Consider the following 144,179-nt stretch of genomic DNA (forward strand, 5'->3'; position numbering starts at 1 on the left):
GGCTTCAGAGCTCCATAGCACCATAGCTCCATACCTCCAGAGCTCCAGGGCTCCATAGCTCCATACCTCCAGAGCTCCATACCTCCAGAGCTCCATACCTCCAGAGCTCCATAGCACCAGAGTTCCATGGCTTCAGAGCTCCATAGCACCATAGCTCCATACCTCCAGAGCTCCAGGGCTCCATAGCTCCATACCTCCAGAGCTCCATACCTCCAGAGCTCCATACCTCCAGAGCTCCAGAGCTCCATAGCACCAGAGCTCCATGGCTTCAGAGCTCCATAGCACCATAGCACCATAGCTCCATACCTCCAGAGCTCCAGGGCTCCATAGCTCCATACCTCCAGAGCTCCATACCTCCAGAGCTCCAGAGCTCCATAGCACCAGAGCTCCATGGCTTCAGAGCTCCATAGCACCATAGCTCCATACCTCCAGAGCTCCAGGGCTCCATAGCTCCATACCTCCAGAGCTCCATACCTCCAGAGCTCCATACCTCCAGAGCTCCATAGCACCAGAGCTCCATGGCTTCAGAGCTCCATAGCACCATAGCTCCATACCTCCAGAGCTCCAGGGCTCCATAGCTCCATACCTCCAGAGCTCCATACCTCCAGAGCTCCAGAGCTCCATAGCACCAGAGCTCCATGGCTTCAGAGCTCCATAGCACCATAGCTCCATACCTCCAGAGCTCCAGGGCTCCATAGCTCCATACCTCCAGAGCTCCATACCTCCAGAGCTCCAGAGCTCCATAGCACCAGAGCTCCATGGCTTCAGAGCTCCATAGCACCATAGCTCCATACCTCCAGAGCTCCAGGGCTCCATAGCTCCATACCTCCAGAGCTCCATACCTCCAGAGCTCCAGAGCTCCATAGCACCAGAGCTCCATGGCTTCAGAGCTCCATAGCACCATAGCTCCATACCTCCAGAGCTCCAGGGCTCCAAAGCTCCATACCTCCAGAGCTCCATACCTCCAGAGCTCCATACCTCCAGAGCTCCATAGCTCCATAGCACCAGAGCTCCATAGCTCCATAGCACCAGAGCTCCATAGCACCAGAGCTCCATAGCTCCATAGCACCAGAGCTCCATAGCTCCATAGCACCAGAGCTCCATAGCTCCATAGCACCAGAGCTCCATACTTCCATAGCTCCATAGCTCCATAGCTCCATAGCACCAGAGCTCCATAGCTCCATAGCACCAGAGCTCCATAGCTCCATAGCACCAGAGCTCCATACTTCCATAGCTCCATAGCTCCATACCTCCAGAGCTCCATAGCTCCATAGCTCCATACCTCCAGAGCTCCATAGCTCCAGAGCTCCATAGCTCCATAGCACCAGAGCTCCATAGCTCCATAGCACCAGAGCTCCATACTTCCATAGCTCCAGGGCTCCATAGCTCCAGGGCTCCATAGCTCCATACCTCCAGAGCTCCATAGCTCCATACTTCCAGAGCTCCATAGCTCCATAGCACCAGAGCTCCATAGCTCCATAGCACCAGAGCTCCATAGCTCCATAGCACCAGAGCTCCATAGCTCCATAGCACCAGAGCTCCATAGCTCCATAGCTCCAGGGCTCCATAGCTCCATAGCTCCAGGGCTCCATAGCTCCATAGCTCCAGGGCTCCATAGCTCCATAGCTCCATACCTCCAGAGCTCCATACCTCCAGAGCTCCATACCTCCATAGCACCAGAGCTCCATAGCTCCAGGGCTCCAGGGCTCCATAGCTCCATACCTCCAGAGCTCCATAGCTCCATACTTCCAGAGCTCCATAGCTCCATAGCTCCATACTTCCATAGCTCCATAGCTCCATACTTCCATAGCACCTGAGCTCCATACCTCCAGAGCTCCATAGCTCCAGCCTGGGTGGCTGGTGGCTCCATAGCTCCATACTTCCATAGCTCTAAGTCAGAGAGTTGGCGAAAATTGCACTAAGTGCGAAAGCCCATTCATTTACAACGGCGTGTCCGCCAGGCGGCGACATTTCCCCGTTACCGGTGGCTGCGCGGCGGGTGAGTGACAGAGCTTATCCGAGCGGCTGGAACTCTGCGCCGGCGTGGTCGAGCGTGAGGCCTCGGCCCTTTGGCTGCCTGGTACCTAAAACACTTCCATTGATCCAGCCACGGAGGGTGCTGGCTGGTGGCTCCATACCTCCATAGCTCCATAGCACCAGAGCTCCATAGCTCCATAGCACCAGAGCTCCATGGCTTCAGAGCTCCATAGCACCATAGCTCCATACCTCCAGAGCTCCAGGGCTCCATAGCTGCATACCTCCAGAGCTCCATACCTCCAGAGCTCCATACCTCCAGAGCTCCATAGCACCAGAGCTCCATAGCACCAGAGCTCCATGGCTTCAGAGCTCCATAGCACCATAGCTCCATACCTCCAGAGCTCCAGGGCTCCATAGCTCCATACCTCCAGAGCTCCATACCTCCAGAGCTCCATACCTCCAGAGCTCCATAGCACCAGAGTTCCATGGCTTCAGAGCTCCATAGCACCATAGCTCCATACCTCCAGAGCTCCAGGGCTCCATAGCTCCATACCTCCAGAGCTCCATACCTCCAGAGCTCCATACCTCCAGAGCTCCAGAGCTCCATAGCACCAGAGCTCCATGGCTTCAGAGCTCCATAGCACCATAGCACCATAGCTCCATACCTCCAGAGCTCCAGGGCTCCATAGCTCCATACCTCCAGAGCTCCATACCTCCAGAGCTCCAGAGCTCCATAGCACCAGAGCTCCATGGCTTCAGAGCTCCATAGCACCATAGCTCCATACCTCCAGAGCTCCAGGGCTCCATAGCTCCATACCTCCAGAGCTCCATACCTCCAGAGCTCCATACCTCCAGAGCTCCATACCTCCAGAGCTCCATAGCTCCATAGCACCAGAGCTCCATAGCACCAGAGCTCCATAGCACCAGAGCTCCATAGCTCCATAGCACCAGAGCTCCATAGCTCCATAGCACCAGAGCTCCATAGCTCCATAGCACCAGAGCTCCATACTTCCAGAGCTCCATAGCTCCATAGCTCCATAGCACCAGAGCTCCATAGCTCCATAGCACCAGAGCTCCATAGCACCAGAGCTCCATAGCACCAGAGCTCCATAGCTCCATAGCACCAGAGCTCCATAGCTCCATAGCACCAGAGCTCCATAGCTCCATAGCACCAGAGCTCCATACTTCCAGAGCTCCATAGCTCCATAGCTCCATAGCACCAGAGCTCCATAGCTCCATAGCACCAGAGCTCCATGGCTTCAGAGCTCCATAGCACCATAGCTCCATACCTCCAGAGCTCCAGGGCTCCATAGCTCCATACCTCCAGAGCTCCATACCTCCAGAGCTCCATAGCACCAGAGCTCCATAGCTCCATAGCACCAGAGCTCCATAGCACCAGAGCTCCATAGCACCAGAGCTCCATAGCTCCATAGCACCAGAGCTCCATAGCTCCATAGCACCAGAGCTCCATACTTCCAGAGCTCCATAGCTCCATAGCTCCAGAGCTCCATACCTCCAGAGCTCCATAGCTCCATAGCACCAGAGCTCCATAGCACCAGAGCTCCATAGCACCAGAGCTCCATAGCTCCATAGCACCAGAGCTCCATAGCTCCATAGCACCAGAGCTCCATAGCTCCATAGCACCAGAGCTCCATACTTCCAGAGCTCCATAGCTCCATAGCTCCATAGCACCAGAGCTCCATAGCTCCATAGCACCAGAGCTCCATAGCACCAGAGCTCCATAGCACCAGAGCTCCATAGCTCCATAGCACCAGAGCTCCATAGCTCCATAGCACCAGAGCTCCATAGCTCCATAGCACCAGAGCTCCATACTTCCAGAGCTCCATAGCTCCATAGCTCCATAGCACCAGAGCTCCATAGCTCCATAGCACCAGAGCTCCATGGCTTCAGAGCTCCATAGCACCATAGCTCCATACCTCCAGAGCTCCAGGGCTCCATAGCTCCATACCTCCAGAGCTCCATACCTCCAGAGCTCCATAGCACCAGAGCTCCATAGCTCCATAGCACCAGAGCTCCATAGCACCAGAGCTCCATAGCACCAGAGCTCCATAGCTCCATAGCACCAGAGCTCCATAGCTCCATAGCACCAGAGCTCCATACTTCCAGAGCTCCATAGCTCCATAGCTCCATAGCTCCATAGCACCAGAGCTCCATAGCTCCATAGCACCAGAGCTCCATAGCTCCATAGCACCAGAGCTCCATACTTCCATAGCTCCATAGCTCCATACCTCCAGAGCTCCATAGCTCCATAGCTCCATACCTCCAGAGCTCCATAGCTCCAGAGCTCCATAGTTCCATAGCTCCATAGCACCAGAGCTCCATAGCTCCATAGCACCAGAGCTCCATACTTCCATAGCTCCAGGGCTCCATAGCTCCATACTTCCAGAGCTCCATAGCTCCATACTTCCATAACTCCATACTTCCATACCTCCATAGCTCCATACTTCCATAGCACCAGAGCTCCATACTTCCATAGCACCAGAGCTCCATACCTCCAGAGCTCCAGAGCTCCAGCCTGGGTGGCTGGTGGCTCCATAGCTCCATACTTCCATAGCTCTAAGTCAGAGAGTTGGCGAAAATTGCACTAAGTGCGAAAGCCCATTCATTTACAACGGCGTGTCCACAAGGCGGCGACATTTCCCCGTTACCGGTGGCTGCGCGGCGGGTGAGTGACAGAGCTTATCCGAGCGGCTGGAACTCTGCGCCGGCGTGGTCGAGCGTGAGGCCTCGGCCCTTTGGCTGCCTGGTACCTAAAACACTTCCATTGATCCAGCCACGGAGGGTGCTGGCTGGTGGCTCCATACCTCCATAGCTCCATAGCACCAGAGCTCCATAGCTCCATAGCACCAGAGCTCCATGGCTTCAGAGCTCCATAGCACCATAGCTCCATACCTCCAGAGCTCCAGGGCTCCATAGCTCCATACCTCCAGAGCTCCATACCTCCAGAGCTCCATACCTCCAGAGCTCCATAGCACCAGAGCTCCATGGCTTCAGAGCTCCATAGCACCATAGCTCCATACCTCCAGAGCTCCAGGGCTCCATAGCTCCATACCTCCAGAGCTCCATACCTCCAGAGCTCCATACCTCCAGAGCTCCATAGCACCAGAGCTCCATGGCTTCAGAGCTCCATAGCACCATAGCTCCATACCTCCAGAGCTCCAGGGCTCCATAGCTCCATACCTCCAGAGCTCCATACCTCCAGAGCTCCATACCTCCAGAGCTCCATAGCACCAGAGCTCCATGGCTTCAGAGCTCCATAGCACCATAGCTCCATACCTCCAGAGCTCCAGGGCTCCATAGCTCCATACCTCCAGAGCTCCATACCTCCAGAGCTCCATACCTCCAGAGCTCCAGAGCTCCATAGCACCAGAGCTCCATGGCTTCAGAGCTCCATAGCTCCATACCTCCAGAGCTCCAGGGCTCCATAGCTCCATACCTCCAGAGCTCCATACCTCCAGAGCTCCAGAGCTCCATAGCACCAGAGCTCCATGGCTTCAGAGCTCCATAGCACCATAGCTCCATACCTCCAGAGCTCCAGGGCTCCATAGCTCCATACCTCCAGAGCTCCATACCTCCAGAGCTCCATACCTCCAGAGCTCCATAGCTCCATAGCACCAGAGCTCCATAGCTCCATAGCACCAGAGCTCCATAGCACCAGAGCTCCATAGCACCAGAGCTCCATAGCTCCATAGCACCAGAGCTCCATAGCTCCATAGCACCAGAGCTCCATAGCTCCATAGCACCAGAGCTCCATACTTCCAGAGCTCCAGAGCTCCATAGCTCCATAGCACCAGAGCTCCATAGCTCCATAGCACCAGAGCTCCATAGCTCCATAGCACCAGAGCTCCATACTTCCATAGCTCCATAGCTCCATACCTCCAGAGCTCCATAGCTCCATAGCTGCATACCTCCAGAGCTCCATAGCTCCAGAGCTCCATAGCTCCATAGCTCCATAGCACCAGAGCTCCATAGCTCCATAGCACCAGAGCTCCATACTTCCATAGCTCCAGGGCTCCATAGCTCCAGGGCTCCATACCTCCAGAGCTCCATAGCTCCATACTTCCAGAGCTCCATAGCTCCATACTTCCATAGCTCCATACTTCCATACCTCCATAGCTCCATACTTCCATAGCACCAGAGCTCCATACTTCCATAGCACCAGAGCTCCATACCTCCAGAGCTCCAGAGCTCCAGCCTGGGTGGCTGGTGGCTCCATAGCTCCATACTTCCATAGCTCTAAGTCAGAGAGTTGGCGAAAATTGCACTAAGTGCGAAAGCCCATTCATTTACAACGGCGTGTCCACAAGGCGGCGACATTTCCCCGTTACCGGTGGCTGCGCGGCGGGTGAGTGACATAGCTTATCCGAGCGGCTGGAACTCTGCGCCGGCGTGGTCGAGCGTGAGGCCTCGGCCCTTTGGCTGCCTGGTACCTAAAACACTTCCATTGATCCAGCCACGGAGGGTGCTGGCTGGTGGCTCCATACCTCCATAGCTCCATAGCACCAGAGCTCCATAGCTCCATAGCACCGGAGCTCCATGGCTTCAGAGCTCCATAGCACCATAGCTCCATACCTCCAGAGCTCCAGGGCTCCATAGCTCCATACCTCCAGAGCTCCATACCTCCAGAGCTCCATACCTCCAGAGCTCCATAGCACCAGAGCTCCATGGCTTCAGAGCTCCATAGCACCATAGCTCCATACCTCCAGAGCTCCAGGGCTCCATAGCTCCATACCTCCAGAGCTCCATACCTCCAGAGCTCCATACCTCCAGAGCTCCATAGCACCAGAGCTCCATGGCTTCAGAGCTCCATAGCACCATAGCTCCATACCTCCAGAGCTCCAGGGCTCCATAGCTCCATACCTCCAGAGCTCCATACCTCCAGAGCTCCATACCTCCAGAGCTCCATAGCACCAGAGCTCCATGGCTTCAGAGCTCCATAGCACCATAGCTCCATACCTCCAGAGCTCCAGGGCTCCATAGCTCCATACCTCCAGAGCTCCATACCTCCAGAGCTCCAGAGCTCCATAGCACCAGAGCTCCATGGCTTCAGAGCTCCATAGCACCATAGCTCCATACCTCCAGAGCTCCAGGGCTCCATAGCTCCATACCTCCAGAGCTCCATACCTCCAGAGCTCCAGAGCTCCATAGCACCAGAGCTCCATGGCTTCAGAGCTCCATAGCACCATAGCTCCATACCTCCAGAGCTCCAGGGCTCCATAGCTCCATACCTCCAGAGCTCCATACCTCCAGAGCTCCAGAGCTCCATAGCACCAGAGCTCCATGGCTTCAGAGCTCCATAGCACCATAGCTCCATACCTCCAGAGCTCCAGGGCTCCAAAGCTCCATACCTCCAGAGCTCCATACCTCCAGAGCTCCATACCTCCAGAGCTCCATAGCTCCATAGCACCAGAGCTCCATAGCTCCATAGCACCAGAGCTCCATAGCACCAGAGCTCCATAGCTCCATAGCACCAGAGCTCCATAGCTCCATAGCACCAGAGCTCCATAGCTCCATAGCACCAGAGCTCCATACTTCCATAGCTCCATAGCTCCATAGCTCCATAGCACCAGAGCTCCATAGCTCCATAGCACCAGAGCTCCATAGCTCCATAGCACCAGAGCTCCATACTTCCATAGCTCCATAGCTCCATACCTCCAGAGCTCCATAGCTCCATAGCTCCATACCTCCAGAGCTCCATAGCTCCAGAGCTCCATAGCTCCATAGCACCAGAGCTCCATAGCTCCATAGCACCAGAGCTCCATACTTCCATAGCTCCAGGGCTCCATAGCTCCAGGGCTCCATAGCTCCATACCTCCAGAGCTCCATAGCTCCATACTTCCAGAGCTCCATAGCTCCATAGCACCAGAGCTCCATAGCTCCATAGCACCAGAGCTCCATAGCTCCATAGCACCAGAGCTCCATAGCTCCATAGCACCAGAGCTCCATAGCTCCATAGCTCCAGGGCTCCATAGCTCCATAGCTCCAGGGCTCCATAGCTCCATAGCTCCAGGGCTCCATAGCTCCATAGCTCCATACCTCCAGAGCTCCATACCTCCAGAGCTCCATACCTCCATAGCACCAGAGCTCCATAGCTCCAGGGCTCCAGGGCTCCATAGCTCCATACCTCCAGAGCTCCATAGCTCCATACTTCCAGAGCTCCATAGCTCCATAGCTCCATACTTCCATAGCTCCATAGCTCCATACTTCCATAGCACCTGAGCTCCATACCTCCAGAGCTCCATAGCTCCAGCCTGGGTGGCTGGTGGCTCCATAGCTCCATACTTCCATAGCTCTAAGTCAGAGAGTTGGCGAAAATTGCACTAAGTGCGAAAGCCCATTCATTTACAACGGCGTGTCCGCCAGGCGGCGACATTTCCCCGTTACCGGTGGCTGCGCGGCGGGTGAGTGACAGAGCTTATCCGAGCGGCTGGAACTCTGCGCCGGCGTGGTCGAGCGTGAGGCCTCGGCCCTTTGGCTGCCTGGTACCTAAAACACTTCCATTGATCCAGCCACGGAGGGTGCTGGCTGGTGGCTCCATACCTCCATAGCTCCATAGCACCAGAGCTCCATAGCTCCATAGCACCAGAGCTCCATGGCTTCAGAGCTCCATAGCACCATAGCTCCATACCTCCAGAGCTCCAGGGCTCCATAGCTGCATACCTCCAGAGCTCCATACCTCCAGAGCTCCATACCTCCAGAGCTCCATAGCACCAGAGCTCCATAGCACCAGAGCTCCATGGCTTCAGAGCTCCATAGCACCATAGCTCCATACCTCCAGAGCTCCAGGGCTCCATAGCTCCATACCTCCAGAGCTCCATACCTCCAGAGCTCCATACCTCCAGAGCTCCATAGCACCAGAGTTCCATGGCTTCAGAGCTCCATAGCACCATAGCTCCATACCTCCAGAGCTCCAGGGCTCCATAGCTCCATACCTCCAGAGCTCCATACCTCCAGAGCTCCATACCTCCAGAGCTCCAGAGCTCCATAGCACCAGAGCTCCATGGCTTCAGAGCTCCATAGCACCATAGCACCATAGCTCCATACCTCCAGAGCTCCAGGGCTCCATAGCTCCATACCTCCAGAGCTCCATACCTCCAGAGCTCCAGAGCTCCATAGCACCAGAGCTCCATGGCTTCAGAGCTCCATAGCACCATAGCTCCATACCTCCAGAGCTCCAGGGCTCCATAGCTCCATACCTCCAGAGCTCCATACCTCCAGAGCTCCATACCTCCAGAGCTCCATAGCACCAGAGCTCCATGGCTTCAGAGCTCCATAGCACCATAGCTCCATACCTCCAGAGCTCCAGGGCTCCATAGCTCCATACCTCCAGAGCTCCATACCTCCAGAGCTCCAGAGCTCCATAGCACCAGAGCTCCATGGCTTCAGAGCTCCATAGCACCATAGCTCCATACCTCCAGAGCTCCAGGGCTCCATAGCTCCATACCTCCAGAGCTCCATACCTCCAGAGCTCCAGAGCTCCATAGCACCAGAGCTCCATGGCTTCAGAGCTCCATAGCACCATAGCTCCATACCTCCAGAGCTCCAGGGCTCCATAGCTCCATACCTCCAGAGCTCCATACCTCCAGAGCTCCAGAGCTCCATAGCACCAGAGCTCCATGGCTTCAGAGCTCCATAGCACCATAGCTCCATACCTCCAGAGCTCCAGGGCTCCAAAGCTCCATACCTCCAGAGCTCCATACCTCCAGAGCTCCATACCTCCAGAGCTCCATAGCTCCATAGCACCAGAGCTCCATAGCTCCATAGCACCAGAGCTCCATAGCACCAGAGCTCCATAGCTCCATAGCACCAGAGCTCCATAGCTCCATAGCACCAGAGCTCCATAGCTCCATAGCACCAGAGCTCCATACTTCCATAGCTCCATAGCTCCATAGCTCAATAGCACCAGAGCTCCATAGCTCCATAGCACCAGAGCTCCATAGCTCCATAGCACCAGAGCTCCATACTTCCATAGCTCCATAGCTCCATACCTCCAGAGCTCCATAGCTCCATAGCTCCATACCTCCAGAGCTCCATAGCTCCAGAGCTCCATAGCTCCATAGCACCAGAGCTCCATAGCTCCATAGCACCAGAGCTCCATACTTCCATAGCTCCAGGGCTCCATAGCTCCAGGGCTCCATAGCTCCATACCTCCAGAGCTCCATAGCTCCATACTTCCAGAGCTCCATAGCTCCATAGCACCAGAGCTCCATAGCTCCATAGCACCAGAGCTCCATAGCTCCATAGCACCAGAGCTCCATAGCTCCATAGCACCAGAGCTCCATAGCTCCATAGCTCCAGGGCTCCATAGCTCCATAGCTCCAGGGCTCCATAGCTCCATAGCTCCAGGGCTCCATAGCTCCATAGCTCCATACCTCCAGAGCTCCATACCTCCAGAGCTCCATACCTCCATAGCACCAGAGCTCCATAGCTCCAGGGCTCCAGGGCTCCATAGCTCCATACCTCCAGAGCTCCATAGCTCCATACTTCCAGAGCTCCATAGCTCCATAGCTCCATACTTCCATAGCTCCATAGCTCCATACTTCCATAGCACCTGAGCTCCATACCTCCAGAGCTCCATAGCTCCAGCCTGGGTGGCTGGTGGCTCCATAGCTCCATACTTCCATAGCTCTAAGTCAGAGAGTTGGCGAAAATTGCACTAAGTGCGAAAGCCCATTCATTTACAACGGCGTGTCCGCCAGGCGGCGACATTTCCCCGTTACCGGTGGCTGCGCGGCGGGTGAGTGACAGAGCTTATCCGAGCGGCTGGAACTCTGCGCCGGCGTGGTCGAGCGTGAGGCCTCGGCCCTTTGGCTGCCTGGTACCTAAAACACTTCCATTGATCCAGCCACGGAGGGTGCTGGCTGGTGGCTCCATACCTCCATAGCTCCATAGCACCAGAGCTCCATAGCTCCATAGCACCAGAGCTCCATGGCTTCAGAGCTCCATAGCACCATAGCTCCATACCTCCAGAGCTCCAGGGCTCCATAGCTGCATACCTCCAGAGCTCCATACCTCCAGAGCTCCATACCTCCAGAGCTCCATAGCACCAGAGCTCCATAGCACCAGAGCTCCATGGCTTCAGAGCTCCATAGCACCATAGCTCCATACCTCCAGAGCTCCAGGGCTCCATAGCTCCATACCTCCAGAGCTCCATACCTCCAGAGCTCCATACCTCCAGAGCTCCATAGCACCAGAGTTCCATGGCTTCAGAGCTCCATAGCACCATAGCTCCATACCTCCAGAGCTCCAGGGCTCCATAGCTCCATACCTCCAGAGCTCCATACCTCCAGAGCTCCATACCTCCAGAGCTCCAGAGCTCCATAGCACCAGAGCTCCATGGCTTCAGAGCTCCATAGCACCATAGCACCATAGCTCCATACCTCCAGAGCTCCAGGGCTCCATAGCTCCATACCTCCAGAGCTCCATACCTCCAGAGCTCCAGAGCTCCATAGCACCAGAGCTCCATGGCTTCAGAGCTCCATAGCACCATAGCTCCATACCTCCAGAGCTCCAGGGCTCCATAGCTCCATACCTCCAGAGCTCCATACCTCCAGAGCTCCATACCTCCAGAGCTCCATACCTCCAGAGCTCCATAGCTCCATAGCACCAGAGCTCCATAGCACCAGAGCTCCATAGCACCAGAGCTCCATAGCTCCATAGCACCAGAGCTCCATAGCTCCATAGCACCAGAGCTCCATAGCTCCATAGCACCAGAGCTCCATACTTCCAGAGCTCCATAGCTCCATAGCTCCATAGCACCAGAGCTCCATAGCTCCATAGCACCAGAGCTCCATAGCACCAGAGCTCCATAGCACCAGAGCTCCATAGCTCCATAGCACCAGAGCTCCATAGCTCCATAGCACCAGAGCTCCATAGCTCCATAGCACCAGAGCTCCATACTTCCAGAGCTCCATAGCTCCATAGCTCCATAGCACCAGAGCTCCATAGCTCCATAGCACCAGAGCTCCATGGCTTCAGAGCTCCATAGCACCATAGCTCCATACCTCCAGAGCTCCAGGGCTCCATAGCTCCATACCTCCAGAGCTCCATACCTCCAGAGCTCCATAGCACCAGAGCTCCATAGCTCCATAGCACCAGAGCTCCATAGCACCAGAGCTCCATAGCACCAGAGCTCCATAGCTCCATAGCACCAGAGCTCCATAGCTCCATAGCACCAGAGCTCCATACTTCCAGAGCTCCATAGCTCCATAGCTCCAGAGCTCCATACCTCCAGAGCTCCATAGCTCCATAGCACCAGAGCTCCATAGCACCAGAGCTCCATAGCACCAGAGCTCCATAGCTCCATAGCACCAGAGCTCCATAGCTCCATAGCACCAGAGCTCCATAGCTCCATAGCACCAGAGCTCCATACTTCCAGAGCTCCATAGCTCCATAGCTCCATAGCACCAGAGCTCCATAGCTCCATAGCACCAGAGCTCCATAGCACCAGAGCTCCATAGCACCAGAGCTCCATAGCTCCATAGCACCAGAGCTCCATAGCTCCATAGCACCAGAGCTCCATAGCTCCATAGCACCAGAGCTCCATACTTCCAGAGCTCCATAGCTCCATAGCTCCATAGCACCAGAGCTCCATAGCTCCATAGCACCAGAGCTCCATGGCTTCAGAGCTCCATAGCACCATAGCTCCATACCTCCAGAGCTCCAGGGCTCCATAGCTCCATACCTCCAGAGCTCCATACCTCCAGAGCTCCATAGCACCAGAGCTCCATAGCTCCATAGCACCAGAGCTCCATAGCACCAGAGCTCCATAGCACCAGAGCTCCATACTTCCATAGCTCCAGGGCTCCATAGCTCCATACTTCCAGAGCTCCATAGCTCCATACTTCCATAACTCCATACTTCCATACCTCCATAGCTCCATACTTCCATAGCACCAGAGCTCCATACTTCCATAGCACCAGAGCTCCATACCTCCAGAGCTCCAGAGCTCCAGCCTGGGTGGCTGGTGGCTCCATAGCTCCATACTTCCATAGCTCTAAGTCAGAGAGTTGGCGAAAATTGCACTAAGTGCGAAAGCCCATTCATTTACAACGGCGTGTCCACAAGGCGGCGACATTTCCCCGTTACCGGTGGCTGCGCGGCGGGTGAGTGACAGAGCTTATCCGAGCGGCTGGAACTCTGCGCCGGCGTGGTCGAGCGTGAGGCCTCGGCCCTTTGGCTGCCTGGTACCTAAAACACTTCCATTGATCCAGCCACGGAGGGTGCTGGCTGGTGGCTCCATACCTCCATAGCTCCATAGCACCAGAGCTCCATAGCTCCATAGCACCAGAGCTCCATGGCTTCAGAGCTCCATAGCACCATAGCTCCATACCTCCAGAGCTCCAGGGCTCCATAGCTCCATACCTCCAGAGCTCCATACCTCCAGAGCTCCATACCTCCAGAGCTCCATAGCACCAGAGCTCCATGGCTTCAGAGCTCCATAGCACCATAGCTCCATACCTCCAGAGCTCCAGGGCTCCATAGCTCCATACCTCCAGAGCTCCATACCTCCAGAGCTCCATACCTCCAGAGCTCCATAGCACCAGAGCTCCATGGCTTCAGAGCTCCATAGCACCATAGCTCCATACCTCCAGAGCTCCAGGGCTCCATAGCTCCATACCTCCAGAGCTCCATACCTCCAGAGCTCCATACCTCCAGAGCTCCATAGCACCAGAGCTCCATGGCTTCAGAGCTCCATAGCACCATAGCTCCATACCTCCAGAGCTCCAGGGCTCCATAGCTCCATACCTCCAGAGCTCCATACCTCCAGAGCTCCATACCTCCAGAGCTCCAGAGCTCCATAGCACCAGAGCTCCATGGCTTCAGAGCTCCATAGCACCATAGCTCCATACCTCCAGAGCTCCAGGGCTCCATAGCTCCATACCTCCAGAGCTCCATACCTCCAGAGCTCCAGAGCTCCATAGCACCAGAGCTCCATGGCTTCAGAGCTCCATAGCACCATAGCTCCATACCTCCAGAGCTCCAGGGCTCCATAGCTCCATACCTCCAGAGCTCCATACCTCCAGAGCTCCAGAGCTCCATACCTCCATAGCTCCATAGCTCCATACTTCCATAGCTCCAGAGCTCCATAGCTCCATACTTCCATAGCTCCATAGCTCCATACTTCCATAGCTCCATAGCTCCATAGCTCCAGGCACGGAGGGTGCTGGAGCTCCACACTTCCATAGGCACGGAGGGTGCTGGAGCTCCACACTTCCATAGGCACGGAGGGTGCTGGAGCTCCACACTTCCATAGGCACGGAGGGTGCTGGAGCTCCACACTTCCATAGGCACGGAGGGTGCTGGAGCTCCACACTTCCATAGGCAGGGAGGGTGCTGGAGCTCCACACTTCCATAGGCACGGAGGGTGCTGGAGCTCCACACTTCCATAGGCACGGAGGGTGCTGGAGCTCCACACTTCCATAGGCAGGGAGGGTGCTGGAGCTCCACACTTCCATAGGCAGGGAGGGTGCTGGAGCTCCACACTTCCATAGGCAGGGAGGGTGCTGGAGCTCCACACTTCCATAGGCAGGGAGGGTGCTGGAGCTCCACACTTCCATAGGCAGGGAGGGTGCTGGAGCTCCACACTTCCATAGGCAGGGAGGGTGCTGGAGCTCCACACTTCCATAGGCAGGGAGGGTGCTGGAGCTCCACACTTCCATAGGCAGGGAGGGTGCTGGAGCTCCACACTTCCATAGGCAGGGAGGGTGCTGGAGCTCCACACTTCCATAGGCACGGAGGGTGCTGGAGCTCCACACTTCCATAGGCAGGGAGGGTGCTGGAGCTCCACACTTCCATAGGCAGGGAGGGTGCTGGAGCTCCACACTTCCATAGGCAGGGAGGGTGCTGGAGCTCCACACTTCCATAGGCAGGGAGGGTGCTGGAGCTCCACACTTCCATAGGCAGGGAGGGTGCTGGAGCTCCACACTTCCATAGGCACGGAGGGTGCTGGAGCTCCACACTTCCATAGGCAGGGAGGGTGCTGGAGCTCCACACTTCCATAGGCAGGGAGGGTGCTGGAGCTCCACACTTCCATAGGCAGGGAGGGTGCTGGAGCTCCACACTTCCATAGGCAGGGAGGGTGCTGGAGCTCCACACTTCCATAGGCAGGGAGGGTGCTGGAGCTCCACACTTCCATAGGCACGGAGGGTGCTGGAGCTCCACACTTCCATAGGCAGGGAGGGTGCTGGAGCTCCACACTTCCATAGGCAGGGAGGGTGCTGGAGCTCCACACTTCCATAGGCACGGAGGGTGCTGGAGCTCCACACTTCCATAGCTCCAGGCACGGAGGGTGCTGGCACATCCACACTTCCAGCCACGGAGCATGCTGGCACTTCCACCTTGCTTGCTAAGTCGGCGTGATCTTGCCCAAAAAGTCCATCCCGAGCTCCAGCTGGAAGTGTAAAAAGAACCGGGCTGGATAAAAAAAGAACCGGGCTGGATCAAAAAAGAACCGGGCGACCCGTTAAAATTGCTTAGCCGAGGTCCTGGAAGCCTAACCCGGCGTGATCTTGTGCAAAAAGCCGCTCCCGAGCTCCAGCTGGAAGTGTAAAAAGAACCGGGCTGGATAAAAAAAAGAACCGGGCGGCCCGTTAAAATTGCTTAGCCGAGGTCCTGGAAGCCTAACCCGGCGTGATCTTGTGCAAAAAGCCGCTCCCGAGCTCCAGCTGGAAGTGTAAAAAGAACCGGGCTGGATAAAAAAAAGAACCGGGCTGGATCAAAAAAGAACCGGGCGACCCGTTAAAATTGCTTAGCCGAGGTCCTGGAAGCCTAACACGGCGTGATCTTGTGCAAAAAGCCGCTCCCGAGCTCCAGCTGGAAGTGTAAAAAGAACCGGGCTGGATAAAAAAAGAACCGGGCTGGATCAAAAAAGAACCGGGCGACCCGTTAAAATTGCTTAGCCGAGGTCCTGGAAGCCTAACACGGCGTGATCTTGTGCAAAAAGCCGCTCCCGAGCTCCAGCTGGAAGTGTAAAAAGAACCAGGCTGGATAAAAAAAAGAACCGGGCTGGATAAAAAAAAAGAACCGGGCGACCCGTTAAAATTGCTTAGCCGAGGTCCTTGAAGCCTAACCCGGCGTGATCTTGTGCAAAAAGCCGCTCCCGAGCTCCAGCTGGAAGTGTAAAAAGAACCAGGCTGGATAAAAAAAAGAACCGGGCTGGATCAAAAAAGAACCGGGCGGCCCGTTAAAATTGCTTAGCCGAGGTCCTGGAAGCCTAACACGGCGTGATCTTGTGCAAAAAGCCGCTCCCGAGCTCCAGCTGGAAGTGTAAAAAGAACCGGGCTGGATAAAAAAAGAACCGGGCTGGATCAAAAAAGAACCGGGCGACCCGTTAAAATTGCTTAGCCGAGGTCCTGGAAGCCTAACACGGCGTGATCTTGCCCGAAAGTCGGCCTCTATACTTCCATTTTAGGTACCAGGCGCTCATAGTGTGTTGGTCCCACTAGTCAGTGTACTGGTCCCACTCGCTAGTGTACTGGTCCCCCTAGTCAGTGTACTCATCCAGTTACCCCCCGTTTTCCAAAACACAATCGGCACGTATAAGGGGGGGACTCCTGAGAGAGATGAGGTATATGCCAGCGCAACACCAATCCGCTCCGCGCTGGTTCCCATGTCGGCTACGGATGAATAAAACCAGCCTGTCCCCCCTGGAGCTCACGAGACACGGAATTTTTTCTAAGTGCCAACGGCTCTTCCGAGCAAACGTGTCCGCTCCGGCTGGTTCCCCCGTCGGCCTCGAATGACGAAAAATGCCGGTCTCCGCCCGGAGCTCATGACAAACGAAAAATTTTCTAAGTGCCAACGGCACTTGCGAGCGAATGTGTCCGCTCGGCGCTGGTTCCCGGGTCGAACCCGGAAGACGAAAAACGCCGGTCCTCGCCCGGAGCTCATGACAAACGAAAAATTTTCTAAGTGCCAACGGCACTTGCGAGCGAATGTGTCCGCTCGGCGCTGGTTCCCGGGTCGAACCCGGAAGACGAAAAACGCCGGTCCTCGCCCGGAGCTCATGACAAACGAAAAATTTTCTAAGTGCCAACGGCACTTGCGAGCGAATGTGTCCGCTCGGCGCTGGTTCCCGGGTCGAACCCGGAAGACGAAAAACGCCGGTCTCCGCCCGGAGCTCATGACAAACGAAAAATTTTCCAAGTGCCAACGGCACTTGCGAGCGAATGTGTCCGCTCGGCGCTGGTTCCCGGGTCGAACCCGGAAGACGAAAAACGCCGGTCCTCGCCCGGAGCTCATGACAAACGAAAAATTTTCTAAGTGCCAACGGCACTTGCGAGCGAATGTGTCCGCTCGGCGCTGGTTCCCGGGTCGGACCCGGAAGACGAAAAACGCCGGTCTCCGCCCGGAGCTCATGACAAACGAAAAATTTTCTAAGTGCCAACGGCACTTGCGAGCGAATGTGTCCGCTCGGCGCTGGTTCCCGGGTCGAACCCGGAAGACGAAAAACGCCGGTCCTCGCCCGGAGCTCATGACAAACGAAAAATTTTCTAAGTGCCAACGGCACTTGCGAGCGAATGTGTCCGCTCGGCGCTGGTTCCCGGGTCGGACCCGGAAGACGAAAAACGCCGGTCCTCGCCTGGAGGTCCCAGCAAAATCGGCGAAAAAACGACTAAGTGTCAACTTTCGAAAAAACGGCTAAGTGTCGACTTTCGAAAAAACGGCTAAGTGTCAACTTTCGAAAAAACGGCTAAGTGTCAACTTTCGAAAAAACGACTAAGTGTCGCCTCTCTGAAAAAACGGCAGAGTGCCCACGGCTCTGCGGGGCTTGTGAGTCCGCCCCGCGCCGGTTCGGCGGTCGGCCTCAAAAAGCGAAAAATCAGCCTCTCTCCCTGGAGCTCACCAAAAATTTGTCGAAATTTTTCTAAGTTCTCCTCGAGGTACCAGGGGGTGAGGTACCCGGGCTAAGATGCAGTACCTTTTTTGGTCTTCAGGTGCGCCAGAGTACAATGAAATGGTCCCAGTAGTCAGTGTACTCATCGACTTTCCCCCCGTTTTCCAAAGCACCTCGTTTACGAGTATGGAGGAGATGGTGCTGGTCTCCCCACGGCGTCGGACACGCCGTCCTCGACAGCACAAGGTCGGATAGAAGACCTGGAAAGCGCCGTGGCACGCGCTGGAGGTGGGCACTGTGGCGAAAAAACGACTAAGTGTCAACTTTCGAAAAAACGACTAAGTGTCAACTTTCGAAAAAACGGCTAAGTGTCAACTTTCGAAAAAACGACTAAGTGTCACCTCTCTGAAAAAATGGCAAAGTGTCGCCTCTCTGAAAATTTTCTAAGTGCCCACGGCTCTGCGGGCTCGTGCATCCGAGCCGCGCCGGTTCTGCAACCGGCCTAGAATGACGAAAAATAACGGTCTCCTCCTGGAGCTCACAGCCAATTGTGGCGAAAAAGTGGCAAAGTGCCCACGGCTCTGCGGGCTCGTGCATCCGACCCGCGCCGGTTCTGCAGCCGGCCTCGAATGACGAAAAATGACGGTCTCCTCCTGGAGCTCACAGCCAACTTGGCAAAAAGTTTCTAAGTGCCCACGGCCCTGCCGAGCTTTGGCGTCCGCCCAGCGCCGGTTCCGCAGTCGGCCTCGAATGACGAAAAATAACGGTCTCCTCCTGGAGCTCACAGCCAACTTGGCAAAAAGTTTCTAAGTGCCCACGGCCCTGCCGAGCTTTGGCGTCCGCCCAGCGCCGGTTCCGCAGTCGGCCTCGAATGACGAAAAATAACGGTCTCCTCCTGGAGCTCACAGCCAACTTGGCAAAAAGTTTCTAAGTGCCCACGGCCCTGCCGAGCTTTGGCGTCCGCCCAGCGCCGGTTCCGCAGTCGGCCTCGAATGACGAAAAATAACGGTCTCCTCCTGGAGCTCACAGCCAACTTGGCAAAAAGTTTCTAAGTGTCACATCTCTGAAAAAACGGCTAAGTGTCGACTTTCGAAAAAACGGCAAAGTGTCACATCTCTGAAAAAACGGCTAAGTGTCGACTTTCGAAAAAACGGCTAAGTGTCAACTTTCGAAAAAACGGCTAAGTGTCGCCTCTCTGAAAAAACGGCAAAGTGTCAACTTTCGAAAAAACGACAGAGTGTCGCCTCTCTGAAAAAACGACTAAGTGTCGACTCTGAGAAAATGGCAAAGTGCCCACGGCTCTGCGGGCTCGTGCATCCGACCCGCGCCGGTTCCCCAGCCGGCCTGAAATAAGGCAAAACCAGCCTCTCCGCCTGGAGCTCAGAGCCAACTTGGCGAATATTTTCTAAGTGCCCACGGCTCTGCGTGGCTACGGCGTCTGCCCAGCGCCGGTTCCTGGGTCGAACCCCGAGGACGAGGAATGCCGGTCTCCGCCTGGAGGTCCCAGCTTAATCGGCGAAAATTTTCTAAGTGCCCACGGCTCTGCCGGGCTCGTGCATCCGACCCGCGCCGGTTCCCCAGCCGGCCTGAAATAAGGCAAAACCAGCCTCTCCCCCTGGAGCTCAGAGCCAATTGTGGCGAAAAAACGACTAAGTGTCAACTTTCGAAAAAACGACTAAGTGTCAACTTTCCAAAAAAACGGCTAAGTGTCGACTTTCGAAAAAACGGCTAAGTGTCAACTTTCGAAAAAACGACTAAGTGTCGCCTCCGAAAAAACGACTAAGTGTCGCCTCTCTGAAAAAACGACTAAGTGCCCACGGCTCTGCGGGGCTTGTGAGTCCGCCCCGCGCCGGTTCGGCGGTCGGCCTCAAAAAGCGAAAAATCAGCCTCTCTCCCTGGAGCTCACCAAAAATTTGTCGAAATTTTTCTAAGTTCTCCTCGAGGTACCAGGGGGTGAGGTACCCGGGCTAAGATGCAGTACCTTTTTTGGTCTTCAGGTGCGCCAGAGTACAATGAAATGGTCCCAGTAGTCAGTGTACTCATCGACCTTCCCCCCGTTTTCCAAAGCACCTCGTTTACGAGTATGGAGGAGATGGTGCTGGTCTCCCCACGGCGTCGGACACGCCGTCCTCGACAGCACAAGGTCGGATAGAAGACCTGAAAAGCGCCGTGGCACGCGCTGGAGGTGTCACTGTGGCGAAAAAGTGACTAAGTGTCAACTTTCGAAAAAACGGCTAAGTGTCAACTTTCGAAAAAACGGCTAAGTGTCAACTTTCGAAAAAACGACAAAGTGTCACCTCTCTGAAAAAACGGCAAAGTGTCAACTTTTGAAAAAAACGACTAAGTGTCAACTTTCGAAAAAACGACTAAGTGTCACCTCTCTGAAAAAATGGCAAAGTGTCAACTGCGAATGTGGTGGTGCATGGAAGGAAGTGGAGGACGGCCGCCTCCTTAAACACAGGCCGAAGAGGAGCGTCAGGGCCGGCTCCTTAAACACGGACCGAGTGTCGCCCTTAACACAGACCAAGCGGAGGACGGCCGCCTCCCTAAATACAGGCCGAACCGGAGCGCGAGGGCCGCTCCTTAAACACGGACCGAGTGTCGCCCTTAACACAGACCAAGCGGAGGACGGCCGCCTCCCTAAATACAGGCCGAACCGGAGCGCGAGGGCCGCTCCTTAAACACGGACCGAGTGTCGCCCTTAACACAGACCAAGGGGAGGACGGCCGCCTCCTTAAACACAGGCCGGAGAGGAGCGTCAGGGCCAGGCTCCTTAAACACGGACCGAGTGTCGCCCTTAACACAGACCAAGCGGAGGACGGCCGCCTCCCTAAATACAGGCCGAACCGGAGCGCGAGGGCCAGGCTCCTTAAACACGGACCGAGTGTCGCCCTTAACACAGACCAAGGGGAGGACGGCCGCCTCCTTAAACACAGGCCGGAGAGGAGCGTCAGGGCCAGGCTCCTTAAACACGGACCGAGTGTCGCCCTTAACACAGACCAAGCGGAGGACGGCCGCCTCCCTAAATACAGGCCGAACCGGAGCGCGAGGGCCAGGCTCCTTAAACACGGACCGAGTGTCGCCCTTAACACAGACCAAGGGGAGGACGGCCGCCTCCTTAAACACAGGCCGAACCGGAGCGCGAGTGTTGCTCCTTAAACACGGACCGAGTGGAGGACGGCCGCCTCCTTAAACACAGGCCGAACAAAATGACACAAAGTGTCAACTGCGAATGTTGTCCATCCAAGGAAGGAGCGTGATGCCCGGCCGGCTCCTTAAACACAGGCCGAGAGTCGCCCCGGACGGTCCGCCTCGCGGCGCCCGCCCGCTCGGATAAAATGACACAAAGTGTCAACTACGAATGTTGTCCATCCAAGGAAGGAGCGTGATGCCCGGCCGGCTCCTTAAACAAAGGCCGAGAGTCGCCCCGGACGGTCCGCCTCTCGAGGCGCCCGCCCGCTCGGATAAAATGAAACAAAGTGTCAACTACGAATGTTGGCGCTCCCCGCGCCGCCCCGCAGGCCCCGGCGCGACCGTACTGCGGCGAGACCGAGACGACCCGGAAAAAGCATCCATCCCACCTAGCCACGATCCACGGAGGCCGAGCGAGCGGCTGAGTGTCGGGCGCCGCGCGTGCGAGCGTCCGCCGGCCGCGCCGGTCCTTCTGCGAATGACGTTTCTCAAACCCTCCGGCTTGATAGCGGCGGCACCACGGGAAGCCGTCCACACACACCGTCCGACCTCTATCCGAAAAGCCTTCCCGACCAACCGCGGTCGCGGGGGCGTCTGTCGCTCCGCATCGGGGGGGCGTATGGCTTCCGCGCTACGCGCTGCGGGCTCGGGGGGGCCGCAACGGCTGAGTCTGACTCGGCCGGGGCGCAGCTTCCCTCCCGGCAGTCAGCAATAGTGCCGATCGCGCCTGCCACCAGCCCCCTCCCCGACGGGTTCGTCGGCGCCGGCTGGCCACCGTCCGCCTTCGTTCCCCGAGGGTTCCCAACCAGCGCCGATCCAACTCCGCATCCTGGCCGCACGCAGTGCGTGCCTCGCGCGGGTAAGTCGCCGGCGCAGCGCCGCAGCTCCCGACCCCCGCGTACGGGAATAGTTGAGGGCCTCAGCGGGCCGCACCGACCGAGTCCGACTCGGGCCGGGGCGCAGATTCCCGCCTGGGTGACCGAACGTTCTCTGCTCGGGCCGGAGGGCCGACGCCCGTCCCCCCCCGTCGTCCCCCACGGACCGCCTCCGAGGCCACTTCGCACGGCTCATCCTCGGCCCCCTACCAATGCTTAATCGATGGGGCCGCCCGGCCGGATTCGCGCCCCCCTGTCCACCGCCAGTCTCCCCAGACTAACCCGAGTTACCGCCCAGCTCGCCTAACCTTGCACTCGCTCTGCCAAACGGTCGTGTAGTCGGCGGGCCGTCCTACGGGTCGCCCTCCGGCCCCAAACGCGCGGCGGGATAGCGGCAAGGCGGCGGCGGCGGCCAGCGGCGTCGGGGCGCTCGCACCGGAGAAGAGGCGTCTTACGAGGCCGGGCGCAGCTCCCTCTCGTTTACTTGCTGAGTAGCGGCGCTCGAAGGTTCCGCGGCGAGCGCGGCTCAACCCACCGAACGTCCCCCTGCAGCGGGCTCCATCGAAGGGCCGTCCCGCCGGATTCGCACCACCCTGTCCACCGCAAAGTCGTCCAACCGACTGCACGAGTTACCGCCCGGTTCGCCTAACCTTGCATCGCCCCGCCAAACGAGCGAGTTGCCGGCCGTCCTACGGGTCGCGCACCGGCCCCACACGTGCGGAGGGCTAGCGGCAAGGCGGCGGCGGCGGTCAGCGGCGTCGGGGTCAAACTCAGCACCGGACAGGGGGTGTCTTACGAGGCCGGGCGCAGCTCCTCTCGTTTAGGGGTCCGCGAGGGTCGCGTTCGAGGTTCCGCGTCCTCGGCTTCGGCTGCGCCGGGTCCAGCCCGATCCATCTCACCCCGCGGCAGCCTCAGACCACCTAGAGCCCCCGCGAACCGCGGCCGGCGTCCGGAAAAACAGTCGCGCGAGCCCCCGCTCCGGCGGGCCGGCGAGCGAGAGGCGCTACCCAGCCACCCTCTCTCCTACCTGGTTGATCCTGCCAGTAGCATATGCTTGTCTCAAAGATTAAGCCATGCAAGTCTAAGTGCACACGGCCCGTACAGCGAAACTGCGAATGGCTCATTAAATCAGTTATGGTTCCTTTGATCGCTCCTCAGTTACTTGGATAACTGTGGCAATTCTAGAGCTAATACATGCAAACGGGCGCCGACCTCCGGGGACGCGCGCATTTATCAGACCCAAAACCCACGCGGTGCCCGGGCGCGCGGGCCCAGGGGTCGCGCCGGCGTTCACGCGCCGCGCCGCGGCCCTCCGCGCGTCCGGCCCGGCCTCCCTTGGTGATCCTCGATAACTTCCAGCCGATCGCCGGCCCTCCGCGGCGGCGACGTCTCATTCGAATGTCTGCCCTATCACCTCCGACAGGGAGGCAGCCTATCAGGTCTAAATGACTTGCATACGACCTGATTCTGGGTCAGGGTCTCGTAAGTAGCAGAGCAGCTACATCGCTGCGATCTATTGAGAGTCAGCCCTCGATCCAACCTTTTGTCGGCCGGTGTCACCTCCGGGGGCCGGTCGGCATCACCCCTCCGGGGTGGGCCGCTACCAGGGGCGTCATCGGACTTTGAAGAAATTACGCCGCGGCGGAAGACAGCGGGCGCGCCCGGGGATGAGGCAGCATCCCTGGGCCGCGGAGGGGAGGAGGCAGCCTCCCCGGGGCGGAACTTAGTCTCCGTAGAATGACGGCGGGCGTGCGTAAAGGGCGCGTCCGGGGATGAGGCAGCATCCCCGGGCCGCGGAGGGGAGGAGGCAGCCTCCCCGGGGCGGAACTTAGTCTCCGTAGAATGACGGCGGGCGTGCGTAAAGGGCGCGCCCGGGGATAGCCCATTCATTTACAACGGCGTGTCCGCCAGGCGGCGACATTTCCCCGTTACCGGTGGCTGCGCGGCGGGTGAGTGACAGAGCTTATCCGAGCGGCTGGAACTCTGCGCCGGCGTGGTCGAGCGTGAGGCCTCGGCCCTTTGGCTGCCTGGTACCTAAACACTTCCATTGATCCAGCCACGGAGGGTGCTGGCTGGTGGCTCCATACCTCCAGAGCTCCATACTTCCATAGCTGCAGAGCTCCATAGCTCCATACCTCCATACCTCCAGAGCTCCATACTTCCATAGCTCTATACTTCCATAGCTCCATAGCACCAGAGCTCCATACCTCCAGAGCTCCATAGCACCAGAGCTCCATAGCTCCATAGCACCAGAGCTCCATAGCTCCATAGCACCAGAGCTCCATACCTCCAGAGCTCCAGAGCTCCATAGCACCAGAGCTCCATAGCTCCATAGCACCAGAGCTCCATAGCTCCATAGCACCAGAGCTCCATAGCTCCATAGCACCAGAGCTCCATAGCTCCATAGCTCCATAGCACCAGAGCTCCATAGCTCCATAGCACCAGAGCTCCATAGCTCCATAGCACCAGAGCTCCATACTTCCATAGCTCCAGGGCTCCATAGCTCCAGGGCTCCATAGCTCCATACTTCCATAGCTCCATAGCTCCATACTTCCAGAGCTCCATAGCTCCATACTTCCATAGCTCCATAGCTCCATACTTCCATAGCACCAGAGCTCCATACTTCCATAGCACCAGAGCTCCAGAGCTCCAGAGCTCCAGCCTGGGTGGCTGGTGGCTCCATAGCTCCATACTTCCATAGCTCTAAGTCAGAGAGTTGGCGAAAATTGCACTAAGTGCGAAAGCCCATTCATTTACAACGGCGTGTCCACAAGGCGGCGACATTTCCCCGTTACCGGTGGCTGCGCGGCGGGTGAGTGACAGAGCTTATCCGAGCGGCTGGAACTCTGCGCCGGCGTGGTCGAGCGTGAGGCCTCGGCCCTTTGGCTGCCTGGTACCTAAAACACTTCCATTGATCCAGCCACGGAGGGTGCTGGCTGGTGGCTCCATACCTCCATAGCTCCATAGCACCAGAGCTCCATAGCTCCATAGCACCAGAGCTCCATGGCTTCAGAGCTCCATAGCACCATAGCTCCATACCTCCAGAGCTCCAGGGCTCCATAGCTCCATACCTCCAGAGCTCCATACCTCCAGAGCTCCATACCTCCAGAGCTCCATAGCACCAGAGCTCCATGGCTTCAGAGCTCCATAGCACCATAGCTCCATACCTCCAGAGCTCCAGGGCTCCATAGCTCCATACCTCCAGAGCTCCATACCTCCAGAGCTCCATACCTCCAGAGCTCCATAGCACCAGAGCTCCATGGCTTCAGAGCTCCATAGCACCATAGCTCCATACCTCCAGAGCTCCAGGGCTCCATAGCTCCATACCTCCAGAGCTCCATACCTCCAGAGCTCCATACCTCCAGAGCTCCAGAGCTCCATAGCACCAGAGCTCCATGGCTTCAGAGCTCCATAGCTCCATACCTCCAGAGCTCCAGGGCTCCATAGCTCCATACCTCCAGAGCTCCATACCTCCAGAGCTCCATAGCACCAGAGCTCCATGGCTTCAGAGCTCCATAGCACCATAGCTCCATACCTCCAGAGCTCCAGGGCTCCATAGCTCCATACCTCCAGAGCTCCATACCTCCAGAGCTCCATACCTCCAGAGCTCCATAGCACCAGAGCTCCATGGCTTCAGAGCTCCATAGCACCATAGCTCCATACCTCCAGAGCTCCAGGGCTCCATAGCTCCATACCTCCAGAGCTCCATACCTCCAGAGCTCCATACCTCCAGAGCTCCATAGCACCAGAGCTCCATGGCTTCAGAGCTCCATAGCACCATAGCTCCATACCTCCAGAGCTCCAGGGCTCCATAGCCCCATACCTCCAGAGCACCAGAGCTCCATAGCTCCATAGCACCAGAGCTCCATAGCTCCATAGCACCAGAGCTCCATACTTCCAGAGCTCCATAGCTCCATAGCACCAGAGCTCCATAGCTCCATAGCACCAGAGCTCCATAGCTCCATAGCACCAGAGCTCCATACTTCCATAGCTCCATAGCTCCATACCTCCAGAGCTCCATAGCTCCATAGCTCCATACCTCCAGAGCTCCATAGCTCCAGAGCTCCATAGCTCCATAGCACCAGAGCTCCATAGCTCCATAGCACCAGAGCTCCATACTTCCATAGCTCCAGGGCTCCATAGCTCCAGGGCTCCATAGCTCCATACCTCCAGAGCTCCATAGCTCCATACTTCCAGAGCTCCATAGCTCCATAGCACCAGAGCTCCATAGCTCCATAGCACCAGAGCTCCATAGCTCCATAGCACCAGAGCTCCATAGCTCCATAGCACCAGAGCTCCATAGCTCCATAGCTCCAGGGCTCCATAGCTCCAGGGCTCCATAGCTCCATAGCTCCAGGGCTCCATAGCTCCATACCTCCAGAGCTCCATACCTCCAGAGCTCCATACCTCCATATCACCAGAGCTCCATAGCTCCAGGGCTCCATAGCTCCATACCTCCAGAGCTCCATAGCTCCATACTTCCAGAGCTCCATAGCTCCATAGCTCCATACTTCCATAGCTCCATAGCTCCATACTTCCATAGCACCTGAGCTCCATACCTCCAGAGCTCCATAGCTCCAGCCTGGGTGGCTGGTGGCTCCATAGCTCCATACTTCCATAGCTCTAAGTCAGAGAGTTGGCGAAAATTGCACTAAGTGCGAAAGCCCATTCATTTACAACGGCGTGTCCGCCAGGCGGCGACATTTCCCCGTTACCGGTGGCTGCGCGGCGGGTGAGTGACAGAGCTTATCCGAGCGGCTGGAACTCTGCGCCGGCGTGGTCGAGCGTGAGGCCTCGGCCCTTTGGCTGCCTGGTACCTAAAACACTTCCATTGATCCAGCCACGGAGGGTGCTGGCTGGTGGCTCCATACCTCCATAGCTCCATAGCACCAGAGCTCCATAGCTCCATAGCACCAGAGCTCCATGGCTTCAGAGCTCCATAGCACCATAGCTCCATACCTCCAGAGCTCCAGGGCTCCATAGCTCCATACCTCCAGAACTCCATACCTCCAGAGCTCCATACCTCCAGAGCTCCATAGCACCAGAGCTCCATGGCTTCAGAGCTCCATAGCACCATAGCTCCATACCTCCAGAGCTCCAGGGCTCCATAGCTCCATACCTCCAGAGCTCCATACCTCCAGAGCTCCATACCTCCAGAGCTCCATAGCACCAGAGCTCCATGGCTTCAGAGCTCCATAGCACCATAGCTCCATACCTCCAGAGCTCCAGGGCTCCATAGCTCCATACCTCCAGAGCTCCATACCTCCAGAGCTCCATACCTCCAGAGCTCCAGAGCTCCATAGCACCAGAGCTCCATGGCTTCAGAGCTCCATAGCACCATAGCTCCATACCTCCAGAGCTCCAGGGCTCCATAGCTCCATACCTCCAGAGCTCCATACCTCCAGAGCTCCAGAGCTCCATAGCACCAGAGCTCCATGGCTTCAGAGCTCCATAGCACCATAGCTCCATACCTCCAGAGCTCCAGGGCTCCATAGCTCCATACCTCCAGAGCTCCATACCTCCAGAGCTCCATACCTCCAGAGCTCCATAGCTCCATAGCACCAGAGCTCCATAGCTCCATAGCACCAGAGCTCCATAGCACCAGAGCTCCATAGCACCAGAGCTCCATAGCTCCATAGCACCAGAGCTCCATAGCTCCATAGCACCAGAGCTCCATAGCTCCATAGCACCAGAGCTCCATACTTCCATAGCTCCATAGCTCCTTAGCTCCATAGCACCAGAGCTCCATAGCTCCATAGCACCAGAGCTCCATGGCTTCAGAGCTCCATAGCACCATAGCTCCATACCTCCAGAGCTCCAGGGCTCCATAGCTCCATACCTCCAGAGCTCCATACCTCCAGAGCTCCATACCTCCAGAGCTCCATAGCACCAGAGCTCCATAGCTCCATAGCACCAGAGCTCCATAGCACCAGAGCTCCATAGCACCAGAGCTCCATAGCTCCATAGCACCAGAGCTCCATAGCTCCATAGCACCAGAGCTCCATACTTCCAGAGCTCCATAGCTCCATAGCACCAGAGCTCCATAGCTCCATAGCACCAGAGCTCCATAGCTCCATAGCACCAGAGCTCCATACTTCCATAGCTCCATAGCTCCATACCTCCAGAGCTCCATAGCTCCATAGCTCCATACCTCCAGAGCTCCATAGCTCCAGAGCTCCATAGCTCCATAGCTCCATAGCACCAGAGCTCCATAGCTCCATAGCACCAGAGCTCCATACTTCCATAGCTCCAGGGCTCCATAGCTCCAGGGCTCCATACCTCCAGAGCTCCATAGCTCCATACTTCCAGAGCTCCATAGCTCCATACTTCCATAGCTCCATACTTCCATACCTCCATAGCTCCATACTTCCATAGCACCAGAGCTCCATACTTCCATAGCACCAGAGCTCCATACCTCCAGAGCTCCAGAGCTCCAGCCTGGGTGGCTGGTGGCTCCATAGCTCCATACTTCCATAGCTCTAAGTCAGAGAGTTGGCGAAAATTGCACTAAGTGCGAAAGCCCATTCATTTACAACGGCGTGTCCACAAGGCGGCGACATTTCCCCGTTACCGGTGGCTGCGCGGCGGGTGAGTGACAGAGCTTATCCGAGCGGCTGGAACTCTGCGCCGGCGTGGTCGAGCGTGAGGCCTCGGCCCTTTGGGTGCCTGGTACCTAAAACACTTCCATTGATCCAGCCACGGAGGGTGCTGGCTGGTGGCTCCATACCTCCATAGCTCCATAGCACCAGAGCTCCATAGCTCCATAGCACCAGAGCTCCATGGCTTCAGAGCTCCATAGCACCATAGCTCCATACCTCCAGAGCTCCAGGGCTCCATAGCTCCATACCTCCAGAGCTCCATACCTCCAGAGCTCCATACCTCCAGAGCTCCATAGCACCAGAGCTCCATGGCTTCAGAGCTCCATAGCACCATAGCTCCATACCTCCAGAGCTCCAGGGCTCCATAGCTCCATACCTCCAGAGCTCCATACCTCCAGAGCTCCATACCTCCAGAGCTCCATAGCACCAGAGCTCCATGGCTTCAGAGCTCCATAGCACCATAGCTCCATACCTCCAGAGCTCCAGGGCTCCATAGCTCCATACCTCCAGAGCTCCATACCTCCAGAGCTCAATAGCACCAGAGCTCCATGGCTTCAGAGCTCCATAGCACCATAGCTCCATACCTCCAGAGCTCCAGGGCTCCATAGCTCCATACCTCCAGAGCTCCATACCTCCAGAGCTCCAGAGCTCCATAGCACCAGAGCTCCATGGCTTCAGAGCTCCATAGCACCATAGCTCCATACCTCCAGAGCTCCAGGGCTCCATAGCTCCATACCTCCAGAGCTCCATACCTCCAGAGCTCCAGAGCTCCATAGCACCAGAGCTCCATGGCTTCAGAGCTCCATAGCACCATAGCTCCATACCTCCAGAGCTCCAGGGCTCCATAGCTCCATACCTCCAGAGCTCCATACCTCCAGAGCTCCAGAGCTCCATAGCACCAGAGCTCCATGGCTTCAGAGCTCCATAGCACCATAGCTCCATACCTCCAGAGCTCCAGGGCTCCAAAGCTCCATACCTCCAGAGCTCCATACCTCCAGAGCTCCATACCTCCAGAGCTCCATAGCTCCATAGCACCAGAGCTCCATAGCTCCATAGCACCAGAGCTCCATAGCACCAGAGCTCCATAGCACCAGAGCTCCATAGCTCCATAGCACCAGAGCTCCATAGCTCCATAGCACCAGAGCTCCATAGCTCCATAGCACCAGAGCTCCATACTTCCAGAGCTCCATAGCTCCATAGCACCAGAGCTCCATAGCTCCATAGCACCAGAGCTCCATAGCTCCATAGCACCAGAGCTCCATACTTCCATAGCTCCATAGCTCCATACCTCCAGAGCTCCATAGCTCCATAGCTCCATACCTCCAGAGCTCCATAGCTCCAGAGCTCCATAGCTCCATAGCACCAGAGCTCCATAGCTCCATAGCACCAGAGCTCCATACTTCCATAGCTCCAGGGCTCCATAGCTCCAGGGCTCCATAGCTCCATACCTCCAGAGCTCCATAGCTCCATACTTCCAGAGCTCCATAGCTCCATAGCACCAGAGCTCCATAGCTCCATAGCACCAGAGCTCCATAGCTCCATAGCACCAGAGCTCCATAGCTCCATAGCACCAGAGCTCCATAGCTCCATAGCTCCAGGGCTCCATAGCTCCATAGCTCCAGGGCTCCATAGCTCCATAGCTCCAGGGCTCCATAGCTCCATAGCTCCATACCTCCAGAGCTCCATACCTCCAGAGCTCCATACCTCCATAGCACCAGAACTCCATAGCTCCAGGGCTCCAGGGCTCCATAGCTCCATACCTCCAGAGCTCCATAGCTCCATACTTCCAGAGCTCCATAGCTCCATAGCTCCATACTTCCATAGCTCCATAGCTCCATACTTCCATAGCACCTGAGCTCCATACCTCCAGAGCTCCATAGCTCCAGCCTGGGTGGCTGGTGGCTCCATAGCTCCATACTTCCATAGCTCTAAGTCAGAGAGTTGGCGAAAATTGCACTAAGTGCGAAAGCCCATTCATTTACAACGGCGTGTCCGCCAGGCGGCGACATTTCCCCGTTACCGGTGGCTGCGCGGCGGGTGAGTGACAGAGCTTATCCGAGCGGCTGGAACTCTGCGCCGGCGTGGTCGAGCGTGAGGCCTCGGCCCTTTGGCTGCCTGGTACCTAAAACACTTCCATTGATCCAGCCACGGAGGGTGCTGGCTGGTGGCTCCATACCTCCATAGCTCCATAGCACCAGAGCTCCATAGCTCCATAGCACCAGAGCTCCATGGCTTCAGAGCTCCATAGCACCATAGCTCCATACCTCCAGAGCTCCAGGGCTCCATAGCTCCATACCTCCAGAGCTCCATACCTCCAGAGCTCCATACCTCCAGAGCTCCATAGCACCAGAGCTCCATGGCTTCAGAGCTCCATAGCACCATAGCTCCATACCTCCAGAGCTCCAGGGCTCCATAGCTCCATACCTCCAGAGCTCCATACCTCCAGAGCTCCATACCTCCAGAGCTCCATAGCACCAGAGCTCCATGGCTTCAGAGCTCCATAGCACCATAGCTCCATACCTCCAGAGCTCCAGGGCTCCATAGCTCCATACCTCCAGAGCTCCATACCTCCAGAGCTCCATACCTCCAGAGCTCCAGAGCTCCATAGCACCAGAGCTCCATGGCTTCAGAGCTCCATAGCTCCATACCTCCAGAGCTCCAGGGCTCCATAGCTCCATACCTCCAGAGCTCCATACCTCCAGAGCTCCAGAGCTCCATAGCACCAGAGCTCCATGGCTTCAGAGCTCCATAGCACCATAGCTCCATACCTCCAGAGCTCCAGGGCTCCATAGCTCCATACCTCCAGAGCTCCATACCTCCAGAGCTCCATACCTCCAGAGCTCCATAGCTCCATAGCACCAGAGCTCCATAGCTCCATAGCACCAGAGCTCCATAGCACCAGAGCTCCATAGCACCAGAGCTCCATAGCTCCATAGCACCAGAGCTCCATAGCTCCATAGCACCAGAGCTCCATAGCTCCATAGCACCAGAGCTCCATACTTCCAGAGCTCCATAGCTCCATAGCTCCATAGCACCAGAGCTCCATAGCTCCATAGCACCAGAGCTCCATGGCTTCAGAGCTCCATAGCACCATAGCTCCATACCTCCAGAGCTCCAGGGCTCCATAGCTCCATACCTCCAGAGCTCCATACCTCCAGAGCTCCATACCTCCAGAGCTCCATAGCACCAGAGCTCCATAGCTCCATAGCACCAGAGCTCCATAGCACCAGAACTCCATAGCACCAGAGCTCCATAGCTCCATAGCACCAGAGCTCCATAGCTCCATAGCACCAGAGCTCCATACTTCCAGAGCTCCATAGCTCCATAGCTCCATAGCACCAGAGCTCCATAGCTCCATAGCACCAGAGCTCCATAGCTCCATAGCACCAGAGCTCCATACTTCCATAGCTCCATAGCTCCATACCTCCAGAGCTCCATAGCTCCATAGCTCCATACCTCCAGAGCTCCATAGCTCCATAGCTCCAGAGCTCCATAGCTCCATAGCACCAGAGCTCCATAGCTCCATAGCACCAGAGCTCCATACTTCCATAGCTCCAGGGCTCCATAGCTCCAGGGCTCCATACCTCCAGAGCTCCATAGCTCCATACTTCCAGAGCTCCATAGCTCCATACTTCCATAGCTCCATACTTCCATACCTCCATAGCTCCATACTTCCATAGCACCAGAGCTCCATACTTCCATAGCACCAGAGCTCCATACCTCCAGAGCTCCAGAGCTCCAGCCTGGGTGGCTGGTGGCTCCATAGCTCCATACTTCCATAGCTCTAAGTCAGAGAGTTGGCGAAAATTGCACTAAGTGCGAAAGCCCATTCATTTACAACGGCGTGTCCACAAGGCGGCGACATTTCCCCGTTACCGGTGGCTGCGCGGCGGGTGAGTGACAGAGCTTATCCGAGCGGCTGGAACTCTGCGCCGGCGTGCTCGAGCGTGAGGCCTCGGCCCTTTGGCTGCCTGGTACCTAAAACACTTCCATTGATCCAGCCACGGAGGGTGCTGGCTGGTGGCTCCATACCTCCATAGCTCCATAGCACCAGAGCTCCATAGCTCCATAGCACCAGAGCTCCATGGCTTCAGAGCTCCATAGCACCATAGCTCCATACCTCCAGAGCTCCAGGGCTCCATAGCTCCATACCTCCAGAGCTCCATACCTCCAGAGCTCCATACCTCCAGAGCTCCATAGCACCAGAGCTCCATGGCTTCAGAGCTCCATAGCACCATAGCTCCATACCTCCAGAGCTCCAGGGCTCCATAGCTCCATACCTCCAGAGCTCCATACCTCCAGAGCTCCATACCTCCAGAGCTCCATAGCACCAGAGCTCCATGGCTTCAGAGCTCCATAGCACCATAGCTCCATACCTCCAGAGCTCCAGGGCTCCATAGCTCCATACCTCCAGAGCTCCATACCTCCAGAGCTCCATACCTCCAGAGCTCCATAGCACCAGAGCTCCATAGCACCAGAGCTCCATAGCTCCATAGCACCAGAGCTCCATAGCTCCATAGCACCAGAGCTCCATAGCTCCATAGCACCAGAGCTCCATACTTCCAGAGCTCCATAGCTCCATAGCTCCATAGCACCAGAGCTCCATAGCTCCATAGCACCAGAGCTCCATGGCTTCAGAGCTCCATAGCACCATAGCTCCATACCTCCAGAGCTCCAGGGCTCCATAGCTCCATACCTCCAGAGCTCCATACCTCCAGAGCTCCATACCTCCAGAGCTCCATAGCACCAGAGCTCCATAGCTCCATAGCACCAGAGCTCCATAGCACCAGAGCTCCATAGCACCAGAGCTCCATAGCTCCATAGCACCAGAGCTCCATAGCTCCATAGCACCAGAGCTCCATACTTCCAGAGCTCCATAGCTCCATAGCACCAGAGCTCCATAGCTCCATAGCACCAGAGCTCCATAGCTCCATAGCACCAGAGCTCCATACTTCCATAGCTCCATAGCTCCATACCTCCAGAGCTCCATAGCTCCATAGCTCCATACCTCCAGAGCTCCATAGCTCCAGAGCTCCATAGCTCCATAGCTCCATAGCACCAGAGCTCCATAGCTCCATAGCACCAGAGCTCCATACTTCCATAGCTCCAGGGCTCCATAGCTCCAGGGCTCCATACCTCCAGAGCTCCATAGCTCCATACTTCCAGAGCTCCATAGCTCCATACTTCCATAGCTCCATACTTCCATACCTCCATAGCTCCATACTTCCATAGCACCAGAGCTCCATACTTCCATAGCACCAGAGCTCCATACCTCCAGAGCTCCAGAGCTCCATAGCTCCATAGCTCCAGGGCTCCATAGCTCCATAGCTCCATACCTCCAGAGCTCCATACCTCCATACCTCCAGAGCTCCATAGCTCCATAGCTCCATACCTCCAGAGCTCCATAGCTCCAGAGCTCCATAGCTCCATAGCACCAGAGCTCCATAGCTCCATAGCACCAGAGCTCCATACTTCCATAGCTCCAGGGCTCCATAGCTCCAGGGCTCCATAGCTCCATACCTCCAGAGCTCCATAGCTCCATACTTCCAGAGCTCCATAGCTCCATAGCACCAGAGCTCCATAGCTCCATAGCACCAGAGCTCCATAGCTCCATAGCACCAGAGCTCCATAGCTCCATAGCACCAGAGCTCCATAGCTCCATAGCTCCAGGGCTCCATAGCTCCATAGCTCCAGGGCTCCATAGCTCCATAGCTCCAGGGCTCCATAGCTCCATAGCTCCATACCTCCAGAGCTCCATACCTCCAGAGCTCCATACCTCCATAGCACCAGAGCTCCATAGCTCCAGGGCTCCAGGGCTCCATAGCTCCATACCTCCAGAGCTCCAGAGCTCCATACCTCCAGAGCTCCATACCTCCATAGCACCAGAGCTCCATAGCTCCAGGGCTCCAGGGCTCCATAGCTCCATACCTCCAGAGCTCCATAGCTCCATACTTCCAGAGCTCCATAGCTCCATAGCTCCATACTTCCATAGCTCCATAGCTCCATACTTCCATAGCACCTGAGTTCCATACCTCCAGAGCTCCATAGCTCCAGCCTGGGTGGCTGGTGGCTCCATAGCTCCATACTTCCATAGCTCTAAGTCAGAGAGTTGGCGAAAATTGCACTAAGTGCGAAAGCCCATTCATTTACAACGGCGTGTCCGCCAGGCGGCGACATTTCCCCGTTACCGGTGGCTGCGCGGCGGGTGAGTGACAGAGCTTATCCGAGCGGCTGGAACTCTGCGCCGGCGTGGTCGAGCGTGAGGCCTCGGCCCTTTGGCTGCCTGGTACCTAAAACACTTCCATTGATCCAGCCACGGAGGGTGCTGGCTGGTGGCTCCATACCTCCATAGCTCCATAGCACCAGAGCTCCATAGCTCCATAGCACCAGAGCTCCATGGCTTCAGAGCTCCATAGCACCATAGCTCCATACCTCCAGAGCTCCAGGGCTCCATAGCTCCATACCTCCAGAGCTCCATACCTCCAGAGCTCCATACCTCCAGAGCTCCATAGCACCAGAGCTCCATGGCTTCAGAGCTCCATAGCACCATAGCTCCATAGCTCCATACCTCCAGAGCTCCAGGGCTCCATAGCTCCATACCTCCAGAGCTCCATACCTCCAGAGCTCCATACCTCCAGAGCTCCATAGCACCAGAGCTCCATGGCTTCAGAGCTCCATAGCACCATAGCTCCATACCTCCAGAGCTCCAGGGCTCCATAGCTCCATACCTCCAGAGCTCCATACCTCCAGAGCTCCATACCTCCAGAGCTCCAGAGCTCCATAGCACCAGAGCTCCATGGCTTCAGAGCTCCATAGCACCATAGCTCCATACCTCCAGAGCTCCAGGGCTCCATAGCTCCATACCTCCAGAGCTCCATACCTCCAGAGCTCCAGAGCTCCATAGCACCAGAGCTCCATGGCTTCAGAGCTCCATAGCACCATAGCTCCATACCTCCAGAGCTCCAGGGCTCCATAGCTCCATACCTCCAGAGCTCCATACCTCCAGAGCTCCATACCTCCAGAGCTCCATAGCTCCATAGCACCAGAGCTCCATAGCTCCATAGCACCAGAGCTCCATAGCACCAGAGCTCCATAGCACCAGAGCTCCATAGCTCCATAGCACCAGAGCTCCATAGCTCCATAGCACCAGAGCTCCATAGCTCCATAGCACCAGAGCTCCATACTTCCAGAGCTCCATAGCTCCATAGCTCCATAGCACCAGAGCTCCATAGCTCCATAGCACCAGAGCTCCATGGCTTCAGAGCTCCATAGCACCATAGCTCCATACCTCCAGAGCTCCAGGGCTCCATAGCTCCATACCTCCAGAGCTCCATACCTCCAGAGCTCCATACCTCCAGAGCTCCATAGCACCAGAGCTCCATAGCTCCATAGCACCAGAGCTCCATAGCACCAGAGCTCCATAGCACCAGAGCTCCATAGCTCCATAGCACCAGAGCTCCATAGCTCCATAGCACCAGAGCTCCATACTTCCAGAGCTCCATAGCTCCATAGCTCCATAGCACCAGAGCTCCATAGCTCCATAGCACCAGAGCTCCATAGCTCCATAGCACCAGAGCTCCATACTTCCATAGCTCCATAGCTCCATACCTCCAGAGCTCCATAGCTCCATAGCTCCATACCTCCAGAGCTCCATAGCTCCAGAGCTCCATAGCTCCATAGCTCCATAGCACCAGAGCTCCATAGCTCCATAGCACCAGAGCTCCATACTTCCATAGCTCCAGGGCTCCATAGCTCCAGGGCTCCATACCTCCAGAGCTCCATAGCTCCATACTTCCAGAGCTCCATAGCTCCATACTTCCATAGCTCCATACTTCCATACCTCCATAGCTCCATACTTCCATAGCACCAGAGCTCCATACTTCCATAGCACCAGAGCTCCATACCTCCAGAGCTCCAGAGCTCCAGCCTGGGTGGCTGGTGGCTCCATAGCTCCATACTTCCATAGCTCTAAGTCAGAGAGTTGGCGAAAATTGCACTAAGTGCGAAAGCCCATTCATTTACAACGGCGTGTCCGCCAGGCGGCGACATTTCCCCGTTACCGGTGGCTGCGCGGCGGGTGAGTGACAGAGCTTATCCGAGCGGCTGGAACTCTGCGCCGGCGTGGTCGAGCGTGAGGCCTCGGCCCTTTGGCTGCCTGGTACCTAAAACACTTCCATTGATCCAGCCACGGAGGGTGCTGGCTGGTGGCTCCATACCTCAATAGCTCCATAGCACCAGAGCTCCATAGCTCCATAGCACCAGAGCTCCATGGCTTCAGAGCTCCATAGCACCATAGCTCCATACCTCCAGAGCTCCTGGGCTCCATAGCTCCATACCTCCAGAGCTCCATACCTCCAGAGCTCCATACCTCCAGAGCTCCATAGCACCAGAGCTCCATGGCTTCAGAGCTCCATAGCACCATAGCTCCATACCTCCAGAGCTCCAGGGCTCCATAGCTCCATACCTCCAGAGCTCCATACCTCCAGAGCTCCATACCTCCAGAGCTCCATAGCACCAGAGCTCCATGGCTTCAGAGCTCCATAGCACCATAGCTCCATACCTCCAGAGCTCCAGGGCTCCATAGCTCCATACCTCCAGAGCTCCATACCTCCAGAGCTCCATACCTCCAGAGCTCCAGAGCTCCATAGCACCAGAGCTCCATGGCTTCAGAGCTCCATAGCTCCATACCTCCAGAGCTCCAGGGCTCCATAGCTCCATACCTCCAGAGCTCCATACCTCCAGAGCTCCAGAGCTCCATAGCACCAGAGCTCCATGGCTTCAGAGCTCCATAGCACCATAGCTCCATACCTCCAGAGCTCCAGGGCTCCATAGCTCCATACCTCCAGAGCTCCATACCTCCAGAGCTCCATACCTCCAGAGCTCCATAGCTCCATAGCACCAGAGCTCCATAGCTCCATAGCACCAGAGCTCCATAGCACCAGAGCTCCATAGCACCAGAGCTCCATAGCTCCATAGCACCAGAGCTCCATAGCTCCATAGCACCAGAGCTCCATACTTCCAGAGCTCCATAGCTCCATAGCTCCATAGCACCAGAGCTCCATAGCTCCATAGCACCAGAGCTCCATAGCTCCATAGCACCAGAGCTCCATACTTCCATAGCTCCATAGCTCCATACCTCCAGAGCTCCATAGCTCCATAGCTCCATACCTCCAGAGCTCCATAGCTCCAGAGCTCCATAGCTCCATAGCTCCATAGCACCAGAGCTCCATAGCTCCATAGCACCAGAGCTCCATACTTCCATAGCTCCAGGGCTCCATAGCTCCAGGGCTCCATACCTCCAGAGCTCCATAGCTCCATACTTCCAGAGCTCCATAGCTCCATACTTCCATAGCTCCATACTTCCATACCTCCATAGCTCCATACTTCCATAGCACCAGAGCTCCATACTTCCATAGCACCAGAGCTCCATACCTCCAGAGCTCCAGAGCTCCAGCCTGGGTGGCTGGTGGCTCCATAGCTCCATACTTCCATAGCTCTAAGTCAGAGAGTTGGCGAAAATTGCACTAAGTGCGAAAGCCCATTCATTTACAACGGCGTGTCCACAAGGCGGCGACATTTCCCCGTTACCGGTGGCTGCGCGGCGGGTGAGTGACAGAGCTTATCCGAGCGGCTGGAACTCTGCGCCGGCGTGGTCGAGCGTGAGGCCTCGGCCCTTTGGCTGCCTGGTACCTAAAACACTTCCATTGATCCAGCCACGGAGGGTGCTGGCTGGTGGCTCCATACCTCCATAGCTCCATAGCACCAGAGCTCCATAGCTCCATAGCACCAGAGCTCCATGGCTTCAGAGCTCCATAGCACCATAGCTCCATACCTCCAGAGCTCCAGGGCTCCATAGCTCCATACCTCCAGAGCTCCATACCTCCAGAGCTCCATACCTCCAGAGCTCCATAGCACCAGAGCTCCATGGCTTCAGAGCTCCATAGCACCATAGCTCCATACCTCCAGAGCTCCAGGGCTCCATAGCTCCATACCTCCAGAGCTCCATACCTCCAGAGCTCCATACCTCCAGAGCTCCATAGCACCAGAGCTCCATGGCTTCAGAGCTCCATAGCACCATAGCTCCATACCTCCAGAGCTCCAGGGCTCCATAGCTCCATACCTCCAGAGCTCCATACCTCCAGAGCTCCATACCTCCAGAGCTCCAGAGCTCCATAGCACCAGAGCTCCATGGCTTCAGAGCTCCATAGCACCATAGCTCCATACCTCCAGAGCTCCAGGGCTCCATAGCTCCATACCTCCAGAGCTCCATACCTCCAGAGCTCCAGAGCTCCATAGCACCAGAGCTCCATGGCTTCAGAGCTCCATAGCACCATAGCTCCATACCTCCAGAGCTCCAGGGCTCCATAGCTCCATACCTCCAGAGCTCCATACCTCCAGAGCTCCATACCTCCAGAGCTCCATAGCTCAATAGCACCAGAGTTCCATAGCTCCATAGCACCAGAGCTCCATAGCACCAGAGCTCCATAGCACCAGAGCTCCATAGCTCCATAGCACCAGAGCTCCATAGCTCCATAGCACCAGAGCTCCATAGCTCCATAGCACCAGAGCTCCATACTTCCAGAGCTCCATAGCTCCATAGCTCCATAGCACCAGAGCTCCATAGCTCCATAGCACCAGAGCTCCATGGCTTCAGAGCTCCATAGCACCATAGCTCCATACCTCCAGAGCTCCAGGGCTCCATAGCTCCATACCTCCAGAGCTCCATACCTCCAGAGCTCCATACCTCCAGAGCTCCATAGCACCAGAGCTCCATAGCTCCATAGCACCAGAGCTCCATAGCACCAGAGCTCCATACTTCCATAGCTCCAGGGCTCCATAGCTCCAGGGCTCCATACCTCCAGAGCTCCATAGCTCCATACTTCCAGAGCTCCATAGCTCCATACTTCCATAGCTCCATACTTCCATACCTCCATAGCTCCATACTTCCATAGCACCAGAGCTCCATACTTCCATAGCACCAGAGCTCCATACCTCCAGAGCTCCAGAGCTCCAGCCTGGGTGGCTGGTGGCTCCATAGCTCCATACTTCCATAGCTCTAAGTCAGAGAGTTGGCGAAAATTGCACTAAGTGCGAAAGCCCATTCATTTACAACGGCGTGTCCACAAGGCGGCGACATTTCCCCGTTACCGGTGGCTGCGCGGCGGGTGAGTGACAGAGCTTATCCGAGCGGCTGGAACTCTGCGCCGGCGTGGTCGAGCGTGAGGCCTCGGCCCTTTGGCTGCCTGGTACCTAAAACACTTCCATTGATCCAGCCACGGAGGGTGCTGGCTGGTGGCTCCATACCTCCATAGCTCCATAGCACCAGAGCTCCATAGCTCCATAGCACCAGAGCTCCATGGCTTCAGAGCTCCATAGCACCATAGCTCCATACCTCCAGAGCTCCAGGGCTCCATAGCTCCATACCTCCAGAGCTCCATACCTCCAGAGCTCCATACCTCCAGAGCTCCATAGCACCAGAGTTCCATGGCTTCAGAGCTCCATAGCACTATAGCTCCATACCTCCAGAGCTCCAGGGCTCCATAGCTCCATACCTCCAGAGCTCCATACCTCCAGAGCTCCATACCTCCAGAGCTCCAGAGCTCCATAGCACCAGAGCTCCATGGCTTCAGAGCTCCATAGCACCATAGCTCCATACCTCCAGAGCTCCAGGGCTCCATAGCTCCATACCTCCAGAGCTCCATACCTCCAGAGCTCCAGAGCTCCATAGCACCAGAGCTCCATGGCTTCAGAGCTCCATAGCACCATAGCTCCATACCTCCAGAGCTCCAGGGCTCCATAGCTCCATACCTCCAGAGCTCCATAGCTCCATAGCACCAGAGCTCCATAGCTCCATAGCACCAGAGCTCCATACTTCCATAGCTCCATAGCTCCATACCTCCAGAGCTCCATAGCTCCATAGCTCCATACCTCCAGAGCTCCATAGCTCCAGAGCTCCATAGCTCCATAGCACCAGAGCTCCATAGCTCCATAGCACCAGAGCTCCATACTTCCATAGCTCCAGGGCTCCATAGCTCCAGGGCTCCATAGCTCCATACCTCCAGAGCTCCATAGCTCCATACTTCCAGAGCTCCATAGCTCCATAGCTCCAGGGCTCCATAGCTCCATAGCTCCAGGGCTCCATAGCTCCATAGCTCCAGGGCTCCATAGCTCCATAGCTCCATACCTCCAGAGCTCCATACCTCCAGAGCTCCATAGCTCCATAGCACCAGAGCTCCATAGCTCCAGGGCTCCAGGGCTCCATAGCTCCATACCTCCAGAGCTCCATAGCTCCATACTTCCAGAGCTCCATAGCTCCATAGCTCCATACTTCCATAGCTCCATAGCTCCATACTTCCATAGCACCTGAGCTCCATACCTCCAGAGCTCCATAGCTCCAGCCTGGGTGGCTGGTGGCTCCATAGCTCCATACTTCCATAGCTCTAAGTCAGAGAGTTGGCGAAAATTGCACTAAGTGCGAAAGCCCATTCATTTACAACGGCGTGTCCGCCAGGCGGCGACATTTCCCCGTTACCGGTGGCTGCGCGGCGGGTGAGTGACAGAGCTTATCCGAGCGGCTGGAACTCTGCGCCGGCGTGGTCGAGCGTGAGGCCTCGGCCCTTTGGCTGCCTGGTACCTAAAACACTTCCATTGATCCAGCCACGGAGGGTGCTGGCTGGTGGCTCCATACCTCCATAGCTCCATAGCACCAGAGCTCCATAGCTCCATAGCACCAGAGCTCCATGGCTTCAGAGCTCCATAGCACCATAGCTCCATACCTCCAGAGCTCCAGGGCTCCATAGCTCCATACCTCCAGAGCTCCATACCTCCAGAGCTCCATACCTCCAGAGCTCCATAGCACCAGAGCTCCATGGCTTCAGAGCTCCATAGCACCATAGCTCCATACCTCCAGAGCTCCAGGGCTCCATAGCTCCATACCTCCAGAGCTCCATACCTCCAGAGCTCCATACCTCCAGAGCTCCATAGCACCAGAGCTCCATGGCTTCAGAGCTCCATAGCACCATAGCTCCATACCTCCAGAGCTCCAGGGCTCCATAGCTCCATACCTCCAGAGCTCCATACCTCCAGAGCTCCAGAGCTCCATAGCACCAGAGCTCCATGGCTTCAGAGCTCCATAGCTCCATACCTCCAGAGCTCCAGGGCTCCATAGCTCCATACCTCCAGAGCTCCATACCTCCAGAGCTCCAGAGCTCCATAGCACCAGAGCTCCATGGCTTCAGAGCTCCATAGCACCATAGCTCCATACCTCCAGAGCTCCAGGGCTCCATAGCTCCATACCTCCAGAGCTCCATACCTCCAGAGCTCCATACCTCCAGAGCTCCATAGCTCCATAGCACCAGAGCTCCATAGCTCCATAGCACCAGAGCTCCATAGCACCAGAGCTCCATAGCACCAGAGCTCCATAGCTCCATAGCACCAGAGCTCCATAGCTCCATAGCACCAGAGCTCCATACTTCCAGAGCTCCATAGCTCCATAGCTCCATAGCACCAGTGCTCCATAGCTCCATAGCACCAGAGCTCCATAGCTCCATAGCACCAGAGCTCCATACTTCCATAGCTCCATAGCTCCATACCTCCAGAGCTCCATAGCTCCATAGCTCCATACCTCCAGAGCTCCATAGCTCCAGAGCTCCATAGCTCCATAGCTCCATAGCACCAGAGCTCCATAGCTCCATAGCACCAGAGCTCCATACTTCCATAGCTCCAGGGCTCCATAGCTCCAGGGCTCCATACCTCCAGAGCTCCATAGCTCCATACTTCCAGAGCTCCATAGCTCCATACTTCCATAGCTCCATACTTCCATACCTCCATAGCTCCATACTTCCATAGCACCAGAGCTCCATACTTCCATAGCACCAGAGCTCCATACCTCCAGAGCTCCAGAGCTCCAGCCTGGGTGGCTGGTGGCTCCATAGCTCCATACTTCCATAGCTCTAAGTCAGAGAGTTGGCGAAAATTGCACTAAGTGCGAAAGCCCATTCATTTACAACGGCGTGTCCACAAGGCGGCGACATTTCCCCGTTACCGGTGGCTGCGCGGCGGGTGAGTGACAGAGCTTATCCGAGCGGCTGGAACTCTGCGCCGGCGTGGTCGAGCGTGAGGCCTCGGCCCTTTGGCTGCCTGGTACCTAAAACACTTCCATTGATCCAGCCACGGAGGGTGCTGGCTGGTGGCTCCATACCTCCATAGCTCCATAGCACCAGAGCTCCATAGCTCCATAGCACCAGAGCTCCATGGCTTCAGAGCTCCATAGCACCATAGCTCCATACCTCCAGAGCTCCAGGGCTCCATAGCTCCATACCTCCAGAGCTCCATACCTCCAGAGCTCCATACCTCCAGAGCTCCATAGCACCAGAGCTCCATGGCTTCAGAGCTCCATAGCACCATAGCTCCATACCTCCAGAGCTCCAGGGCTCCATAGCTCCATACCTCCAGAGCTCCATACCTCCAGAGCTCCATACCTCCAGAGCTCCATAGCACCAGAGCTCCATGGCTTCAGAGCTCCATAGCACCATAGCTCCATACCTCCAGAGCTCCAGGGCTCCATAGCTCCATACCTCCAGAGCTCCATACCTCCAGAGCTCAATAGCACCAGAGCTCCATGGCTTCAGAGCTCCATAGCACCATAGCTCCATACCTCCAGAGCTCCAGGGCTCCATAGCTCCATACCTCCAGAGCTCCATACCTCCAGAGCTCCATACCTCCAGAGCTCCAGAGCTCCATAGCACCAGAGCTCCATGGCTTCAGAGCTCCATAGCACCATAGCTCCATACCTCCAGAGCTCCAGGGCTCCATAGCTCCATACCTCCAGAGCTCCATACCTCCAGAGCTCCAGAGCTCCATAGCACCAGAGCTCCATGGCTTCAGAGCTCCATAGCACCATAGCTCCATACCTCCAGAGCTCCAGGGCTCCATAGCTCCATACCTCCAGAGCTCCATACCTCCAGAGCTCCAGAGCTCCATAGCACCAGAGCTCCATGGCTTCAGAGCTCCATAGCACCATAGCTCCATACCTCCAGAGCTCCAGGGCTCCAAAGCTCCATACCTCCAGAGCTCCATACCTCCAGAGCTCCATACCTCCAGAGCTCCATAGCTCCATAGCACCAGAGCTCCATAGCTCCATAGCACCAGAGCTCCATAGCACCAGAGCTCCATAGCACCAGAGCTCCAGAGCTCCATAGCACCAGAGCTCCATAGCTCCATAGCACCAGAGCTCCAGAGCTCCATACTTCCAGAGCTCCATACTTCCAGAGCTCCATAGCTCCATAGCACCAGAGCTCCATAGCTCCATAGCACCAGAGCTCCATAGCTCCATAGCACCAGAGCTCCATACTTCCATAGCTCCATAGCTCCATACCTCCAGAGCTCCATAGCTCCATAGCTCCATACCTCCAGAGCTCCATAGCTCCAGAGCTCCATAGCTCCATAGCACCAGAGCTCCATAGCTCCATAGCACCAGAGCTCCATACTTCCATAGCTCCAGGGCTCCATAGCTCCAGGGCTCCATAGCTCCATACCTCCAGAGCTCCATAGCTCCATACTTCCAGAGCTCCATAGCTCCATAGCACCAGAGCTCCATAGCTCCATAGCACCAGAGCTCCATAGCTCCATAGCACCAGAGCTCCATAGCTCCATAGCACCAGAGCTCCATAGCTCCATAGCTCCAGGGCTCCATAGCTCCATAGCTCCAGGGCTCCATAGCTCCATAGCTCCAGGGCTCCATAGCTCCATAGCTCCATACCTCCAGAGCTCCATACCTCCAGAGCTCCATACCTCCATAGCACCAGAACTCCATAGCTCCAGGGCTCCAGGGCTCCATAGCTCCATACCTCCAGAGCTCCATAGCTCCATACTTCCAGAGCTCCATAGCTCCATAGCTCCATACTTCCATAGCTCCATAGCTCCATACTTCCATAGCACCTGAGCTCCATACCTCCAGAGCTCCATAGCTCCAGCCTGGGTGGCTGGTGGCTCCATAGCTCCATACTTCCATAGCTCTAAGTCAGAGAGTTGGCGAAAATTGCACTAAGTGCGAAAGCCCATTCATTTACAACGGCGTGTCCGCCAGGCGGCGACATTTCCCCGTTACCGGTGGCTGCGCGGCGGGTGAGTGACAGAGCTTATCCGAGCGGCTGGAACTCTGCGCCGGCGTGGTCGAGCGTGAGGCCTCGGCCCTTTGGCTGCCTGGTACCTAAAACACTTCCATTGATCCAGCCACGGAGGGTGCTGGCTGGTGGCTCCATACCTCCATAGCTCCATAGCACCAGAGCTCCATAGCTCCATAGCACCAGAGCTCCATGGCTTCAGAGCTCCATAGCACCATAGCTCCATACCTCCAGAGCTCCAGGGCTCCATAGCTCCATACCTCCAGAGCTCCATACCTCCAGAGCTCCATACCTCCAGAGCTCCATAGCACCAGAGCTCCATGGCTTCAGAGCTCCATAGCACCATAGCTCCATACCTCCAGAGCTCCAGGGCTCCATAGCTCCATACCTCCAGAGCTCCATACCTCCAGAGCTCCATACCTCCAGAGCTCCATAGCACCAGAGCTCCATGGCTTCAGAGCTCCATAGCACCATAGCTCCATACCTCCAGAGCTCCAGGGCTCCATAGCTCCATACCTCCAGAGCTCCATACCTCCAGAGCTCCATACCTCCAGAGCTCCAGAGCTCCATAGCACCAGAGCTCCATGGCTTCAGAGCTCCATAGCTCCATACCTCCAGAGCTCCAGGGCTCCATAGCTCCATACCTCCAGAGCTCCATACCTCCAGAGCTCCAGAGCTCCATAGCACCAGAGCTCCATGGCTTCAGAGCTCCATAGCACCATAGCTCCATACCTCCAGAGCTCCAGGGCTCCATAGCTCCATACCTCCAGAGCTCCATACCTCCAGAGCTCCATACCTCCAGAGCTCCATAGCTCCATAGCACCAGAGCTCCATAGCTCCATAGCACCAGAGCTCCATAGCACCAGAGCTCCATAGCACCAGAGCTCCATAGCTCCATAGCACCAGAGCTCCATAGCTCCATAGCACCAGAGCTCCATAGCTCCATAGCACCAGAGCTCCATACTTCCAGAGCTCCATAGCTCCATAGCTCCATAGCACCAGAGCTCCATAGCTCCATAGCACCAGAGCTCCATGGCTTCAGAGCTCCATAGCACCATAGCTCCATACCTCCAGAGCTCCAGGGCTCCATAGCTCCATACCTCCAGAGCTCCATACCTCCAGAGCTCCATACCTCCAGAGCTCCATAGCACCAGAGCTCCATAGCTCCATAGCACCAGAGCTCCATAGCACCAGAACTCCATAGCACCAGAGCTCCATAGCTCCATAGCACCAGAGCTCCATAGCTCCATAGCACCAGAGCTCCATACTTCCAGAGCTCCATAGCTCCATAGCTCCATAGCACCAGAGCTCCATAGCTCCATAGCACCAGAGCTCCATAGCTCCATAGCACCAGAGCTCCATACTTCCATAGCTCCATAGCTCCATACCTCCAGAGCTCCATAGCTCCATAGCTCCATACCTCCAGAGCTCCATAGCTCCATAGCTCCAGAGCTCCATAGCTCCATAGCACCAGAGCTCCATAGCTCCATAGCACCAGAGCTCCATACTTCCATAGCTCCAGGGCTCCATAGCTCCAGGGCTCCATACCTCCAGAGCTCCATAGCTCCATACTTCCAGAGCTCCATAGCTCCATACTTCCATAGCTCCATACTTCCATACCTCCATAGCTCCATACTTCCATAGCACCAGAGCTCCATACTTCCATAGCACCAGAGCTCCATACCTCCAGAGCTCCAGAGCTCCAGCCTGGGTGGCTGGTGGCTCCATAGCTCCATACTTCCATAGCTCTAAGTCAGAGAGTTGGCGAAAATTGCACTAAGTGCGAAAGCCCATTCATTTACAACGGCGTGTCCACAAGGCGGCGACATTTCCCCGTTACCGGTGGCTGCGCGGCGGGTGAGTGACAGAGCTTATCCGAGCGGCTGGAACTCTGCGCCGGCGTGCTCGAGCGTGAGGCCTCGGCCCTTTGGCTGCCTGGTACCTAAAACACTTCCATTGATCCAGCCACGGAGGGTGCTGGCTGGTGGCTCCATACCTCCATAGCTCCATAGCACCAGAGCTCCATAGCTCCATAGCACCAGAGCTCCATGGCTTCAGAGCTCCATAGCACCATAGCTCCATACCTCCAGAGCTCCAGGGCTCCATAGCTCCATACCTCCAGAGCTCCATACCTCCAGAGCTCCATACCTCCAGAGCTCCATAGCACCAGAGCTCCATGGCTTCAGAGCTCCATAGCACCATAGCTCCATACCTCCAGAGCTCCAGGGCTCCATAGCTCCATACCTCCAGAGCTCCATACCTCCAGAGCTCCATACCTCCAGAGCTCCATAGCACCAGAGCTCCATGGCTTCAGAGCTCCATAGCACCATAGCTCCATACCTCCAGAGCTCCAGGGCTCCATAGCTCCATACCTCCAGAGCTCCATACCTCCAGAGCTCCATACCTCCAGAGCTCCATAGCACCAGAGCTCCATAGCACCAGAGCTCCATAGCTCCATAGCACCAGAGCTCCATAGCTCCATAGCACCAGAGCTCCATAGCTCCATAGCACCAGAGCTCCATACTTCCAGAGCTCCATAGCTCCATAGCTCCATAGCACCAGAGCTCCATAGCTCCATAGCACCAGAGCTCCATGGCTTCAGAGCTCCATAGCACCATAGCTCCATACCTCCAGAGCTCCAGGGCTCCATAGCTCCATACCTCCAGAGCTCCATACCTCCAGAGCTCCATACCTCCAGAGCTCCATAGCACCAGAGCTCCATAGCTCCATAGCACCAGAGCTCCATAGCACCAGAGCTCCATAGCACCAGAGCTCCATAGCTCCATAGCACCAGAGCTCCATAGCTCCATAGCACCAGAGCTCCATACTTCCAGAGCTCCATAGCTCCATAGCACCAGAGCTCCATAGCTCCATAGCACCAGAGCTCCATAGCTCCATAGCACCAGAGCTCCATACTTCCATAGCTCCATAGCTCCATACCTCCAGAGCTCCATAGCTCCATAGCTCCATACCTCCAGAGCTCCATAGCTCCAGAGCTCCATAGCTCCATAGCTCCATAGCACCAGAGCTCCATAGCTCCATAGCACCAGAGCTCCATACTTCCATAGCTCCAGGGCTCCATAGCTCCAGGGCTCCATACCTCCAGAGCTCCATAGCTCCATACTTCCAGAGCTCCATAGCTCCATACTTCCATAGCTCCATACTTCCATACCTCCATAGCTCCATACTTCCATAGCACCAGAGCTCCATACTTCCATAGCACCAGAGCTCCATACCTCCAGAGCTCCAGAGCTCCATAGCTCCATAGCTCCATACCTCCATACCTCCAGAGCTCCATAGCTCCATAGCTCCATACCTCCAGAGCTCCATAGCTCCAGAGCTCCATAGCTCCATAGCACCAGAGCTCCATAGCTCCATAGCACCAGAGCTCCATACTTCCATAGCTCCAGGGCTCCATAGCTCCAGGGCTCCATAGCTCCATACCTCCAGAGCTCCATAGCTCCATACTTCCAGAGCTCCATAGCTCCATAGCACCAGAGCTCCATAGCTCCATAGCACCAGAGCTCCATAGCTCCATAGCACCAGAGCTCCATAGCTCCATAGCACCAGAGCTCCATAGCTCCATAGCTCCAGGGCTCCATAGCTCCATAGCTCCAGGGCTCCATAGCTCCATAGCTCCAGGGCTCCATAGCTCCATAGCTCCATACCTCCAGAGCTCCATACCTCCAGAGCTCCATACCTCCATAGCACCAGAGCTCCATAGCTCCAGGGCTCCAGGGCTCCATAGCTCCATACCTCCAGAGCTCCAGAGCTCCATACCTCCAGAGCTCCATACCTCCATAGCACCAGAGCTCCATAGCTCCAGGGCTCCAGGGCTCCATAGCTCCATACCTCCAGAGCTCCATAGCTCCATACTTCCAGAGCTCCATAGCTCCATAGCTCCATACTTCCATAGCTCCATAGCTCCATACTTCCATAGCACCTGAGTTCCATACCTCCAGAGTTCCATAGCTCCAGCCTGGGTGGCTGGTGGCTCCATAGCTCCATACTTCCATAGCTCTAAGTCAGAGAGTTGGCGAAAATTGCACTAAGTGCGAAAGCCCATTCATTTACAACGGCGTGTCCGCCAGGCGGCGACATTTCCCCGTTACCGGTGGCTGCGCGGCGGGTGAGTGACAGAGCTTATCCGAGCGGCTGGAACTCTGCGCCGGCGTGGTCGAGCGTGAGGCCTCGGCCCTTTGGCTGCCTGGTACCTAAAACACTTCCATTGATCCAGCCACGGAGGGTGCTGGCTGGTGGCTCCATACCTCCATAGCTCCATAGCACCAGAGCTCCATAGCTCCATAGCACCAGAGCTCCATGGCTTCAGAGCTCCATAGCACCATAGCTCCATACCTCCAGAGCTCCAGGGCTCCATAGCTCCATACCTCCAGAGCTCCATACCTCCAGAGCTCCATACCTCCAGAGCTCCATAGCACCAGAGCTCCATGGCTTCAGAGCTCCATAGCACCATAGCTCCATAGCTCCATACCTCCAGAGCTCCAGGGCTCCATAGCTCCATACCTCCAGAGCTCCATACCTCCAGAGCTCCATACCTCCAGAGCTCCATAGCACCAGAGCTCCATGGCTTCAGAGCTCCATAGCACCATAGCTCCATACCTCCAGAGCTCCAGGGCTCCATAGCTCCATACCTCCAGAGCTCCATACCTCCAGAGCTCCATACCTCCAGAGCTCCAGAGCTCCATAGCACCAGAGCTCCATGGCTTCAGAGCTCCATAGCACCATAGCTCCATACCTCCAGAGCTCCAGGGCTCCATAGCTCCATACCTCCAGAGCTCCATACCTCCAGAGCTCCAGAGCTCCATAGCACCAGAGCTCCATGGCTTCAGAGCTCCATAGCACCATAGCTCCATACCTCCAGAGCTCCAGGGCTCCATAGCTCCATACCTCCAGAGCTCCATACCTCCAGAGCTCCATACCTCCAGAGCTCCATAGCTCCATAGCACCAGAGCTCCATGGCTCCATAGCACCAGAGCTCCATAGCACCAGAGCTCCATAGCACCAGAGCTCCATAGCTCCATAGCACCAGAGCTCCATAGCTCCATAGCACCAGAGCTCCATAGCTCCATAGCACCAGAGCTCCATACTTCCAGAGCTCCATAGCTCCATAGCTCCATAGCACCAGAGCTCCATAGCTCCATAGCACCAGAGCTCCATGGCTTCAGAGCTCCATAGCACCATAGCTCCATACCTCCAGAGCTCCAGGGCTCCATAGCTCCATACCTCCAGAGCTCCATACCTCCAGAGCTCCATACCTCCAGAGCTCCATAGCACCAGAGCTCCATAGCTCCATAGCACCAGAGCTCCATAGCACCAGAGCTCCATAGCACCAGAGCTCCATAGCTCCATAGCACCAGAGCTCCATAGCTCCATAGCACCAGAGCTCCATACTTCCAGAGCTCCATAGCTCCATAGCTCCATAGCACCAGAGCTCCATAGCTCCATAGCACCAGAGCTCCATAGCTCCATAGCACCAGAGCTCCATACTTCCATAGCTCCATAGCTCCATACCTCCAGAGCTCCATAGCTCCATAGCTCCATACCTCCAGAGCTCCATAGCTCCAGAGCTCCATAGCTCCATAGCTCCATAGCACCAGAGCTCCATAGCTCCATAGCACCAGAGCTCCATACTTCCATAGCTCCAGGGCTCCATAGCTCCAGGGCTCCATACCTCCAGAGCTCCATAGCTCCATACTTCCAGAGCTCCATAGCTCCATACTTCCATAGCTCCATACTTCCATACCTCCATAGCTCCATACTTCCATAGCACCAGAGCTCCATACTTCCATAGCACCAGAGCTCCATACCTCCAGAGCTCCAGAGCTCCAGCCTGGGTGGCTGGTGGCTCCATAGCTCCATACTTCCATAGCTCTAAGTCAGAGAGTTGGCGAAAATTGCACTAAGTGCGAAAGCCCATTCATTTACAACGGCGTGTCCGCCAGGCGGCGACATTTCCCCGTTACCGGTGGCTGCGCGGCGGGTGAGTGACAGAGCTTATCCGAGCGGCTGGAACTCTGCGCCGGCGTGGTCGAGCGTGAGGCCTCGGCCCTTTGGCTGCCTGGTACCTAAAACACTTCCATTGATCCAGCCACGGAGGGTGCTGGCTGGTGGCTCCATACCTCAATAGCTCCATAGCACCAGAGCTCCATAGCTCCATAGCACCAGAGCTCCATGGCTTCAGAGCTCCATAGCACCATAGCTCCATACCTCCAGAGCTCCTGGGCTCCATAGCTCCATACCTCCAGAGCTCCATACCTCCAGAGCTCCATACCTCCAGAGCTCCATAGCACCAGAGCTCCATGGCTTCAGAGCTCCATAGCACCATAGCTCCATACCTCCAGAGCTCCAGGGCTCCATAGCTCCATACCTCCAGAGCTCCATACCTCCAGAGCTCCATACCTCCAGAGCTCCATAGCACCAGAGCTCCATGGCTTCAGAGCTCCATAGCACCATAGCTCCATACCTCCAGAGCTCCAGGGCTCCATAGCTCCATACCTCCAGAGCTCCATACCTCCAGAGCTCCATACCTCCAGAGCTCCAGAGCTCCATAGCACCAGAGCTCCATGGCTTCAGAGCTCCATAGCTCCATACCTCCAGAGCTCCAGGGCTCCATAGCTCCATACCTCCAGAGCTCCATACCTCCAGAGCTCCAGAGCTCCATAGCACCAGAGCTCCATGGCTTCAGAGCTCCATAGCACCATAGCTCCATACCTCCAGAGCTCCAGGGCTCCATAGCTCCATACCTCCAGAGCTCCATACCTCCAGAGCTCCATACCTCCAGAGCTCCATAGCTCCATAGCACCAGAGCTCCATAGCTCCATAGCACCAGAGCTCCATAGCACCAGAGCTCCATAGCACCAGAGCTCCATAGCTCCATAGCACCAGAGCTCCATAGCTCCATAGCACCAGAGCTCCATACTTCCAGAGCTCCATAGCTCCATAGCTCCATAGCACCAGAGCTCCATAGCTCCATAGCACCAGAGCTCCATAGCTCCATAGCACCAGAGCTCCATACTTCCATAGCTCCATAGCTCCATACCTCCAGAGCTCCATAGCTCCATAGCTCCATACCTCCAGAGCTCCATAGCTCCAGAGCTCCATAGCTCCATAGCTCCATAGCACCAGAGCTCCATAGCTCCATAGCACCAGAGCTCCATACTTCCATAGCTCCAGGGCTCCATAGCTCCAGGGCTCCATACCTCCAGAGCTCCATAGCTCCATACTTCCAGAGCTCCATAGCTCCATACTTCCATAGCTCCATACTTCCATACCTCCATAGCTCCATACTTCCATAGCACCAGAGCTCCATACTTCCATAGCACCAGAGCTCCATACCTCCAGAGCTCCAGAGCTCCAGCCTGGGTGGCTGGTGGCTCCATAGCTCCATACTTCCATAGCTCTAAGTCAGAGAGTTGGCGAAAATTGCACTAAGTGCGAAAGCCCATTCATTTACAACGGCGTGTCCACAAGGCGGCGACATTTCCCCGTTACCGGTGGCTGCGCGGCGGGTGAGTGACAGAGCTTATCCGAGCGGCTGGAACTCTGCGCCGGCGTGGTCGAGCGTGAGGCCTCGGCCCTTTGGCTGCCTGGTACCTAAAACACTTCCATTGATCCAGCCACGGAGGGTGCTGGCTGGTGGCTCCATACCTCCATAGCTCCATAGCACCAGAGCTCCATAGCTCCATAGCACCAGAGCTCCATGGCTTCAGAGCTCCATAGCACCATAGCTCCATACCTCCAGAGCTCCAGGGCTCCATAGCTCCATACCTCCAGAGCTCCATACCTCCAGAGCTCCATACCTCCAGAGCTCCATAGCACCAGAGCTCCATGGCTTCAGAGCTCCATAGCACCATAGCTCCATACCTCCAGAGCTCCAGGGCTCCATAGCTCCATACCTCCAGAGCTCCATACCTCCAGAGCTCCATACCTCCAGAGCTCCATAGCACCAGAGCTCCATGGCTTCAGAGCTCCATAGCACCATAGCTCCATACCTCCAGAGCTCCAGGGCTCCATAGCTCCATACCTCCAGAGCTCCATACCTCCAGAGCTCCATACCTCCAGAGCTCCATAGCACCAGAGCTCCATGGCTTCAGAGCTCCATAGCACCATAGCTCCATACCTCCAGAGCTCCAGGGCTCCATAGCTCCATACCTCCAGAGCTCCATACCTCCAGAGCTCCATACCTCCAGAGCTCCAGAGCTCCATAGCACCAGAGCTCCATGGCTTCAGAGCTCCATAGCACCATAGCTCCATACCTCCAGAGCTCCAGGGCTCCATAGCTCCATACCTCCAGAGCTCCATACCTCCAGAGCTCCAGAGCTCCATAGCACCAGAGCTCCATGGCTTCAGAGCTCCATAGCACCATAGCTCCATACCTCCAGAGCTCCAGGGCTCCATAGCACCATACCTCCAGAGCTCCATACCTCCAGAGCTCCAGAGCTCCATAGCACCAGAGCTCCATGGCTTCAGAGCTCCATAGCACCATAGCTCCATACCTCCAGAGCTCCAGGGCTCCAAAGCTCCATACCTCCAGAGCTCCATACCTCCAGAGCTCCATACCTCCAGAGCTCCATACCTCCATAGCACCAGAGCTCCATAGCTCCATAGCACCAGAGCTCCATAGCACCAGAGCTCCATAGCTCCATAGCACCAGAGCTCCATAGCTCCATAGCACCAGAGCTCCATAGCTCCATAGCACCAGAGCTCCATACTTCCAGAGCTCCATAGCTCCATAGCTCCATAGCACCAGAGCTCCATAGCTCCATAGCACCAGAGCTCCATAGCTCCATAGCACCAGAGCTCCATACTTCCATAGCTCCATAGCTCCATACCTCCAGAGCTCCATAGCTCCATACCTCCAGAGCTCCATAGCTCCAGAGCTCCATAGCTCCATAGCACCAGAGCTCCATAGCTCCATAGCACCAGAGCTCCATACTTCCATAGCTCCAGGGCTCCATAGCTCCAGGGCTCCATAGCTCCATACCTCCAGAGCTCCATAGCTCCATACTTCCAGAGCTCCATAGCTCCATAGCTCCATAGCACCAGAGCTCCATAGCTCCATAGCACCAGAGCTCCATAGCTCCATAGCACCAGAGCTCCATAGCTCCATAGCACCAGAGCTCCATAGCTCCATAGCTCCAGGGCTCCATAGCTCCATAGCTCCAGGGCTCCATAGCTCCATAGCTCCAGGGCTCCATAGCTCCATAGCTCCATACCTCCAGAGCTCCATACCTCCAGAGCTCCATACCTCCATAGCACCAGAGCTCCATAGCTCCAGGGCTCCAGGGCTCCATAGCTCCATACCTCCAGAGCTCCATAGCTCCATACTTCCAGAGCTCCATAGCTCCATAGCTCCATACTTCCATAGCTCCATAGCTCCATACTTCCATAGCACCTGAGCTCCATACCTCCAGAGCTCCATAGCTCCAGCCTGGGTGGCTGGTGGCTCCATAGCTCCATACTTCCATAGCTCTAAGTCAGACAGTTGGCGAAAATTGCACTAAGTGCGAAAGCCCATTCATTTACAACGGCGTGTCCGCCAGGCGGCGACATTTCCCCGTTACCGGTGGCTGCGCGGCGGGTGAGTGACAGAGCTTATCCGAGCGGCTGGAACTCTGCGCCGGCGTGGTCGAGCGTGAGGCCTCGGCCCTTTGGCTGCCTGGTACCTAAATCACTTCCATTGATCCAGCCACGGAGGGTGCTGGCTGGTGGCTCCATACCTCCAGAGCTCCATAGCACCAGAGCTCCATAGCTCCATAGCACCAGAGCTCCATGGCTTCAGAGCTCCATAGCACCATAGCTCCATACCTCCAGAGCTCCAGGGCTCCATAGCTCCATACCTCCAGAGCTCCATACCTCCAGAGCTCCATACCTCCAGAGCTCCATAGCACCAGAGCTCCATAGCACCAGAGCTCCATGGCTTCAGAGCTCCATAGCACCATAGCTCCATACCTCCAGAGCTCCAGGGCTCCATAGCTCCATACCTCCAGAGCTCCATACCTCCAGAGCTCCATACCTCCAGAGCTCCATAGCACCAGAGCTCCATGGCTTCAGAGCTCCATAGCACCATAGCTCCATACCTCCAGAGCTCCAGGGCTCCATAGCTCCATACCTCCAGAGCTCCATACCTCCAGAGCTCCATACCTCCAGAGCTCCAGAGCTCCATAGCACCAGAGCTCCATACTTCCAGAGCTCCATAGCTCCATAGCTCCATAGCACCAGAGCTCCATAGCTCCATAGCACCAGAGCTCCATGGCTTCAGAGCTCCATAGCACCATAGCTCCATACCTCCAGAGCTCCAGGGCTCCATAGCTCCATACCTCCAGAGCTCCATACCTCCAGAGCTCCATACCTCCAGAGCTCCATAGCACCAGAGCTCCATAGCTCCATAGCACCAGAGCTCCATAGCACCAGAGCTCCATAGCTCCATAGCACCAGAGCTCCATAGCTCCATAGCACCAGAGCTCCATACTTCCAGAGCTCCATAGCTCCATAGCTCCATAGCACCAGAGCTCCATAGCTCCATAGCACCAGAGCTCCATAGCTCCATAGCACCAGAGCTCCATACTTCCATAGCTCCATAGCTCCATACCTCCAGAGCTCCATAGCTCCATAGCTCCATACCTCCAGAGCTCCATAGCTCCAGAGCTCCATAGCTCCATAGCTCCATAGCACCAGAGCTCCATAGCTCCATAGCACCAGAGCTCCATACTTCCATAGCTCCAGGGCTCCATAGCTCCAGGGCTCCATACCTCCAGAGCTCCATAGCTCCATACTTCCAGAGCTCCATAGCTCCATACTTCCATAGCTCCATACTTCCATACCTCCATAGCTCCATACTTCCATAGCACCAGAGCTCCATACTTCCATAGCACCAGAGCTCCATACCTCCAGAGCTCCAGAGCTCCAGCCTGGGTGGCTGGTGGCTCCATAGCTCCATACTTCCATAGCTCTAAGTCAGAGAGTTGGCGAAAATTGCACTAAGTGCGAAAGCCCATTCATTTACAACGGCGTGTCCACAAGGCGGCGACATTTCCCCGTTACCGGTGGCTGCGCGGCGGGTGAGTGACAGAGCTTATCCGAGCGGCTGGAACTCTGCGCCGGCGTGGTCGAGCGTGAGGCCTCGGCCCTTTGGCTGCCTGGTACCTAAAACACTTCCATTGATCCAGCCACGGAGGGTGCTGGCTGGTGGCTCCATACCTCCATAGCTCCATAGCACCAGAGCTCCATAGCTCCATAGCACCAGAGCTCCATGGCTTCAGAGCTCCATAGCACCATAGCTCCATACCTCCAGAGCTCCAGGGCTCCATAGCTCCATACCTCCAGAGCTCCATACCTCCAGAGCTCCATACCTCCAGAGCTCCATAGCACCAGAGCTCCATGGCTTCAGAGCTCCATAGCACCATAGCTCCATACCTCCAGAGCTCCAGGGCTCCATAGCTCCATACCTCCAGAGCTCCATACCTCCAGAGCTCCATACCTCCAGAGCTCCAGAGCTCCATAGCACCAGAGCTCCATGGCTTCAGAGCTCCATAGCACCATAGCTCCATACCTCCAGAGCTCCAGGGCTCCATAGCTCCATACCTCCAGAGCTCCATACCTCCAGAGCTCCAGAGCTCCATAGCACCAGAGCTCCATGGCTTCAGAGCTCCATAGCACCATAGCTCCATACCTCCAGAGCTCCAGGGCTCCATAGCTCCATACCTCCAGAGCTCCATACCTCCAGAGCTCCAGAGCTCCATAGCACCAGAGCTCCATGGCTTCAGAGCTCCATAGCACCATAGCTCCATACCTCCAGAGCTCCAGGGCTCCAAAGCTCCATACCTCCAGAGCTCCGTACCTCCAGAGCTCCATACCTCCAGAGCTCCATAGCTCCATAGCACCAGAGCTCCATAGCTCCATAGCACCAGAGCTCCATAGCACCAGAGCTCCATAGCACCAGAGCTCCATAGCTCCATAGCACCAGAGCTCCATAGCTCCATAGCACCAGAGCTCCATAGCTCCATAGCACCAGAGCTCCATACTTCCAGAGCTCCATAGCTCCATAGCTCCATAGCACCAGAGCTCCATAGCTCCATAGCACCAGAGCTCCATAGCTCCATAGCACCAGAGCTCCATACTTCCATAGCTCCATAGCTCCATACCTCCAGAGCTCCATAGCTCCATAGCTCCATACCTCCAGAGCTCCATAGCTCCAGAGCTCCATAGCTCCATAGCACCAGAGCTCCATAGCTCCATAGCACCAGAGCTCCATACTTCCATAGCTCCAGGGCTCCATAGCTCCAGGGCTCCATAGCTCCATACCTCCAGAGCTCCATAGCTCCATACTTCCAGAGCTCCATAGCTCCATAGCACCAGAGCTCCATAGCTCCATAGCACCAGAGCTCCATAGCTCCATAGCACCAGAGCTCCATAGCTCCATAGCACCAGAGCTCCATAGCTCCATAGCTCCAGGGCTCCATAGCTCCATAGCTCCAGGGCTCCATAGCTCCATAGCTCCAGGGCTCCATAGCTCCATAGCTCCATACCTCCAGAGCTCCATACCTCCAGAGCTCCATACCTCCATAGCACCAGAGCTCCATAGCTCCAGGGCTCCAGGGCTCCATAGCTCCATACCTCCAGAGCTCCATAGCTCCATACTTCCAGAGCTCCATAGCTCCATAGCTCCATACTTCCATAGCTCCATAGCTCCATACTTCCATAGCACCTGAGCTCCATACCTCCAGAGCTCCATAGCTCCAGCCTGGGTGGCTGGTGGCTCCATAGCTCCATACTTCCATAGCTCTAAGTCAGAGAGTTGGCGAAAATTGCACTAAGTGCGAAAGCCCATTCATTTACAACGGCGTGTCCGCCAGGCGGCGACATTTCCCCGTTACCGGTGGCTGCGCGGCGGGTGAGTGACAGAGCTTATCCGAGCGGCTGGAACTCTGCGCCGGCGTGGTCGAGCGTGAGGCCTCGGCCCTTTGGCTGCCTGGTACCTAAAACACTTCCATTGATCCAGCCACGGAGGGTGCTGGCTGGTGGCTCCATACCTCCATAGCTCCATAGCACCAGAGCTCCATAGCTCCATAGCACCAGAGCTCCATGGCTTCAGAGCTCCATAGCACCATAGCTCCATACCTCCAGAGCTCCAGGGCTCCATAGCTCCATACCTCCAGAGTTCCATACCTCCAGAGCTCCATACCTCCAGAGCTCCATAGCACCAGAGCTCCATGGCTTCAGAGCTCCATAGCACCATAGCTCCATACCTCCAGAGCTCCAGGGCTCCATAGCTCCATACCTCCAGAGCTCCATACCTCCAGAGCTCCATACCTCCAGAGCTCCATAGCACCAGAGCTCCATGGCTTCAGAGCTCCATAGCACCATAGCTCCATACCTCCAGAGCTCCAGGGCTCCATAGCTCCATACCTCCAGAGCTCCATACCTCCAGAGCTCCATACCTCCAGAGCTCCAGAGCTCCATAGCACCAGAGCTCCATGGCTTCAGAGCTCCATAGCTCCATACCTCCAGAGCTCCAGGGCTCCATAGCTCCATACCTCCAGAGCTCCATACCTCCAGAGCTCCAGAGCTCCATAGCACCAGAGCTCCATGGCTTCAGAGCTCCATAGCACCATAGCTCCATACCTCCAGAGCTCCAGGGCTCCATAGCTCCATACCTCCAGAGCTCCATACCTCCAGAGCTCCATACCTCCAGAGCTCCATAGCTCCATAGCACCAGAGCTCCAGAGCTCCATAGCACCAGAGCTCCATAGCACCAGAGCTCCATAGCACCAGAGCTCCATAGCTCCATAGCACCAGAGCTCCATAGCTCCATAGCACCAGAGCTCCATACTTCCAGAGCTCCAGAGCTCCATAGCTCCATAGCTCCATAGCACCAGAGCTCCATAGCTCCATAGCACCAGAGCTCCATAGCTCCATAGCACCAGAGCTCCATACTTCCATAGCTCCATAGCTCCATACCTCCAGAGCTCCATAGCTCCATAGCTCCATACCTCCAGAGCTCCATAGCTCCAGAGCTCCATAGCTCCATAGCTCCATAGCACCAGAGCTCCATAGCTCCATAGCACCAGAGCTCCATACTTCCATAGCTCCAGGGCTCCATAGCTCCAGGGCTCCATACCTCCAGAGCTCCATAGCTCCATACTTCCAGAGCTCCATAGCTCCATACTTCCATAGCTCCATACTTCCATACCTCCATAGCTCCATACTTCCATAGCACCAGAGCTCCATACTTCCATAGCACCAGAGCTCCATACCTCCAGAGCTCCAGAGCTCCAGCCTGGGTGGCTGGTGGCTCCATAGCTCCATACTTCCATAGCTCTAAGTCAGAGAGTTGGCGAAAATTGCACTAAGTGCGAAAGCCCATTCATTTACAACGGCGTGTCCACAAGGCGGCGACATTTCCCCGTTACCGGTGGCTGCGCGGCGGGTGAGTGACAGAGCTTATCCGAGCGGCTGGAACTCTGCGCCGGCGTGGTCGAGCGTGAGGCCTCGGCCCTTTGGCTGCCTGGTACCTAAAACACTTCCATTGATCCAGCCACGGAGGGTGCTGGCTGGTGGCTCCATACCTCCATAGCTCCATAGCACCAGAGCTCCATAGCTCCATAGCACCAGAGCTCCATAGCTTCAGAGCTCCATAGCACCATAGCTCCATACCTCCAGAGCTCCAGGGCTCCAAAGCTCCATACCTCCAGAGCTCCATACCTCCAGAGCTCCATACCTCCAGAGCTCCATAGCTCCATAGCACCAGAGCTCCATAGCTCCATAGCACCAGAGCTCCATAGCACCATAGCTCCATAGCACCAGAGCTCCATAGCTCCATAGCACCAGAGCTCCATAGCTCCATAGCACCAGAGCTCCATAGCTCCATAGCACCAGAGCTCCATACTTCCAGAGCTCCATAGCTCCATAGCTCCATAGCACCAGAGCTCCATAGCTCCATAGCACCAGAGCTCCATAGCTCCATAGCACCAGAGCTCCATACTTCCATAGCTCCATAGCTCCATACCTCCAGAGCTCCATAGCTCCATACCTCCAGAGCTCCATAGCTCCAGAGCTCCATAGCTCCATAGCACCAGAGCTCCATAGCTCCATAGCACCAGAGCTCCATACTTCCATAGCTCCAGGGCTCCATAGCTCCAGGGCTCCATAGCTCCATACCTCCAGAGCTCCATAGCTCCATACCTCCAGAGCTCCATAGCTCCATACTTCCAGAGCTCCATAGCTCCATAGCACCAGAGCTCCATAGCTCCATAGCACCAGAGCTCCATAGCTCCATAGCACCAGAGCTCCATAGCTCCATAGCACCAGAGCTCCATAGCTCCATAGCTCCAGGGCTCCATAGCTCCATAGCTCCAGGGCTCCATAGCTCCATAGCTCCAGGGCTCCATAGCTCCAGGGCTCCAGGGCTCCATAGCTCCATACCTCCAGAGCTCCATAGCTCCATACTTCCAGAGCTCCATAGCTCCATAGCTCCATACTTCCATAGCTCCATAGCTCCATACTTCCATAGCACCAGAGCTCCATACCTCCAGAGCTCCATAGCTCTAGCCTGGGTGGCTGGTGGCTCCATAGCTCCATACTTCCATAGCTCCAGTCAGAGAGTTGGCGAAAATTGCACTAAGTGCGAAAGCCCATTCATTTACAACGGCGTGTCCACAAGGCGGCGACATTTCCCCGTTACCGGTGGCTGCGCGGCGGGTGAGTGACAGAGCTTATCCGAGCGGCTGGAACTCTGCGCCGGCGTGGTCGAGCGTGAGGCCTCGGCCCTTTGGCTGCCTGGTACCTAAAACACTTCCATTGATCCAGCCACGGAGGGTGCTGGCTGGTGGCTCCATACCTCCATAGCTCCATAGCACCAGAGCTCCATAGCTCCATAGCACCAGAGCTCCATGGCTTCAGAGCTCCATAGCACCATAGCTCCATACCTCCAGAGCTCCAGGGCTCCATAGCTCCATACCTCCAGAGCTCCATACCTCCAGAGCTCCATACCTCCAGAGCTCCATAGCACCAGAGCTCCATGGCTTCAGAGCTCCATAGCACCATAGCTCCATACCTCCAGCGCTCCAGGGCTCCATAGCTCCATACCTCCAGAGCTCCATACCTCCAGAGCTCCATACCTCCAGAGCTCCATAGCACCAGAGCTCCATGGCTTCAGAGCTCCATAGCACCATAGCTCCATACCTCCAGAGCTCCAGGGCTCCATAGCTCCATACCTCCAGAGCTCCATACCTCCAGAGCTCCATACCTCCAGAGCTCCAGAGCTCCATAGCACCAGAGCTCCATGGCTTCAGAGCTCCATAGCACCATAGCTCCATACCTCCAGAGCTCCAGGGCTCCATAGCTCCATACCTCCAGAGCTCCATACCTCCAGAGCTCCAGAGCTCCATAGCACCAGAGCTCCATGGCTTCAGAGCTCCATAGCACCATAGCTCCATACCTCCAGAGCTCCAGGGCTCCATAGCTCCATACCTCCAGAGCTCCATACCTCCAGAGCTCCATACCTCCAGAGCTCCAGAGCTCCATAGCACCAGAGCTCCATGGCTTCAGAGCTCCATAGCACCATAGCTCCATACCTCCAGAGCTCCAGGGCTCCATAGCTCCATACCTCCAGAGCTCCATACCTCCAGAGCTCCATACCTCCAGAGCTCCATAGCTCCATAGCACCAGAGCTCCATAGCTCCATAGCACCAGAGCTCCATAGCACCAGAGCTCCATAGCACCAGAGCTCCATAGCTCCATAGCACCAGAGCTCCATAGCTCCATAGCACCAGAGCTCCATAGCTCCATAGCACCAGAGCTCCATACTTCCAGAGCTCCATAGCTCCATAGCTCCATAGCACCAGAGCTCCATAGCTCCATAGCACCAGAGCTCCATAGCTCCATAGCACCAGAGCTCCATACTTCCATAGCTCCATAGCTCCATACCTCCAGAGCTCCATAGCTCCATAGCTGCATACCTCCAGAGCTCCATAGCTCCAGAGCTCCATAGCTCCATAGCACCAGAGCTCCATAGCTCCATAGCACCAGAGCTCCATACTTCCATAGCTCCAGGGCTCCATAGCTCCAGGGCTCCATACCTCCAGAGCTCCATAGCTCCATACTTCCAGAGCTCCATAGCTCCATACTTCCATAGCTCCATACTTCCATACCTCCATAGCTCCATACTTCCATAGCACCAGAGCTCCATACTTCCATAGCACCAGAGCTCCATACCTCCAGAGCTCCAGAGCTCCAGCCTGGGTGGCTGGTGGCTCCATAGCTCCATACTTCCATAGCTCTAAGTCAGAGAGTTGGCGAAAATTGCACTAAGTGCGAAAGCCCATTCATTTACAACGGCGTGTCCACAAGGCGGCGACATTTCCCCGTTACCGGTGGCTGCGCGGCGGGTGAGTGACAGAGCTTATCCGAGCGGCTGGAACTCTGCGCCGGCGTGGTCGAGCGTGAGGCCTCGGCCCTTTGGCTGCCTGGTACCTAAAGCACTTCCATTGATCCAGCCACGGAGGGTGCTGGCTGGTGGCTCCATACCTCCATAGCTCCATAGCACCAGAGCTCCATAGCTCCATAGCACCAGAGCTCCATGGCTTCAGAGCTCCATAGCACCATAGCTCCATACCTCCAGAGCTCCAGGGCTCCATAGCTCCATACCTCCAGAGCTCCATACCTCCAGAGCTCCATAGCACCAGAGCTCCATAGCACCAGAGCTCCATGGCTTCAGAGCTCCATAGCACCATAGCTCCATACCTCCAGAGCTCCAGGGCTCCATAGCTCCATACCTCCAGAGCTCCATACCTCCAGAGCTCCATACCTCCAGAGCTCCATAGCACCAGAGCTCCATGGCTTCAGAGCTCCATAGCACCATAGCTCCATACCTCCAGAGCTCCAGGGCTCCATAGCTCCATACCTCCAGAGCTCCATACCTCCAGAGCTCCATACCTCCAGAGCTCCAGAGCTCCATAGCACCAGAGCTCCATGGCTTCAGAGCTCCATAGCACCATAGCTCCATACCTCCAGAGCTCCAGGGCTCCATAGCTCCATACCTCCAGAGCTCCATACCTCCAGAGCTCCAGAGCTCCATAGCACCAGAGCTCCATGGCTTCAGAGCTCCATAGCACCATAGCTCCATACCTCCAGAGCTCCAGGGCTCCATAGCTCCATACCTCCAGAGCTCCATACCTCCAGAGCTCCATACCTCCAGAGCTCCATAGCTCCATAGCACCAGAGCTCCATAGCTCCATAGCACCAGAGCTCCATAGCACCAGAGCTCCATAGCACCAGAGCTCCATAGCTCCATAGCACCAGAGCTCCATAGCTCCATAGCACCAGAGCTCCATAGCTCCATAGCACCAGAGCTCCATACTTCCAGAGCTCCATAGCTCCATAGCTCCATAGCACCAGAGCTCCATAGCTCCATAGCACCAGAGCTCCATGGCTTCAGAGCTCCATAGCACCATAGCTCCATACCTCCAGAGCTCCAGGGCTCCATAGCTCCATACCTCCAGAGCTCCATACCTCCAGAGCTCCATAGCACCAGAGCTCCATAGCTCCATAGCACCAGAGCTCCATAGCACCAGAGCTCCATAGCACCAGAGCTCCATAGCTCCATAGCACCAGAGCTCCATAGCTCCATAGCACCAGAGCTCCATACTTCCAGAGCTCCATAGCTCCATAGCTCCATAGCACCAGAGCTCCATAGCTCCATAGCACCAGAGCTCCATAGCTCCATAGCACCAGAGCTCCATACTTCCATAGCTCCATAGCTCCATACCTCCAGAGCTCCATAGCTCCATAGCTCCATACCTCCAGAGCTCCATAGCTCCAGAGCTCCATAGCTCCATAGCTCCATAGCACCAGAGCTCCATAGCTCCATAGCACCAGAGCTCCATACTTCCATAGCTCCAGGGCTCCATAGCTCCAGGGCTCCATACCTCCAGAGCTCCATAGCTCCATACTTCCAGAGCTCCATAGCTCCATACTTCCATAGCTCCATACTTCCATACCTCCATAGCTCCATACTTCCATAGCACCAGAGCTCCATACTTCCATAGCACCAGAGATCCATACCTCCAGAGCTCCAGAGCTCCAGCCTGGGTGGCTGGTGGCTCCATAGCTCCATACTTCCATAGCTCTAAGTCAGAGAGTTGGCGAAAATTGCACTAAGTGCGAAAGCCCATTCATTTACAACGGCGTGTCCACAAGGCGGCGACATTTCCCCGTTACCGGTGGCTGCGCGGCGGGTGAGTGACAGAGCTTATCCGAGCGGCTGGAACTCTGCGCCGGCGTGGTCGAGCGTGAGGCCTCGGCCCTTTGGCTGCCTGGTACCTAAAACACTTCCATTGATCCAGCCACGGAGGGTGCTGGCTGGTGGCTCCATACCTCCATAGCTCCATAGCACCAGAGCTCCATAGCTCCATAGCACCAGAGCTCCATGGCTTCAGAGCTCCATAGCACCATAGCTCCATACCTCCAGAGCTCCAGGGCTCCATAGCTCCATACCTCCAGAGCTCCATACCTCCAGAGCTCCATACCTCCAGAGCTCCATAGCACCAGAGCTCCATGGCTTCAGAGCTCCATAGCACCATAGCTCCATACCTCCAGAGCTCCAGGGCTCCATAGCTCCATACCTCCAGAGCTCCATACCTCCAGAGCTCCATACCTCCAGAGCTCCATAGCACCAGAGCTCCATGGCTTCAGAGCTCCATAGCACCATAGCTCCATACCTCCAGAGCTCCAGGGCTCCATAGCTCCATACCTCCAGAGCTCCATACCTCCAGAGCTCCATACCTCCAGAGCTCCATAGCACCAGAGCTCCATGGCTTCAGAGCTCCATAGCACCATAGCTCCATACCTCCAGAGCTCCAGGGCTCCATAGCTCCATACCTCCAGAGCTCCATACCTCCAGAGCTCCATACCTCCAGAGCTCCAGAGCTCCATAGCACCAGAGCTCCATGGCTTCAGAGCTCCATAGCTCCATACCTCCAGAGCTCCAGGGCTCCATAGCTCCATACCTCCAGAGCTCCATACCTCCAGAGCTCCAGAGCTCCATAGCACCAGAGCTCCATGGCTTCAGAGCTCCATAGCACCATAGCTCCATACCTCCAGAGCTCCAGGGCTCCATAGCTCCATACCTCCAGAGCTCCATACCTCCAGAGCTCCATACCTCCAGAGCTCCATAGCTCCATAGCACCAGAGCTCCATAGCTCCATAGCACCAGAGCTCCATAGCACCAGAGCTCCATAGCACCAGAGCTCCATAGCTCCATAGCACCAGAGCTCCATAGCTCCATAGCACCAGAGCTCCATAGCTCCATAGCACCAGAGCTCCATACTTCCAGAGCTCCATAGCTCCATAGCTCCATAGCACCAGAGCTCCATAGCTCCATAGCACCAGAGCTCCATGGCTTCAGAGCTCCATAGCACCATAGCTCCATACCTCCAGAGCTCCAGGGCTCCATAGCTCCATACCTCCAGAGCTCCATACCTCCAGAGCTCCATACCTCCAGAGCTCCATAGCACCAGAGCTCCATAGCTCCATAGCACCAGAGCTCCATAGCACCAGAACTCCATAGCACCAGAGCTCCATAGCTCCATAGCACCAGAGCTCCATAGCTCCATAGCACCAGAGCTCCATACTTCCAGAGCTCCATAGCTCCATAGCTCCATAGCACCAGAGCTCCATAGCTCCATAGCACCAGAGCTCCATAGCTCCATAGCACCAGAGCTCCATACTTCCATAGCTCCATAGCTCCATACCTCCAGAGCTCCATAGCTCCATAGCTCCATACCTCCAGAGCTCCATAGCTCCATAGCTCCAGAGCTCCATAGCTCCATAGCACCAGAGCTCCATAGCTCCATAGCACCAGAGCTCCATACTTCCATAGCTCCAGGGCTCCATAGCTCCAGGGCTCCATACCTCCAGAGCTCCATAGCTCCATACTTCCAGAGCTCCATAGCTCCATACTTCCATAGCTCCATACTTCCATACCTCCATAGCTCCATACTTCCATAGCACCAGAGCTCCATACTTCCATAGCACCAGAGCTCCATACCTCCAGAGCTCCAGAGCTCCAGCCTGGGTGGCTGGTGGCTCCATAGCTCCATACTTCCATAGCTCTAAGTCAGAGAGTTGGCGAAAATTGCACTAAGTGCGAAAGCCCATTCATTTACAACGGCGTGTCCACAAGGCGGCGACATTTCCCCGTTACCGGTGGCTGCGCGGCGGGTGAGTGACAGAGCTTATCCGAGCGGCTGGAACTCTGCGCCGGCGTGCTCGAGCGTGAGGCCTCGGCCCTTTGGCTGCCTGGTACCTAAAACACTTCCATTGATCCAGCCACGGAGGGTGCTGGCTGGTGGCTCCATACCTCCATAGCTCCATAGCACCAGAGCTCCATAGCTCCATAGCACCAGAGCTCCATGGCTTCAGAGCTCCATAGCACCATAGCTCCATACCTCCAGAGCTCCAGGGCTCCATAGCTCCATACCTCCAGAGCTCCATACCTCCAGAGCTCCATACCTCCAGAGCTCCATAGCACCAGAGCTCCATGGCTTCAGAGCTCCATAGCACCATAGCTCCATACCTCCAGAGCTCCAGGGCTCCATAGCTCCATACCTCCAGAGCTCCATACCTCCAGAGCTCCATACCTCCAGAGCTCCATAGCACCAGAGCTCCATGGCTTCAGAGCTCCATAGCACCATAGCTCCATACCTCCAGAGCTCCAGGGCTCCATAGCTCCATACCTCCAGAGCTCCATACCTCCAGAGCTCCATACCTCCAGAGCTCCATAGCACCAGAGCTCCATAGCACCAGAGCTCCATAGCTCCATAGCACCAGAGCTCCATAGCTCCATAGCACCAGAGCTCCATAGCTCCATAGCACCAGAGCTCCATACTTCCAGAGCTCCATAGCTCCATAGCTCCATAGCACCAGAGCTCCATAGCTCCATAGCACCAGAGCTCCATGGCTTCAGAGCTCCATAGCACCATAGCTCCATACCTCCAGAGCTCCAGGGCTCCATAGCTCCATACCTCCAGAGCTCCATACCTCCAGAGCTCCATACCTCCAGAGCTCCATAGCACCAGAGCTCCATAGCTCCATAGCACCAGAGCTCCATAGCACCAGAGCTCCATAGCACCAGAGCTCCATAGCTCCATAGCACCAGAGCTCCATAGCTCCATAGCACCAGAGCTCCATACTTCCAGAGCTCCATAGCTCCATAGCACCAGAGCTCCATAGCTCCATAGCACCAGAGCTCCATAGCTCCATAGCACCAGAGCTCCATACTTCCATAGCTCCATAGCTCCATACCTCCAGAGCTCCATAGCTCCATAGCTCCATACCTCCAGAGCTCCATAGCTCCAGAGCTCCATAGCTCCATAGCTCCATAGCACCAGAGCTCCATAGCTCCATAGCACCAGAGCTCCATACTTCCATAGCTCCAGGGCTCCATAGCTCCAGGGCTCCATACCTCCAGAGCTCCATAGCTCCATACTTCCAGAGCTCCATAGCTCCATACTTCCATAGCTCCATACTTCCATACCTCCATAGCTCCATACTTCCATAGCACCAGAGCTCCATACTTCCATAGCACCAGAGCTCCATACCTCCAGAGCTCCAGAGCTCCATAGCTCCATAGCTCCATACCTCCATACCTCCAGAGCTCCATAGCTCCATAGCTCCATACCTCCAGAGCTCCATAGCTCCAGAGCTCCATAGCTCCATAGCACCAGAGCTCCATAGCTCCATAGCACCAGAGCTCCATACTTCCATAGCTCCAGGGCTCCATAGCTCCAGGGCTCCATAGCTCCATACCTCCAGAGCTCCATAGCTCCATACTTCCAGAGCTCCATAGCTCCATAGCACCAGAGCTCCATAGCTCCATAGCACCAGAGCTCCATAGCTCCATAGCACCAGAGCTCCATAGCTCCATAGCACCAGAGCTCCATAGCTCCATAGCTCCAGGGCTCCATAGCTCCATAGCTCCAGGGCTCCATAGCTCCATAGCTCCAGGGCTCCATAGCTCCATAGCTCCATACCTCCAGAGCTCCATACCTCCAGAGCTCCATACCTCCATAGCACCAGAGCTCCATAGCTCCAGGGCTCCAGGGCTCCATAGCTCCATACCTCCAGAGCTCCAGAGCTCCATACCTCCAGAGCTCCATACCTCCATAGCACCAGAGCTCCATAGCTCCAGGGCTCCAGGGCTCCATAGCTCCATACCTCCAGAGCTCCATAGCTCCATACTTCCAGAGCTCCATAGCTCCATAGCTCCATACTTCCATAGCTCCATAGCTCCATACTTCCATAGCACCTGAGTTCCATACCTCCAGAGTTCCATAGCTCCAGCCTGGGTGGCTGGTGGCTCCATAGCTCCATACTTCCATAGCTCTAAGTCAGAGAGTTGGCGAAAATTGCACTAAGTGCGAAAGCCCATTCATTTACAACGGCGTGTCCGCCAGGCGGCGACATTTCCCCGTTACCGGTGGCTGCGCGGCGGGTGAGTGACAGAGCTTATCCGAGCGGCTGGAACTCTGCGCCGGCGTGGTCGAGCGTGAGGCCTCGGCCCTTTGGCTGCCTGGTACCTAAAACACTTCCATTGATCCAGCCACGGAGGGTGCTGGCTGGTGGCTCCATACCTCCATAGCTCCATAGCACCAGAGCTCCATAGCTCCATAGCACCAGAGCTCCATGGCTTCAGAGCTCCATAGCACCATAGCTCCATACCTCCAGAGCTCCAGGGCTCCATAGCTCCATACCTCCAGAGCTCCATACCTCCAGAGCTCCATACCTCCAGAGCTCCATAGCACCAGAGCTCCATGGCTTCAGAGCTCCATAGCACCATAGCTCCATAGCTCCATACCTCCAGAGCTCCAGGGCTCCATAGCTCCATACCTCCAGAGCTCCATACCTCCAGAGCTCCATACCTCCAGAGCTCCATAGCACCAGAGCTCCATGGCTTCAGAGCTCCATAGCACCATAGCTCCATACCTCCAGAGCTCCAGGGCTCCATAGCTCCATACCTCCAGAGCTCCATACCTCCAGAGCTCCATACCTCCAGAGCTCCAGAGCTCCATAGCACCAGAGCTCCATGGCTTCAGAGCTCCATAGCACCATAGCTCCATACCTCCAGAGCTCCAGGGCTCCATAGCTCCATACCTCCAGAGCTCCATACCTCCAGAGCTCCAGAGCTCCATAGCACCAGAGCTCCATGGCTTCAGAGCTCCATAGCACCATAGCTCCATACCTCCAGAGCTCCAGGGCTCCATAGCTCCATACCTCCAGAGCTCCATACCTCCAGAGCTCCATACCTCCAGAGCTCCATAGCTCCATAGCACCAGAGCTCCATGGCTCCATAGCACCAGAGCTCCATAGCACCAGAGCTCCATAGCACCAGAGCTCCATAGCTCCATAGCACCAGAGCTCCATAGCTCCATAGCACCAGAGCTCCATAGCTCCATAGCACCAGAGCTCCATACTTCCAGAGCTCCATAGCTCCATAGCTCCATAGCACCAGAGCTCCATAGCTCCATAGCACCAGAGCTCCATGGCTTCAGAGCTCCATAGCACCATAGCTCCATACCTCCAGAGCTCCAGGGCTCCATAGCTCCATACCTCCAGAGCTCCATACCTCCAGAGCTCCATACCTCCAGAGCTCCATAGCACCAGAGCTCCATAGCTCCATAGCACCAGAGCTCCATAGCACCAGAGCTCCATAGCACCAGAGCTCCATAGCTCCATAGCACCAGAGCTCCATAGCTCCATAGCACCAGAGCTCCATACTTCCAGAGCTCCATAGCTCCATAGCTCCATAGCACCAGAGCTCCATAGCTCCATAGCACCAGAGCTCCATAGCTCCATAGCACCAGAGCTCCATACTTCCATAGCTCCATAGCTCCATACCTCCAGAGCTCCATAGCTCCATAGCTCCATACCTCCAGAGCTCCATAGCTCCAGAGCTCCATAGCTCCATAGCTCCATAGCACCAGAGCTCCATAGCTCCATAGCACCAGAGCTCCATACTTCCATAGCTCCAGGGCTCCATAGCTCCAGGGCTCCATACCTCCAGAGCTCCATAGCTCCATACTTCCAGAGCTCCATAGCTCCATACTTCCATAGCTCCATACTTCCATACCTCCATAGCTCCATACTTCCATAGCACCAGAGCTCCATACTTCCATAGCACCAGAGCTCCATACCTCCAGAGCTCCAGAGCTCCAGCCTGGGTGGCTGGTGGCTCCATAGCTCCATACTTCCATAGCTCTAAGTCAGAGAGTTGGCGAAAATTGCACTAAGTGCGAAAGCCCATTCATTTACAACGGCGTGTCCGCCAGGCGGCGACATTTCCCCGTTACCGGTGGCTGCGCGGCGGGTGAGTGACAGAGCTTATCCGAGCGGCTGGAACTCTGCGCCGGCGTGGTCGAGCGTGAGGCCTCGGCCCTTTGGCTGCCTGGTACCTAAAACACTTCCATTGATCCAGCCACGGAGGGTGCTGGCTGGTGGCTCCATACCTCAATAGCTCCATAGCACCAGAGCTCCATAGCTCCATAGCACCAGAGCTCCATGGCTTCAGAGCTCCATAGCACCATAGCTCCATACCTCCAGAGCTCCTGGGCTCCATAGCTCCATACCTCCAGAGCTCCATACCTCCAGAGCTCCATACCTCCAGAGCTCCATAGCACCAGAGCTCCATGGCTTCAGAGCTCCATAGCACCATAGCTCCATACCTCCAGAGCTCCAGGGCTCCATAGCTCCATACCTCCAGAGCTCCATACCTCCAGAGCTCCATACCTCCAGAGCTCCATAGCACCAGAGCTCCATGGCTTCAGAGCTCCATAGCACCATAGCTCCATACCTCCAGAGCTCCAGGGCTCCATAGCTCCATACCTCCAGAGCTCCATACCTCCAGAGCTCCATACCTCCAGAGCTCCAGAGCTCCATAGCACCAGAGCTCCATGGCTTCAGAGCTCCATAGCTCCATACCTCCAGAGCTCCAGGGCTCCATAGCTCCATACCTCCAGAGCTCCATACCTCCAGAGCTCCAGAGCTCCATAGCACCAGAGCTCCATGGCTTCAGAGCTCCATAGCACCATAGCTCCATACCTCCAGAGCTCCAGGGCTCCATAGCTCCATACCTCCAGAGCTCCATACCTCCAGAGCTCCATACCTCCAGAGCTCCATAGCTCCATAGCACCAGAGCTCCATAGCTCCATAGCACCAGAGCTCCATAGCACCAGAGCTCCATAGCACCAGAGCTCCATAGCTCCATAGCACCAGAGCTCCATAGCTCCATAGCACCAGAGCTCCATACTTCCAGAGCTCCATAGCTCCATAGCTCCATGGCTTCAGAGCTCCATAGCACCATAGCTCCATACCTCCAGAGCTCCAGGGCTCCATAGCTCCATACCTCCAGAGCTCCATACCTCCAGAGCTCCAGAGCTCCATAGCACCAGAGCTCCATGGCTTCAGAGCTCCATAGCACCATAGCTCCATACCTCCAGAGCTCCAGGGCTCCAAAGCTCCATACCTCCAGAGCTCCGTACCTCCAGAGCTCCATACCTCCAGAGCTCCATAGCTCCATAGCACCAGAGCTCCATAGCTCCATAGCACCAGAGCTCCATAGCACCAGAGCTCCATAGCACCAGAGCTCCATAGCTCCATAGCACCAGAGCTCCATAGCTCCATAGCACCAGAGCTCCATAGCTCCATAGCACCAGAGCTCCATACTTCCAGAGCTCCATAGCTCCATAGCTCCATAGCACCAGAGCTCCATAGCTCCATAGCACCAGAGCTCCATAGCTCCATAGCACCAGAGCTCCATACTTCCATAGCTCCATAGCTCCATACCTCCAGAGCTCCATAGCTCCATAGCTCCATACATCCAGAGCTCCATAGCTCCAGAGCTCCATAGCTCCATAGCACCAGAGCTCCATAGCTCCATAGCACCAGAGCTCCATACTTCCATAGCTCCAGGGCTCCATAGCTCCAGGGCTCCATAGCTCCATACCTCCAGAGCTCCATAGCTCCATACTTCCAGAGCTCCATAGCTCCATAGCACCAGAGCTCCATAGCTCCATAGCACCAGAGCTCCATAGCTCCATAGCACCAGAGCTCCATAGCTCCATAGCACCAGAGCTCCATAGCTCCATAGCTCCAGGGCTCCATAGCTCCATAGCTCCAGGGCTCCATAGCTCCATAGCTCCAGGGCTCCATAGCTCCATAGCTCCATACCTCCAGAGCTCCATACCTCCAGAGCTCCATACCTCCATAGCACCAGAGCTCCATAGCTCCAGGGCTCCAGGGCTCCATAGCTCCATACCTCCAGAGCTCCATAGCTCCATACTTCCAGAGCTCCATAGCTCCATAGCTCCATACTTCCATAGCTCCATAGCTCCATACTTCCATAGCACCTGAGCTCCATACCTCCAGAGCTCCATAGCTCCAGCCTGGGTGGCTGGTGGCTCCATAGCTCCATACTTCCATAGCTCTAAGTCAGAGAGTTGGCGAAAATTGCACTAAGTGCGAAAGCCCATTCATTTACAACGGCGTGTCCGCCAGGCGGCGACATTTCCCCGTTACCGGTGGCTGCGCGGCGGGTGAGTGACAGAGCTTATCCGAGCGGCTGGAACTCTGCGCCGGCGTGGTCGAGCGTGAGGCCTCGGCCCTTTGGCTGCCTGGTACCTAAAACACTTCCATTGATCCAGCCACGGAGGGTGCTGGCTGGTGGCTCCATACCTCCATAGCTCCATAGCACCAGAGCTCCATAGCTCCATAGCACCAGAGCTCCATGGCTTCAGAGCTCCATAGCACCATAGCTCCATACCTCCAGAGCTCCAGGGCTCCATAGCTCCATACCTCCAGAGTTCCATACCTCCAGAGCTCCATACCTCCAGAGCTCCATAGCACCAGAGCTCCATGGCTTCAGAGCTCCATAGCACCATAGCTCCATACCTCCAGAGCTCCAGGGCTCCATAGCTCCATACCTCCAGAGCTCCATACCTCCAGAGCTCCATACCTCCAGAGCTCCATAGCACCAGAGCTCCATGGCTTCAGAGCTCCATAGCACCATAGCTCCATACCTCCAGAGCTCCAGGGCTCCATAGCTCCATACCTCCAGAGCTCCATACCTCCAGAGCTCCATACCTCCAGAGCTCCAGAGCTCCATAGCACCAGAGCTCCATGGCTTCAGAGCTCCATAGCTCCATACCTCCAGAGCTCCAGGGCTCCATAGCTCCATACCTCCAGAGCTCCATACCTCCAGAGCTCCAGAGCTCCATAGCACCAGAGCTCCATGGCTTCAGAGCTCCATAGCACCATAGCTCCATACCTCCAGAGCTCCAGGGCTCCATAGCTCCATACCTCCAGAGCTCCATACCTCCAGAGCTCCATACCTCCAGAGCTCCATAGCTCCATAGCACCAGAGCTCCAGAGCTCCATAGCACCAGAGCTCCATAGCACCAGAGCTCCATAGCACCAGAGCTCCATAGCTCCATAGCACCAGAGCTCCATAGCTCCATAGCACCAGAGCTCCATACTTCCAGAGCTCCAGAGCTCCATAGCTCCATAGCTCCATAGCACCAGAGCTCCATAGCTCCATAGCACCAGAGCTCCATAGCTCCATAGCACCAGAGCTCCATACTTCCATAGCTCCATAGCTCCATACCTCCAGAGCTCCATAGCTCCATAGCTCCATACCTCCAGAGCTCCATAGCTCCAGAGCTCCATAGCTCCATAGCTCCATAGCACCAGAGCTCCATAGCTCCATAGCACCAGAGCTCCATACTTCCATAGCTCCAGGGCTCCATAGCTCCAGGGCTCCATACCTCCAGAGCTCCATAGCTCCATACTTCCAGAGCTCCATAGCTCCATACTTCCATAGCTCCATACTTCCATACCTCCATAGCTCCATACTTCCATAGCACCAGAGCTCCATACTTCCATAGCACCAGAGCTCCATACCTCCAGAGCTCCAGAGCTCCAGCCTGGGTGGCTGGTGGCTCCATAGCTCCATACTTCCATAGCTCTAAGTCAGAGAGTTGGCGAAAATTGCACTAAGTGCGAAAGCCCATTCATTTACAACGGCGTGTCCACAAGGCGGCGACATTTCCCCGTTACCGGTGGCTGCGCGGCGGGTGAGTGACAGAGCTTATCCGAGCGGCTGGAACTCTGCGCCGGCGTGGTCGAGCGTGAGGCCTCGGCCCTTTGGCTGCCTGGTACCTAAAACACTTCCATTGATCCAGCCACGGAGGGTGCTGGCTGGTGGCTCCATACCTCCATAGCTCCATAGCACCAGAGCTCCATAGCTCCATAGCACCAGAGCTCCATAGCTTCAGAGCTCCATAGCACCATAGCTCCATACCTCCAGAGCTCCAGGGCTCCAAAGCTCCATACCTCCAGAGCTCCATACCTCCAGAGCTCCATACCTCCAGAGCTCCATAGCTCCATAGCACCAGAGCTCCATAGCTCCATAGCACCAGAGCTCCATAGCACCATAGCTCCATAGCACCAGAGCTCCATAGCTCCATAGCACCAGAGCTCCATAGCTCCATAGCACCAGAGCTCCATAGCTCCATAGCACCAGAGCTCCATACTTCCAGAGCTCCATAGCTCCATAGCTCCATAGCACCAGAGCTCCATAGCTCCATAGCACCAGAGCTCCATAGCTCCATAGCACCAGAGCTCCATACTTCCATAGCTCCATAGCTCCATACCTCCAGAGCTCCATAGCTCCATACCTCCAGAGCTCCATAGCTCCAGAGCTCCATAGCTCCATAGCACCAGAGCTCCATAGCTCCATAGCACCAGAGCTCCATACTTCCATAGCTCCAGGGCTCCATAGCTCCAGGGCTCCATAGCTCCATACCTCCAGAGCTCCATAGCTCCATACCTCCAGAGCTCCATAGCTCCATACTTCCAGAGCTCCATAGCTCCATAGCACCAGAGCTCCATAGCTCCATAGCACCAGAGCTCCATAGCTCCATAGCACCAGAGCTCCATAGCTCCATAGCACCAGAGCTCCATAGCTCCATAGCTCCAGGGCTCCATAGCTCCATAGCTCCAGGGCTCCATAGCTCCATAGCTCCAGGGCTCCATAGCTCCAGGGCTCCAGGGCTCCATAGCTCCATACCTCCAGAGCTCCATAGCTCCATACTTCCAGAGCTCCATAGCTCCATAGCTCCATACTTCCATAGCTCCATAGCTCCATACTTCCATAGCACCAGAGCTCCATACCTCCAGAGCTCCATAGCTCTAGCCTGGGTGGCTGGTGGCTCCATAGCTCCATACTTCCATAGCTCCAGTCAGAGAGTTGGCGAAAATTGCACTAAGTGCGAAAGCCCATTCATTTACAACGGCGTGTCCACAAGGCGGCGACATTTCCCCGTTACCGGTGGCTGCGCGGCGGGTGAGTGACAGAGCTTATCCGAGCGGCTGGAACTCTGCGCCGGCGTGGTCGAGCGTGAGGCCTCGGCCCTTTGGCTGCCTGGTACCTAAAACACTTCCATTGATCCAGCCACGGAGGGTGCTGGCTGGTGGCTCCATACCTCCATAGCTCCATAGCACCAGAGCTCCATAGCTCCATAGCACCAGAGCTCCATGGCTTCAGAGCTCCATAGCACCATAGCTCCATACCTCCAGAGCTCCAGGGCTCCATAGCTCCATACCTCCAGAGCTCCATACCTCCAGAGCTCCATACCTCCAGAGCTCCATAGCACCAGAGCTCCATGGCTTCAGAGCTCCATAGCACCATAGCTCCATACCTCCAGAGCTCCAGGGCTCCATAGCTCCATACCTCCAGAGCTCCATACCTCCAGAGCTCCATACCTCCAGAGCTCCATAGCACCAGAGCTCCATGGCTTCAGAGCTCCATAGCACCATAGCTCCATACCTCCAGAGCTCCAGGGCTCCATAGCTCCATACCTCCAGAGCTCCATACCTCCAGAGCTCCATACCTCCAGAGCTCCAGAGCTCCATAGCACCAGAGCTCCATGGCTTCAGAGCTCCATAGCACCATAGCTCCATACCTCCAGAGCTCCAGGGCTCCATAGCTCCATACCTCCAGAGCTCCATACCTCCAGAGCTCCAGAGCTCCATAGCACCAGAGCTCCATGGCTTCAGAGCTCCATAGCACCATAGCTCCATACCTCCAGAGCTCCAGGGCTCCATAGCTCCATACCTCCAGAGCTCCATACCTCCAGAGCTCCATACCTCCAGAGCTCCAGAGCTCCATAGCACCAGAGCTCCATGGCTTCAGAGCTCCATAGCACCATAGCTCCATACCTCCAGAGCTCCAGGGCTCCATAGCTCCATACCTCCAGAGCTCCATACCTCCAGAGCTCCATACCTCCAGAGCTCCATAGCTCCATAGCACCAGAGCTCCATAGCTCCATAGCACCAGAGCTCCATAGCACCAGAGCTCCATAGCACCAGAGCTCCATAGCTCCATAGCACCAGAGCTCCATAGCTCCATAGCACCAGAGCTCCATAGCTCCATAGCACCAGAGCTCCATACTTCCAGAGCTCCATAGCTCCATAGCTCCATAGCACCAGAGCTCCATAGCTCCATAGCACCAGAGCTCCATAGCTCCATAGCACCAGAGCTCCATACTTCCATAGCTCCATAGCTCCATACCTCCAGAGCTCCATAGCTCCATAGCTGCATACCTCCAGAGCTCCATAGCTCCAGAGCTCCATAGCTCCATAGCACCAGAGCTCCATAGCTCCATAGCACCAGAGCTCCATACTTCCATAGCTCCAGGGCTCCATAGCTCCAGGGCTCCATACCTCCAGAGCTCCATAGCTCCATACTTCCAGAGCTCCATAGCTCCATACTTCCATAGCTCCATACTTCCATACCTCCATAGCTCCATACTTCCATAGCACCAGAGCTCCATACTTCCATAGCACCAGAGCTCCATACCTCCAGAGCTCCAGAGCTCCAGCCTGGGTGGCTGGTGGCTCCATAGCTCCATACTTCCATAGCTCTAAGTCAGAGAGTTGGCGAAAATTGCACTAAGTGCGAAAGCCCATTCATTTACAACGGCGTGTCCACAAGGCGGCGACATTTCCCCGTTACCGGTGGCTGCGCGGCGGGTGAGTGACAGAGCTTATCCGAGCGGCTGGAACTCTGCGCCGGCGTGGTCGAGCGTGAGGCCTCGGCCCTTTGGCTGCCTGGTACCTAAAGCACTTCCATTGATCCAGCCACGGAGGGTGCTGGCTGGTGGCTCCATACCTCCATAGCTCCATAGCACCAGAGCTCCATAGCTCCATAGCACCAGAGCTCCATGGCTTCAGAGCTCCATAGCACCATAGCTCCATACCTCCAGAGCTCCAGGGCTCCATAGCTCCATACCTCCAGAGCTCCATACCTCCAGAGCTCCATAGCACCAGAGCTCCATAGCACCAGAGCTCCATGGCTTCAGAGCTCCATAGCACCATAGCTCCATACCTCCAGAGCTCCAGGGCTCCATAGCTCCATACCTCCAGAGCTCCATACCTCCAGAGCTCCATACCTCCAGAGCTCCATAGCACCAGAGCTCCATGGCTTCAGAGCTCCATAGCACCATAGCTCCATACCTCCAGAGCTCCAGGGCTCCATAGCTCCATACCTCCAGAGCTCCATACCTCCAGAGCTCCATACCTCCAGAGCTCCAGAGCTCCATAGCACCAGAGCTCCATGGCTTCAGAGCTCCATAGCACCATAGCTCCATACCTCCAGAGCTCCAGGGCTCCATAGCTCCATACCTCCAGAGCTCCATACCTCCAGAGCTCCAGAGCTCCATAGCACCAGAGCTCCATGGCTTCAGAGCTCCATAGCACCATAGCTCCATACCTCCAGAGCTCCAGGGCTCCATAGCTCCATACCTCCAGAGCTCCATACCTCCAGAGCTCCATACCTCCAGAGCTCCATAGCTCCATAGCACCAGAGCTCCATAGCTCCATAGCACCAGAGCTCCATAGCACCAGAGCTCCATAGCACCAGAGCTCCATAGCTCCATAGCACCAGAGCTCCATAGCTCCATAGCACCAGAGCTCCATAGCTCCATAGCACCAGAGCTCCATACTTCCAGAGCTCCATAGCTCCATAGCTCCATAGCACCAGAGCTCCATAGCTCCATAGCACCAGAGCTCCATGGCTTCAGAGCTCCATAGCACCATAGCTCCATACCTCCAGAGCTCCAGGGCTCCATAGCTCCATACCTCCAGAGCTCCATACCTCCAGAGCTCCATAGCACCAGAGCTCCATAGCTCCATAGCACCAGAGCTCCATAGCACCAGAGCTCCATAGCACCAGAGCTCCATAGCTCCATAGCACCAGAGCTCCATAGCTCCATAGCACCAGAGCTCCATACTTCCAGAGCTCCATAGCTCCATAGCTCCATAGCACCAGAGCTCCATAGCTCCATAGCACCAGAGCTCCATAGCTCCATAGCACCAGAGCTCCATACTTCCATAGCTCCATAGCTCCATACCTCCAGAGCTCCATAGCTCCATAGCTCCATACCTCCAGAGCTCCATAGCTCCAGAGCTCCATAGCTCCATAGCTCCATAGCACCAGAGCTCCATAGCTCCATAGCACCAGAGCTCCATACTTCCATAGCTCCAGGGCTCCATAGCTCCAGGGCTCCATACCTCCAGAGCTCCATAGCTCCATACTTCCAGAGCTCCATAGCTCCATACTTCCATAGCTCCATACTTCCATACCTCCATAGCTCCATACTTCCATAGCACCAGAGCTCCATACTTCCATAGCACCAGAGATCCATACCTCCAGAGCTCCAGAGCTCCAGCCTGGGTGGCTGGTGGCTCCATAGCTCCATACTTCCATAGCTCTAAGTCAGAGAGTTGGCGAAAATTGCACTAAGTGCGAAAGCCCATTCATTTACAACGGCGTGTCCACAAGGCGGCGACATTTCCCCGTTACCGGTGGCTGCGCGGCGGGTGAGTGACAGAGCTTATCCGAGCGGCTGGAACTCTGCGCCGGCGTGGTCGAGCGTGAGGCCTCGGCCCTTTGGCTGCCTGGTACCTAAAACACTTCCATTGATCCAGCCACGGAGGGTGCTGGCTGGTGGCTCCATACCTCCATAGCTCCATAGCACCAGAGCTCCATAGCTCCATAGCACCAGAGCTCCATGGCTTCAGAGCTCCATAGCACCATAGCTCCATACCTCCAGAGCTCCAGGGCTCCATAGCTCCATACCTCCAGAGCTCCATACCTCCAGAGCTCCATACCTCCAGAGCTCCATAGCACCAGAGCTCCATGGCTTCAGAGCTCCATAGCACCATAGCTCCATACCTCCAGAGCTCCAGGGCTCCATAGCTCCATACCTCCAGAGCTCCATACCTCCAGAGCTCCATACCTCCAGAGCTCCATAGCACCAGAGCTCCATGGCTTCAGAGCTCCATAGCACCATAGCTCCATACCTCCAGAGCTCCAGGGCTCCATAGCTCCATACCTCCAGAGCTCCATACCTCCAGAGCTCCATACCTCCAGAGCTCCATAGCACCAGAGCTCCATGGCTTCAGAGCTCCATAGCACCATAGCTCCATACCTCCAGAGCTCCAGGGCTCCATAGCTCCATACCTCCAGAGCTCCATACCTCCAGAGCTCCATACCTCCAGAGCTCCAGAGCTCCATAGCACCAGAGCTCCATGGCTTCAGAGCTCCATAGCACCATAGCTCCATACCTCAAGAGCTCCAGGGCTCCATAGCTCCATACCTCCAGAGCTCCATACCTCCAGAGCTCCAGAGCTCCATAGCACCAGAGCTCCATGGCTTCAGAGCTCCATAGCACCATAGCTCCATACCTCCAGAGCTCCAGGGCTCCATAGCTCCATACCTCCAGAGCTCCATACCTCCAGAGCTCCAGAGCTCCATACCTCCATAGCTCCATAGCTCCATACTTCCATAGCTCCATAGCTCCAGAGCTCCATAGCTCCATACTTCCATAGCTCCATAGCTCCATACTTCCATAGCTCCATAGCTCCATAGCTCCAGGCACGGAGGGTGCTGGAGCTCCACACTTCCATAGGCACGGAGGGTGCTGGAGCTCCACACTTCCATAGGCACGGAGGGTGCTGGAGCTCCACACTTCCATAGGCACGGAGGGTGCTGGAGCTCCACACTTCCATAGGCAGGGAGGGTGCTGGAGCTCCACACTTCCATAGGCACGGAGGGTGCTGGAGCTCCACACTTCCATAGGCACGGAGGGTGCTGGAGCTCCACACTTCCATAGGCAGGGAGGGTGCTGGAGCTCCACACTTCCATAGGCAGGGAGGGTGCTGGAGCTCCACACTTCCATAGGCAGGGAGGGTGCTGGAGCTCCACACTTCCATAGGCAGGGAGGGTGCTGGAGCTCCACACTTCCATAGGCAGGGAGGGTGCTGGAGCTCCACACTTCCATAGGCAGGGAGGGTGCTGGAGCTCCACACTTCCATAGGCAGGGAGGGTGCTGGAGCTCCACACTTCCATAGGCAGGGAGGGTGCTGGAGCTCCACACTTCCATAGGCAGGGAGGGTGCTGGAGCTCCACACTTCCATAGGCAGGGAGGGTGCTGGAGCTCCACACTTCCATAGGCAGGGAGGGTGCTGGAGCTCCACACTTCCATAGGCAGGGAGGGTGCTGGAGCTCCACACTTCCATAGGCAGGGAGGGTGCTGGAGCTCCACACTTCCATAGGCACGGAGGGTGCTGGAGCTCCACACTTCCATAGGCAGGGAGGGTGCTGGAGCTCCACACTTCCATAGGCAGGGAGGGTGCTGGAGCTCCACACTTCCATAGGCACGGAGGGTGCTGGAGCTCCACACTTCCATAGCTCCAGGCACGGAGGGTGCTGGCACATCCACACTTCCAGCCACGGAGCATGCTGGCACTTCCACCTTGCTTGCTAAGTCGGCGTGATCTTGCCCAAAAAGTCCATCCCGAGCTCCAGCTGGAAGTGTAAAAAGAACCGGGCTGGATAAAAAAAAGAACCGGGCTGGATAAAAAAAGAACCGGGCGACCCGTTAAAATTGCTTAGCCGAGGTCCTGGAAGCCTAACACGGCGTGATCTTGTGCAAAAAGCCGCTCCCGAGCTCCAGCTGGAAGTGTAAAAAGAACCGGGCTGGATAAAAAAAGAACCGGGCTGGATAAAAAAAAGAACCGGGCGGCCCGTTAAAATTGCTTAGCCGAGGTCCTGGAAGCCTAACACGGCGTGATCTTGTGCAAAAAGCCGCTCCCGAGCTCCAGCTGGAAGTGTAAAAAGAACCGGGCTGGATAAAAAAAAGAACCGGGCGGCCCGTTAAAATTGCTTAGCCGAGGTCCTGGAAGCCTAACACGGCGTGATCTTGTGCAAAAAGCCGCTCCCGAGCTCCAGCTGGAAGTGTAAAAAGAACCGGGCTGGATAAAAAAAAGAACCGGGCGGCCCGTTAAAATTGCTTAGCCGAGGTCCTGGAAGCCTAACACGGCGTGATCTTGTGCAAAAAGCCGCTCCCGAGCTCCAGCTGGAAGTGTAAAAAGAACCGGGCTGGATAAAAAAAAGAACCGGGCGGCCCGTTAAAATTGCTTAGCCGAGGTCCTGGAAGCCTAACCCGGCGTGATCTTGTGCAAATAGCCGCTGCCGAGCTCCAGCTGGAAGTGTGAAAAGAACCGGGCTGGATAAAAAAAAGAACCGGGCTGGATCAAAAAAGAACCGGGCGACCCGTTAAAATTGCTTAGCCGAGGTCCTGGAAGCCTAACACGGCGTGATCTTGTGCAAAAAGCCGCTCCCGAGCTCCAGCTGGAAGTGTAAAAAGAACCGGGCTGGATAAAAAAAGAACCGGGCTGGATAAAAAAAAGAACCGGGCGGCCCGTTAAAATTGCTTAGCCGAGGTCCTGGAAGCCTAACACGGCGTGATCTTGTGCAAAAAGCCGCTCCCGAGCTCCAGCTGGAAGTGTAAAAAGAACCGGGCTGGATAAAAAAAAGAACCGGGCGGCCCGTTAAAATTGCTTAGCCGAGGTCCTGGAAGCCTAACCCGGCGTGATCTTGTGCAAATAGCCGCTGCCGAGCTCCAGCTGGAAGTGTGAAAAGAACCGGGCTGGATAAAAAAAAGAACCGGGCTGGATCAAAAAAGAACCGGGCGACCCGTTAAAATTGCTTAGCCGAGGTCCTGGAAGCCTAACACGGCGTGATCTTGTGCAAAAAGCCGCTCCCGAGCTCCAGCTGGAAGTGTAAAAAGAACCGGGCTGGATAAAAAAAGAACCGGGCTGGATCAAAAAAAGAACCGGGCGACCCGTTAAAATTGCTTAGCCGAGGTCCTGGAAGCCTAACCCGGCGTGATCTTGTGCAAAAAGCCGCTCCCGAGCTCCAGCTGGAAGTGTAAAAAGAACCGGGCTGGATAAAAAAAAGAACCGGGCGGCCCGTTTAAATTGCTTAGCCGAGGTCCTGGAAGCCTAACCCGGCGTGATCTTGTGCAAAAAGCCGCTCCCGAGCTCCAGCTGGAAGTGTAAAAAGAACCGGGCTGGATAAAAAAAAAGAACCGGGCTGGATCAAAAAAGAACCGGGCGACCCGTTAAAATTGCTTAGCCGAGGTCCTGGAAGCCTAACCCGGCGTGATCTTGTGCAAATAGCCGCTGCCGAGCTCCAGCTGGAAGTGTGAAAAGAACCGGGCTGGATAAAAAAAAGAACCGGGCTGGATCAAAAAAGAACCGGGCGACCCGTTAAAATTGCTTAGCCGAGGTCCTGGAAGCCTAACACGGCGTGATCTTGTGCAAAAAGCCGCTCCCGAGCTCCAGCTGGAAGTGTAAAAAGAACCGGGCTGGATAAAAAAAGAACCGGGCTGGATCAAAAAAGAACCGGGCGACCCGTTAAAATTGCTTAGCCGAGGTCCTGGAAGCCTAACCCGGCGTGATCTTGTGCAAAAAGCCGCTCCCGAGCTCCAGCTGGAAGTGTAAAAAGAACCGGGCTGGATAAAAAAAAGAACCGGGCGGCCCGTTAAAATTGCTTAGCCGAGGTCCTGGAAGCCTAACCCGGCGTGATCTTGTGCAAAAAGCCGCTCCCGAGCTCCAGCTGGAAGTGTAAAAAGAACCGGGCTGGATAAAAAAAAGAACCGGGCTGGATCAAAAAAGAACCGGGCGACCCGTTAAAATTGCTTAGCCGAGGTCCTGGAAGCCTAACACGGCGTGATCTTGTGCAAAAAGCCGCTCCCGAGCTCCAGCTGGAAGTGTAAAAAGAACCGGGCTGGATAAAAAAAGAACCGGGCTGGATCAAAAAAGAACCGGGCGACCCGTTAAAATTGCTTAGCCGAGGTCCTGGAAGCCTAACACGGCGTGATCTTGTGCAAAAAGCCGCTCCCGAGCTCCAGCTGGAAGTGTAAAAAGAACCAGGCTGGATAAAAAAAAGAACCGGGCTGGATAAAAAAAAAGAACCGGGCGACCCGTTAAAATTGCTTAGCCGAGGTCCTGGAAGCCTAACCCGGCGTGATCTTGTGCAAAAAGCCGCTCCCGAGCTCCAGCTGGAAGTGTAAAAAGAACCAGGCTGGATAAAAAAAAGAACCGGGCTGGATCAAAAAAGAACCGGGCGGCCCGTTAAAATTGCTTAGCCGAGGTCCTGGAAGCCTAACACGGCGTGATCTTGTGCAAAAAGCCGCTCCCGAGCTCCAGCTGGAAGTGTAAAAAGAACCGGGCTGGATAAAAAAAGAACCGGGCTGGATCAAAAAAGAACCGGGCGACCCGTTAAAATTGCTTAGCCGAGGTCCTGGAAGCCTAACACGGCGTGATCTTGCCCGAAAGTCGGCCTCTATACTTCCATTTTAGGTACCAGGCGCTCATAGTGTGTTGGTCCCACTAGTCAGTGTACTGGTCCCACTCGCTAGTGTACTGGTCCCCCTAGTCAGTGTACTCATCCAGTTACCCCCCGTTTTCCAAAACACAATCGGCACGTATAAGGGGGGGACTCCTGAGAGAGATGAGGTATATGCCAGCGCAACACCAATCCGCTCCGCGCTGGTTCCCATGTCGGCTACGGATGAATAAAACCAGCCTGTCCCCCCTGGAGCTCACGAGACACGGAATTTTTTCTAAGTGCCAACGGCTCTTCCGAGCAAACGTGTCCGCTCCGGCTGGTTCCCCCGTCGGCCTCGAATGACGAAAAATGCCGGTCTCCGCCCGGAGCTCATGACAAACGAAAAATTTTCTAAGTGCCAACGGCACTTGCGAGCGAATGTGTCCGCTCGGCGCTGGTTCCCGGGTCGAACCCGGAAGACGAAAAACGCCGGTCTCCGCCCGGAGCTCATGACAAACGAAAAATTTTCTAAGTGCCAACGGCACTTGCGAGCGAATGTGTCCGCTCGGCGCTGGTTCCCGGGTCGAACCCGGAAGACGAAAAACGCCGGTCCTCGCCCGGAGCTCATGACAAACGAAAAATTTTCTAAGTGCCAACGGCACTTGCGAGCGAATGTGTCCGCTCGGCGCTGGTTCCCGGGTCGAACCCGGAAGACGAAAAACGCCGGTCTCCGCCCGGAGCTCATGACAAACGAAAAATTTTCCAAGTGCCAACGGCACTTGCGAGCGAATGTGTCCGCTCGGCGCTGGTTCCCGGGTCGAACCCGGAAGACGAAAAACGCCGGTCCTCGCCCGGAGCTCATGACAAACGAAAAATTTTCTAAGTGCCAACGGCACTTGCGAGCGAATGTGTCCGCTCGGCGCTGGTTCCCGGGTCGGACCCGGAAGACGAAAAACGCCGGTCTCCGCCCGGAGCTCATGACAAACAAAAAATTTTCTAAGTGCCAACGGCACTTGCGAGCGAATGTGTCCGCTCGGCGCTGGTTCCCGGGTCGAACCCGGAAGACGAAAAACGCCGGTCCTCGCCCGGAGCTCATGACAAACGAAAAATTTTCTAAGTGCCAACGGCACTTGCGAGCGAATGTGTCCGCTCGGCGCTGGTTCCCGGGTCGGACCCGGAAGACGAAAAACGCCGGTCCTCGCCTGGAGGTCCCAGCAAAATCGGCGAAAAAACGACTAAGTGTCAACTTTCGAAAAAACGGCTAAGTGTCGACTTTCGAAAAAACGGCTAAGTGTCAACTTTCGAAAAAACGGCTAAGTGTCAACTTTCGAAAAAACGACTAAGTGTCGCCTCTCTGAAAAAACGGCAGAGTGCCCACGGCTCTGCGGGGCTTGTGAGTCCGCCCCGCGCCGGTTCGGCGGTCGGCCTCAAAAAGCGAAAAATCAGCCTCTCTCCCTGGAGCTCACCAAAAATTTGTCGAAATTTTTCTAAGTTCTCCTCGAGGTACCAGGGGGTGAGGTACCCGGGCTAAGATGCAGTACCTTTTTTGGTCTTCAGGTGCGCCAGAGTACAATGAAATGGTCCCAGTAGTCAGTGTACTCATCGACTTTCCCCCCGTTTTCCAAAGCACCTCGTTTACGAGTATGGAGGAGATGGTGCTGGTCTCCCCACGGCGTCGGACACGCCGTCCTCGACAGCACAAGGTCGGATAGAAGACCTGGAAAGCGCCGTGGCACGCGCTGGAGGTGGGCACTGTGGCGAAAAAACGACTAAGTGTCAACTTTCGAAAAAACGACTAAGTGTCAACTTTCGAAAAAACGGCTAAGTGTCAACTTTCGAAAAAACGACTAAGTGTCACCTCTCTGAAAAAATGGCAAAGTGTCGCCTCTCTGAAAATTTTCTAAGTGCCCACGGCTCTGCGGGCTCGTGCATCCGAGCCGCGCCGGTTCTGCAACCGGCCTAGAATGACGAAAAATAACGGTCTCCTCCTGGAGCTCACAGCCAATTGTGGCGAAAAAGTGGCAAAGTGCCCACGGCTCTGCGGGCTCGTGCATCCGACCCGCGCCGGTTCTGCAGCCGGCCTCGAATGACGAAAAATGACGGTCTCCTCCTGGAGCTCACAGCCAACTTGGCAAAAAGTTTCTAAGTGCCCACGGCCCTGCCGAGCTTTGGCGTCCGCCCAGCGCCGGTTCCGCAGTCGGCCTCGAATGACGAAAAATAACGGTCTCCTCCTGGAGCTCACAGCCAACTTGGCAAAAAGTTTCTAAGTGTCCACGGCCCTGCCGAGCTTTGGCGTCCGCCGAGCGCCGGTTCCGCAGTCGGCCTCGAATGACGAAAAATAACGGTCTCCTCCTGGAGCTCACAGCCAACTTGGCAAAAAGTTTCTAAGTGCCCACGGCCCTGCCGAGCTTTGGCGTCCGCCCAGCGCCGGTTCCGCAGTCGGCCTCGAATGACGAAAAATAACGGTCTCCTCCTGGAGCTCACAGCCAACTTGGCAAAAAGTTTCTAAGTGCCCACGGCCCTGCCGAGCTTTGGCGTCCGCCCAGCGCCGGTTCCGCAGTCGGCCTCGAATGACGAAAAATAACGGTCTCCTCCTGGAGCTCACAGCCAACTTGGCAAAAAGTTTCTAAGTGCCCACGGCCCTGCCGAGCTTTGGCGTCCGCCCAGCGCCGGTTCCGCAGTCGGCCTCGAATGACGAAAAATAACGGTCTCCTCCTGGAGCTCACAGCCAACTTGGCAAAAAGTTTCTAAGTGCCCACGGCCCTGCCGAGCTTTGGCGTCCGCCCAGCGCCGGTTCCGCAGTCGGCCTCGAATGACGAAAAATAACGGTCTCCTCCTGGAGCTCACAGCCAACTTGGCAAAAAGTTTCTAAGTGCCCACGGCCCTGCCGAGCTTTGGCGTCCGCCCAGCGCCGGTTCCGCAGTCGGCCTCGAATGACGAAAAATAACGGTCTCCTCCTGGAGCTCACAGCCAACTTGGCAAAAAGTTTCTAAGTGCCCACGGCCCTGCCGAGCTTTGGCGTCCGCCCAGCGCCGGTTCCGCAGTCGGCCTCGAATGACGAAAAATAACGGTCTCCTCCTGGAGCTCACAGCCAACTTGGCAAAAAGTTTCTAAGTGCCCACGGCCCTGCCGAGCTTTGGCGTCCGCCCAGCGCCGGTTCCGCAGTCGGCCTCGAATGACGAAAAATAACGGTCTCCTCCTGGAGCTCACAGCCAACTTGGCAAAAAGTTTCTAAGTGTCACATCTCTGAAAAAACGGCTAAGTGTCGACTTTCGAAAAAACGGCAAAGTGTCACATCTCTGAAAAAACGGCTAAGTGTCGACTTTCGAAAAAACGGCTAAGTGTCAACTTTCGAAAAAACGGCTAAGTGTCGCCTCTCTGAAAAAACGGCAAAGTGTCAACTTTCGAAAAAACGACAGAGTGTCGCCTCTCTGAAAAAACGACTAAGTGTCGACTCTGAGAAAATGGCAAAGTGCCCACGGCTCTGCGGGCTCGTGCATCCGACCCGGGCCGGTTCCCCAGCCGGCCTGAAATAAGGCAAAACCAGCCTCTCCGCCTGGAGCTCAGAGCCAACTTGGCGAATATTTTCTAAGTGCCCACGGCTCTGCGTGGCTACGGCGTCTGCCCAGCGCCGGTTCCTGGGTCGAACCCCGAGGACGAGGAATGCCGGTCTCCGCCTGGAGGTCCCAGCTTAATCGGCGAAAATTTTCTAAGTGCCCACGGCTCTGCCGGGCTCGTGCATCCGACCCGCGCCGGTTCCCCAGCCGGCCTGAAATAAGGCAAAACCAGCCTCTCCCCCTGGAGCTCAGAGCCAATTGTGGCGAAAAAACGACTAAGTGTCAACTTTCGAAAAAACGACTAAGTGTCAACTTTCCAAAAAAACGGCTAAGTGTCGACTTTCGAAAAAACGGCTAAGTGTCAACTTTCGAAAAAACGACTAAGTGTCGCCTCCGAAAAAACGACTAAGTGTCGCCTCTCTGAAAAAACGACTAAGTGCCCACGGCTCTGCGGGGCTTGTGAGTCCGCCCCGCGCCGGTTCGGCGGTCGGCCTCAAAAAGCGAAAAATCAGCCTCTCTCCCTGGAGCTCACCAAAAATTTGTCGAAATTTTTCTAAGTTCTCCTCGAGGTACCAGGGGGTGAGGTACCCGGGCTAAGATGCAGTACCTTTTTTGGTCTTCAGGTGCGCCAGAGTACAATGAAATGGTCCCAGTAGTCAGTGTACTCATCGACTTTCCCCCCGTTTTCCAAAGCACCTCGTTTACGAGTATGGAGGAGATGGTGCTGGTCTCCCCACGGCGTCGGACACGCCGTCCTCGACAGCACAAGGTCGGATAGAAGACCTGAAAAGCGCCGTGGCACGCGCTGGAGGTGTCACTGTGGCGAAAAAGTGACTAAGTGTCAACTTTCGAAAAAACGGCTAAGTGTCAACTTTCGAAAAAACGGCTAAGTGTCAACTTTCGAAAAAACGACAAAGTGTCACCTCTCTGAAAAAACGGCAAAGTGTCAACTTTTGAAAAAAACGACTAAGTGTCAACTTTGGAAAAAACGACTAAGTGTCACCTCTCTGAAAAAATGGCAAAGTGTCAACTGCGAATGTGGTGGTGCATGGAAGGAAGTGGAGGACGGCCGCCTCCTTAAACACAGGCCGAAGAGGAGCGTCAGGGCCGGCTCCTTAAACACGGACCGAGTGTCGCCCTTAACACAGACCAAGCGGAGGACGGCCGCCTCCCTAAATACAGGCCGAACCGGAGCGCCAGGGCCAGGCTCCTTAAACACGGACCGAGTGTCGCCCTTAACACAGACCAAGCGGAGGACGGCCGCCTCCCTAAATACAGGCCGAACCGGAGCGCGAGGGCCGCTCCTTAAACACGGACCGAGTGTCGCCCTTAACACAGACCAAGGGGAGGACGGCCGCCTCCTTAAACACAGGCCGGAGAGGAGCGTCAGGGCCAGGCTCCTTAAACACGGACCGAGTGTCGCCCTTAACACAGACCAAGCGGAGGACGGCCGCCTCCCTAAATACAGGCCGAACCGGAGCGCGAGGGCCAGGCTCCTTAAACACGGACCGAGTGTCGCCCTTAACACAGACCAAGGGGAGGACGGCCGCCTCCTTAAACACAGGCCGGAGAGGAGCGTCAGGGCCAGGCTCCTTAAACACGGACCGAGTGTCGCCCTTAACACAGACCAAGCGGAGGACGGCCGCCTCCCTAAATACAGGCCGAACCGGAGCGCGAGGGCCAGGCTCCTTAAACACGGACCGAGTGTCGCCCTTAACACAGACCAAGGGGAGGACGGCCGCCTCCTTAAACACAGGCCGAACCGGAGCGCGAGTGTTGCTCCTTAAACACGGACCGAGTGGAGGACGGCCGCCTCCTTAAACACAGGCCGAACAAAATGACACAAAGTGTCAACTGCGAATGTTGTCCATCCAAGGAAGGAGCGTGATGCCCGGCCGGCTCCTTAAACACAGGCCGAGAGTCGCCCCGGACGGTCCGCCTCGCGGCGCCCGTCTGCTCGGATAAAATGACACAAAGTGTCAACTGCGAATGTTGTCCATCCAAGGAAGGAGCGTGATGCCCGGCCGGCTCCTTAAACACAGGCCGAGAGTCGCCCCGGACGGTCCGCCTCGCGGCGCCCGCCCGCTCGGATAAAATGACACAAAGTGTCAACTACGAATGTTGTCCATCCAAGGAAGGAGCGTGATGCCCGGCCGGCTCCTTAAACACAGGCCGAGAGTCGCCCCGGACGGTCCGCCTCGCGGCGCCCGTCTGCTCGGATAAAATGACACAAAGTGTCAACTGCGAATGTTGTCCATCCAAGGAAGGAGCGTGATGCCCGGCCGGCTCCTTAAACACAGGCCGAGAGTCGCCCCGGACGGTCCGCCTCGCGGCGCCCGCCCGCTCGGATAAAATGACACAAAGTGTCAACTGCGAATGTTGTCCATCCAAGGAAGGAGCGTGATGCCCGGCCGGCTCCTTAAACAAAGGCCGAGAGTCGCCCCGGACGGTCCGCCTCGCGGCGCCCGCCCGCTCGGAAAAAATGACACAAAGTGTCAACTACGAATGTTGTCCATCCAAGGAAGGAGCGTGATGCCCGGCCGGCTCCTTAAACACAGGCCGAGAGTCGCCCCGGACGGTCCGCCTCGCGGCGCCCGTCTGCTCGGATAAAATGACACAAAGTGTCAACTGCGAATGTTGTCCATCCAAGGAAGGAGCGTGATGCCCGGCCGGCTCCTTAAACACAGGCCGAGAGTCGCCCCGGACGGTCCGCCTCGCGGCGCCCGCCCGCTCGGATAAAATGACACAAAGTGTCAACTACGAATGTTGTCCATCCAAGGAAGGAGCGTGATGCCCGGCCGGCTCCTTAAACACAGGCCGAGAGTCGCCCCGGACGGTCCGCCTCGCGGCGCCCGTCCGCTCGGATAAAATGACACAAAGTGTCAACTGCGAATGTTGTCCATCCAAGGAAGGAGCGTGATGCCCGGCCGGCTCCTTAAACACAGGCCGAGAGTCGCCCCGGACGGTCCGCCTCGCGGCGCCCGCCCGCTCGGATAAAATGACACAAAGTGTCAACTACGAATGTTGTCCATCCAAGGAAGGAGCGTGATGCCCGGCCGGCTCCTTAAACACAGGCCGAGAGTCGCCCCGGACGGTCCGCCTCGCGGCGCCCGTCCGCTCGGATAAAATGACACAAAGTGTCAACTGCGAATGTTGTCCATCCAAGGAAGGAGCGTGATGCCCGGCCGGCTCCTTAAACACAGGCCGAGAGTCGCCCCGGACGGTCCGCCTCGCGGCGCCCGCCCGCTCGGATAAAATGACACAAAGTGTCAACTATGAATGTTGTCCATCCAAGGAGGGAGCGTGAGGCCCGGCCGGCTCCGAAAACACAGGCCGAGAGTCGCCCCGGACGGTCCGCCTCGCGGCGCCCGTCTGCTCGGATAAAATGACACAAAGTGTCAACTGCGAATGTTGTCCATCCAAGGAAGGAGCGTGATGCCCGGCCGGCTCCTTAAACACAGGCCGAGAGTCGCCCCGGACGGTCCGCCTCGCGGCGCCCGCCCGCTCGGATAAAATGACACAAAGTGTCAACTACGAATGTTGTCCATCCAAGGAGGGAGCGTGAGGCCCGGCCGGCTCCTTAAACAAAGGCCGAGAGTCGCCCCGGACGGTCCGCCTCTCGAGGCGCCCGCCCGCTCGGATAAAATGAAACAAAGTGTCAACTACGAATGTTGGCGCTCCCCGCGCCGCCCCGCAGGCCCCGGCGCGACCGTACTGCGGCGAGACCGAGACGACCCGGAAAAAGCATCCATCCCACCTAGCCACGATCCACGGAGGCCGAGCGAGCGGCTGAGTGTCGGGCGCCGCGCGTGCGAGCGTCCGCCGGCCGCGCCGGTCCTTCTGCGAATGACGTTTCTCAAACCCTCCGGCTTGATAGCGGCGGCACCACGGGAAGCCGTCCACACACACCGTCCGACCTCTATCCGAAAAGCCTTCCCGACCAACCGCGGTCGCGGGGGCGTCTGTCGCTCCGCATCGGGGGGGCGTATGGCTTCCGCGCTACGCGCTGCGGGCTCGGGGGGGCCGCAACGGCTGAGTCTGACTCGGCCGGGGCGCAGCTTCCCTCCCGGCAGTCAGCAATAGTGCCGATCGCGCCTGCCACCAGCCCCCTCCCCGACGGGTTCGTCGGCGCCGGCTGGCCACCGTCCGCCTTCGTTCCCCGAGGGTTCCCAACCAGCGCCGATCCAACTCCGCATCCTGGCCGCACGCAGTGCGTGCCTCGCGCGGGTAAGTCGCCGGCGCAGCGCCGCAGCTCCCGACCCCCGCGTACGGGAATAGTTGAGGGCCTCAGCGGGCCGCACCGACCGAGTCCGACTCGGGCCGGGGCGCAGATTCCCGCCTGGGTGACCGAACGTTCTCTGCTCGGGCCGGAGGGCCGACGCCCGTCCCCCCCCGTCGTCCCCCACGGACCGCCTCCGAGGCCACTTCGCACGGCTCATCCTCGGCCCCCTACCAATGCTTAATCGATGGGGCCGCCCGGCCGGATTCGCGCCCCCCTGTCCACCGCCAGTCTCCCCAGACTAACCCGAGTTACCGCCCAGCTCGCCTAACCTTGCACTCGCTCTGCCAAACGGTCGTGTAGTCGGCGGGCCGTCCTACGGGTCGCCCTCCGGCCCCAAACGCGCGGCGGGATAGCGGCAAGGCGGCGGCGGCGGCCAGCGGCGTCGGGGCGCTCGCACCGGAGAAGAGGCGTCTTACGAGGCCGGGCGCAGCTCCCTCTCGTTTACTTGCTGAGTAGCGGCGCTCGAAGGTTCCGCGGCGAGCGCGGCTCAACCCACCGAACGTCCCCCTGCAGCGGGCTCCATCGAAGGGCCGTCCCGCCGGATTCGCACCACCCTGTCCACCGCAAAGTCGTCCAACCGACTGCACGAGTTACCGCCCGGTTCGCCTAACCTTGCATCGCCCCGCCAAACGAGCGAGTTGCCGGCCGTCCTACGGGTCGCGCACCGGCCCCACACGTGCGGAGGGCTAGCGGCAAGGCGGCGGTCAGCGGCGTCGGGGTCAAACTCAGCACCGGACAGGGGGTGTCTTACGAGGCCGGGCGCAGCTCCTCTCGTTTAGGGGTCCGCGAGGGTCGCGTTCGAGGTTCCGCGTCCTCGGCTTCGGCTGCGCCGGGTCCAGCCCGATCCATCTCACCCCGCGGCAGCCTCAGACCACCTAGAGCCCCCGCGAACCGCGGCCGGCGTCCGGAAAACAGTCGCGCGAGCCCCCGCTCCGGCGGGCCGGCGAGCGAGAGGCGCTACCCAGCCACCCTCTCTCCTACCTGGTTGATCCTGCCAGTAGCATATGCTTGTCTCAAAGATTAAGCCATGCAAGTCTAAGTGCACACGGCCCGTACAGCGAAACTGCGAATGGCTCATTAAATCAGTTATGGTTCCTTTGATCGCTCCTCAGTTACTTGGATAACTGTGGCAATTCTAGAGCTAATACATGCAAACGGGCGCCGACCTCCGGGGACGCGCGCATTTATCAGACCCAAAACCCACGCGGTGCCCGGGCGCGCGGGCCCAGGGGTCGCGCCGGCGTTCACGCGCCGCGCCGCGGCCCTCCGCGCGTCCGGCCCGGCCTCCCTTGGTGATCCTCGATAACTTCCAGCCGATCGCCGGCCCTCCGCGGCGGCGACGTCTCATTCGAATGTCTGCCCTATCACCTCCGACAGGGAGGCAGCCTATCAGGTCTAAATGACTTGCATACGACCTGATTCTGGGTCAGGGTCTCGTAAGTAGCAGAGCAGCTACATCGCTGCGATCTATTGAGAGTCAGCCCTCGATCCAACCTTTTGTCGGCCGGTGTCACCTCCGGGGGCCGGTCGGCATCCCCCCTCCGGGGTGGGCCGCTACCAGGGGCGTCATCGGACTTTGAAGAAATTACGCCGCGGCGGAAGACAGCGGGCGCGCCCGGGGATGAGGCAGCATCCCTGGGCCGCGGAGGGGAGGAGGCAGCCTCCCCGGGGCGGAACTTAGTCTCCGTAGAATGACGGCGGGCGTGCGTAAAGGGCGCGTCCGGGGATGAGGCAGCATCCCCGGGCCGCGGAGGGGAGGAGGCAGCCTCCCCGGGGCGGAACTTAGTCTCCGTAGAATGACGGCGGGCGTGCGTAAAGGGCGCGCCCGGGGATAGCCCATTCATTTACAACGGCGTGTCCGCCAGGCGGCGACATTTCCCCGTTACCGGTGGCTGCGCGGCGGGTGAGTGACAGAGCTTATCCGAGCGGCTGGAACTCTGCGCCGGCGTGGTCGAGCGTGAGGCCTCGGCCCTTTGGCTGCCTGGTACCTAAACACTTCCATTGATCCAGCCACGGAGGGTGCTGGCTGGTGGCTCCATACCTCCAGAGCTCCATACTTCCATAGCTGCAGAGCTCCATAGCTCCATACCTCCATACCTCCAGATCTCCATACTTCCATAGCTCTATACTTCCATAGCTCCATAGCACCAGAGCTCCCCGGGGCGGAACGGAGCTCATACCTCCAGAGCTCCATAGCACCAGAGCTCCATAGCTCCATAGCACCAGAGCTCCATAGCTCCATAGCACCAGAGCTCCATACCTCCAGAGCTCCAGAGCTCCATAGCACCAGAGCTCCATAGCTCCATAGCACCAGAGCTCCATAGCTCCATAGCACCAGAGCTCCATAGCTCCATAGCTCCATAGCACCAGAGCTCCATAGCTCCATAGCACCAGAGCTCCATAGCTCCATAGCACCAGAGCTCCATACTTCCATAGCTCCAGGGCTCCATAGCTCCATACCTCCATAGCTCCATAGCTCCATACTTCCAGAGCTCCATAGCTCCATACTTCCATAGCTCCATAGCTCCATACTTCCATAGCACCAGAGCTCCATACTTCCATAGCACCAGAGCTCCAGAGCTCCAGAGCTCCAGCCTGGGTGGCTGGTGGCTCCATAGCTCCATACTTCCATAGCTCTAAGTCAGAGAGTTGGCGAAAATTGCACTAAGTGCGAAAGCCCATTCATTTACAACGGCGTGTCCGCCAGGCGGCGACATTTCCCCGTTACCGGTGGCTGCGCGGCGGGTGAGTGACAGAGCTTATCCGAGCGGCTGGAACTCTGCGCCGGCGTGGTCGAGCGTGAGGCCTCGGCCCTTTGGCTGCCTGGTACCTAAAACACTTCCATTGATCCAGCCACGGAGGGTGCTGGCTGGTGGCTCCATACCTCCATAGCTCCATAGCACCAGAGCTCCATAGCACCATAGCACCAGAGCTCCATGGCTTCAGAGCTCCATAGCACCATAGCTCCATACCTCCAGAGCTCCAGGGCTCCATAGCTCCATACCTCCAGAGCTCCATACCTTCAGAGCTCCATACCTCCAGAGCTCCATAGCACCAGAGCTCCATGGCTTCAGAGCTCCATAGCACCATAGCTCCATACCTCCAGAGCTCCAGGGCTCCATAGCTCCATACCTCCAGAGCTCCATACCTCCAGAGCTCCAGAGCTCCATAGCACCAGAGCTCCATGGCTTCAGAGCTCCATAGCACCATAGCTCCATACCTCCAGAGCTCCAGGGCTCCATAGCTCCATACCTCCAGAGCTCCATACCTCCAGAGCTCCAGAGCTCCATAGCACCAGAGCTCCATGGCTTCAGAGCTCCATAGCACCATAGCTCCATACCTCCAGAGCTCCAGGGCTCCATAGCTCCATACCTCCAGAGCTCCATACCTCCAGAGCTCCAGAGCTCCATAGCACCAGAGCTCCATGGCTTCAGAGCTCCATAGCACCATAGCTCCATACCTCCAGAGCTCCAGGGCTCCAAAGCTCCATACCTCCAGAGCTCCATACCTCCAGAGCTCCATACCTCCATAGCACCAGAGCTCCATAGCTCCATAGCACCAGAGCTCCATAGCACCAGAGCTCCATAGCACCAGAGCTCCATAGCTCCATAGCACCAGAGCTCCATAGCTCCATAGCACCAGAGCTCCATAGCTCCATAGCACCAGAGCTCCATACTTCCAGAGCTCCATAGCTCCATAGCTCCATAGCACCAGAGCTCCATAGCTCCATAGCACCAGAGCTCCATAGCTCCATAGCACCAGAGCTCCATACTTCCATAGCTCCATAGCTCCATACCTCCAGAGCTCCATAGCTCCATAGCTCCATACCTCCAGAGCTCCATAGCTCCAGAGCTCCATAGCTCCATAGCACCAGAGCTCCATAGCTCCATAGCACCAGAGCTCCATACTTCCATAGCTCCAGGGCTCCATAGCTCCAGGGCTCCATAGCTCCATACCTCCAGAGCTCCATAGCTCCATACTTCCAGAGCTCCATAGCTCCATAGCACCAGAGCTCCATAGCTCCATAGCACCAGAGCTCCATAGCTCCATAGCACCAGAGCTCCATAGCTCCATAGCACCAGAGCTCCATAGCTCCATAGCTCCAGGGCTCCATAGCTCCATAGCTCCAGGGCTCCATAACTCCATAGCTCCAGGGCTCCATAGCTCCATAGCTCCATACCTCCAGAGCTCCATACCTCCAGAGCTCCATACCTCCATAGCACCAGAGCTCCATAGCTCCAGGGCTCCAGGGCTCCATAGCTCCATACCTCCAGAGCTCCATAGCTCCATAGCTCCATAGCTCCATACTTCCATAGCTCCATAGCTCCATACTTCCATAGCACCTGAGCTCCATACCTCCAGAGCTCCATAGCTCCAGCCTGGGTGGCTGGTGGCTCCATAGCTCCATACTTCCATAGCTCTAAGTCAGAGAGTTGGCGAAAATTGCACTAAGTGCGAAAGCCCATTCATTTACAACGGCGTGTCCGCCAGGCGGCGACATTTCCCCGTTACCGGTGGCTGCGCGGCGGGTGAGTGACAGAGCTTATCCGAGCGGCTGGAACTCTGCGCCGGCGTGGTCGAGCGTGAGGCCTCGGCCCTTTGGTTGCCTGGTACCTAAAACACTTCCATTGATCCAGCCACGGAGGGTGCTGGCTGGTGGCTCCATACCTCCATAGCTCCATAGCACCAAAGCTCCATAGCTCCATAGCACCAGAGCTCCATGGCTTCAGAGCTCCATAGCACCATAGCTCCATACCTCCAGAGCTCCAGGGCTCCATAGCTCCATACCTCCAGAACTCCATACCTCCAGAGCTCCATACCTCCAGAGCTCCATAGCACCAGAGCTCCATGGCTTCAGAGCTCCATAGCACCATAGCTCCATACCTCCAGAGCTCCAGGGCTCCATAGCTCCATACCTCCAGAGCTCCATACCTCCAGAGCTCCATACCTCCAGAGCTCCATAGCACCAGAGCTCCATGGCTTCAGAGCTCCATAGCACCATAGCTCCATACCTCCAGAGCTCCTGGGCTCCATAGCTCCATACCTCCAGAGCTCCATACCTCCAGAGCTCCATACCTCCAGAGCTCCAGAGCTCCATAGCACCAGAGCTCCATGGCTTCAGAGCTCCATAGCTCCATACCTCCAGAGCTCCAGGGCTCCATAGCTCCATACCTCCAGAGCTCCATACCTCCAGAGCTCCAGAGCTCCATAGCACCAGAGCTCCATGGCTTCAGAGCTCCATAGCACCATAGCTCCATACCTCCAGAGCTCCAGGGCTCCATAGCTCCATACCTCCAGAGCTCCATACCTCCAGAGCTCCATACCTCCAGAGCTCCATAGCTCCATAGCACCAGAGCTCCATAGCTCCATAGCACCAGAGCTCCATAGCACCAGAGCTCCATAGCACCATAGCTCCATAGCTCCATAGCACCAGAGCTCCATAGCTCCATAGCACCAGAGCTCCATAGCTCCATAGCACCAGAGCTCCATACTTCCAGAGCTCCATAGCTCCATAGCTCCATAGCACCAGAGCTCCATAGCTCCATAGCACCAGAGCTCCATAGCTCCATAGCACCAGAGCTCCATACTTCCATAGCTCCATAGCTCCATACCTCCAGAGCTCCATAGCTCCATAGCTGCATACCTCCAGAGCTCCATAGTTCCAGAGCTCCATAGCTCCATAGCTCCATAGCACCAGAGCTCCATAGCTCCATAGCACCAGAGCTCCATACTTCCATAGCTCCAGGGCTCCATAGCTCCAGGGCTCCATACCTCCAGAGCTCCATAGCTCCATACTTCCAGAGCTCCATAGCTCCATACTTCCATAGCTCCATACTTCCATACCTCCATAGCTCCATACTTCCATAGCACCAGAGCTCCATACTTCCATAGCACCAGAGCTCCATACCTCCAGAGCTCCAGAGCTCCAGCCTGGGTGGCTGGTGGCTCCATAGCTCCATACTTCCATAGCTCTAAGTCAGAGAGTTGGCGAAAATTGCACTAAGTGCGAAAGCCCATTCATTTACAACGGCGTGTCCACAAGGCGGCGACATTTCCCCGTTACCGGTGGCTGCGCGGCGGGTGAGTGACAGAGCTTATCCGAGCGGCTGGAACTCTGCGCCGGCGTGGTCGAGCGTGAGGCCTCGGCCCTTTGGCTGCCTGGTACCTAAAACACTTCCATTGATCCAGCCACGGAGGGTGCTGGCTGGTGGCTCCATACCTCCATAGCTCCATAGCACCAGAGCTCCATAGCTCCATAGCACCAGAGCTCCATGGCTTCAGAGCTCCATAGCACCATAGCTCCATAGCTCCATACCTCCAGAGCTCCAGGGCTCCATAGCTCCATACCTCCAGAGCTCCATACCTCCAGAGCTCCATACCTCCAGAGCTCCATAGCACCAGAGCTCCATGGCTTCAGAGCTCCATAGCACCATAGCTCCATACCTCCAGAGCTCCAGGGCTCCATAGCTCCATACCTCCAGAGCTCCATACCTCCAGAGCTCCATACCTCCAGAGCTCCATAGCACCAGAGCTCCATGGCTTCAGAGCTCCATAGCACCATAGCTCCATACCTCCAGAGCTCCAGGGCTCCATAGCTCCATACCTCCAGAGCTCCATACCTCCAGAGCTCCATACCTCCAGAGCTCCAGAGCTCCATAGCACCAGAGCTCCATGGCTTCAGAGCTCCATAGCACCATAGCTCCATACCTCCAGAGCTCCAGGGCTCCATAGCTCCATACCTCCAGAGCTCCATACCTCCAGAGCTCCATACCTCCAGAGCTCCAGAGCTCCATAGCACCAGAGCTCCATGGCTTCAGAGCTCCATAGCACCAAAGCTTCAGAGCTCCATAGCACCATAGCTCCATACCTCCAGAGCTCCAGGGCTCCAAAGCTCCATACCTCCAGAGCTCCATACCTCCAGAGCTCCATACCTCCAGAGCTCCATAGCTCCATAGCACCAGAGCTCCATAGCTCCATAGCACCAGAGCTCCATAGCACCAGAGCTCCATAGCTCCATAGCACCAGAGCTCCATAGCTCCATAGCACCAGAGCTCCATAGCTCCATAGCACCAGAGCTCCATACTTCCAGAGCTCCATAGCTCCATAGCTCCATAGCACCAGAGCTCCATAGCTCCATAGCACCAGAGCTCCATAGCTCCATAGCTCCATAGCACCAGAGCTCCATACTTCCATAGCTCCATAGCTCCATACCTCCAGAGCTCCATAGCTCCATAGCTCCATACCTCCAGAGCTCCATAGCTCCAGAGCTCCATAGCTCCATAGCACCAGAGCTCCATAGCTCCATAGCACCAGAGCTCCATACTTCCATAGCTCCAGGGCTCCATAGCTCCAGGGCTCCATAGCTCCATACCTCCAGAGCTCCATAGCTCCATACTTCCAGAGCTCCATAGCTCCATAGCACCAGAGCTCCATAGCTCCATAGCACCAGAGCTCCATAGCTCCATAGCACCAGAGCTCCATAGCACCAGAGCTCCATACTTCCATAGCTCCATAGCTCCATAGCTCCATAGCACCAGAGCTCCATAGCTCCATAGCACCAGAGCTCCATAGCTCCATAGCACCAGAGCTCCATACTTCCATAGCTCCATAGCTCCATACCTCCAGAGCTCCATAGCTCCATAGAACCATACCTCCAGAGCTCCATAGCTCCAGAGCTCCATAGCTCCATAGCTCCATAGCACCAGAGCTCCATAGCTCCATAGCACCAGAGCTCCATACTTCCATAGCTCCAGGGCTCCATAGCTCCAGGGCTCCATACCTCCAGAGCTCCATAGCTCCATACTTCCAGAGCTCCATAGCTCCATACTTCCATAGCTCCATACTTCCATACCTCCATAGCTCCATACTTCCATAGCACCAGAGCTCCATACTTCCATAGCACCAGAGCTCCATACCTCCAGAGCTCCAGAGCTCCAGCCTGGGTGGCTGGTGGCTCCATAGCTCCATACTTCCATAGCTCTAAGTCAGAGAGTTGGCGAAAATTGCACTAAGTGCGAAAGCCCATTCATTTACAACGGCGTGTCCACAAGGCGGCGACATTTCCCCGTTACCGGTGGCTGCGCGGCGGGTGAGTGACAGAGCTTATCCGAGCGGCTGGAACTCTGCGCCGGCGTGGTCGAGCGTGAGGCCTCGGCCCTTTGGCTGCCTGGTACCTAAAACACTTCCATTGATCCAGCCACGGAGGGTGCTGGCTGGTGGCTCCATACCTCCATAGCTCCATAGCACCAAAGCTCCATAGCTCCATAGCACCAGAGCTCCATGGCTTCAGAGCTCCATAGCACCATAGCTCCATACCTCCAGAGCTCCAGGGCTCCATAGCTCCATACCTCCAGAGCTCCATACCTCCAGAGCTCCATACCTCCAGAGCTCCATAGCACCAGAGCTCCATGGCTTCAGAGCTCCATAGCACCATAGCTCCATACCTCCAGAGCTCCAGGGCTCCATAGCTCCATACCTCCAGAGCTCCATACCTCCAGAGCTCCATACCTCCAGAGCTCCAGAGCTCCATAGCACCAGAGCTCCATGGCTTCAGAGCTCCATAGCACCATAGCTCCATACCTCCAGAGCTCCAGGGCTCCATAGCTCCATACTTCCAGAGCTCCATACCTCCAGAGCTCCAGAGCTCCATAGCACCAGAGCTCCATGGCTTCAGAGCTCCATAGCACCATAGCTCCATACCTCCAGAGCTCCAGGGCTCCATAGCTCCATACCTCCAGAGCTCCATACCTCCAGAGCTCCATACCTCCAGAGCTCCATAGCTCCATAGCACCAGAGCTCCATAGCTCCATAGCACCAGAGCTCCATAGCACCAGAGCTCCATAGCACCAGAGCTCCATAGCTCCATAGCACCAGAGCTCCATAGCTCCATAGCACCAGAGCTCCATAGCTCCATAGCACCAGAGCTCCATACTTCCAGAGCTCCATAGCTCCATAGCTCCATAGCACCAGAGCTCCATAGCTCCATAGCACCAGAGCTCCATGGCTTCAGAGCTCCATAGCACCATAGCTCCATACCTCCAGAGCTCCAGGGCTCCATAGCTCCATACCTCCAGAGCTCCATACCTCCAGAGCTCCATACCTCCAGAGCTCCATAGCACCAGAGCTCCATAGCTCCATAGCACCAGAGCTCCATAGCACCAGAGCTCCATAGCACCAGAGCTCCATAGCTCCATAGCACCAGAGCTCCATAGCTCCATAGCACCAGAGCTCCATACTTCCAGAGCTCCATAGCTCCATAGCTCCATAGCACCAGAGCTCCATAGCTCCATAGCACCAGAGCTCCATAGCTCCATAGCACCAGAGCTCCATACTTCCATAGCTCCATAGCTCCATACCTCCAGAGCTCCATAGCTCCATAGCTCCATACCTCCAGAGCTCCATAGCTCCAGAGCTCCATAGCTCCATAGCTCCATAGCACCAGAGCTCCATAGCTCCATAGCACCAGAGCTCCATACTTCCATAGCTCCAGGGCTCCATAGCTCCAGGGCTCCATACCTCCAGAGCTCCATAGCTCCATACTTCCAGAGCTCCATAGCTCCATACTTCCATAGCTCCATACTTCCATACCTCCATAGCTCCATACTTCCATAGCACCAGAGCTCCATACTTCCATAGCACCAGAGCTCCATACCTCCAGAGCTCCAGAGCTCCAGCCTGGGTGGCTGGTGGCTCCATAGCTCCATACTTCCATAGCTCTAAGTCAGAGAGTTGGCGAAAATTGCACTAAGTGCGAAAGCCCATTCATTTACAACGGCGTGTCCACAAGGCGGCGACATTTCCCCGTTACCGGTGGCTGCGCGGCGGGTGAGTGACAGAGCTTATCCGAGCGGCTGGAACTCTGCGCCGGCGTGGTCGAGCGTGAGGCCTCGGCCCTTTGGCTGCCTGGTACCTAAAACACTTCCATTGATCCAGCCACGGAGGGTGCTGGATGGTGGCTCCATACCTCCATAGCTCCATAGCACCAGAGCTCCATAGCTCCATAGCACCAGAGCTCCATGGCTTCAGAGCTCCATAGCACCATAGCTCCATACCTCCAGAGCTCCAGGGCTCCATAGCTCCATACTTCCAGAGCTCCATACCTCCAGAGCTCCATACCTCCAGAGTTCCATAGCACCAGAGCTCCATGGTTTCAGAGCTCCATAGCACCATAGCTCCATACCTCCAGAGCTCCAGGGCTCCATAGCTCCATACCTCCAGAGCTCCATACCTCCAGAGCTCCATACCTCCAGAGCTCCAGAGCTCCATAGCACCAGAGCTCCATGGCTTCAGAGCTCCATAGCACCATAGCTCCATACCTCCAGAGCTCCAGGGCTCCATAGCTCCATACCTCCAGAGCTCCATACCTCCAGAGCTCCAGAGCTCCATAGCACCAGAGCTCCATGGCTTCAGAGCTCCATAGCACCATAGCTCCATACCTCCAGAGCTCCAGGGCTCCATAGCTCCATACCTCCAGAGCTCCATACCTCCAGAGCTCCATACCTCCAGAGCTCCATAGCTCCATAGCACCAGAGCTCCATAGCTCCATAGCACCAGAGCTCCATAGCACCAGAGCTCCATAGCACCAGAGCTCCATAGCTCCATAGCACCAGAGCTCCATAGCTCCATAGCACCAGAGCTCCATAGCTCCATAGCACCAGAGCTCCATACTTCCAGAGCTCCATAGCTCCATAGCTCCATAGCACCAGAGCTCCATAGCTCCATAGCACCAGAGCTCCATGGCTTCAGAGCTCCATAGCACCATAGCTCCATACCTCCAGAGCTCCAGGGCTCCATAGCTACATACCTCCAGAGCTCCATACCTCCAGAGCTCCATACCTCCAGAGCTCCATAGCACCAGAGCTCCATAGCTCCATAGCACCAGAGCTCCATAGCACCAGAGCTCCATAGCACCAGAGCTCCATAGCTCCATAGCACCAGATCTCCATAGCTCCATAGCACCAGAGCTCCATACTTCCAGAGCTCCATAGCTCCATAGCTCCATAGCACCAGAGCTCCATAGCTCCATAGCACCAGAGCTCCATAGCTCCATAGCACCAGAGCTCCATACTTCCATAGCTCCATAGCTCCATACCTCCAGAGCTCCATAGCTCCATAGCTCCATACCTCCAGAGCTCCATAGCTCCAGAGCTCCATAGCTCCATAGCTCCATAGCACCAGAGCTCCATAGCTCCATAGCACCAGAGCTCCATAGCTCCATAGCACCAGAGCTCCATACTTCCATAGCTCCAGGGCTCCATAGCTCCAGGGCTCCATACCTCCAGAGCTCCATAGCTCCATACTTCCAGAGCTCCATAGCTCCATACTTCCATAGCTCCATACTTCCATACCTCCATAGCTCCATAGCTCGGCCCTTTGGCTGCCTGGTACCTAAAACACTTCCATTGATCCAGCCACGGAGGGTGCTGGCTGGTGGCTCCATACCTCCATAGCTCCATAGCACCAGAGCTCCATAGCTCCATAGCACCAGAGCTCCATGGCTTCAGAGCTCCATAGCACCATAGCTCCATACCTCCAGAGCTCCAGGGCTCCATAGCTCCATACCTCCAGAGCTCCATACCTCCAGAGCTCCATACCTCCAGAGCTCCATAGCACCAGAGCTCCATGGCTTCAGAGCTCCATAGCACCATAGCTCCATACCTCCAGAGCTCCAGGGCTCCATAGCTCCATACCTCCAGAGCTCCATACCTCCAGAGCTCCATACCTCCAGAGCTCCATAGCACCAGAGCTCCATGGCTTCAGAGCTCCATAGCACCATAGCTCCATACCTCCAGAGCTCCAGGGCTCCATAGCTCCATACCTCCAGAGCTCCATACCTCCAGAGCTCCATACCTCCAGAGCTCCAGAGCTCCATAGCACCAGAGCTCCATGGCTTCAGAGCTCCATAGCTCCATACCTCCAGAGCTCCAGGGCTCCATAGCTCCATACCTCCAGAGCTCCATACCTCCAGAGTTCCAGAGCTCCATAGCACCAGAGCTCCATGGCTTCAGAGCTCCATAGCACCATAGCTCCATACCTCCAGAGCTCCAGGGCTCCATAGCTCCATACCTCCAGAGCTCCATACCTCCAGAGCTCCATACCTCCAGAGCTCCATAGCTCCATAGCACCAGAGCTCCATAGCTCCATAGCACCAGAGCTCCATAGCACCAGAGCTCCATAGCACCAGAGCTCCATAGCTCCATAGCACCAGAGCTCCATAGCTCCATAGCACCAGAGCTCCATAGCTCCATAGCACCAGAGCTCCATACTTCCAGAGCTCCAGAGCTCCATAGCTCCATAGCACCAGAGCTCCATAGCTCCATAGCACCAGAGCTCCATAGCTCCATAGCACCAGAGCTCCATACTTCCATAGCTCCATAGCTCCATACCTCCAGAGCTCCATAGCTCCATAGCTGCATACCTCCAGAGCTCCATAGCTCCAGAGCTCCATAGCTCCATAGCACCAGAGCTCCATAGCTCCATAGCACCAGAGCTCCATACTTCCATAGCTCCAGGGCTCCATAGCTCCAGGGCTCCATACCTCCAGAGCTCCATAGCTCCATACTTCCAGAGCTCCATAGCTCCATACTTCCATAGCTCCATACTTCCATACCTCCATAGCTCCATACTTCCATAGCACCAGAGCTCCATACTTCCATAGCACCAGAGCTCCATACCTCCAGAGCTCCAGAGCTCCAGCCTGGGTGGCTGGTGGCTCCATAGCTCCATACTTCCATAGCTCTAAGTCAGAGAGTTGGCGAAAATTGCACTAAGTGCGAAAGCCCATTCATTTACAACGGCGTGTCCACAAGGCGGCGACATTTCCCCGTTACCGGTGGCTGCGCGGCGGGTGAGTGACATAGCTTATCCGAGCGGCTGGAACTCTGCGCCGGCGTGGTCGAGCGTGAGGCCTCGGCCCTTTGGCTGCCTGGTACCTAAAACACTTCCATTGATCCAGCCACGGAGGGTGCTGGCTGGTGGCTCCATACCTCCATAGCTCCATAGCACCAGAGCTCCATAGCTCCATAGCACCGGAGCTCCATGGCTTCAGAGCTCCATAGCACCATAGCTCCATACCTCCAGAGCTCCAGGGCTCCATAGCTCCATACCTCCAGAGCTCCATACCTCCAGAGCTCCATACCTCCAGAGCTCCATAGCACCAGAGCTCCATGGCTTCAGAGCTCCATAGCACCATAGCTCCATACCTCCAGAGCTCCAGGGCTCCATAGCTCCATACCTCCAGAGCTCCATACCTCCAGAGCTCCATACCTCCAGAGCTCCATAGCACCAGAGCTCCATGGCTTCAGAGCTCCATAGCACCATAGCTCCATACCTCCAGAGCTCCAGGGCTCCATAGCTCCATACCTCCAGAGCTCCATACCTCCAGAGCTCCATACCTCCAGAGCTCCATAGCACCAGAGCTCCATGGCTTCAGAGCTCCATAGCACCATAGCTCCATACCTCCAGAGCTCCAGGGCTCCATAGCTCCATACCTCCAGAGCTCCATACCTCCAGAGCTCCAGAGCTCCATAGCACCAGAGCTCCATGGCTTCAGAGCTCCATAGCACCATAGCTCCATACCTCCAGAGCTCCAGGGCTCCATAGCTCCATACCTCCAGAGCTCCATACCTCCAGAGCTCCAGAGCTCCATAGCACCAGAGCTCCATGGCTTCAGAGCTCCATAGCACCATAGCTCCATACCTCCAGAGCTCCAGGGCTCCATAGCTCCATACCTCCAGAGCTCCATACCTCCAGAGCTCCAGAGCTCCATAGCACCAGAGCTCCATGGCTTCAGAGCTCCATAGCACCATAGCTCCATACCTCCAGAGCTCCAGGGCTCCAAAGCTCCATACCTCCAGAGCTCCATACCTCCAGAGCTCCATACCTCCAGAGCTCCATAGCTCCATAGCACCAGAGCTCCATAGCTCCATAGCACCAGAGCTCCATAGCACCAGAGCTCCATAGCTCCATAGCACCAGAGCTCCATAGCTCCATAGCACCAGAGCTCCATAGCTCCATAGCACCAGAGCTCCATACTTCCATAGCTCCATAGCTCCATAGCTCCATAGCACCAGAGCTCCATAGCTCCATAGCACCAGAGCTCCATAGCTCCATAGCACCAGAGCTCCATACTTCCATAGCTCCATAGCTCCATACCTCCAGAGCTCCATAGCTCCATAGCTCCATACCTCCAGAGCTCCATAGCTCCAGAGCTCCATAGCTCCATAGCACCAGAGCTCCATAGCTCCATAGCACCAGAGCTCCATACTTCCATAGCTCCAGGGCTCCATAGCTCCAGGGCTCCATAGCTCCATACCTCCAGAGCTCCATAGCTCCATACTTCCAGAGCTCCATAGCTCCATAGCACCAGAGCTCCATAGCTCCATAGCACCAGAGCTCCATAGCTCCATAGCACCAGAGCTCCATAGCTCCATAGCACCAGAGCTCCATAGCTCCATAGCTCCAGGGCTCCATAGCTCCATAGCTCCAGGGCTCCATAGCTCCATAGCTCCAGGGCTCCATAGCTCCATAGCTCCATACCTCCAGAGCTCCATACCTCCAGAGCTCCATACCTCCATAGCACCAGAGCTCCATAGCTCCAGGGCTCCAGGGCTCCATAGCTCCATACCTCCAGAGCTCCATAGCTCCATACTTCCAGAGCTCCATAGCTCCATAGCTCCATACTTCCATAGCTCCATAGCTCCATACTTCCATAGCACCTGAGCTCCATACCTCCAGAGCTCCATAGCTCCAGCCTGGGTGGCTGGTGGCTCCATAGCTCCATACTTCCATAGCTCTAAGTCAGAGAGTTGGCGAAAATTGCACTAAGTGCGAAAGCCCATTCATTTACAACGGCGTGTCCGCCAGGCGGCGACATTTCCCCGTTACCGGTGGCTGCGCGGCGGGTGAGTGACAGAGCTTATCCGAGCGGCTGGAACTCTGCGCCGGCGTGGTCGAGCGTGAGGCCTCGGCCCTTTGGCTGCCTGGTACCTAAAACACTTCCATTGATCCAGCCACGGAGGGTGCTGGCTGGTGGCTCCATACCTCCATAGCTCCATAGCACCAGAGCTCCATAGCTCCATAGCACCAGAGCTCCATGGCTTCAGAGCTCCATAGCACCATAGCTCCATACCTCCAGAGCTCCAGGGCTCCATAGCTGCATACCTCCAGAGCTCCATACCTCCAGAGCTCCATACCTCCAGAGCTCCATAGCACCAGAGCTCCATAGCACCAGAGCTCCATGGCTTCAGAGCTCCATAGCACCATAGCTCCATACCTCCAGAGCTCCAGGGCTCCATAGCTCCATACCTCCAGAGCTCCATACCTCCAGAGCTCCATACCTCCAGAGCTCCATAGCACCAGAGTTCCATGGCTTCAGAGCTCCATAGCACCATAGCTCCATACCTCCAGAGCTCCAGGGCTCCATAGCTCCATACCTCCAGAGCTCCATACCTCCAGAGCTCCATACCTCCAGAGCTCCAGAGCTCCATAGCACCAGAGCTCCATGGCTTCAGAGCTCCATAGCACCATAGCACCATAGCTCCATACCTCCAGAGCTCCAGGGCTCCATAGCTCCATACCTCCAGAGCTCCATACCTCCAGAGCTCCAGAGCTCCATAGCACCAGAGCTCCATGGCTTCAGAGCTCCATAGCACCATAGCTCCATACCTCCAGAGCTCCAGGGCTCCATAGCTCCATACCTCCAGAGCTCCATACCTCCAGAGCTCCATACCTCCAGAGCTCCATACCTCCAGAGCTCCATAGCTCCATAGCACCAGAGCTCCATAGCACCAGAGCTCCATAGCACCAGAGCTCCATAGCTCCATAGCACCAGAGCTCCATAGCTCCATAGCACCAGAGCTCCATAGCTCCATAGCACCAGAGCTCCATACTTCCAGAGCTCCATAGCTCCATAGCACCAGAGCTCCATAGCTCCATAGCACCAGAGCTCCATGGCTTCAGAGCTCCATAGCACCATAGCTCCATACCTCCAGAGCTCCAGGGCTCCATAGCTCCATACCTCCAGAGCTCCATACCTCCAGAGCTCCATAGCACCAGAGCTCCATAGCTCCATAGCACCAGAGCTCCATAGCACCAGAGCTCCATAGCACCAGAGCTCCATAGCTCCATAGCACCAGAGCTCCATAGCTCCATAGCACCAGAGCTCCATACTTCCAGAGCTCCATAGCTCCATAGCTCCATAGCTCCATAGCACCAGAGCTCCATAGCTCCATAGCACCAGAGCTCCATAGCTCCATAGCACCAGAGCTCCATACTTCCATAGCTCCATAGCTCCATACCTCCAGAGCTCCATAGCTCCATAGCTCCATACCTCCAGAGCTCCATAGCTCCAGAGCTCCATAGTTCCATAGCTCCATAGCACCAGAGCTCCATAGCTCCATAGCACCAGAGCTCCATACTTCCATAGCTCCAGGGCTCCATAGCTCCATACTTCCAGAGCTCCATAGCTCCATACTTCCATAACTCCATACTTCCATACCTCCATAGCTCCATACTTCCATAGCACCAGAGCTCCATACTTCCATAGCACCAGAGCTCCATACCTCCAGAGCTCCAGAGCTCCAGCCTGGGTGGCTGGTGGCTCCATAGCTCCATACTTCCATAGCTCTAAGTCAGAGAGTTGGCGAAAATTGCACTAAGTGCGAAAGCCCATTCATTTACAACGGCGTGTCCGCCAGGCGGCGACATTTCCCCGTTACCGGTGGCTGCGCGGCGGGTGAGTGACAGAGCTTATCCGAGCGGCTGGAACTCTGCGCCGGCGTGGTCGAGCGTGAGGCCTCGGCCCTTTGGCTGCCTGGTACCTAAAACACTTCCATTGATCCAGCCACGGAGGGTGCTGGCTGGTGGCTCCATACCTCCATAGCTCCATAGCACCAGAGCTCCATAGCACCATAGCACCAGAGCTCCATGGCTTCAGAGCTCCATAGCACCATAGCTCCATACCTCCAGAGCTCCAGGGCTCCATAGCTCCATACCTCCAGAGCTCCATACCTTCAGAGCTCCATACCTCCAGAGCTCCATAGCACCAGAGCTCCATGGCTTCAGAGCTCCATAGCACCATAGCTCCATACCTCCAGAGCTCCAGGGCTCCATAGCTCCATACCTCCAGAGCTCCATACCTCCAGAGCTCCAGAGCTCCATAGCACCAGAGCTCCATGGCTTCAGAGCTCCATAGCACCATAGCTCCATACCTCCAGAGCTCCAGGGCTCCATAGCTCCATACCTCCAGAGCTCCATACCTCCAGAGCTCCAGAGCTCCATACCTCCATAGCTCCATAGCTCCATACTTCCATAGCTCCAGAGCTCCATAGCTCCATACTTCCATAGCTCCATAGCTCCATACTTCCATAGCTCCATAGCTCCATAGCTCCAGGCACGGAGGGTGCTGGAGCTCCACACTTCCATAGGCACGGAGGGTGCTGGAGCTCCACACTTCCATAGGCACGGAGGGTGCTGGAGCTCCACACTTCCATAGGCACGGAGGGTGCTGGAGCTCCACACTTCCATAGGCACGGAGGGTGCTGGAGCTCCACACTTCCATAGGCAGGGAGGGTGCTGGAGCTCCACACTTCCATAGGCACGGAGGGTGCTGGAGCTCCACACTTCCATAGGCACGGAGGGTGCTGGAGCTCCACACTTCCATAGGCAGGGAGGGTGCTGGAGCTCCACACTTCCATAGGCAGGGAGGGTGCTGGAGCTCCACACTTCCATAGGCAGGGAGGGTGCTGGAGCTCCACACTTCCATAGGCAGGGAGGGTGCTGGAGCTCCACACTTCCATAGGCAGGGAGGGTGCTGGAGCTCCACACTTCCATAGGCAGGGAGGGTGCTGGAGCTCCACACTTCCATAGGCAGGGAGGGTGCTGGAGCTCCACACTTCCATAGGCAGGGAGGGTGCTGGAGCTCCACACTTCCATAGGCAGGGAGGGTGCTGGAGCTCCACACTTCCATAGGCAGGGAGGGTGCTGGAGCTCCACACTTCCATAGGCACGGAGGGTGCTGGAGCTCCACACTTCCATAGGCAGGGAGGGTGCTGGAGCTCCACACTTCCATAGGCAGGGAGGGTGCTGGAGCTCCACACTTCCATAGGCAGGGAGGGTGCTGGAGCTCCACACTTCCATAGGCAGGGAGGGTGCTGGAGCTCCACACTTCCATAGGCAGGGAGGGTGCTGGAGCTCCACACTTCCATAGGCACGGAGGGTGCTGGAGCTCCACACTTCCATAGGCAGGGAGGGTGCTGGAGCTCCACACTTCCATAGGCAGGGAGGGTGCTGGAGCTCCACACTTCCATAGGCAGGGAGGGTGCTGGAGCTCCACACTTCCATAGGCAGGGAGGGTGCTGGAGCTCCACACTTCCATAGGCAGGGAGGGTGCTGGAGCTCCACACTTCCATAGGCACGGAGGGTGCTGGAGCTCCACACTTCCATAGGCAGGGAGGGTGCTGGAGCTCCACACTTCCATAGGCAGGGAGGGTGCTGGAGCTCCACACTTCCATAGGCACGGAGGGTGCTGGAGCTCCACACTTCCATAGCTCCAGGCACGGAGGGTGCTGGCACATCCACACTTCCAGCCACGGAGCATGCTGGCACTTCCACCTTGCTTGCTAAGTCGGCGTGATCTTGCCCAAAAAGTCCATCCCGAGCTCCAGCTGGAAGTGTAAAAAGAACCGGGCTGGATAAAAAAAAGAACCGGGCTGGATAAAAAAAGAACCGGGCGACCCGTTAAAATTGCTTAGCCGAGGTCCTGGAAGCCTAACACGGCGTGATCTTGTGCAAAAAGCCGCTCCCGAGCTCCAGCTGGAAGTGTAAAAAGAACCGGGCTGGATAAAAAAAGAACCGGGCTGGATAAAAAAAAGAACCGGGCGGCCCGTTAAAATTGCTTAGCCGAGGTCCTGGAAGCCTAACACGGCGTGATCTTGTGCAAAAAGCCGCTCCCGAGCTCCAGCTGGAAGTGTAAAAAGAACCGGGCTGGATAAAAAAAAGAACCGGGCGGCCCGTTAAAATTGCTTAGCCGAGGTCCTGGAAGCCTAACACGGCGTGATCTTGTGCAAAAAGCCGCTCCCGAGCTCCAGCTGGAAGTGTAAAAAGAACCGGGCTGGATAAAAAAAAGAACCGGGCGGCCCGTTAAAATTGCTTAGCCGAGGTCCTGGAAGCCTAACACGGCGTGATCTTGTGCAAAAAGCCGCTCCCGAGCTCCAGCTGGAAGTGTAAAAAGAACCGGGCTGGATAAAAAAAAGAACCGGGCGGCCCGTTAAAATTGCTTAGCCGAGGTCCTGGAAGCCTAACCCGGCGTGATCTTGTGCAAATAGCCGCTGCCGAGCTCCAGCTGGAAGTGTGAAAAGAACCGGGCTGGATAAAAAAAAGAACCGGGCTGGATCAAAAAAGAACCGGGCGACCCGTTAAAATTGCTTAGCCGAGGTCCTGGAAGCCTAACACGGCGTGATCTTGTGCAAAAAGCCGCTCCCGAGCTCCAGCTGGAAGTGTAAAAAGAACCGGGCTGGATAAAAAAAGAACCGGGCTGGATAAAAAAAAGAACCGGGCGGCCCGTTAAAATTGCTTAGCCGAGGTCCTGGAAGCCTAACACGGCGTGATCTTGTGCAAAAAGCCGCTCCCGAGCTCCAGCTGGAAGTGTAAAAAGAACCGGGCTGGATAAAAAAAAGAACCGGGCGGCCCGTTAAAATTGCTTAGCCGAGGTCCTGGAAGCCTAACCCGGCGTGATCTTGTGCAAATAGCCGCTGCCGAGCTCCAGCTGGAAGTGTGAAAAGAACCGGGCTGGATAAAAAAAAGAACCGGGCTGGATCAAAAAAGAACCGGGCGACCCGTTAAAATTGCTTAGCCGAGGTCCTGGAAGCCTAACACGGCGTGATCTTGTGCAAAAAGCCGCTCCCGAGCTCCAGCTGGAAGTGTAAAAAGAACCGGGCTGGATAAAAAAAGAACCGGGCTGGATCAAAAAAAGAACCGGGCGACCCGTTAAAATTGCTTAGCCGAGGTCCTGGAAGCCTAACCCGGCGTGATCTTGTGCAAAAAGCCGCTCCCGAGCTCCAGCTGGAAGTGTAAAAAGAACCGGGCTGGATAAAAAAAAGAACCGGGCGGCCCGTTAAAATTGCTTAGCCGAGGTCCTGGAAGCCTAACCCGGCGTGATCTTGTGCAAAAAGCCGCTCCCGAGCTCCAGCTGGAAGTGTAAAAAGAACCGGGCTGGATAAAAAAAAAGAACCGGGCTGGATCAAAAAAGAACCGGGCGACCCGTTAAAATTGCTTAGCCGAGGTCCTGGAAGCCTAACCCGGCGTGATCTTGTGCAAATAGCCGCTGCCGAGCTCCAGCTGGAAGTGTGAAAAGAACCGGGCTGGATAAAAAAAAGAACCGGGCTGGATCAAAAAAGAACCGGGCGACCCGTTAAAATTGCTTAGCCGAGGTCCTGGAAGCCTAACACGGCGTGATCTTGTGCAAAAAGCCGCTCCCGAGCTCCAGCTGGAAGTGTAAAAAGAACCGGGCTGGATAAAAAAAGAACCGGGCTGGATCAAAAAAGAACCGGGCGACCCGTTAAAATTGCTTAGCCGAGGTCCTGGAAGCCTAACCCGGCGTGATCTTGTGCAAAAAGCCGCTCCCGAGCTCCAGCTGGAAGTGTAAAAAGAACCGGGCTGGATAAAAAAAAGAACCGGGCGGCCCGTTAAAATTGCTTAGCCGAGGTCCTGGAAGCCTAACCCGGCGTGATCTTGTGCAAAAAGCCGCTCCCGAGCTCCAGCTGGAAGTGTAAAAAGAACCGGGCTGGATAAAAAAAAGAACCGGGCTGGATCAAAAAAGAACCGGGCGACCCGTTAAAATTGCTTAGCCGAGGTCCTGGAAGCCTAACACGGCGTGATCTTGTGCAAAAAGCCGCTCCCGAGCTCCAGCTGGAAGTGTAAAAAGAACCGGGCTGGATAAAAAAAGAACCGGGCTGGATCAAAAAAGAACCGGGCGACCCGTTAAAATTGCTTAGCCGAGGTCCTGGAAGCCTAACACGGCGTGATCTTGTGCAAAAAGCCGCTCCCGAGCTCCAGCTGGAAGTGTAAAAAGAACCAGGCTGGATAAAAAAAAGAACCGGGCTGGATAAAAAAAAAGAACCGGGCGACCCGTTAAAATTGCTTAGCCGAGGTCCTTGAAGCCTAACCCGGCGTGATCTTGTGCAAAAAGCCGCTCCCGAGCTCCAGCTGGAAGTGTAAAAAGAACCAGGCTGGATAAAAAAAAGAACCGGGCTGGATCAAAAAAGAACCGGGCGGCCCGTTAAAATTGCTTAGCCGAGGTCCTGGAAGCCTAACACGGCGTGATCTTGTGCAAAAAGCCGCTCCCGAGCTCCAGCTGGAAGTGTAAAAAGAACCGGGCTGGATAAAAAAAGAACCGGGCTGGATCAAAAAAGAACCGGGCGACCCGTTAAAATTGCTTAGCCGAGGTCCTGGAAGCCTAACACGGCGTGATCTTGCCCGAAAGTCGGCCTCTATACTTCCATTTTAGGTACCAGGCGCTCATAGTGTGTTGGTCCCACTAGTCAGTGTACTGGTCCCACTCGCTAGTGTACTGGTCCCCCTAGTCAGTGTACTCATCCAGTTACCCCCCGTTTTCCAAAACACAATCGGCACGTATAAGGGGGGGACTCCTGAGAGAGATGAGGTATATGCCAGCGCAACACCAATCCGCTCCGCGCTGGTTCCCATGTCGGCTACGGATGAATAAAACCAGCCTGTCCCCCCTGGAGCTCACGAGACACGGAATTTTTTCTAAGTGCCAACGGCTCTTCCGAGCAAACGTGTCCGCTCCGGCTGGTTCCCCCGTCGGCCTCGAATGACGAAAAATGCCGGTCTCCGCCCGGAGCTCATGACAAACGAAAAATTTTCTAAGTGCCAACGGCACTTGCGAGCGAATGTGTCCGCTCGGCGCTGGTTCCCGGGTCGAACCCGGAAGACGAAAAACGCCGGTCCTCGCCCGGAGCTCATGACAAACGAAAAATTTTCTAAGTGCCAACGGCACTTGCGAGCGAATGTGTCCGCTCGGCGCTGGTTCCCGGGTCGAACCCGGAAGACGAAAAACGCCGGTCCTCGCCCGGAGCTCATGACAAACGAAAAATTTTCTAAGTGCCAACGGCACTTGCGAGCGAATGTGTCCGCTCGGCGCTGGTTCCCGGGTCGAACCCGGAAGACGAAAAACGCCGGTCTCCGCCCGGAGCTCATGACAAACGAAAAATTTTCCAAGTGCCAACGGCACTTGCGAGCGAATGTGTCCGCTCGGCGCTGGTTCCCGGGTCGAACCCGGAAGACGAAAAACGCCGGTCCTCGCCCGGAGCTCATGACAAACGAAAAATTTTCTAAGTGCCAACGGCACTTGCGAGCGAATGTGTCCGCTCGGCGCTGGTTCCCGGGTCGGACCCGGAAGACGAAAAACGCCGGTCTCCGCCCGGAGCTCATGACAAACGAAAAATTTTCTAAGTGCCAACGGCACTTGCGAGCGAATGTGTCCGCTCGGCGCTGGTTCCCGGGTCGAACCCGGAAGACGAAAAACGCCGGTCCTCGCCCGGAGCTCATGACAAACGAAAAATTTTCTAAGTGCCAACGGCACTTGCGAGCGAATGTGTCCGCTCGGCGCTGGTTCCCGGGTCGGACCCGGAAGACGAAAAACGCCGGTCCTCGCCTGGAGGTCCCAGCAAAATCGGCGAAAAAACGACTAAGTGTCAACTTTCGAAAAAACGGCTAAGTGTCGACTTTCGAAAAAACGGCTAAGTGTCAACTTTCGAAAAAACGGCTAAGTGTCAACTTTCGAAAAAACGACTAAGTGTCGCCTCTCTGAAAAAACGGCAGAGTGCCCACGGCTCTGCGGGGCTTGTGAGTCCGCCCCGCGCCGGTTCGGCGGTCGGCCTCAAAAAGCGAAAAATCAGCCTCTCTCCCTGGAGCTCACCAAAAATTTGTCGAAATTTTTCTAAGTTCTCCTCGAGGTACCAGGGGGTGAGGTACCCGGGCTAAGATGCAGTACCTTTTTTGGTCTTCAGGTGCGCCAGAGTACAATGAAATGGTCCCAGTAGTCAGTGTACTCATCGACTTTCCCCCCGTTTTCCAAAGCACCTCGTTTACGAGTATGGAGGAGATGGTGCTGGTCTCCCCACGGCGTCGGACACGCCGTCCTCGACAGCACAAGGTCGGATAGAAGACCTGGAAAGCGCCGTGGCACGCGCTGGAGGTGGGCACTGTGGCGAAAAAACGACTAAGTGTCAACTTTCGAAAAAACGACTAAGTGTCAACTTTCGAAAAAACGGCTAAGTGTCAACTTTCGAAAAAACGACTAAGTGTCACCTCTCTGAAAAAATGGCAAAGTGTCGCCTCTCTGAAAATTTTCTAAGTGCCCACGGCTCTGCGGGCTCGTGCATCCGAGCCGCGCCGGTTCTGCAACCGGCCTAGAATGACGAAAAATAACGGTCTCCTCCTGGAGCTCACAGCCAATTGTGGCGAAAAAGTGGCAAAGTGCCCACGGCTCTGCGGGCTCGTGCATCCGACCCGCGCCGGTTCTGCAGCCGGCCTCGAATGACGAAAAATGACGGTCTCCTCCTGGAGCTCACAGCCAACTTGGCAAAAAGTTTCTAAGTGCCCACGGCCCTGCCGAGCTTTGGCGTCCGCCCAGCGCCGGTTCCGCAGTCGGCCTCGAATGACGAAAAATAACGGTCTCCTCCTGGAGCTCACAGCCAACTTGGCAAAAAGTTTCTAAGTGCCCACGGCCCTGCCGAGCTTTGGCGTCCGCCCAGCGCCGGTTCCGCAGTCGGCCTCGAATGACGAAAAATAACGGTCTCCTCCTGGAGCTCACAGCCAACTTGGCAAAAAGTTTCTAAGTGCCCACGGCCCTGCCGAGCTTTGGCGTCCGCCCAGCGCCGGTTCCGCAGTCGGCCTCGAATGACGAAAAATAACGGTCTCCTCCTGGAGCTCACAGCCAACTTGGCAAAAAGTTTCTAAGTGCCCACGGCCCTGCCGAGCTTTGGCGTCCGCCCAGCGCCGGTTCCGCAGTCGGCCTCGAATGACGAAAAATAACGGTCTCCTCCTGGAGCTCACAGCCAACTTGGCAAAAAGTTTCTAAGTGCCCACGGCCCTGCCGAGCTTTGGCGTCCGCCCAGCGCCGGTTCCGCAGTCGGCCTCGAATGACGAAAAATAACGGTCTCCTCCTGGAGCTCACAGCCAACTTGGCAAAAAGTTTCTAAGTGCCCACGGCCCTGCCGAGCTTTGGCGTCCGCCCAGCGCCGGTTCCGCAGTCGGCCTCGAATGACGAAAAATAACGGTCTCCTCCTGGAGCTCACAGCCAACTTGGCAAAAAGTTTCTAAGTGCCCACGGCCCTGCCGAGCTTTGGCGTCCGCCCAGCGCCGGTTCCGCAGTCGGCCTCGAATGACGAAAAATAACGGTCTCCTCCTGGAGCTCACAGCCAACTTGGCAAAAAGTTTCTAAGTGCCCACGGCCCTGCCGAGCTTTGGCGTCCGCCCAGCGCCGGTTCCGCAGTCGGCCTCGAATGACGAAAAATAACGGTCTCCTCCTGGAGCTCACAGCCAACTTGGCAAAAAGTTTCTAAGTGTCACATCTCTGAAAAAACGGCTAAGTGTCGACTTTCGAAAAAACGGCAAAGTGTCACATCTCTGAAAAAACGGCTAAGTGTCGACTTTCGAAAAAACGGCTAAGTGTCAACTTTCGAAAAAACGGCTAAGTGTCGCCTCTCTGAAAAAACGGCAAAGTGTCAACTTTCGAAAAAACGACAGAGTGTCGCCTCTCTGAAAAAACGACTAAGTGTCGACTCTGAGAAAATGGCAAAGTGCCCACGGCTCTGCGGGCTCGTGCATCCGACCCGCGCCGGTTCCCCAGCCGGCCTGAAATAAGGCAAAACCAGCCTCTCCGCCTGGAGCTCAGAGCCAACTTGGCGAATATTTTCTAAGTGCCCACGGCTCTGCGTGGCTACGGCGTCTGCCCAGCGCCGGTTCCTGGGTCGAACCCCGAGGACGAGGAATGCCGGTCTCCGCCTGGAGGTCCCAGCTTAATCGGCGAAAATTTTCTAAGTGCCCACGGCTCTGCCGGGCTCGTGCATCCGACCCGCGCCGGTTCCCCAGCCGGCCTGAAATAAGGCAAAACCAGCCTCTCCCCCTGGAGCTCAGAGCCAATTGTGGCGAAAAAACGACTAAGTGTCAACTTTCGAAAAAACGACTAAGTGTCAACTTTCCAAAAAAACGGCTAAGTGTCGACTTTCGAAAAAACGGCTAAGTGTCAACTTTCGAAAAAACGACTAAGTGTCGCCTCCGAAAAAACGACTAAGTGTCGCCTCTCTGAAAAAACGACTAAGTGCCCACGGCTCTGCGGGGCTTGTGAGTCCGCCCCGCGCCGGTTCGGCGGTCGGCCTCAAAAAGCGAAAAATCAGCCTCTCTCCCTGGAGCTCACCAAAAATTTGTCGAAATTTTTCTAAGTTCTCCTCGAGGTACCAGGGGGTGAGGTACCCGGGCTAAGATGCAGTACCTTTTTTGGTCTTCAGGTGCGCCAGAGTACAATGAAATGGTCCCAGTAGTCAGTGTACTCATCGACTTTCCCCCCGTTTTCCAAAGCACCTCGTTTACGAGTATGGAGGAGATGGTGCTGGTCTCCCCACGGCGTCGGACACGCCGTCCTCGACAGCACAAGGTCGGATAGAAGACCTGAAAAGCGCCGTGGCACGCGCTGGAGGTGTCACTGTGGCGAAAAAGTGACTAAGTGTCAACTTTCGAAAAAACGGCTAAGTGTCAACTTTCGAAAAAACGGCTAAGTGTCAACTTTCGAAAAAACGACAAAGTGTCACCTCTCTGAAAAAACGGCAAAGTGTCAACTTTTGAAAAAAACGACTAAGTGTCAACTTTCGAAAAAACGACTAAGTGTCACCTCTCTGAAAAAATGGCAAAGTGTCAACTGCGAATGTGGTGGTGCATGGAAGGAAGTGGAGGACGGCCGCCTCCTTAAACACAGGCCGAAGAGGAGCGTCAGGGCCGGCTCCTTAAACACGGACCGAGTGTCGCCCTTAACACAGACCAAGCGGAGGACGGCCGCCTCCCTAAATACAGGCCGAACCGGAGCGCGAGGGCCGCTCCTTAAACACGGACCGAGTGTCGCCCTTAACACAGACCAAGCGGAGGACGGCCGCCTCCCTAAATACAGGCCGAACCGGAGCGCGAGGGCCGCTCCTTAAACACGGACCGAGTGTCGCCCTTAACACAGACCAAGGGGAGGACGGCCGCCTCCTTAAACACAGGCCGGAGAGGAGCGTCAGGGCCAGGCTCCTTAAACACGGACCGAGTGTCGCCCTTAACACAGACCAAGCGGAGGACGGCCGCCTCCCTAAATACAGGCCGAACCGGAGCGCGAGGGCCAGGCTCCTTAAACACGGACCGAGTGTCGCCCTTAACACAGACCAAGGGGAGGACGGCCGCCTCCTTAAACACAGGCCGGAGAGGAGCGTCAGGGCCAGGCTCCTTAAACACGGACCGAGTGTCGCCCTTAACACAGACCAAGCGGAGGACGGCCGCCTCCCTAAATACAGGCCGAACCGGAGCGCGAGGGCCAGGCTCCTTAAACACGGACCGAGTGTCGCCCTTAACACAGACCAAGGGGAGGACGGCCGCCTCCTTAAACACAGGCCGAACCGGAGCGCGAGTGTTGCTCCTTAAACACGGACCGAGTGGAGGACGGCCGCCTCCTTAAACACAGGCCGAACAAAATGACACAAAGTGTCAACTGCGAATGTTGTCCATCCAAGGAAGGAGCGTGATGCCCGGCCGGCTCCTTAAACACAGGCCGAGAGTCGCCCCGGACGGTCCGCCTCGCGGCGCCCGCCCGCTCGGATAAAATGACACAAAGTGTCAACTACGAATGTTGTCCATCCAAGGAAGGAGCGTGATGCCCGGCCGGCTCCTTAAACAAAGGCCGAGAGTCGCCCCGGACGGTCCGCCTCTCGAGGCGCCCGCCCGCTCGGATAAAATGAAACAAAGTGTCAACTACGAATGTTGGCGCTCCCCGCGCCGCCCCGCAGGCCCCGGCGCGACCGTACTGCGGCGAGACCGAGACGACCCGGAAAAAGCATCCATCCCACCTAGCCACGATCCACGGAGGCCGAGCGAGAGGCTGAGTGTCGGGCGCCGCGCGTGCGAGCGTCCGCCGGCCGCGCCGGTCCTTCTGCGAATGACGTTTCTCAAACCCTCCGGCTTGATAGCGGCGGCACCACGGGAAGCCGTCCACACACACCGTCCGACCTCTATCCGAAAAGCCTTCCCGACCAACCGCGGTCGCGGGGGCGTCTGTCGCTCCGCATCGGGGGGGCGTATGGCTTCCGCGCTACGCGCTGCGGGCTCGGGGGGGCCGCAACGGCTGAGTCTGACTCGGCCGGGGCGCAGCTTCCCTCCCGGCAGTCAGCAATAGTGCCGATCGCGCCTGCCACCAGCCCCCTCCCCGACGGGTTCGTCGGCGCCGGCTGGCCACCGTCCGCCTTCGTTCCCCGAGGGTTCCCAACCAGCGCCGATCCAACTCCGCATCCTGGCCGCACGCAGTGCGTGCCTCGCGCGGGTAAGTCGCCGGCGCAGCGCCGCAGCTCCCGACCCCCGCGTACGGGAATAGTTGAGGGCCTCAGCGGGCCGCACCGACCGAGTCCGACTCGGGCCGGGGCGCAGATTCCCGCCTGGGTGACCGAACGTTCTCTGCTCGGGCCGGAGGGCCGACGCCCGTCCCCCCCCGTCGTCCCCCCCGGACCGCCTCCGAGGCCACTTCGCACGGCTCATCCTCGGCCCCCTACCAATGCTTAATCGATGGGGCCGCCCGGCCGGATTCGCGCCCCCCTGTCCACCGCCAGTCTCCCCAGACTAACCCGAGTTACCGCCCAGCTCGCCTAACCTTGCACTCGCTCTGCCAAACGGTCGTGTAGTCGGCGGGCCGTCCTACGGGTCGCCCTCCGGCCCCAAACGCGCGGCGGGATAGCGGCAAGGCGGCGGCGGCGGCCAGCGGCGTCGGGGCGCTCGCACCGGAGAAGAGGCGTCTTACGAGGCCGGGCGCAGCTCCCTCTCGTTTACTTGCTGAGTAGCGGCGCTCGAAGGTTCCGCGGCGAGCGCGGCTCAACCCACCGAACGTCCCCCTGCAGCGGGCTCCATCGAAGGGCCGTCCCGCCGGATTCGCACCACCCTGTCCACCGCAAAGTCGTCCAACCGACTGCACGAGTTACCGCCCGGTTCGCCTAACCTTGCATCGCCCCGCCAAACGAGCGAGTTGCCGGCCGTCCTACGGGTCGCGCACCGGCCCCACACGTGCGGAGGGCTAGCGGCAAGGCGGCGGCGGCGGTCAGCGGCGTCGGGGTCAAACTCAGCACCGGACAGGGGGTGTCTTACGAGGCCGGGCGCAGCTCCTCTCGTTTAGGGGTCCGCGAGGGTCGCGTTCGAGGTTCCGCGTCCTCGGCTTCGGCTGCGCCGGGTCCAGCCCGATCCATCTCACCCCGCGGCAGCCTCAGACCACCTAGAGCCCCCGCGAACCGCGGCCGGCGTCCGGAAAACAGTCGCGCGAGCCCCCGCTCCGGCGGGCCGGCGAGCGAGAGGCGCTACCCAGCCACCCTCTCTCCTACCTGGTTGATCCTGCCAGTAGCATATGCTTGTCTCAAAGATTAAGCCATGCAAGTCTAAGTGCACACGGCCCGTACAGCGAAACTGCGAATGGCTCATTAAATCAGTTATGGTTCCTTTGATCGCTCCTCAGTTACTTGGATAACTGTGGCAATTCTAGAGCTAATACATGCAAACGGGCGCCGACCTCCGGGGACGCGCGCATTTATCAGACCCAAAACCCACGCGGTGCCCGGGCGCGCGGGCCCAGGGGTCGCGCCGGCGTTCACGCGCCGCGCCGCGGCCCTCCGCGCGTCCGGCCCGGCCTCCCTTGGTGATCCTCGATAACTTCCAGCCGATCGCCGGCCCTCCGCGGCGGCGACGTCTCATTCGAATGTCTGCCCTATCACCTCCGACAGGGAGGCAGCCTATCAGGTCTAAATGACTTGCATACGACCTGATTCTGGGTCAGGGTCTCGTAAGTAGCAGAGCAGCTACATCGCTGCGATCTATTGAGAGTCAGCCCTCGATCCAACCTTTTGTCGGCCGGTGTCACCTCCGGGGGCCGGTCGGCATCACCCCTCCGGGGTGGGCCGCTACCAGGGGCGTCATCGGACTTTGAAGAAATTACGCCGCGGCGGAAGACAGCGGGCGCGCCCGGGGATGAGGCAGCATCCCTGGGCCGCGGAGGGGAGGAGGCAGCCTCCCCGGGGCGGAACTTAGTCTCCGTAGAATGACGGCGGGCGTGCGTAAAGGGCGCGTCCGGGGATGAGGCAGCATCCCCGGGCCGCGGAGGGGAGGAGGCAGCCTCCCCGGGGCGGAACTTAGTCTCCGTAGAATGACGGCGGGCGTGCGTAAAGGGCGCGCCCGGGGATAGCCCATTCATTTACAACGGCGTGTCCGCCAGGCGGCGACATTTCCCCGTTACCGGTGGCTGCGCGGCGGGTGAGTGACAGAGCTTATCCGAGCGGCTGGAACTCTGCGCCGGCGTGGTCGAGCGTGAGGCCTCGGCCCTTTGGCTGCCTGGTACCTAAACACTTCCATTGATCCAGCCACGGAGGGTGCTGGCTGGTGGCTCCATACCTCCAGAGCTCCATACTTCCATAGCTGCAGAGCTCCATAGCTCCATACCTCCATACCTCCAGAGCTCCATACTTCCATAGCTCTATACTTCCATAGCTCCATAGCACCAGAGCTCCATACCTCCAGAGCTCCATAGCACCAGAGCTCCATAGCTCCATAGCACCAGAGCTCCATAGCTCCATAGCACCAGAGCTCCATACCTCCAGAGCTCCAGAGCTCCATAGCACCAGAGCTCCATACCTCCAGAGCTCCAGAGCTCCATAGCACCAGAGCTCCATAGCTCCATAGCACCAGAGCTCCATAGCTCCATAGCACCAGAGCTCCATAGCTCCATAGCACCAGAGCTCCATAGCTCCATAGCTCCATAGCACCAGAGCTCCATAGCTCCATAGCACCAGAGCTCCATAGCTCCATAGCACCAGAGCTCCATACTTCCATAGCTCCAGGGCTCCATAGCTCCAGGGCTCCATAGCTCCATACTTCCATAGCTCCATAGCTCCATACTTCCAGAGCTCCATAGCTCCATACTTCCATAGCTCCATAGCTCCATACTTCCATAGCACCAGAGCTCCATACTTCCATAGCACCAGAGCTCCAGAGCTCCAGAGCTCCAGCCTGGGTGGCTGGTGGCTCCATAGCTCCATACTTCCATAGCTCTAAGTCAGAGAGTTGGCGAAAATTGCACTAAGTGCGAAAGCCCATTCATTTACAACGGCGTGTCCACAAGGCGGCGACATTTCCCCGTTACCGGTGGCTGCGCGGCGGGTGAGTGACAGAGCTTATCCGAGCGGCTGGAACTCTGCGCCGGCGTGGTCGAGCGTGAGGCCTCGGCCCTTTGGCTGCCTGGTACCTAAAACACTTCCATTGATCCAGCCACGGAGGGTGCTGGCTGGTGGCTCCATACCTCCATAGCTCCATAGCACCAGAGCTCCATAGCTCCATAGCACCAGAGCTCCATGGCTTCAGAGCTCCATAGCACCATAGCTCCATACCTCCAGAGCTCCAGGGCTCCATAGCTCCATACCTCCAGAGCTCCATACCTCCAGAGCTCCATACCTCCAGAGCTCCATAGCACCAGAGCTCCATGGCTTCAGAGCTCCATAGCACCATAGCTCCATACCTCCAGAGCTCCAGGGCTCCATAGCTCCATACCTCCAGAGCTCCATACCTCCAGAGCTCCATACCTCCAGAGCTCCATAGCACCAGAGCTCCATGGCTTCAGAGCTCCATAGCACCATAGCTCCATACCTCCAGAGCTCCAGGGCTCCATAGCTCCATACCTCCAGAGCTCCATACCTCCAGAGCTCCATACCTCCAGAGCTCCAGAGCTCCATAGCACCAGAGCTCCATGGCTTCAGAGCTCCATAGCACCATAGCTCCATACCTCCAGAGCTCCAGGGCTCCATAGCTCCATACCTCCAGAGCTCCATACCTCCAGAGCTCCAGAGCTCCATAGCACCAGAGCTCCATGGCTTCAGAGCTCCATAGCACCATAGCTCCATACCTCCAGAGCTCCAGGGCTCCATAGCTCCATACCTCCAGAGCTCCATACCTCCAGAGCTCCAGAGCTCCATAGCACCAGAGCTCCATGGCTTCAGAGCTCCATAGCACCATAGCTCCATACCTCCAGAGCTCCAGGGCTCCAAAGCTCCATACCTCCAGAGCTCCATACCTCCAGAGCTCCATACCTCCAGAGCTCCATAGCTCCATAGCACCAGAGCTCCATAGCTCCATAGCACCAGAGCTCCATAGCACCAGAGCTCCATAGCACCAGAGCTCCATAGCTCCATAGCACCAGAGCTCCATAGCTCCATAGCACCAGAGCTCCATAGCTCCATAGCACCAGAGCTCCATACTTCCAGAGCTCCATAGCTCCATAGCTCCATAGCACCAGAGCTCCATAGCTCCATAGCACCAGAGCTCCAAAGCTCCATACCACCAGAGCTCCATACTTCCATAGCTCCATAGCTCCATACCTCAAGAGCTCCATAGCTCCATAGCTCCATACCTCCAGAGCTCCATAGCTCCAGAGCTCCATAGCTCCATAGCACCAGAGCTCCATAGCTCCATAGCACCAGAGCTCCATACTTCCATAGCTCCAGGGCTCCATAGCTCCAGGGCTCCATAGCTCCATACCTCCAGAGCTCCATAGCTCCATACTTCCAGAGCTCCATAGCTCCATAGCACCAGAGCTCCATAGCTCCATAGCACCAGAGCTCCATAGCTCCATAGCACCAGAGCTCCATAGCTCCATAGCACCAGAGCTCCATAGCTCCATAGCTCCAGGGCTCCATAGCTCCATAGCTCCAGGGCTCCATAGCTCCATAGCTCCAGGGCTCCATAGCTCCATAGCTCCATACCTCCAGAGCTCCATACCTCCAGAGCTCCATACCTCCATAGCACCAGAGCTCCATAGCTCCAGGGCTCCAGGGCTCCATAGCTCCATACCTCCAGAGCTCCATAGCTCCATACTTCCAGAGTTCCATAGCTCCATAGCTCCATACTTCCATAGCTCCATAGCTCCATACTTCCATAGCACCTGAGCTCCATACCTCCAGAGCTCCATAGCTCCAGCCTGGGTGGCTGGTGGCTCCATAGCTCCATACTTCCATAGCTCTAAGTCAGAGAGTTGGCGAAAATTGCACTAAGTGCGAAAGCCCATTCATTTACAACGGCGTGTCCGCCAGGCGGCGACATTTCCCCGTTACCGGTGGCTGCGCGGCGGGTGAGTGACAGAGCTTATCCGAGCGGCTGGAACTCTGCGCCGGCGTGGTCGAGCGTGAGGCCTCGGCCCTTTGGCTGCCTGGTACCTAAAACACTTCCATTGATCCAGCCACGGAGGGTGCTGGCTGGTGGCTCCATACCTCCATAGCTCCATAGCACCAGAGCTCCATAGCTCCATAGCACCAGAGCTCCATGGCTTCAGAGCTCCATAGCACCATAGCTCCATACCTCCAGAGCTCCAGGGCTCCATAGCTCCATACCTCCAGAGCTCCATACCTCCAGAGCTCCATACCTCCAGAGCTCCATAGCACCAGAGCTCCATGGCTTCAGAGCTCCATAGCACCATAGTTCCATACCTCCAGAGCTCCAGGGCTCCATAGCTCCATACCTCCAGAGCTCCATACCTCCAGAGCTCCATACCTCCAGAGCTCCATAGCACCAGAGCTCCATGGCTTCAGAGCTCCATAGCACCATAGCTCCATACCTCCAGAGCTCCAGGGCTCCATAGCTCCATACCTCCAGAGCTCCATACCTCCAGAGCTCCATACCTCCAGAGCTCCAGAGCTCCATAGCACCAGAGCTCCATGGCTTCAGAGCTCCATAGCTCCATACCTCCAGAGCTCCAGGGCTCCATAGCTCCATACCTCCAGAGCTCCATACCTCCAGAGCTCCATAGCACCAGAGCTCCATGGCTTCAGAGCTCCATAGCACCATAGCTCCATACCTCCAGAGCTCCAGGGCTCCATAGCTCCATACCTCCAGAGCTCCATACCTCCAGAGCTCCATACCTCCAGAGCTCCATAGCACCAGAGCTCCATGGCTTCAGAGCTCCATAGCACCATAGCTCCATACCTCCAGAGCTCCAGGGCTCCATAGCTCCATACCTCCAGAGCTCCATACCTCCAGAGCTCCATACCTCCAGAGCTCCATAGCACCAGAGCTCCATGGCTTCAGAGCTCCATAGCACCATAGCTCCATACCTCCAGAGCTCCAGGGCTCCATAGCCCCATACCTCCAGAGCTCCATACCTCCAGAGCTCCATACCTCCAGAGCTCCATAGCACCAGAGCTCCATGGCTTCAGAGCTCCATAGCACCATAGCTCCATACCTCCAGAGCTCCAGGGCTCCATAGCTCCATACCTCCAGAGCTCCATACCTCCAGAGCTCCATACCTCCAGAGCTCCAGAGCTCCATAGCACCAGAGCTCCATGGCTTCAGAGCTCCATAGCACCATAGCTCCATACCTCCAGAGCTCCAGGGCTCCATAGCTCCATACCTCCAGAGCTCCATACCTCCAGAGCTCCAGAGCTCCATAGCACCAGAGCTCCATGGCTTCAGAGCTCCATAGCACCATAGCTCCATACCTCCAGAGCTCCAGGGCTCCATAGCTCCATACCTCCAGAGCTCCATACCTCCAGAGCTCCAGAGCTCCATAGCACCAGAGCTCCATGGCTTCAGAGCTCCATAGCACCATAGCTCCATACCTCCAGAGCTCCAGGGCTCCAAAGCTCCATACCTCCAGAGCTCCATACCTCCAGAGCTCCATACCTCCAGAGCTCCATAGCTCCATAGCACCAGAGCTCCATAGCTCCATAGCACCAGAGCTCCATAGCACCAGAGCTCCATAGCACCAGAGCTCCATAGCTCCATAGCACCAGAGCTCCATAGCTCCATAGCACCAGAGCTCCATAGCTCCATAGCACCAGAGCTCCATACTTCCAGAGCTCCATAGCTCCATAGCACCAGAGCTCCATAGCTCCATAGCACCAGAGCTCCATAGCTCCATAGCACCAGAGCTCCATACTTCCATAGCTCCATAGCTCCATACCTCCAGAGCTCCATAGCTCCATAGCTCCATACCTCCAGAGCTCCATAGCTCCAGAGCTCCATAGCTCCATAGCACCAGAGCTCCATAGCTCCATAGCACCAGAGCTCCATACTTCCATAGCTCCAGGGCTCCATAGCTCCAGGGCTCCATAGCTCCATACCTCCAGAGCTCCATAGCTCCATACTTCCAGAGCTCCATAGCTCCATAGCACCAGAGCTCCATAGCTCCATAGCACCAGAGCTCCATAGCTCCATAGCACCAGAGCTCCATAGCTCCATAGCACCAGAGCTCCATAGCTCCATAGCTCCAGGGCTCCATAGCTCCAGGGCTCCATAGCTCCATAGCTCCAGGGCTCCATAGCTCCATACCTCCAGAGCTCCATACCTCCAGAGCTCCATACCTCCATATCACCAGAGCTCCATAGCTCCAGGGCTCCATAGCTCCATACCTCCAGAGCTCCATAGCTCCATACTTCCAGAGCTCCATAGCTCCATAGCTCCATACTTCCATAGCTCCATAGCTCCATACTTCCATAGCACCTGAGCTCCATACCTCCAGAGCTCCATAGCTCCAGCCTGGGTGGCTGGTGGCTCCATAGCTCCATACTTCCATAGCTCTAAGTCAGAGAGTTGGCGAAAATTGCACTAAGTGCGAAAGCCCATTCATTTACAACGGCGTGTCCGCCAGGCGGCGACATTTCCCCGTTACCGGTGGCTGCGCGGCGGGTGAGTGACAGAGCTTATCCGAGCGGCTGGAACTCTGCGCCGGCGTGGTCGAGCGTGAGGCCTCGGCCCTTTGGCTGCCTGGTACCTAAAACACTTCCATTGATCCAGCCACGGAGGGTGCTGGCTGGTGGCTCCATACCTCCATAGCTCCATAGCACCAGAGCTCCATAGCTCCATAGCACCAGAGCTCCATGGCTTCAGAGCTCCATAGCACCATAGCTCCATACCTCCAGAGCTCCAGGGCTCCATAGCTCCATACCTCCAGAACTCCATACCTCCAGAGCTCCATACCTCCAGAGCTCCATAGCACCAGAGCTCCATGGCTTCAGAGCTCCATAGCACCATAGCTCCATACCTCCAGAGCTCCAGGGCTCCATAGCTCCATACCTCCAGAGCTCCATACCTCCAGAGCTCCATACCTCCAGAGCTCCATAGCACCAGAGCTCCATGGCTTCAGAGCTCCATAGCACCATAGCTCCATACCTCCAGAGCTCCAGGGCTCCATAGCTCCATACCTCCAGAGCTCCATACCTCCAGAGCTCCATACCTCCAGAGCTCCAGAGCTCCATAGCACCAGAGCTCCATGGCTTCAGAGCTCCATAGCACCATAGCTCCATACCTCCAGAGCTCCAGGGCTCCATAGCTCCATACCTCCAGAGATCCATACCTCCAGAGCTCCAGAGCTCCATAGCACCAGAGCTCCATGGCTTCAGAGCTCCATAGCACCATAGCTCCATACCTCCAGAGCTCCAGGGCTCCATAGCTCCATACCTCCAGAGCTCCATACCTCCAGAGCTCCATACCTCCAGAGCTCCATAGCTCCATAGCACCAGAGCTCCATAGCTCCATAGCACCAGAGCTCCATAGCACCAGAGCTCCATAGCACCAGAGCTCCATAGCTCCATAGCACCAGAGCTCCATAGCTCCATAGCACCAGAGCTCCATAGCTCCATAGCACCAGAGCTCCATACTTCCATAGCTCCATAGCTCCTTAGCTCCATAGCACCAGAGCTCCATAGCTCCATAGCACCAGAGCTCCATGGCTTCAGAGCTCCATAGCACCATAGCTCCATACCTCCAGAGCTCCAGGGCTCCATAGCTCCATACCTCCAGAGCTCCATACCTCCAGAGCTCCATACCTCCAGAGCTCCATAGCACCAGAGCTCCATAGCTCCATAGCACCAGAGCTCCATAGCACCAGAGCTCCATAGCACCGGAGCTCCATAGCTCCATAGCACCAGAGCTCCATAGCTCCATAGCACCAGAGCTCCATACTTCCAGAGCTCCATAGCTCCATAGCACCAGAGCTCCATAGCTCCATAGCACCAGAGCTCCATAGCTCCATAGCACCAGAGCTCCATACTTCCATAGCTCCATAGCTCCATACCTCCAGAGCTCCATAGCTCCATAGCTCCATACCTCCAGAGCTCCATAGCTCCAGAGCTCCATAGCTCCATAGCTCCATAGCACCAGAGCTCCATAGCTCCATAGCACCAGAGCTCCATACTTCCATAGCTCCAGGGCTCCATAGCTCCAGGGCTCCATACCTCCAGAGCTCCATAGCTCCATACTTCCAGAGCTCCATAGCTCCATACTTCCATAGCTCCATACTTCCATACCTCCATAGCTCCATACTTCCATAGCACCAGAGCTCCATACTTCCATAGCACCAGAGCTCCATACCTCCAGAGCTCCAGAGCTCCAGCCTGGGTGGCTGGTGGCTCCATAGCTCCATACTTCCATAGCTCTAAGTCAGAGAGTTGGCGAAAATTGCACTAAGTGCGAAAGCCCATTCATTTACAACGGCGTGTCCACAAGGCGGCGACATTTCCCCGTTACCGGTGGCTGCGCGGCGGGTGAGTGACAGAGCTTATCCGAGCGGCTGGAACTCTGCGCCGGCGTGGTCGAGCGTGAGGCCTCGGCCCTTTGGCTGCCTGGTACCTAAAACACTTCCATTGATCCAGCCACGGAGGGTGCTGGCTGGTGGCTCCATACCTCCATAGCTCCATAGCACCAGAGCTCCATAGCTCCATAGCACCAGAGCTCCATGGCTTCAGAGCTCCATAGCACCATAGCTCCATACCTCCAGAGCTCCAGGGCTCCATAGCTCCATACCTCCAGAGCTCCATACCTCCAGAGCTCCATACCTCCAGAGCTCCATAGCACCAGAGCTCCATGGCTTCAGAGCTCCATAGCACCATAGCTCCATACCTCCAGAGCTCCAGGGCTCCATAGCTCCATACCTCCAGAGCTCCATACCTCCAGAGCTCCATACCTCCAGAGCTCCAGAGCTCCATAGCACCAGAGCTCCATGGCTTCAGAGCTCCATAGCACCATAGCTCCATACCTCCAGAGCTCCAGGGCTCCATAGCTCCATACCTCCAGAGCTCCATACCTCCAGAGCTCCAGAGCTCCATAGCACCAGAGCTCCATGGCTTCAGAGCTCCATAGCTCCATAGCTCCATACCTCCAGAGCTCCAGGGCTCCATAGCTCCATACCTCCAGAGCTCCATACCTCCAGAGCTCCAGAGCTCCATAGCACCAGAGCTCCATGGCTTCAGAGCTCCATAGCACCATAGCTCCATACCTCCAGAGTTCCATACCTCCAGAGCTCCATAGCTCCATAGCACCAGAGCTCCATAGCTCCATAGCACCAGAGCTCCATAGCACCAGAGCTCCATAGCACCAGAGCTCCATAGCTCCATAGCACCAGAGCTCCATAGCTCCATAGCACCAGAGCTCCATACTTCCAGAGCTCCATAGCTCCATAGCTCCATAGCACCAGAGCTCCATAGCTCCATAGCACCAGAGCTCCATAGCTCCATAGCACCAGAGCTCCATACTTCCATAGCTCCATAGCTCCATACCTCCAGAGCTCCATAGCTCCATAGCTCCATACCTCCAGAGCTCCATAGCTCCAGAGCTCCATAGCTCCATAGCTCCATAGCACCAGAGCTCCATAGCTCCATAGCACCAGAGCTCCATACTTCCATAGCTCCAGGGCTCCATAGCTCCAGGGCTCCATACCTCCAGAGCTCCATAGCTCCATACTTCCAGAGCTCCATAGCTCCATACTTCCATAGCTCCATACTTCCATACCTCCATAGCTCCATACTTCCATAGCACCAGAGCTCCATACTTCCATAGCACCAGAGCTCCATACCTCCAGAGCTCCAGAGCTCCAGCCTGGGTGGCTGGTGGCTCCATAGCTCCATACTTCCATAGCTCTAAGTCAGAGAGTTGGCGAAAATTGCACTAAGTGCGAAAGCCCATTCATTTACAACGGCGTGTCCACAAGGCGGCGACATTTCCCCGTTACCGGTGGCTGCGCGGCGGGTGAGTGACAGAGCTTATCCGAGCGGCTGGAACTCTGCGCCGGCGTGGTCGAGCGTGAGGCCTCGGCCCTTTGGCTGCCTGGTACCTAAAACACTTCCATTGATCCAGCCACGGAGGGTGCTGGCTGGTGGCTCCATACCTCCATAGCTCCATAGCACCAGAGCTCCATAGCTCCATAGCACCAGAGCTCCATGGCTTCAGAGCTCCATAGCACCATAGCTCCATACCTCCAGAGCTCCAGGGCTCCATAGCTCCATACCTCCAGAGCTCCATACCTCCAGAGCTCCATACCTCCAGAGCTCCATAGCACCAGAGCTCCATGGCTTCAGAGCTCCATAGCACCATAGCTCCATACCTCCAGAGCTCCAGGGCTCCATAGCTCCATACCTCCAGAGCTCCATACCTCCAGAGCTCCATACCTCCAGAGCTCCATAGCACCAGAGCTCCATGGCTTCAGAGCTCCATAGCACCATAGCTCCATACCTCCAGAGCTCCAGGGCTGCATAGCTCCATACCTCCAGAGCTCCATACCTCCAGAGCTCCATACCTCCAGAGCTCCATAGCACCAGAGCTCCATGGCTTCAGAGCTCCATAGCACCATAGCTCCATACCTCCAGAGCTCCAGGGCTCCATAGCTCCATACCTCCAGAGCTCCATACCTCCAGAGCTCCATACCTCCAGAGCTCCAGAGCTCCATAGCACCAGAGCTCCATGGCTTCAGAGCTCCATAGCACCATAGCTCCATACCTCCAGAGCTCCAGGGCTCCATAGCTCCATACCTCAAGAGCTCCATACCTCCAGAGCTCCAGAGCTCCATAGCACCAGAGCTCCATGGCTTCAGAGCTCCATAGCACCATAGCTCCATACCTCCAGAGCTCCAGGGCTCCATAGCTCCATACCTCCAGAGCTCCATACCTCCAGAGCTCCAGAGCTCCATAGCACCAGAGCTCCATGGCTTCAGAGCTCCATAGCACCATAGCTCCATACCTCCAGAGCTCCAGGGCTCCAAAGCTCCATACCTCCAGAGCTCCATACCTCCAGAGCTCCATACCTCCAGAGCTCCATAGCTCCATAGCACCAGAGCTCCATAGCTCCATAGCACCAGAGCTCCATAGCACCAGAGCTCCATAGCACCAGAGCTCCATAGCTCCATAGCACCAGAGCTCCATAGCTCCATAGCACCAGAGCTCCATAGCTCCATAGCACCAGAGCTCCATACTTCCAGAGCTCCATAGCTCCATAGCTCCATAGCACCAGAGCTCCATAGCTCCATAGCACCAGAGCTCCATAGCTCCATAGCACCAGAGCTCCATACTTCCATAGCTCCATAGCTCCATACCTCCAGAGCTCCATAGCTCCATAGCTCCATACCTCCAGAGCTCCATAGCTCCAGAGCTCCATAGCTCCATAGCACCAGAGCTCCATACTTCCATAGCTCCAGGGCTCCATAGCTCCAGGGCTCCATAGCTCCATACCTCCAGAGCTCCATAGCTCCATACTTCCAGAGCTCCATAGCTCCATAGCACCAGAGCTCCATAGCTCCATAGCACCAGAGCTCCATAGCTCCATAGCACCAGAGCTCCATAGCTCCATAGCACCAGAGCTCCATAGCTCCATAGCTCCAGGGCTCCATAGCTCCATAGCTCCAGGGCTCCATAGCTCCATAGCTCCAGGGCTCCATAGCTCCATAGCTCCATACCTCCAGAGCTCCATACCTCCAGAGCTTCATACCTCCATAGCACCAGAGCTCCATAGCTCCAGGGCTCCAGGGCTCCATAGCTCCATACCTCCAGAGCTCCATAGCTCCATACTTCCAGAGCTCCATAGCTCCATAGCTCCATACTTCCATAGCTCCATAGCTCCATACTTCCATAGCACCTGAGCTCCATACCTCCAGAGCTCCATAGCTCCAGCCTGGGTGACTGGTGGCTCCATAGCTCCATACTTCCATAGCTCTAAGTCAGAGAGTTGGCGAAAATTGCACTAAGTGCGAAAGCCCATTCATTTACAACGGCGTGTCCGCCAGGCGGCGACATTTCCCCGTTACCGGTGGCTGCGCGGCGGGTGAGTGACAGAGCTTATCCGAGCGGCTGGAACTCTGCGCCGGCGTGGTCGAGCGTGAGGCCTCGGCCCTTTGGCTGCCTGGTACCTAAAACACTTCCATTGATCCAGCCACGGAGGGTGCTGGCTGGTGGCTCCATACCTCCATAGCTCCATAGCACCAGAGCTCCATAGCTCCATAGCACCAGAGCTCCATGGCTTCAGAGCTCCATAGCACCATAGCTCCATACCTCCAGAGCTCCAGGGCTCCATAGCTCCATACCTCCAGAGCTCCATACCTCCAGAGCTCCATACCTCCAGAGCTCCATAGCACCAGAGCTCCATGGCTTCAGAGCTCCATAGCACCATAGCTCCATACCTCCAGAGCTCCAGGGCTCCATAGCTCCAGGGCTCCAGAGCTCCATACCTCCAGAGCTCCATACCTCCAGAGCTCCATAGCACCAGAGCTCCATGGCTTCAGAGCTCCATAGCACCATAGCTCCATACCTCCAGAGCTCCAGGGCTCCATAGCTCCATACCTCCAGAGCTCCATACCTCCAGAGCTCCATACCTCCAGAGCTCCAGAGCTCCATAGCACCAGAGCTCCATGGCTTCAGAGCTCCATAGCACCATAGTTCCATACCTCCAGAGCTCCAGGGCTCCATAGCTCCATACCTCCAGAGCTCCATACCTCCAGAGCTCCAGAGCTCCATAGCACCAGAGCTCCATGGCTTCAGAGCTCCATAGCACCATAGCTCCATACCTCCAGAGCTCCAGGGCTCCATAGCTCCATACCTCCAGAGCTCCATACCTCCAGAGCTCCATACCTCCAGAGCTCCATAGCTCCATAGCACCAGAGCTCCATAGCTCCATAGCACCAGAGCTCCATAGCACCAGAGCTCCATAGCACCAGAGCTCCATAGCTCCATAGCACCAGAGCTCCATAGCTCCATAGCACCAGAGCTCCATAGCTCCATAGCACCAGAGCTCCATACTTCCAGAGCTCCATAGCTCCATAGCTCCATAGCACCAGAGCTCCATAGCTCCATAGCACCAGAGCTCCATGGCTTCAGAGCTCCATAGCACCATAGCTCCATACCTCCAGAGCTCCAGGGCTCCATAGCTCCATACCTCCAGAGCTCCATACCTCCAGAGCTCCATACCTCCAGAGCTCCATAGCACCAGAGCTCCATAGCTCCATAGCACCAGAGCTCCATAGCACCAGAGCTCCATAGCACCAGAGCTCCATAGCTCCATAGCACCAGAGCTCCATAGCTCCATAGCACCAGAGCTCCATACTTCCAGAGCTCCATAGCTCCATAGCTCCATAGCACCAGAGCTCCATAGCTCCATAGCACCAGAGCTCCATAGCTCCATAGCACCAGAGCTCCATACTTCCATAGCTCCATAGCTCCATACCTCCAGAGCTCCATAGCTCCATAGCTCCATACCTCCAGAGCTCCATAGCTCCAGAGCTCCATAGCTCCATAGCTCCATAGCACCAGAGCTCCATAGCTCCATAGCACCAGAGCTCCATACTTCCATAGCTCCAGGGCTCCATAGCTCCAGGGCTCCATACCTCCAGAGCTCCATAGCTCCATACTTCCAGAGCTCCATAGCTCCATACTTCCATAGCTCCATACTTCCATACCTCCATAGCTCCATACTTCCATAGCACCAGAGCTCCATACTTCCATAGCACCAGAGCTCCATACCTCCAGAGCTCCAGAGCTCCAGCCTGGGTGGCTGGTGGCTCCATAGCTCCATACTTCCATAGCTCTAAGTCAGAGAGTTGGCGAAAATTGCACTAAGTGCGAAAGCCCATTCATTTACAACGGCGTGTCCACAAGGCGGCGACATTTCCCCGTTACCGGTGGCTGCGCGGCGGGTGAGTGACAGAGCTTATCCGAGCGGCTGGAACTCTGCGCCGGCGTGGTCGAGCGTGAGGCCTCGGCCCTTTGGCTGCCTGGTACCTAAAACACTTCCATTGATCCAGCCACGGAGGGTGCTGGCTGGTGGCTCCATACCTCCATAGCTCCATAGCACCAGAGCTCCATAGCTCCATAGCACCAGAGCTCCATGGCTTCAGAGCTCCATAGCACCATAGCTCCATACCTCCAGAGCTCCAGGGCTCCAAAGCTCCATACCTCCAGAGCTCCATACCTCCAGAGCTCCATACCTCCAGAGCTCCATAGCTCCATAGCACCAGAGCTCCATAGCTCCATAGCACCAGAGCTCCATAGCACCATAGCTCCATAGCACCAGAGCTCCATAGCTCCATAGCACCAGAGCTCCATAGCTCCATAGCACCAGAGCTCCATAGCTCCATAGCACCAGAGCTCCATACTTCCAGAGCTCCATAGCTCCATAGCTCCATAGCACCAGAGCTCCATAGCTCCATAGCACCAGAGCTCCATAGCTCCATAGCACCAGAGCTCCATACTTCCATAGCTCCATAGCTCCATACCTCCAGAGCTCCATAGCTCCATACCTCCAGAGCTCCATAGCTCCAGAGCTCCATAGCTCCATAGCACCAGAGCTCCATAGCTCCATAGCACCAGAGCTCCATAGCTCCATAGCTCCAGGGCTCCATAGCTCCATAGCTCCAGGGCTCCATAGCTCCATAGCTCCAGGGCTCCATAGCTCCAGGGCTCCAGGGCTCCATAGCTCCATACCTCCAGAGCTCCATAGCTCCATACTTCCAGAGCTCCATAGCTCCATAGCTCCATACTTCCATAGCTCCATAGCTCCATACTTCCATAGCACCAGAGCTCCATACCTCCAGAGCTCCATAGCTCCAGCCTGGGTGGCTGGTGGCTCCATAGCTCCATACTTCCATAGCTCCAGTCAGAGAGTTGGCGAAAATTGCACTAAGTGCGAAAGCCCATTCATTTACAACGGCGTGTCCACAAGGCGGCGACATTTCCCCGTTACCGGTGGCTGCGCGGCGGGTGAGTGACAGAGCTTATCCGAGCGGCTGGAACTCTGCGCCGGCGTGGTCGAGCGTGAGGCCTCGGCCCTTTGGCTGCCTGGTACCTAAAACACTTCCATTGATCCAGCCACGGAGGGTGCTGGCTGGTGGCTCCATAGCTCCATAGCTCCATAGCACCAGAGCTCCATAGCTCCATAGCACCAGAGCTCCATGGCTTCAGAGCTCCATAGCACCATAGCTCCATACCTCCAGAGCTCCAGGGCCATAGCTCCATACCTCCAGAGCTCCATACCTCCAGAGCTCCATACCTCCAGAGCTCCATAGCACCAGAGCTCCATGGCTTCAGAGCTCCATAGCACCATAGCTCCATACCTCCAGAGCTCCAGGGCTCCATAGCTCCATACCTCCAGAGCTCCATACCTCCAGAGCTCCATACCTCCAGAGCTCCATAGCACCAGAGCTCCATGGCTTCAGAGCTCCATAGCACCATAGCTCCATACCTCCAGAGCTCCAGGGCTCCATAGCTCCATACCTCCAGAGCTCCATACCTCCAGAGCTCCATACCTCCAGAGCTCCAGAGCTCCATAGCACCAGAGCTCCATGGCTTCAGAGCTCCATAGCACCATAGCTCCATACCTCCAGAGCTCCAGGGCTCCATAGCTCCATACCTCCAGAGCTCCATACCTCCAGAGCTCCAGAGCTCCATAGCACCAGAGCTCCATGGCTTCAGAGCTCCATAGCACCATAGCTCCATACCTCCAGAGCTCCAGGGCTCCATAGCTCCATACCTCCAGAGCTCCATACCTCCAGAGCTCCATACCTCCAGAGCTCCATAGCTCCATAGCACCAGAGCTCCATAGCTCCATAGCACCAGAGCTCCATAGCACCAGAGCTCCATAGCACCAGAGCTCCATAGCTCCATAGCACCAGAGCTCCATAGCTCCATAGCACCAGAGCTCCATAGCTCCATAGCACCAGAGCTCCATACTTCCAGAGCTCCATAGCTCCATAGCTCCATAGCACCAGAGCTCCATAGCTCCATAGCACCAGAGCTCCATGGCTTCAGAGCTCCATAGCACCATAGCTCCATACCTCCAGAGCTCCAGGGCTCCATAGCTCCATACCTCCAGAGCTCCATACCTCCAGAGCTCCATACCTCCAGAGCTCCATAGCACCAGAGCTCCATAGCTCCATAGCACCAGAGCTCCATAGCACCAGAGCTCCATAGCACCAGAGCTCCATAGCTCCATAGCACCAGAGCTCCATAGCTCCATAGCACCAGAGCTCCATACTTCCAGAGCTCCATAGCTCCATAGCTCCATAGCACCAGAGCTCCATAGCTCCATAGCACCAGAGCTCCATAGCTCCATAGCACCAGAGCTCCATACTTCCATAGCTCCATAGCTCCATACCTCCAGAGCTCCATAGCTCCATAGCTCCATACCTCCAGAGCTCCATAGCTCCAGAGCTCCATAGCTCCATAGCTCCATAGCACCAGAGCTCCATAGCTCCATAGCACCAGAGCTCCATACTTCCATAGCTCCAGGGCTCCATAGCTCTAGGGCTCCATACCTCCAGAGCTCCATAGCTCCATACTTCCAGAGCTCCATAGCTCCATACTTCCATAGCTCCATACTTCCATACCTCCATAGCTCCATACTTCCATAGCACCAGAGCTCCATACTTCCATAGCACCAGAGCTCCATACCTCCAGAGCTCCAGAGCTCCAGCCTGGGTGGCTGGTGGCTCCATAGCTCCATACTTCCATAGCTCTAAGTCAGAGAGTTGGCGAAAATTGCACTAAGTGCGAAAGCCCATTCATTTACAACGGCGTGTCCGCCAGGCGGCGACATTTCCCCGTTACCGGTGGCTGCGCGGCGGGTGAGTGACAGAGCTTATCCGAGCGGCTGGAACTCTGCGCCGGCGTGGTCGAGCGTGAGGCCTCGGCCCTTTGGCTGCCTGGTACCTAAAACACTTCCATTGATCCAGCCACGGAGGGTGCTGGCTGGTGGCTCCATACCTCCATAGCTCCATAGCACCAGAGCTCCATAGCTCCATAGCACCAGAGCTCCATGGCTTCAGAGCTCCATAGCACCATAGCTCCATACCTCCAGAGCTCCAGGGCTCCATAGCTCCATACCTCCAGAGCTCCATACCTCCAGAGCTCCATACCTCCAGAGCTCCATAGCACCAGAGCTCCATGGCTTCAGAGCTCCATAGCACCATAGCTCCATACCTCCAGAGCTCCAGGGCTCCAAAGCTCCATACCTCCAGAGCTCCATACCTCCAGAGCTCCATACCTCCAGAGCTCCATAGCTCCATAGCACCAGAGCTCCATAGCTCCATAGCACCAGAGCTCCATAGCACCAGAGCTCCATAGCACCAGAGCTCCATAGCTCCATAGCACCAGAGCTCCATAGCTCCAGAGCTCCATAGCTCCATAGCACCAGAGCTCCATAGCTCCATAGCACCAGAGCTCCATACTTCCATAGCTCCAGGGCTCCATAGCTCCAGGGCTCCATAGCTCCATACCTCCAGAGCTCCATAGCTCCATACCTCCAGAGCTCCATAGCTCCATACATCCAGAGCTCCATAGCTCCATAGCACCAGAGCTCCATAGCTCCATAGCACCAGAGCTCCATAGCTCCATAGCACCAGAGCTCCATAGCTCCATAGCACCAGAGCTCCATAGCTCCATAGCTCCAGGGCTCCATAGCTCCATAGCTCCAGGGCTCCATAGCTCCAGGGCTCCAGGGCTCCATAGCTCCATACCTCCAGAGCTCCATAGCTCCATACTTCCAGAGCTCCATAGCTCCATAGCTCCATACTTCCATAGCTCCATAGCTCCATACTTCCATAGCACCAGAGCTCCATACCTCCAGAGCTCCATAGCTCCAGCCTGGGTGGCTGGTGGCTCCATAGCTCCATACTTCCATAGCTCCAGTCAGAGAGTTGGCGAAAATTGCACTAAGTGCGAAAGCCCATTCATTTACAACGGCGTGTCCACAAGGCGGCGACATTTCCCCGTTACCGGTGGCTGCGCGGCGGGTGAGTGACAGAGCTTATCCGAGCGGCTGGAACTCTGCGCCGGCGTGGTCGAGCGTGAGGCCTCGGCCCTTTGGCTGCCTGGTACCTAAAACACTTCCATTGATCCAGCCACGGAGGGTGCTGGCTGGTGGCTCCATACCTCCATAGCTCCATAGCACCAGAGCTCCATAGCTCCATAGCACCAGAGCTCCATGGCTTCAGAGCTCCATAGCACCATAGCTCCATACCTCCAGAGCTCCAGGGCTCCATAGCTCCATACCTCCAGAGCTCCATACCTCCAGAGCTCCAGAGCTCCATAGCACCAGAGCTCCATGGCTTCAGAGCTCCATAGCACCATAGCTCCATACCTCCAGAGCTCCAGGGCTCCATAGCTCCATACCTCCAGAGCTCCATACCTCCAGAGCTCCATACCTCCAGAGCTCCATAGCACCAGAGCTCCATGGCTTCAGAGCTCCATAGCACCATAGCTCCATACCTCCAGAGCTCCAGGGCTCCATAGCTCCATACCTCCAGAGCTCCATACCTCCAGAGCTCCATACCTCCAGAGCTCCAGAGCTCCATAGCACCAGAGCTCCATGGCTTCAGAGCTCCATAGCACCATAGCTCCATACCTCCAGAGCTCCAGGGCTCCAAAGCTCCATACCTCCAGAGCTCCATACCTCCAGAGCTCCAGAGCTCCATAGCACCAGAGCTCCATGGCTTCAGAGCTCCATAGCACCATAGCTCCATACCTCCAGAGCTCCAGGGCTCCAAAGCTCCATACCTCCAGAGCTCCATACCTCCAGAGCTCCATACCTCCAGAGCTCCATAGCTCCATAGCACCAGAGCTCCATAGCTCCATAGCACCAGAGCTCCATAGCACCAGAGCTCCATAGCACCAGAGCTCCATAGCTCCATAGCACCAGAGCTCCATAGCTCCATAGCACCAGAGCTCCATAGCTCCATAGCACCAGAGCTCCATACTTCCAGAGCTCCATAGCTCCATAGCTCCATAGCACCAGAGCTCCATAGCTCCATAGCACCAGAGCTCCATGGCTTCAGAGCTCCATAGCACCATAGCTCCATACCTCCAGAGCTCCAGGGCTCCATAGCTCCATACCTCCAGAGCTCCATACCTCCAGAGCTCCATACCTCCAGAGCTCCATAGCACCAGAGCTCCATAGCTCCATAGCACCAGAGCTCCATAGCACCAGAGCTCCATAGCACCAGAGCTCCATAGCTCCATAGCACCAGAGCTCCATAGCTCCATAGCACCAGAGCTCCATACTTCCAGAGCTCCATAGCTCCATAGCACCAGAGCTCCATAGCTCCATAGCACCAGAGCTCCATAGCTCCATAGCACCAGAGCTCCATACTTCCATAGCTCCATAGCTCCATACCTCCAGAGCTCCATAGCTCCATAGCTCCATACCTCCAGAGCTCCATAGCTCCAGAGCTCCATAGCTCCATAGCTCCATAGCACCAGAGCTCCATAGCTCCATAGCACCAGAGCTCCATACTTCCATAGCTCCAGGGCTCCATAGCTCCAGGGCTCCATACCTCCAGAGCTCCATAGCTCCATACTTCCAGAGCTCCATAGCTCCATACTTCCATAGCTCCATACTTCCATACCTCCATAGCTCCATACTTCCATAGCACCAGAGCTCCATACTTCCATAGCACCAGAGCTCCATACCTCCAGAGCTCCAGAGCTCCAGCCTGGGTGGCTGGTGGCTCCATAGCTCCATACTTCCATAGCTCTAAGTCAGAGAGTTGGCGAAAATTGCACTAAGTGCGAAAGCCCATTCATTTACAACGGCGTGTCCACAAGGCGGCGACATTTCCCCGTTACCGGTGGCTGCGCGGCGGGTGAGTGACAGAGCTTATCCGAGCGGCTGGAACTCTGCGCCGGCGTGGTCGAGCGTGAGGCCTCGGCCCTTTGGCTGCCTGGTACCTAAAACACTTCCATTGATCCAGCCACGGAGGGTGCTGGCTGGTGGCTCCATACCTCCATAGCTCCATAGCACCAGAGCTCCATAGCTCCATAGCACCAGAGCTCCATGGCTTCAGAGCTCCATAGCACCATAGCTCCATACCTCCAGAGCTCCAGGGCTCCATAGCTCCATACCTCCAGAGCTCCATACCTCCAGAGCTCCATACCTCCAGAGCTCCATAGCACCAGAGCTCCATGGCTTCAGAGCTCCATAGCACCATAGCTCCATACCTCCAGAGCTCCAGGGCTCCATAGCTCCATACCTCCAGAGCTCCATACCTCCAGAGCTCCATACCTCCAGAGCTCCATAGCACCAGAGCTCCATGGCTTCAGAGCTCCATAGCACCATAGCTCCATACCTCCAGAGCTCCAGGGCTCCATAGCTCCATACCTCCAGAGCTCCATACCTCCAGAGCTCCATACCTCCAGAGCTCCATAGCACCAGAGCTCCATGGCTTCAGAGCTCCATAGCACCATAGCTCCATACCTCCAGAGCTCCAGGGCTCCATAGCTCCATACCTCCAGAGCTCCATACCTCCAGAGCTCCATACCTCCAGAGCTCCAGAGCTCCATAGCACCAGAGCTCCATGGCTTCAGAGCTCCATAGCACCATAGCTCCATACCTCCAGAGCTCCAGGGCTCCATAGCTCCATACCTCCAGAGCTCCATACCTCCAGAGCTCCAGAGCTCCATAGCACCAGAGCTCCATGGCTTCAGAGCTCCATAGCACCATAGCTCCATACCTCCAGAGCTCCAGGGCTCCATAGCTCCATACCTCCAGAGCTCCATACCTCCAGAGCTCCAGAGCTCCATAGAGCCAGAGCTCCATGGCTTCAGAGCTCCATAGCACCATAGCTCCATACCTCCAGAGCTCCAGGGCTCCAAAGCTCCATACCTCCAGAGCTCCATACCTCCAGAGCTCCATACCTCCAGAGCTCCATAGCTCCATAGCACCAGAGCTCCATAGCTCCATAGCACCAGAGCTCCATAGCACCAGAGCTCCATAGCTCCATAGCACCAGAGCTCCATAGCTCCATAGCACCAGAGCTCCATAGCTCCATAGCACCAGAGCTCCATACTTCCAGAGCTCCATAGCTCCATAGCTCCATAGCACCAGAGCTCCATAGCTCCATAGCACCAGAGCTCCATAGCTCCATAGCACCAGAGCTCCATACTTCCATAGCTCCATAGCTCCATACCTCCAGAGCTCCATAGCTCCATAGCTCCATACCTCCAGAGCTCCATAGCTCCAGAGCTCCATAGCTCCATAGCACCAGAGCTCCATAGCTCCATAGCACCAGAGCTCCATACTTCCATAGCTCCAGGGCTCCATAGCTCCAGGGCTCCTTAGCTCCATACCTCCAGAGCTCCATAGCTCCATACTTCCAGAGCTCCATAGCTCCATAGCACCAGAGCTCCATAGCTCCATAGCACCAGAGCTCCATAGCTCCATAGCACCAGAGCTCCATAGCTCCATAGCACCAGAGCTCCATACTTCCATAGCTCCATAGCTCCATACCTCCAGAGCTCCATAGCTCCATAGCTCCATACCTCCAGAGCTCCATAGCTCCAGAGCTCCATAGCTCCATAGCACCAGAGCTCCATAGCTCCATAGCACCAGAGCTCCATACTTCCATAGCTCCAGGGCTCCATAGCTCCAGGGCTCCATAGCTCCATACCTCCAGAGCTCCATAGCTCCATACTTCCAGAGCTCCATAGCTCCATAGCACCAGAGCTCCATAGCTCCATAGCACCAGAGCTCCATAGCTCCATAACACCAGAGCTCCATAGCTCCATAGCACCAGAGCTCCATAGCTCCATAGCTCCAGGGCTCCATAGCTCCATAGCTCCAGGGCTCCATAGCTCCATAGCTCCAGGGCTCCATAGCTCCATAGCACCAGAGCTCCATAGCTCCATAGCACCAGAGCTCCATACCTCCATAGCACCAGAGCTCCATAGCTCCATAGCACCAGAGCTCCATACCTCCAGAGCTCCATAGCTCCATACTTCCAGAGCTCCATAGCTCCATAGCTCCATACTTCCATAGCTCCATAGCTCCATACTTCCATAGCACCTGAGCTCCATACCTCCAGAGCTCCAGAGCTCCAGCCTGGGTGGCTGGTGGCTCCATAGCTCCATACTTCCATAGCTCTAAGTCAGAGAGTTGGCGAAAATTGCACTAAGTGCGAAAGCCCATTCATTTACAACGGCGTGTCCACAAGGCGGCGACATTTCCCCGTTACCGGTGGCTGCGCGGCGGGTGAGTGACAGAGCTTATCCGAGCGGCTGGAACTCTGCGCCGGCGTGGTCGAGCGTGAGGCCTCGGCCCTTTGGCTGCCTGGTACCTAAAACACTTCCATTGATCCAGCCACGGAGGGTGCTGGCTGGTGGCTCCATACCTCCATAGCTCCATAGCACCAGAGCTCCATAGCTCCATAGCACCAGAGCTCCATGGCTTCAGAGCTCCATAGCACCATAGCTCCATACCTCCAGAGCTCCAGGGCTCCATAGCTCCATACCTCCAGAGCTCCATACCTCCAGAGCTCCATACCTCCAGAGCTCCATAGCACCAGAGCTCCATGGCTTCAGAGCTCCATAGCACCATAGCTCCATACCTCCAGAGCTCCAGGGCTCCATAGCTCCATACCTCCAGAGCTCCATACCTCCAGAGCTCCATACCTCCAGAGCTCCATAGCACCAGAGCTCCATGGCTTCAGAGCTCCATAGCACCATAGCTCCATACCTCCAGAGCTCCATACCTCCAGAGCTCCAGGGCTCCATAGCTCCATACCTCCAGAGCTCCATACCTCCAGAGCTCCATACCTCCAGAGCTCCAGAGCTCCATAGCACCAGAGCTCCATGGCTTCAGAGCTCCATAGCACCATAGCTCCATACCTCCAGAGCTCCAGGGCTCCATAGCTCCATACCTCCAGAGCTCCATACCTCCAGAGCTCCAGAGCTCCATAGCACCAGAGCTCCATGGCTTCAGAGCTCCATAGCACCATAGCTCCATACCTCCAGAGCTCCAGGGCTCCATAGCTCCATACCTCCAGAGCTCCATACCTCCAGAGCTCCAGAGCTCCATAGCACCAGAGCTCCATGGCTTCAGAGCTCCATAGCACCATAGCTCCATACCTCCAGAGCTCCAGGGCTCCAAAGCTCCATACCTCCAGAGCTCCATACCTCCAGAGCTCCATACCTCCAGAGCTCCATAGCTCCATAGCACCAGAGCTCCATAGCTCCATAGCACCAGAGCTCCATAGCACCAGAGCTCCATAGCACCAGAGCTCCATAGCTCCATAGCACCAGAGCTCCATAGCTCCATAGCACCAGAGCTCCATAGCTCCATAGCACCAGAGCTCCATACTTCCAGAGCTCCATAGCTCCATAGCTCCATAACACCAGAGCTCCATAGCTCCATAGCACCAGAGCTCCATAGCTCCATAGCACCAGAGCTCCATACTTCCATAGCTCCATAGCTCCATACCTCCAGAGCTCCATAGCTCCATAGCTCCATACCTCCAGAGCTCCATAGCTCCAGAGCTCCATAGCTCCATAGCACCAGAGCTCCATAGCTCCATAGCACCAGAGCTCCATACTTCCATAGCTCCAGGGCTCCATAGCTCCAGGGCTCCATAGCTCCAGGGCTCCATAGCTCCAGGGCTCCATAGCTCCATACCTCCAGAGCTCCATAGCTCCATACTTCCAGAGCTCCATAGCTCCATAGCACCAGAGCTCCATAGCTCCATAACACCAGAGCTCCATAGCTCCATAGCACCAGAGCTCCATAGCTCCATAGCTCCAGGGCTCCATAGCTCCATAGCTCCAGGGCTCCATAGCTCCATAGCTCCAGGGCTCCATAGCTCCATAGCACCAGAGCTCCATAGCTCCATAGCACCAGAGCTCCATACCTCCATAGCACCAGAGCTCCATAGCTCCATAGCACCAGAGCTCCATACCTCCAGAGCTCCATAGCTCCATACTTCCAGAGCTCCATAGCTCCATAGCTCCATACTTCCATAGCTCCATAGCTCCATACTTCCATAGCACCTGAGCTCCATACCTCCAGAGCTCCAGAGCTCCAGCCTGGGTGGCTGGTGGCTCCATAGCTCCATACTTCCATAGCTCTAAGTCAGAGAGTTGGCGAAAATTGCACTAAGTGCGAAAGCCCATTCATTTACAACGGCGTGTCCACAAGGCGGCGACATTTCCCCGTTACCGGTGGCTGCGCGGCGGGTGAGTGACAGAGCTTATCCGAGCGGCTGGAACTCTGCGCCGGCGTGGTCGAGCGTGAGGCCTCGGCCCTTTGGCTGCCTGGTACCTAAAACACTTCCATTGATCCAGCCACGGAGGGTGCTGGCTGGTGGCTCCATACCTCCATAGCTCCATAGCACCAGAGCTCCATAGCTCCATAGCACCAGAGCTCCATGGCTTCAGAGCTCCATAGCACCATAGCTCCATACCTCCAGAGCTCCAGGGCTCCATAGCTCCATACCTCCAGAGCTCCATACCTCCAGAGCTCCATACCTCCAGAGCTCCATAGCACCAGAGCTCCATGGCTTCAGAGCTCCATAGCACCATAGCTCCATACCTCCAGAGCTCCAGGGCTCCATAGCTCCATACCTCCAGAGCTCCATACCTCCAGAGCTCCATACCTCCAGAGCTCCATAGC

Source organism: Syngnathus leptorhynchus, unplaced genomic scaffold (genome assembly GCF_054491065.1).
Source record: "Syngnathus leptorhynchus isolate UIUO unplaced genomic scaffold, UIUO_Slep HiC_scaffold_54, whole genome shotgun sequence".
NCBI classification, from domain to species: domain Eukaryota; kingdom Metazoa; phylum Chordata; class Actinopteri; order Syngnathiformes; family Syngnathidae; genus Syngnathus; species Syngnathus leptorhynchus.